Below are 144,179 nucleotides of genomic sequence, written 5' to 3' on the forward strand. Positions count from 1 at the left end.
AAAGCCTCTTAAACACCACTGTCACTTGCCAGGGTGGGCACGGTGGCGCAGCGGCAGAGTTGCTGCCTTACAGCGCTTGCAGCGCCAGAGACTGGGGCTTGTTCTAGACTACGGGTGCTGTCTGCACAGAGTTTGTACGTTCTCCCCTTAACCGCATGGGTTTTCTCCGAGATCTTTGATTTCCTCCCACACTGCAAAGACATGCAGGTATGAAGGTTAATTGGCTTGGTGTATATGTAAATTGTCCCTAGTGTGTGTAGGACAATGTTAATGTGCGGGGATCGCTGGTCGGTGCGGAATCGGTGGGCCAAAGGGCCAGTTTCCGCGCTGTATCTCTAAACTAAAAACTAAACATGCATTCCCCATCACCCCTGAGCTCGTTCTACGCACCCACCACCCTCTGAGGGGTAGCCTTATAATTGTGTATAAAATCATGAGGGGCTTGGAGAAATCCAGGGTAGGGGAGTCTAAAACTAGAGGGCATTGATTTAAGGTAGGATGGGGAAAGATTGAAAAGGTATCTGAGGGGTAGCATTTTTCACACTGGAGGTGGTGGGCACAAGGAACGAGCTGCCAGAGGAACTGGTAGATAGGTACTATTACACTTGGACAGGCACATGCATAGGAAGGTTTGGTGGGATATGGGCCAGGAGTGGACAAGTGGGATAAACTCAGTGAGGCAACCTGGGATGAGAGAGGCAGTAAATGGTGACCTTTCTTGCAATACACTCAGCCACTCACAACATGAACACAAAATAAAAGGTAGAATTACAAATCGATTGAGACTGGATGAATATGATCGATATCCTTCCACGATGCTCATAGGATTTTACGACAAGGCGGTGATATTATGACATGGTTACACAGACTGGAGAAACAAGGAACTGCACATGCTGATTTACTACTAAGGAAAGACGCAAAATGCTGGAGTAACTCAGTGTCAGGCGGCATCTCTGCAGAACAGGGACAGGTGATGTTTTAGGTCGGGATCCATCTTCACTCTGACGAAGAGTCTCGACCTGAAACATACATGTTCCCCAGGGATGCTGCTTAACCTGCTGAGTTACTCCAGCATTGTGTGTTTTTCCTTAGTTACTTTTAAATTCCAGACTTGAATTTATAGTTCTCATCCACTCCCTGCACACTAGGATACAATTTACAGAGAGTCAATTAACCGAGAATCCCGCACGTCTTTGGAATGTGGGACAAAACCGGAGAACCTGGAGAAAACCCACGTGGTCACAGATAGAATGTGCAAAAACACTACACGGGCAAGATGGGCAAGATAGAAACATGGAAAATAGGTCCCCTTATTCTTAAACTGTGACCCCTGGTTCTAGACTCCCCCAACATGGGAAACATTTTTCCTGCATCTAGCCTGTCCAATCCCTTAAGGATTTTATATGTTTCTGTGAGATCCCCTCTCATCCTTCTAAATTCCAGTGAATTCAAGCCCAGTTGACCCATTTTTTCATCATATGTCAGTCCCACCATCCCGGGAATTAACCTGGTGAACCTACGCTGCACGCCCTCAATAGCAATAATGTCCTTCCTCAAATTAGGAGACCAAAACCTCATACAATACTCTAGGTGTGGTCTCACCAGGGCCCTGTACAACTGCAGTAGGACCTCCTTGCTCCTAAACTCAAATCCTCTCGCAATGAAGGCCAACATGCCATTAGCTTTCTTCACTGCCTGCTGTACCTGCATGCTTACTTTCAGTGACTGATGTACAAGGACACCCAGGTCTCGTTGAACCTCCCTTTTTCCTAATCTGACACCATTCAGATAATAATCTGCTTTCCTGTTCGTACCATCAAAGTGGATAACCTCACATTTATCCACATTATGCTGCATCTGCCATGCATCTGCCCACTCACCCAACCTATCCAAGTCACATTGCAGCCTCATAGCATCCTCCTCGCAGCTCACACTGCCACCCAGCTTTGTGTCATCTGCAAAATTGGAGATGTTGCATTTAATTCCCTCGTCTAAATCGTTATATATTGTAAACAACAGGGGTCCCAGCATTGAGCCTTGCGGCACCCCAATAGTCACTGCCTACCATTTTGAAAAGGACCCGTTAATTCCTACTCGTTGCTTCCTGTCTGCCAATCAGTTATCTATCCGTGTCAATACCCTACCCCCAATACCATGTGCTCTAATTTTGCACATTAATCTCTTGTGCGGGACCTTGTAAAAGGGTTTTGAAAGTCCAGATGCACCACATCCACTGGCCCTTCCTTATCCATTCTACTTGTAACATCCTCAAAAATTTCCAGAAGATTAGTTAAGCATGATTTCTCCTTCATAAATACATGCTGACTTTGACCAATCCTGTCACTGCTTTCCAAATGCGCTGCTATTACATCTTTAATAATCAACTCAAACATCTTCCCCACTACCGATGTAAGGCTATGTAGTCTATAATTCCCCACTTTCCTTCTCCTTCCTTTCTTAAAAAGTAGCGTTACATTGGCTACCCTTACATTGGCTCCAACGCCCGAGGTCAGGATCGAACCTGGGTCTCTAGCGCTGTGAATTATCAGCAATACTCACTGTGCCACTGACAGACTGTTGCCAAAAAACAGCGTCAGATCAATGGTCCCTCCAAAGATATTAGTCCGGGAACTTAATAGCTCCCATTTGTTCAAGGTCTCAGCCATTTTGACGAAGGCAAGGATTTTAACGCAATCTCTGCATATACAGTGTAAACTAGCAAGGAGGTGGGAAAGGTAGAACCTGTCCTCATTTGGAGGTTTTTCCAAGTTTCTCCGGAGCCTCGGAGGTTTAGGAGCAACATGATAGAGGTTTATAAAATTATGTGAGACGTAGAAAGGGTAGACAGTCAGGACCTTTCCCCCCAGGGTGGACATGTCAAAGACTCGAGGGCATAGCTTTAAGGTGAGAGGGGAAGGGTTTCAAGGAGAAGTGTGGGGCAAGTTTTGTTTTACACATAGAGTGGTGAGTGCCTGGAACGTGCTGCCAGGAGCAGTGGTGGAGGCAGACACCACAATGATGTTAGTTGGGCAGGGAATGGAGGGGTATGGGTCAGATGGGATTAATCTAATTTGCCCTCTTGTTCAGCATGGACATTGTGGGCCGAAGGGCCAGTTCTCCAGCTGAACTCTTCTATGTTAACGCTCTGGAAAACAGAACACTTCTTGAAACATGAAACAAACTGGGGGTCTAGAGGAAGGAGCAGATTATTTCTAAGAGAAGGGATAAATGGACCGAAATTTGATTGAACGATGTATAAGCTGCTTACAGTTGTGATTAGTAAGAAAGCTGATAGCACATTAAACGTAAATAAATGGTGAAAGACTCCCATATAAAATGGTCCTAACCCACTTGCAGCTGCATTTCAACTAAGCTTTTTTTAAATATTCCAAGAGATTTATTATCCTGCTGGATCAAATTCCCACAGGAGTGGGTTAATTAAATGCGCAAGGCTGTACCTATTCCACAAGAAAAGAATAAAGAATCTAAAATTAAATTGCTTCATTAATATCTGTGGCACTAAGCTAGAGTGGAACACCGTGGGCACAGTGGGATGGATTCACTCTGACAGATGACACCATCCACTCTGACAGATGACACCATTCATTGCCACAGACGTTGGTGGAGGCCAAGTCAATAGATATTTTTAAGCACAGATTGACAGATTCTTGATTAGTAAGGGTATCAGGGGTTATGAGGAGCAGACAGGAGAATGGGGGTGAGAGGAAAAGATAGATCAGCCATGATTGAATGGCAGAGTAGACTTGATCGGCCGAATGGCCTAATTCTGCCCCTGTAACTCATGAACACCAATGACCTTCTTTAACTTCCAAGCAACCCTTTTAATGTCAAGAGCTTGCCTTTGATTCAGGCCATTCCAGCAATCTAGATCCCCCTTACTGCACCTCTAAGCCAGTTGTTCCTTTTCATGGGCACCAGGTTATAGGAAAGATGTTGTCAAGCTGGAAAGTGTAGACAAGATTTGCCAGGATATTGCCAAGACTCAAGGGCCCGAGCCACAGGGAGAGGTTGAGCAGACTGGGACTTTATTCCTTGGAGTGCAGGAGGATGAGGGGTGATCTTATAGAAGTGTGCAAAATCATGAGAGGACTAGATCAGGTAGAGGCACAAGAGTCTTTTGTCCAGAGTAGGGGAAATCGAGAACCGGAGGATATAGGTTTAAGGTAAGGGGCGAAAGAATTGATAGGAACCTGACGGGTATCTTTTTTTATACAAAGGGTGGTGGGTGCATGGAACGAGCTGCCAGAGTAGGTAGAAGAGGCAGGTCCTATTGCAATGTTTCAGAAATATTTAGACAGGTACAAGGATAGGATAGGTTTAGAGGGATATGGGCCAAGCGCAGGCAGGTGGGACTAGTGTAGATGGGGCATGTTGGTCGGCACGGGCAAGTTGGGCCCAAGAACCGATTTCCATGCTGTATGACTATGAAAAACAAACCGCTGGAGGAACTCAGCAGGTCAGGCAGCTTCTGTGGAGGGATAACCTTTCAGGTTGGGACCCTTCTTCAGAACGGGAACACCCACACGGTCACGGGGAGAACGCACAAAATCCTCAAGGTGAGGTCAGGATTGAATTGGGGACTTTGGTGCTGGAGGGCAGCCGCACTACCACTGTGCCATCGTGCCCCCCCCACCCCGGGTAACGTTTGCCAAACTCCCCTTAGCACCACTTATCCTCCCCCTACCCCACACCCCCATCCCGTTTCAGAAGCACAACCCCTGTAGAGGTTAATAAGACGGTGATGTGACACTCACCGTCACTCAATCTGACGCTCGTGCCCACCAGCTCTGACCCCGACGCTGTGTGGATCCCAGCGGCCAGCATTGAGGCGGGGTCCATACACAACGAGACACTGGGCATGGGGCAAACGGCGGCACCGGAGCCCGCTCACCGCAGGGTGAGGGGGCACATGACGTCTCCTCAGTGGGCACAGAGCAGAACCACGACGCGCCAGACCAGGCCAGGCCAGGCCAGGGACAGGGTGTAGGCACAGAAACCTCTGCTGCTCGAAGCAACCCGGAGACAAGAGCGGTCGACGGGATGCCTGGTGCTTTTAAGCCGGTGCGCTGGCAGTGTTGAACTTACAAAGGCAGGACCTACTTGAGCATATTAACTTGATGGAGGTGTACTCTCGGGCACAGTTCTTCCGGTAGTGACAACGCAGCCAGTTGAGAAGACAGAGACCATTGCCACACTGGAGTTCATCCTTCTTGCAGGGCAGTATGTTCTTGTCATCTGAGTGAAGCAGACAAGATGGACATCAGTTTCATAGCAAGGCTATAAGACCACAAGACACAGGAGTATGAACTGCTCATGGAGTCATACAGCGTGAAAACAGGCCCTTCAGCCCAACCTGCCCTCACAGACCAACATGTCCCATCTATACGAGTCCCGACTGCCTGCACTTGGCCTATCTATATCTCTCCGTCCTATCCTTTTACTTGTCCAAATGTTTCTCAAATGCTAGAACCTGCCACAACTACCTCCCCCCGCAATATGGAAGATAGACACAGAGTGCTAGAGTGACTCAGTGGGTCAAGCAGCATCTCTGGAGAAAAAGGACTAATGACGATTTGGGTCAGGATCCTTCTCTCCTGTCTACCTCCTCTGGCAGCTCATTCCATACACCCACCACCCTTTGTGTTAAAAAATTACCCCTCAGGCTCCTATTAAATCTTTCCCCCATCACCTTAAAATCAATGGTCAACATGAACTTGGTGGGCCGAAGGACCTGTTTGCACGTTGTGCCTCTAAAACTATACAAAGACTGGGCAATTATCATTTGCATGTGCTCATCAACACACACTAGACATAGACAGAGGTCAGATATACAGCAACTGAAAGAACGTCTGAAGAGTTGAGGCTTGGAATCCCAGCATTAATATCCGATCATGAACTGCGGTGCACTTTGTAGGTGTTTGGCATTTTCATTTGATATAATGGCTATTATGGCTTCAATAATGGATCCATTGATTCCTCTCGATTGCTGTGCTTTCTAACACGGGGAGCAGAGAGACTTGCACGCTTGTTAAAAGAAGCCTTGAAGTGGTAAATGCTCCAAGGTTACTGGAGGTGTATCATCGCTGGGCTGACTCCTTGTTTAAATACTGCCCGTCTCCACATTCTGATCCTACAGAGTTCCAATGTGTCACCATCCTTACTTGCATCCAGAGCAGACTAATTTCGGCAGGAGAGTGGAAAGGCAGGAAAGGGCAAGGTATCTAGGAGGAGACGAGTAGCTTTTACTCTGAGAGAATCAAGAGTCAGAGCAAGGACAAGACACATCAATGGGGCTTTCGGTGAAGCAGTCCATATCTCAAGTCTGAAGAAGCCTTAACATCCTACTGGAAAACACACCAGGAACATCCATGTAAATCTGATCTGCCCGTGATGAAGGAGTAATGACCAGACCCAGGAGAGCAGTGAGTCAAGAGGTTGCAGGTTGACCAGTTCCAATGTCAGAGGCAAGTGCACATAATCATGGTAGTAATGTGGTTTTGGACCAGGCCCATTGTGCAAACAAGTCCTGGGTAGTTCCTGTCAAATGCCCAATCTGATGCAAAAAGGAACTGCAGGTGCTTTAGTTTTAGGAAACAGGCCCTTCAGCCCACTGAGTCCGCACCAACCGCTAATCACCCTATTCACTAGTTCTATCCCATACACACTGGTGACAATTTACAGAAGCCAATTAACCTACACACCCCCACGTCTTTGGAGTGTGGGAGGAAACCGGAGCACCCGGAGAAAACCCACGCGGTCACAGGGAGAATGTACAAACTCCGTGCATTCAGCACCCGTAGTCAGGATCAAACCCGGATTTCGGTCGCTATATGGCAGCAACTGTGCCACTGTGCCGGTACAAACAAGACACAAAGTGCTGGAGTAAGGCACCGGGCAGAACGCATTTGGAGGATTGAGAGTAGTTTTGTGTCCCATATCGGACGAGGGATGTTCTGGTGTTGGAGAGACTCCAGAGGAGGTTTACAAGAATGATCCCGGGATCCTGGGTTAACATACGAGGAGTGTTTGAAGGCTTTGGCCCTGTACTTGCTGGGGTTTAGAAGCATCTCATACAGTCATAGAGTGATACAGTGTGGAAACAGGCTCCTCGGCCCAACTTGACAAAACCGGCCAAGAATGTCCCAGCTACACTAGTCCCACCTGCCTGCGCCTGGTCCATATTCCTCCAAACCTGTCCTATCCATGTACCTGTCCAACTGCTTCTTAAACGATGGGATAGTCCCAGCCTCAACTACCTCCTCTGGCAGCTTGTTCCATACACTCACCACCTTCTGGGTGAAAAAGTTAATCCTCGGATTCTAACTAAATCTTTTCCTCTTCACCTTGAACCTGTGTCCTCTGGTCCTCAATTCCCCTACTCTGGGCAAGCGACTGTGCATCTACCCGATTTATTCCTCTCATGATTTTGTACACTTTTGTATCTCATTGAAACTTACTGAATGGTGAAAGGCCTAGACAGAGTGGTTGTGGAGCGGATGTTTCCACATGGGGGAGAGTCTAGCCCCAGAGGGTACAGCCTCAGAATAAGGCCTTTAGATAGGACATGAGGAGGAATTTCTTTAGTCAGATGGTGGTGAATCTGTGGAATTCATTGCAGTTGGTAGTGAAGGCCAGGCCATCCGGCATTTTTAAAGCAGAGATTGACAGATTCTTGATTAGTAAGGGTGTCAAAGATTACAGGGAGAAGGCGGGAGAATGGGGTTGAGAAAGAAAGATAGATCAGCCATAATTGAATGGCAGAGTAAACTTGATGGGCTGAATGGCCTAATTCTGCTCCTATGACTTGTAAACATGAACTTATTGTGAACTTAGCTGGTTGTTGGGGGGGGGGGGGGGGGGGGGGGAGGAGGAAGTTAGATGAGAGGAGGGGCAAGACATAGCGTGGCAGCTAATAGGTTCATGTTATTGTGTATTCACTGCATAGTCTCACTATCTCAACTGTTCCTGGTGTAACTACTGTTGCAGTTGCCCAGTCACTGTGTTATTTCTTTCCAATTTCTTGCTCTTTTGAGCTTGTGTCAGATTGTGGCTCTCCACTATCTCAAACTAATGGTTGACATTATCTTTCGAGTTTTAAACCGTTTCTTCAACCTAGCTATCTGTGACCCACGGTGGACCCCCTCCCCCCCCTCCCCCCCCCCCCCTCCAACAATCAGTCCGAATGGTCCCGACTTAAAACATCACCTTTCGATGTTCTCCTGAGATGCTGCCTGACCAGCTAAGTTTACATTCTACAAGCTGAGTTAATGAGCTTGTAGAATGGTATGGAGTCTCTAACAAGAGGACATGGTTACAAAATGAGGGAGCGGCCATTTAAAACTAAGACGCTTGGATTTTCTTCTCACACGTTAACAAATCACTGGAATCCTCTACACCGGAGGGTTACGGAGGCTGTATGACTGGAGGTATTTAGAGTCGTGAGCCTTTGGCTCACCTTCTCCATGCTGTCCTTCAAACATGTTTATGTCGAAGATAGACAGGAGTGTTGGTGTAACTCAGCGGATCAGGGCAACATCTCTGGAGAACATAGATAGTTGATGTTTTGGGTCAGAACCTTTCTTTAGACACAAAACTGCACCTATTCCTTTTCTCCAGAGATGCTGCCTGACCCACTGAGTTACTCCAGCATTTTGTGTCTATCTTCTAACTTCAAATACTTGTTCGTATTAAAGCCATTTACCAACACTGAGTCTGTCATTACCTATGCCTTGACAAAGTCAAATTCTGGTTGAAAATATAGAGTAAAAGAATGCAGTAAACAGATTAAAGCTGGGATGAAAGGCACAAAGGGCTGGAGTAACTAGGCGGGTCAGGCAGCATCTAAGCTTCGTTTACCTGCATTTGGCCCATAACCTTTCCTGGCCATTAACCTGTCTCCCTGTTCAAATGTCATTTGAATGTTGTTATTGCACCTGCTTCAACCATCTCCTCTGGCAGCTCATATCTAAATGATGGATATTTAATATATCAATCTGTTTGAGGACACAAAGTGCTGGAATAACTCAGTGGGTCAGGCAGCATCCGTGGAGGGTAAATGGGGAGATGTCATTTCAGGTTGGAACATGCATCACTCCCATCCCAAACCCAGCAACAAGAGAAGGAGCTTGCTATTGTTCACTAGTTGGACTGGCGGTCCCCGTGGTCAGACGCCACCAGACCTGCGGACCACGGACTGTCGAAGGAAGCTGCGGCTGAACCTGGCCCTGCTCATCCCTGAAGACCTGAGGAGCCATCGGCGATGATGGACACGGGGCCACGTGGCAGAAGCTCAGAAGCTCTCTGAAGGCCGTGCGGGCATTTGCCAAACCTCGACAGACAGATGGCCACGGAGCCCGTCTGCAGTGGGTCCAAGGCCAAGGCTCATCTCCCGCTCAGCCCCGAATACCAAGAACTGGAAGGAGGCAAGAGTTGGTGACACTGGACAAAGAGCCGGTGGAAGAACCAGGGGGTCTAAACATTCCGCACTTTCAAGGTCGGCTGCGGGAGGCCACCCCACGAGGCACGAAGGCTGAGGGCCCGGAGAGGAGAGAAGGACGGCTCGCTGGCGATCTGAACGAGGGCACGGCTGCAATGGGCCTTTGTGACCAGCTGCAGCCTGGACTGTGTAGAATGGCACCAAAACCTGGCGCCTCGAGCATATGGATAGTGGGCTGTTTTCATGCATGGGGTACTTAATCCGGGGTTGTTTTTATATATAGTAATAATCTCACTGATCCATATGCAAAAAATGTATTTCACTGCACTTTTGGTACACCTGACAATAAAATAACCAAACGAGTTCATTCTAAGTGGATATATAAGCTTTGGGGTAGTTGTATTCTACATCTGGTACATTTGGTTCCTGAGATGTCATTCATTGTGGTAACAGGCCCTTCAGCCCAACTTGTCCACATGGACAAACATGCCTCATCTACACTAGTCCCACTTGCCTGCTTTTGGCCCAGATCCCTCTAAACTTGCCCTATCCATGTACTTGTCTAATTATTTCTTAAACATTGCGACAGTCCCTGCCTCAACTCCCTCCTCCAGCAGCTTGTTCCATGCACCCACCATCCTTTGCGTGAAAAAGGTTACCCCTCAGATTCCTCTGAAATCTTTCCCCCTTCACCATAAACCTAAGCCCTCTGGTATTCGATTCCCCCACTCTGGGCAAGAGACTCTGCCCGTCCACCCAATCTATTCCTCTCATGACGTTACACACCTCTCTAAGATCAAAAATAATTCTAACCAAACGTACAAACATACGGTCAATCTCACTCAGTGCAGGTGAATTTCTCTTCCCCGATAACAACAGTCACATCAGCGGAGTAACTCACAGAAATTGGAGTAATTGCCTCCGAGACCAGCACGAATGGAGCTCCCGAGAATGAGAGGAAGGCAAAAGAGACTGGCTAGAAAAAGAAGAAGAAACCACGAATCACAACTTGAGTAAAGAGTAACATCTCTTGCAGGAGCAAAATAGCTCAGATGCTGAAAGTCTCCACAAACAACAGCAAGAGCTGGAAACATGTACAGACAAGGAACTACAGATGCTGGTTGAAACACACAAGGACATAAAGTGATCGTATAACTCAGCAGGTCAGGCAGCAACCCTGCAGAACATGGAGAGGTGACATTTCGGGTCGAAGCCCTTCTTCTGAAACATCACCTCTCCATGTTTTCCAGAGACCCGCTGAGTTGCTCCAGCACTTTGTGTCCTTAAGAGCAGGAAATACTCAGCAGATCAGACAGCACATTGAGAGGGGCTGGGAAATTGTTTGATTTTTGAAAGTCATTTGGACAGATATGTGGATAGGAAGAATTTGGGGGAATATGGGCCAAATGCATGCAAATGGGACTAGTCCAGTATGCCAACTTGGTCAGCATGGAGTGGGTGGGCCGAAAGGCCTCTTTCTATGCTGTATAGCCTCATATACACTAGGCACACCTGCTCAAGTTTGGCCCACATCCGCCTAAATCTTCCCTATCCGTGTACCTGTCCAAATTTATTTTAAACGTTGTTATAGTACCTGCCTCAACTACCACCCCTGGCAGCTCGTTCCAGATGCCCACCATCTTGTGTCTCATGACTTGCAACTCTGGTTCCAGACCTCCCAGTTCAGGCCCAACCCGGATTACAGGTACCGGCAGTCAATCCATTGCTTCTCATAACTGTGGGCCAGAGTCTGTAGAAAGGTTCCGACCAAAAACGTCACTTATTCTTTGTCTCCAGAGATGCTGCCTGACCCGCTGAGTTACTCCAGCATTTTGTGTCTATCTTCAGGGCAAACCAGCAACTGCAGTTCTTTCCAACACATTTCCTTCAACTCTGCCAGAAACCACCACTTACCCACACATCAGGGGGGGGGGGGGGGTAATTTGTAGTGGTCAGTCTTTGGAATGTGGGAGTAAATTGGGCTATTCGGTGGAAACCCATGTGGTCACAGGGAAAAGGTCCAAACTCCACATAGACAGCACCAGAGGTCAGGATTGAACTTGGGTCTCTGGCGCTGTGAGGCAGAGGGTCGTTTTGGTTCCGAAACGTCACCCACCCATGTTCCCCCGAGATGCAGCCTGACCCGCTGAGTTACTCCAGCACCTTGTACCCTTTTGTGTAAGCCAGTATCTGCAGTTCCTTGTTTCTACCTTTCTCTCAAACCATGCCAGCTCTGAAACATCCTCAGAGGACAGAGGCCCTGTAAAAATAAACTACCTGTCCAGCTGGTGATAGGAAACAGTCTGATTAAACCCCTGAGATATCCTAATGCCTCATACTGTCTGACTTTACCTCTTACCCCCTGTGGACTTTTTTTTTTGGGGGGGGGGGGGGGGGGACTAATTGAAACCATTTTGAAAGACTTCATGGACTAACTTAGGCAACTTTGACCACATTTGTTTTATTTTTGAATTGATGTTTTAACTCAGATAGGGTTCAGCCTTCGTGCCAACCACCAATGCGGTCAAGTACACTCGGTATCTATCGCACATAGTTGGACTAGGTCGGGTTGAAATACTCCTTGTTTAAACCCCCCAAAAAGACGGCCTCGGTGATCGATGGAAACAGATCCTTGAAACTTCACCATGGAATGTAATCCAGCAGACAGTCTGAAGCCCTCTATTTCAAAAATAGGTTCAGCGAAGGGGATTTCAGTAGCCGATTAAAGGGCCATTTAATGCCATCAAACGCCACACAACCGGGACCCGACAGAAAGCAATCCGAATTTAACTTGATTTTACACCTCGAGAGAAAAAAAAAAAAAAATTAAGAAAGCGGGGATGATAAATGCAAACCTTTACACACACAGCAAATAAAAGATGTGATTTAAGTCATTAAAATCGCTGACTATTGGTGGTGTTTTGTTAAGAGATTGGAGGAGCAAGATAATAATATTACACTGGGAATCGATTCCTTGCTAAGGGCGGGGTGAAGTTTGCTGAAGGTGAATTTGAGGCTGAATAATGTGGCAAATGGGGAATATGTTTATGACCTTACCTGAGCATAGGTAAATAACGATAATCTCCATATGGTGGTTCTCAATCCATAAATCTGCACCAACCGAATAACTATTAAGATGAATGCCCCCTTCGTCTTGCCCCTCCCTGTCGGCGGGTGAATCCGAGCGGAGATCGAGGGAGTTGGGGGGTTTTAAACGTTAAAAGGGCCTTTTTATCCCTTCCATTCGCGGCTGGATGTGGTTACCATTTCCTTAAATCTCTCTTTCTCTCTCTCTCTCTCTCTCTCTCTCTCTGTGCTTCTCGCTGCCAAAATATTTCTCTGCTGCAATGGACGAGTAACCCGTTAGCTCCAGCGCTCTGGTCGTCCTATCTGCTCATCCCCTTTCTAATAAAATACGAGCACTGGATTACTTCCACGAGAGAGCGGCGCCGCTCTCCACAACTAGACGATGCATCTCAGCCGGCTTGGTGTATTGGGAGTGGGAGAGGGAGGGAGAGGGAGAGGGAGAGAGAGAGAGAGAGAGAGAGAGAGAGAGACCCCAGGCAAGATTGTGTGTGCAAACTGGTTTAAACATCTCCATGTGGTTTTGTTATCTTAGGTTTAGGTTTATTATTATTGGCACATGTGGGGCGCCACAGTGGCGCAGAGGTTGAGTTGCTGCCTTACAGCGCCAGGCAGAGACCCGGGTTCGATCCTGACTACTGATGCTATCTGTCTGGAGTTTGTACCTATTTCCTGTGACCGCCTGGGTTTTCACTGGGTGCTCCGGTTTCCCTCACACGTCTCCAAAGAATTATACATTGTCCCTAGTCTGTAGGATGGTGCTAGTGTATGGCAATCGCTGATGCTATCTGTCTGGAGTTTGTACCTATTTCCTGTGACCGCCTGGGTTTTCTCTGGGTGCTCCGGTTTCCCTCACACGTCTCCAAAGAATTATTATAAATTGTCCCTAGTCTGTAGGATGGTGCTAGTGCATGGCACATCGCTGGTCGGCGCAGACTAGGTGGGCCGAAGGGCCTGTTTCCGCTCTGTATCTCTCAACTAAACTAAACATGTACTGAGGAGGTACAGTGCTATATAAGCTATGTTTTGCATGCTCCAGATCAGTCCTGCCATCGGGAAGAAGGGCCTGAAAACTGCAACGTCCAGATTTAGGAACAGCTTTTTCCCTGCGACCATATTAAAGACCACAACCTCCAAATAGACTCTGAACTATATAAACTTGGGGACTTTATTTTTGACTTTGGCATGACTATTGTCTATTTGTTGAAGGCATTTATTCACAAAATGCCGGAGTAACTCAGCAGGTCAGGCAGCATCTCAGGAGAGAAGGAATGGGTGACGTTTCGGGTCCTGAAACGTCGCCCATTCCTTCTCTCCTGAGATGCTTCCTGACCTGCTGAGTTACTCCAGCATTTTGTGAATAAATACCTTCGATTTGTACCAGCATCTGCAGTTATTTTCTTACATTACATTGTCTATTTATTTGCCTCTCCCCCCCCCCCCCCCCCCCCCCATATCTGCTGGACTGTTTATGCTTGTTAATTATGGCCTTTGCAGAGTACTATGTTTCCATATTGGTTGTGCTGCTGCCAGTAAGAATTTCATTGTTCCGTTTCGGGACATATGACAACTCTCTTGACTCTTGACTGATGCTTGTGAAATGCCGAAGGGTGTTGACGCATTTGTACAGCTCAGTGAGTATGTGTAGAAGGAGACCCACCTGCCAGCTCGGGTGAAGGGAGATATTTGCCTTCCCCTGCGCGGTGGTCTCATCTGGCAACAGCCAGCAAAACACCAGGTCCCCCAAGACTCCGAGTGCCACGTCTAATTACAATGATGGTGAATGGGGAGGGTTACTCATGTCTGGTGAATAAATGCTCTAAACCAGTGCACAGACCCCAGACTCCTCACATCAACGGCAAACGAGTGAAGCTCCGCGAGATCCAACAGCGGGAAGGAAAGCCCAGGGCCCTTCGGCCCACCGAGTCCGTGCCGACCAGCGATTCCTACACACTAATACTATCCTACACACACTAGGGGACAATTTTATATTAAACCACGATAATCAACCTACAAACCTGCACGTCTTTGGAGTGTGGGACGAAAGCGAAGATCTCGGAGAAAACGTACAAACACCGTACCGACAGCACCCATAGTCAGGATTGAATCCTGGTCTCGGCACTGCAAGCGCTGTAAGGCAGCAACTCTACCACCAAGACTTGACCATGATGTTTCCTTCCGTGTAGATTTCCTGAAATACTGGTGCGGAAAAAAAAAAGCTTTTCTCATGGAGAGTGCACGGTTTCTTCTACCTAAGCATTATTCCCTTTATCCTGCATCTGTGCACCGTGAACAGCTTGATTGTAATCATATATAGTTTTTCTGCTGAGTGTGTAACATGTAACAGAAAAGCTTTTCACTGTACACGTGTCACTAAACTAAACTAAACTAAACTAATGCTTTCTCAAGAATCTAGCTGGTGGGTTAGCAGATTGCAACTCTATAAAACTTTGGTTGGGCCACATTTGGTGCAATGAATGGAAATGAGGAGGAACTTCTTTAACCAGAGGCTGGTGAATCTGTGGAATTCAGACAGTGGTGGAGGCCAAATCATTGGGTATTTGTAAAGCGGAGATTAATAGGTTTTTGATTTGTAAGGGTGTCAAATGTTATTGGGAAAAGGCAGGAGAATAGGGTTGAGAGAGAAAGATAGATCAGCCATGATCAAATGGTGGAGTTGATGGTGGTCTGAATGGCCCATTTCTGCTCCTATATCATATGGTCTTATTACATGCAGTGCAAGTCTCCCCACTACAGGATGGATGTGGAGTGTTTGGAGAAGGTGCAGAGGTGGTTCACCAGGATGCTGCCTGGATTTGAGGGTATTAGCGATAAGGAGTTTAGTTCGGGTCGGAACACCTCAGCAGTCCGAAGAAGAGTCTCAACCCGAAACGTCATCTGTTCCTTTTCTCCAGAGATGCTGCCGGACCTGCTGAGTTACTCCAGCATTTTGTGTCTATCTTTGGTGTAAACCAGCATCTGCAGTTCCTTCCTACACATTTTGACTGCAGTTCCTTGTTTCTCCATTCTCTGTTTTTACAGCATTTTCTGTTTCTAATTAACCTGTCTGCATTTGGAAGGATATAACACCCTAGTGAGTCTTTCCGTGAGCGTAACAAAGATGCCCTTGTACAACACTTGCCCTTCTGAGGTCATGAACATAGATATAAATAGAGGAAATCTCCACTGTTCTTTCTCCTAGTCCTGGCAGAGTCTGGTGCTGTATCTTTTGTTCCCTGCAACTGTGCTGCCAGCTAAAGATACAGCAAATGTCAAGCAGCTATTAATGCATTGTGAAAGTTCCCTGCGTTGGTCAAGGTATGAGTCACGACTGTCAATAGAACAGCACGGTTTTACCCTCAGTTACAATAACGAGCTTGCCAGCTGCTGTTTCAAAGTCCCAGGTCACTAATTCTGCTCCGACTAGTTGAGGTAAGTCTAGAGATGGAGAATGGAAACAGGCCCTATGGCCCACCGAGTCCACGCCGGCCACCGATCACACGTTCGCACTCGTTATCCCACTACAAGTTGTGGGCAATTTATAGAAGCCAATTAACCTACAAACCCGCATGTCTTTGTGATGTGGGAGGAAACCAGAGCACCCGGAGGAAATCCACATGGTCACAGGGAGAACAGGCAAACTCCACACAGAAGGGCAACCGAGAATCCCAATATATTGCAAAATAAAAACAAGGCCCAAAGTAACCTAGAGTAGTCCAGGCAGTTCATAGTTTTGTTGGAGTTCGTAGTTTTCCATGGCCATCTGATGGTTGTTGGTCGGAAGCTGATCCTGAAACTGGTCGTTACAGTTTTCAGACTCCTGTACGTTCTTCCTGATGGCAGGGAGTGAAAAAGGTTCATAAGTTCATGTCATAGGAGCGGAATTAGGCCATTTGGCCCATCAAGTCTACTCCGCCATCCAATCATGGCTGATCCATCTTTTCCTCTCAACCCCATTTTCCTGCCTTCACTCCACAACACTTGACACCCGTACCGATCATGAAACTTTTAATCTCCACTTTTAAAATATCCATTGACTTGGCCTCCACAGCCTTCTGTGGCAATGAATTCCACAGATTCACCATTCTCTGACGAAAGAAATTCCTCCTCATACCCCTTCTCTAGGTACATCCTTTTATTCTGAGCCTAGACTCTCCCACCAGACCTTTCGCTATTCGGCAAGTTTCAATGAGGTCCATCCCTCCCCCCCTCTCCCCCAAACTGGAGACGAGAGAAGGCCAGAACAAATCAGAGACGGCAACAGACGTATTCAGGAAGGGTGGAGTCCATCATGGCCTATTGTTGGCTGGGAAAATGTGCTAATGACAGGTATACAAAGATACAAACAATGGAACCGATAGGACAACTAGTGTGTGGGAGGAGGGGAAAGAGGGGGGTTGGGAAGGGAATGCAGAAAGGAGCAGGTGATGTTTTGGGTTAGACTCTCCCACTAGTGGAAACATCCTCTCCACATTCACTCTATCCAGGTCCAAGTACAGTCCCAGTGCTGCTAACCCAATCATATATGGAATCTAAGCCAATATATGTGCTGCTAACCCAATCATTCCTGGAATCATTCCTGGTGAATGAGAGTGTCACTCTCATGGACTCCAATGGAGACGAACATCATCCTTGGCATGTGCATCTCCCCTTTGCCACCAGTCATGTTGGAAGGATCGGACCGGAAACATTGCCTGTCCATTTCCTCCACAGATGCTGCCTGACCCACTCAGTTCCTCCAGCACTTTGTGTTTTGCTCAGGATTGCAGGATCTGCAGTCACTTGTGTTTTCCTCTCCATTGCATTCTGATGCCACCTATTGAGCCGGTTGCAGAATTACAGAACACTCCGGGAAACAGGACGATTTGTGGGGGACTGAATCAGAGGGAACATGGAACACAAACAGTACCGTACAAGAGTTGGTGTAGATGGACACAAAGTGCTGGAGTAACTCAGTAGGTCAGGCAGCATCTCTGGAGTAAAGAACCATCCCTCTCATCTCTATCTTTCAGTCTTTAGAAGAGTTCTGACCCAAAACATCACCTATTTCCTTCTTCATACCCTTCCCAACCCCCCCCCTTTCCCCTCCTCCCACACGCTAATGGTCCTACTGGTTCCACTGTTTGTGTCTTTGCATTCCTGTCAATACCACATTTCCCTGTAAGGCAGCAGTTCTAACGCTGTGCCCTGTGCCACCAATTCTTGTTCTTATGTTCCCAAGTTCCTAGAACAGTCTGCATTTAAGTTTAGTTGAATTAATTTTATTGACATTTACAAATTCTTACTGAAGATTACCAGCTAACAACAAAGAACATGTTAATAACAAATGAATACTACATCACAGATATACTGGTCAGAGCCTGAATGTGGCACATACAATATAAAATATGAACAGAGTTACTAAAAAAACACACTTTCTCCTTGAGAAGGCCCTGCTGTGCAATAGTTACTGACGGTGCCTCAGGAGTTACTGACGTTGATATTAAAAAACATAGTTTGCTTAAAAGAGGTTGGATGAGAATATTTCGTCTGCTCAGAGGCACCAAACCTTCACGATTTTTCTAACTCACTACATTAGACATTGAAAAACAAAACTTAAAAAAAGTTAAAATACATTGAAATAGAAAGGAATGATTACACCTGAGGATTTCCAAGTTTACAGAATAAAAGGAATGTGCAGTACACATGGTACGTTTAGTTTCCCTGCAGGAATGCCAATGGATTGAATTCCCAAAGATTGGTAATGGATCAGCAGTGAATGGACAGACAAGGATCCAAACCTCAGTGATGCCCATAATCACTTGATCTGACATAAATACAGGCCCACCACCGATATTCCGACACCCTTGGTTCCTGAGGCTTTCAAGATTATCCATTTTGCCGGTCCAACAGATGTCACGGCTTCCGAGAGGAGCCCAATGGTACCGGAAAGGTTGGCCTAGGCCGCCGAGGGGCCGAGATAACGGCCCGCAAAGTTGGCCTTGGAAATCGGCTATGGGAATGGATCTGTTGGCTCCGGACGGAGTTCAGAGCCCCGACCGCAGGGGGCAAATCCGACCTACCGAATGGAAGTCCAGCCGTGGAAGTCCCGGTGAGGTCGAGGTTGGCCACCACACCTGGCCTAGGTGCCACATTTTCGGGGCAACCTCCGGGGGTGGGGAAATTTAAATGCGCTCTCTTAATGTTTTCCTGATGAAAGGAGGTGCGGGATCGCCTGTTGCAGGAAAATCGTTGGTGGAGCTGTGCTGAAGTTTCCTATCATGTCATAAGGTCATAAGGAGTAGATTTAGGCCATTCGGCCCATTAAGTCTACTCCCCCATTCAATCATGGCTGATGTATCTCTCCCTCCTAACCCCATTCACCTGCCTTCTCCCCATAAACTCTGACACCCGTATTAATCAAGAAATGTCAGGTAATTTGACCGTACAATTTATTTGGAGTACAATCTGCAAGGATAAACATTCAGGAATCCCATCGAAAATACAAAGTGCTGGAGGTACTCAACGGGCCTGGCAGCATCTGTGGAAGGAAAGGACATGCAACGTTTTGGGACGTGAAACATCATCTGTCCATTTCCTCCACAGATGCTGCCTGACCCATTGAGTTCCTTCAGCACTTTGTGTTTTCCACAAGATTCCAGCATCTGCAGTTCCTTGGATTCCTTCCTGGGTTTGAATGGGTTCTGGTGTTAGGGACCAAAGCAAGGCATGGAGAGAGTTGAGATTTTAGAAAGGAGGAGAGTTTCTTTAGTCGGAGGTGGTGAATCTGTGGAATCTATTGTCGCAGACGACAGTTGAGGCCAAATCAATGGATATTCTTAAGGCAGAGATTGATAGAGTTTGATTAGTACGGGTGTCAGGGGTTGTGGCGAGAAGGCAGGAGAATAGGGCTGAGAGGGAAAGGTCGATCAGCCATGATTGAATGGCGGAGTAGACTTGATGGGCCGTGGCCTAATTCCGCTTCTAAAACTTATGAGATTGGTGATGAACTAACTGCATGCGATAACTGGATGGATAGATGGAGTGGCTATTCAACAATATACCTTCTGATGATCCAGTTAGTATCTCCACCACCAGAATGCTCCCCCCTCCCACATGCCTCCTCCACCTCAGTATGCCAAGCTCTCTCTGCAGGGGTCGGATCCGTAGAGTTCGGCCAACATGTGGAACCTGGGGCCCCAGTCATTCAGGAAGTCGTAATCCTGCTCGGAGTCGACGGAGGACACATCGAGGGAGCTAAGTGACTCGGCCACCGAGTCAGCGCCCTCGTAGCCGTAGACGTGGAGCGTGTCGTAGGGCAGCCCGTCCCTATCTCCGTCCGCCTCGTCCTTCTTCATCCTGACCACCGTTCCCATGTTGTCGTCGGGCTTCCGCACCTGGGCGTACACGGGCGGGCAGTCAGTCACCCTGAGCGGCCGTGCGCCCTTGGTCCGCAGGGAGTTCAACACGGTGATGTCAAAGCTGTTGGTGTCCATCTCTCCCCCTCCCTCCTCGTCGTACTGCACAAGCTGCTCCCGGATCTCGCCCGGCACCTTCACCAGGCCCCCAAACGAACTCTTCCGCTGCAGCTTCCAACGCACTATCAGCACCGCCAAGGCTGGCGCGGAGGGGAGAAAGAAAGGTCGTGAACATTGGGAGGGGCGGCCAAGACAGGCAAATGTACAACAACAACTTGTGTGACAAAAGTGCCCTTCAACCTTGTGCACAAAATGCTGGAACGTGGACAGGTGACGTTTCGGGTCGAGACCCTTCTTCAGGCTGATTGTGGTGAGGAAGTAGAGTGTGGGGGGGGGGGGGGGGGGAGAAAGCTGAAAGAGAGGTCAAAGCCTGGCAAGTGATAGGTGGACAAAGGCCAGTGATGAAAGGACAAAGAGCTGTGAGATAAGGATTGAGGATAGACACAAACTGCTGGAGGAACTCAGTGGGTCAGGCAACATCTGGAGAACAGGAATAGGTGACAATTCGGGTTGGGACCCTTCCTCAGAGTGATTGACCTGTGGGGGGGGGGGGGGGGGGAGAGTGGCACGGTGGTGGAGTTGCTGCCTTGCAGTGCCAGAGACCCGGTTCGATCCTGACTACAGGTGCTGCCTGTTCAGAGTGTGTACGTTCTCGTGTGGGTTTCCTGGTTTCCTCTCACTTTGCAAAGACACAAATGTGTAGGTTATTTGACTTCTGTAAAAATTGTAAATTGTCTCCAGTGTCGACAGAAAGCAAAGAGTGGGGATAAATGGGTCCCTTTCGGAATGGCAGGCAGTGACCAGTGGGGTACTGCAAGGTTCGGTGCTGGGACCCCAGCTATTTACGATATACATTAATGACTTAGATGAAGGGATTAAAAGTACCATTAGCAAATTTGCAGATGATACTAAGCTGGGGGGTAGTGTGAATTGTGAGGAAGATGCAATAAGGCTGCAGGGTGACTTGGACAGGTTGTGTGAGTGGGCGGATACATGGCAGATGCAGTTTAATGTAGATAAGTGCGAGGTTATTTACTTTGGAAGTAAGAATAGAAAGGCAGATTATTATCTGAATGGTGTCAAGTTAGGAAGAGGGGATGCTCAACGAGATCTGGGTGTCCTAGTGCATCAGTCACTGAAAGGAAGCATGCAGGTACAGCAGGCAATGGAATGTTGGCCTTCGTAACAAGAGGAGTTGAGTATAGGAGCAAAGAGGTCCTTCTACAGTTGTACCGGGCCCTGGTGAGACCGCACCTGGAGTACTGTGTGCAGTTTTGGTCTCCAAATTTGAGGAAGGATATTCTTGCTATTGAGGGCGTGCAGCGTAGGTTCACTAGGTTGGCGGGACTGTCGTATGTTGAAAGGCTGGAGCAATTAGGCTTGTATACACTGGAATTTAGAAGGATGAGGGGGGATCTTATTGAAACATATAAGATAATTAGGGGATTGGACACATTAGAGGCAGGAAACATGTTCCCAATGTTGGGGGAGTCCAGAACAAGGGGCCACAGTTTAAGAATAAGGGGTAGGCCATTTAGAACGGAGATGAGGAAGAACTTTTTCAGTCAGAGAGTGGTGAAGGTGTGGAATTCTCTGCCTCAGAAGGCAGTGGAGGCCAGTTCGTTGGATGCTTTCAAGAGAGAGCTGGATAGAGCTCTTAAGGATAGCGGAGTGAGGGGGTATGGGGAGAAGGCAGGAACGGGGTACTGATTGAGAGTGATCAGCCATGATCGCATTGAATGGTGGTGCTGGCTCGAAGGGCTGAATGGCCTACTCCTGCACCTATTGTCTATTGTCTATTGTGTGTAGGATAGTGCTAGTTTACGGTTTGAACATTGGTCGGCGTGGACTCCATGGGCTGAAGGGCCTGTTTCCTCGCTGTATCTCTAAAGCTGGAATAGAGGAGGGGCAGGACAAAGCCCTGATTCCAGACTTCTTGGTAATTGAAGGTGACAGTGCAGATTGTTGGTTGTGGGGAAGGCAGATGGAAGTTTTTGCAAAAGGAAAGGAACTTCTAATAAACTTTTACACAATTGTAAATTTTTTATAAATTTTAAATATTTTATAAATGTTGTATAAATAATGTTTATCTGTTCAGGTCTCAGCTGGAGCATGGCAACAAGGCTTGTGAAGTATTTGGAAAAGATCCAGAGAGTTGTATCAGGGTTGAAAGGTTTCAGTGAAGCGGAGAGGCTGGAGATGAGATTCATAAAGCAGTGAAGATTAAGGGGAGATTTAACACTGCGGATTGCTATTAACTGGGGGTCCATTGGAGAATACAGGTAAAAGTTGGTTAGAGTCAATAACATCAGGACAAGTTTAAACATAGTTTAGAGATACAGCGTGGAAACAGGCCCTTCGGCCCACCCAGTCCGCGCCGATCATCGATCCCCACGCATTAACACTATCCTACTCCCACTAGGGACAATTTTTACATTTACCAAGCCAATTAACCTACAAACCTGTACGTCTTTGGAGTGTGGGAGGAAAGCGAAGATCTCGGAGAAAACCCATGCAGGTCACGGGGAGAACGTACAAACTCCGTAAAGACAGCACCCGTGCTCAGGATCGAACCGGGTCTCCGGCGCTGCATTCGCTGTAAGGCAGCAACTCTACCGCTGCGCCACCGTGACGGTCCTTTCAAAAGAAATGTGCCAACTCTGCCAAGTCACCACTCGGACAAGGAGTTTCCAGTCAGTTCAGCCTAACTGTGCGTTTTAACCCCTCCATTCTGGTAAATGACTTTTGTGCTTACAATGCAGAAGGAGGCCATTCAGCCTATCAAGACCTCACCAACCCCCTCTCTCCTTATTTCCCTGTGGCTTTGCAACATTTTCTCTCTCTCATTAATTAGTTTATCCTTTACCTACACTAAGGGTTGATTTGTAGCGGTCAGATAATCCAGGGCCAGTTCCCACTTTGGGATGTGAGAGGAAACTGGAGCACCCCGAGGATGTCCACAGGAGAACGTATAAACTCCACATAGACAGTGGCTGAGGTGAGGATCGATCACCCGTTCACACTGGTTCTATGTTGTCCCACTTTCTCATCCACTCCCAACATACTAGGGGCAATTTACAGAGGGACAATTAACATACAAACCCGCAAGTCTTTAGAGTGTGGGAGGAAACCAGAGCACCTGGAGGAAACCCACAAGGTCACAGGGAGAACGTGCAAACTAAATGCAGACAGCACCCGTAGTCAGGATCGATCCTGGGTCTCTGGCGATGTGAGGCAGCAAATCTACCGCTGTGCCTCTGTGCCACGCTGAGAAGGGTCATGGGGAACATCCTTTACATTAGACTATAGAGATACAGTGTGGAAACAGGCCCTTCGGCCCAACGAGTTTGCGTCGACCGCCCCATACACTTGCACTATCCTACACACTGGGGACAATTTACAATTTTTTTTACCAAAGCCAATTAACCTGCAAAGCTGCAAGTCTTTGGGATGTGGGTAGAAACCGGAGCACGCAGAGAAAACCCATGCAGTCACAGGGAGAATGTACAAACTCTGTACAGACAGCACCCGTAGTCAGGATTGAACCCGGGTCTCTGATGCCACTATGCAGCCCAGAGAAGAGTCGTGGGGAACATCCAGGGATAGGCTTATGGGAAAGCTATACAAACACGTGGAGAGGGGCTGAAAACAGCATGTTTTGTTAACGGGATGAGACTCTTATTGGAAAACTCGTAACACAAGTGTTGTGAAGTGCTTTGGGATGTCCTGTGGGAAGAGGCACTCTAGAAATGAAGGCAATATCCGTAACCAGTGCATCACCATCCACAGATACACACACCAGCATAGAACATAGACCAGTATAGCACAGGGACAGGCCCTTCAGCCCACAATGATGCCAAGACCTTCTCTTATCTATGTGTATGAAGGAACCTTCCTCAGACTGAGAGTCTGGGTATTGTATATCTCTCGTTTTCCATTCCCCTGACTTTCAGTTTGAAGAAGGGTCTCGACCCGAAAACGTCACCTATTTCTTTTCTCCAGAGATGCTGCCTGGCCCGCAGAGTTGCTCCAGCATTTTGCGTCCATTTCTTATCTACCTGCACATGATCCATATCCCTCCATTCCCTCCATATCCATGTGCCTCGTATTGTGAGGTTGTGGATCATGCAGCAAGAAAACAGGGCCTTCAGCCCACCAAGTCCATGCTAACCATCAAGCACCCAGGTATGGGATGGAACAGCAGATGTTGGTTTAAATGGAAGATAGACATAAAATGTTGGAGTAACTCAACGGGACAGGCAGCAACTCTGGAGAGAAGGAATGGGTGACGTTTCGGGTCGAGACCTTCTTCAAGCACCCAGGTGAACTCTGACATGTGGCTGTGGCCAATTTTAGCAGAAGACGGGTAAGTCAAGGAAAGGTCACCACAAGAAGGAGTGGTTGGACAGACAAATTGTTTTCTCTAGGATGCCGGAAGTTGAGGGGAGATCTGATAAAAGTATGTAACATTATGAAAGGCATAGAGAGGTCTGAACATTTTTTCCCGGGAAGGAAAAATCAAATACTAGAAGGCGTAGCTTTAAAATGAGAGGCGAAAAATGTAAAGGACATGTGTGGGGCAAGATTTTTTTATACAGGCAGTGATGGGGGCATGGAAAGCACTGCCAGGGGTGGTGGTTGAGGCAGATACGATAGTGGCATTTAAGAGATTATTGAATAGGCACATGGAATTGCAGGGAATTAAGGGGTATGGGGTTTGTGCAGGGCGATGCAATATGAGAAGGTCCTGGCATCGTTTGACACAGGCATTGTGGGCCAAAGTGCTTCTTCTTGTCATAGAGACAGGGAATCATGCAGCATGGAAACAGGCCCTTCGGCCCAACTGAAGATGCCCCATCAATGCTACTCCCATCTGCCTGCGTTTGGCCCATATCACTCCAAACAACAGCCCTCTTGCACTCTACTGTTCTATTTTCTATGTTTATGGTCTATGTTCTTTGTTACAGTTTGCTTATGTTCTATGTTTATGTTTTATGTTCCTGTTCTATGTTCTATCTTCATGTTCTATGTTCTATGTTCAATATCCATGTTCTATATTCTATGTTCTCCGTTCCTGTTTTATGTTTATGTTTTATACTTATGTTCTACGTTCCTGTTCTATGTTCTATCTTCATGTTCTATGTTCTATGTTCAATATCCATGTTCTATATTCTATGTTCTACGTTCCTGTTCTATGTTTATGTTCTATGCTTATGTCCGCTTTCTATGTTCGCATTTTCTGTTTACGTTTATATTCTATGTTCTATATTCTATGTTCTGTTGATGCTCATGTTCTATGTCTACGTTCTATATTTATGTTCAATGTTTTATGTTCTATGTTTATGTTGCATGTCCAATGTTTGCGTTCGATGTTTATGTTCTACGTTTTTGTTGCATGTTCCATGTTTATGCTGCGTGTTCTACGTTCATGTAGCATGTTCACGTTCTATGTGGCACGTGCCATGTGAGACACATTGGGTGGGGTGTGAGCAGACTCACCGATGGTGGCGATGATGCAGAGGAAGATGATGAGCAGGATGGTGACCGTGACCCCGGAGCGGAGCGCGGCCAAGTGGCTGCAGTTGATGGGCTTCCTGTCCCGGCCGCAAGAGCACACGCTGATGTCCAGCGTGACGTTGCTGCTCCGGACTGGACGGCCGTTGTCCGCGATGGTGATCGACACCGAGAACTTCCTCACCTCCTTCTGGTTGAAGCCTGCCTGGTTCACGGTGATGTTGGCAGTGTGATCTGGGGAATGAGAGAAAGAGAGAGAGAGGGGGGGAGAGAGAGGGGGAGAGAGAGGGGGGGGGGGGGGAGAGAAGGGAGGGGCGGAAAGGAGAGAGGGGAGGGGAGAGGGGGAGGGGGATAGGGGGTTGATAGAGGGTGGGAGAGGGGAGAGGGGAGAGGGAGGGAGAGAAAGGGGGAGAGAGGGAAGGAAATCATTAGTGTAATAACAAGAAACTGCAGATGCTGGGTTTATACCAAAGTTAAAAAACGTCCCAATCTAAATTATATCCCATTATTTGACCTTTGCAACCAGGGTAATTTACTTACCACCATTGTTCTGCACAGAGAAGTTACTGGGCTTCAGTGGAATACTGAAGACGAATTTCACATCTGGTGTCATTTCATCCTTGTCGACAGCAGAGATCACTTGAATCACCTGAAAATCAAATTGCTTTGTTAAATCTAGTGAGGTGTAGCATGTTTTAATATAATAGCATAGCTGGAATCCGTGATGTGTTGTGTATTGTTACATTGAAATGACCAAGGAAGTTTGGCATATTTAGTTTAGTTTAGTTTAGACATACTGTGAGGAAACAGGCCCTTTGGCCCACTGTATCCATGCTGACCGGCTCGTGAGATAAGAACTGAGTCCGGGTCCATCCCCATTACACAAGCACAATCCTACACATTAGGGACAATTTACAATTTTTACCAAAGCCAATTACCTGACAAACCTGTATGCCTTTGGAGTGTGGGTGGAAGCCGGAGGACCCTAGGGAAAACCCACGCGGTCACAAGGAGAACGTACAAATTCAGTACAGACAGCACTCGTAGGCAGGATTGTATCTGGGTCTCTGGCGCTGTGAGGCAGCAACTCTACCACTGCGCCATCGTGCCATCTCCAACAATTCTCACCAATGTGTACAGATACACTATAGAGAGCATCCTGTCAGGATGCATCGTAAATTCTTAAAGTGCAGATGGAAAAAGTTCAAGGGCTGCAACAAGGTAGATTGGGAGATTGGGCCAACATTCTCTAGTTTATGAGAGTTTTGTTCAGTGTTCCGATAACAACGGGGAAGAAGCTGTTCATGAATTTGGTGGTACGTGCTTTCAAGCTTTTGTAGTCAGTGAATCAGGGATGGGGAAATATAAAGTGTAGAGGGAGGGGAGAGAGGGGGGAGAGAGGGGGGAGGAGATGGGGGGAGAGTGGGAGGAGAGAGAGGGAGAGAAGGGGAGGAGGGCGGAGAGGAGCAGAGGGAGGAAAGAGAGGGAGAAGAGAAGGGAGGAGAGAGAGAGGGAGGAGAGGAGGAGAAAGGTGGGGGAGATCAAGAGAAAGACATATGGAGGTGCAAGGAAGAGAGGGAGAGAGAGAGTGTGAGAGTGAGAGGGCACTGGCTGGTTGTTGATGCAGTGTTGCCCCACAGATATTGACCAACTCCACTTACCGTTCCAACTGGATCATCCTCACAGATGTGGGGCAAGTAGCTGTCAGCAAGTGTGGGAGCATTGTCGTTTTTATCCAGAACTTTTATTGCCACAGGTGCGTAGGACATGGAATCTGTAAAGCAAGCAACAGAATACCTGCTGAAACATCTGGAGACCTGGAATTAGAGCGGATGTCTCTGCTGGGCTCCCAGGGCTACAAACGACCAGGTTATAGATACCCTGTAGTTATGAGGGAACGGTTTGGAAACCGGCGTGTGGATGGGAATGGATTTGCAGGATGAAGCAAGGCTTTAGGCATCTTCTGCCAAGGAGAGAGGGAGGAGAGAGAGGGCAGAGAGAGGAAGAGGGGGACGACAGGGGAGGAGAGAGAGGGAGGAAAGAGAGGGAAGAGAGAGAGGGAGGCTGAGAGGAGACAGAGGAGAGAGGGCGGAGAGGGAGAGGAGAGAGAGGCAAGAGATAGGCAGAGAGGGAGGAGAGAGAGGGGAGGGGGAGGAGTGAGGGGGCGAGAGAGAGGGAGGAGAGAGAGAGGAAGCTCATTGAGCTGGTCCAGTCAGTAACATATGGCCGGGTTCTGAATCTGCCACTGAGCTGATTGTCCAGAGTCCTTAAGTGGAGACATGATTTCAAATCCCAGCACTGCCCCATGGGGAATTTGGCGGAACTAACTTCATTTGTCCTAACGGTCAAATCTTTGGATTCTCATGAAAAGGCATGGAGAAATGGTGTGAAAATGCATGAATGCTCAAGGTAGAGGATTCTAAAACTAGAGGGCACTGGCTTAAGGTGAGAGAGGAGAGATTGAAGAGGGACCTCAGGGGTTACTTTTTCATTCAGAGGGTAGTCTGTATCTGGAATGAACTGCCAGAGGAAACTATGGAAGTGGATACAGTTACAACTGTTAAAAGACATTTGGACAGATATACGGATAGGAAGGATTTAGGATATGAGCCAAATGCAGGCAAATGGGACTAATCCAGGATGCCCTCTTGGTTGGCAGGGACAAGGTGGGCCGAAGGGCCTGTTTCTGAGCACTATGACTTTAGCTCTCTAAAACCCGTCTGGTTCATGAATGTCTTCCAAGAACTTTCTTCAGAGATGGTGTCTGACCCCCTGAGTTACTCCAGCTTCGCGTGTCTATCTTCAATCTCACATCTGTTCTCAGGCTGATCTCGCTGAGATTCCAGACCTACAGAAGTGTGGATGACACTGAACTGGCCCAACTAGTCACCCAGCTGGGCTCAATGAGTTTGGCTACCTATGGATGGCCTGATGTTTTGTGAAGGTATGAATGGAAGTAGCCATTCTCACTCTGTAAATGGACTTTGAGAGGAACGCTATACAGTAGTCTCTGGTTGGTATGGATGTGTTGGAACGAAGAGCCTTAGAGATAAAATAATTAGCAAGTGGGAGAGAGTTAGCTTTAGCTTTAGAAATACCACGGGGAAACAGGCCTGTCGGCCCACCAAGTCCGTGCCGACCAGCGATCACCCTGTACACTAGCCCTATCCTACACACTGGGGACAATTTACAATTTCCAGAAGTAAATTTGCCTACAAACCTGTACATCTTTGGAGTGTGGGAGGAAACTGGAGCATCCGGGGGAAATCCATGCGGTTACAGGGAGAACGTACAATCTCCGTGCAGCCTGCACCCGCAGTCAGGATCGAACCCAGGTCTCTGGTGCCATGAGGCAGCAACTCTATCGCTGCGCCACTGTGCTGCCCATTAAAGCCTGGGATTGAATTGATGGATTTTGGGACTTATATTTTGAGCATTGATTGATTGATTGATTGATTGATTGATCGAATGATAATTTATTGTTACGTGTACTTGCTCCAGTGAGATTCTTTGTTTGCATACAGTACAAGTATGCACGAGTCGCCATGTAAAAGGCACTGCGAAGGTTACTAAAGTAACAGATCTCCAGGAGAGAGTTACAGGCTGAGCTGAGGTGCGGATTGCAACGGCCAGGAGAGGAGGTACCAGAAGCAGTGATGGGCCGATCAAGGCGAAGGGTGGACACTTACTGCTCTTGCCAACCTCACTGGCAGCCACGGTGATATTGTGCCAAGCCACTGCTTCTCGATCCAGTGGCTTTCTGGTGTAAATCATTCCATCCTCCCCGATTCTGAATAAGTCCATGCCATTCAGCAACGAATAGCTGGGAATAAACAACAGCTGTTAGAACCAGAACATAAAATACTCGATGAATAAATAATTTTTTGAGTATCCTAAAGTTTAAAGATACAAAAACTTGAAGATTCAGGAATAGGTTGACACAGTAAATGGCAGCACGGTGGTGCAGCGGTACAGTTGCTGCCTTCCAGCACCAGAGACCCGGGTTCGATCCTGACCTCGGATGCTGTCTGTGTGGAGTTTGTACATTCTCCCTGTTTTTTCTAGGTGCTCTGGTCCCCCACTCCAAAGATGTAGGGATTTGTAGGTTAATTGGCTTCTGTAAATTGTAAAATTGTTCTGAGTGTGTAGGATAGAACAAGTATACTGGTCAGCGTGGACTCAGTGGACTGAAATGCCTGTTTCCATGCTGTCTAAAAGTCTAAAAGGTCTTCCCCGCTGTTATCAGTCTACTGAATGGTCCTCCCATAGGCTAGACTAGAGTTCCAATCTTCCAAACGACCTCATAGTGGACCTTGCACTTTTTCTCTGCACTGTAACACTGCAACACTATATTCTGCTGTCTGGTATTTTTCTCTTTGCACTAGATTTAGATTTTTAGATTTAGATTTTTTTAGATTTAGATTTTTTTTAGATTTAAAGATACAGCGCAGAAACAGGCCCTTCGGCCCACCGGGTCCGCGCCGCCCAGCGATCCCCGCACACTAACACTATCCTACGCCCACTAGGGACAATTTTTTACATTTGCCAAGCCAATTAACCTACAAACCTGATCGTCTCTGGAGTGTGGGAGGAAACCGAAGATCTCGGAGAAAACCCACGCAGGTCACGGGGAGAACGTACAAACTCCATACAGACAGCACCTGTAGTCAGGATCGAATCTGAGTCTCCGGCGCTGCATTCGCTGTAAGGCAGCAACTCTACCGCTGCGCCACCGTCTTTTGTTGTATCTCAGTACACGTGACAATAATAACCCGATAGTAATATCAGAAAATGTTGCAACAACTCAGTGCGTTTGTGGAGAGACAGAGTCAACGTTCTGATCGATGACCTTTCTTCTGATGATACTTCCCTCCTGGTCTTCCCTCTCATTTCCCCTTTTGCTCTTGCACGTCTATGTGTACTTAAAATCTCAAACATCCTCCTGTATCGATAAAAAGTCATTGACCTGAAACATCAGATGGACACAAAGTGCTGGAGTAACTCAGTGGGTCAGACACCATCCCTGGAGAAAAGTAATAGTGCCGTCTCGGGTCGAGATCCTTCTTCAGACTGTCTGACCGTAAACATCACCCACCAAGTTCTCCAGGGATGCTGCCAGACCCGTTGAGTTATTCCAGCATTTTGTGTCTACCGTTGGTGCGCATACTTGGTGCATTACAACCAGAACTTCATTACAACCTGAAATGTGAATTTAGTGTGTGTGTGTGTCTCTCGCTCTCTACAGATGCTGCCTGTCCAACGTGCAAACTCTGTACAGACAGCGCTCGTAGTCGAGATTGAACCCGGGTCTCTGATGCCACTATGCAGCCCAGAGAAGGGTCGTGGGGAACATCCAGGGATGGGCTTAAGGGAAAACTATACAGACACATGAGAGGGGATAAAAACAGCATGTTTTGTTAACAGGATGAGACTCTTATTGGAAAACTCGTAACACAAGTGTTGTGAAGTGCTTTGGGATGTCCTGTGGGAATTCCCCAAAGGTTTGACTTAGGAGATTGTGGTGAAGCTAACTCTACCCAGTCCTGTCACACACTCTCAGCGCTGTTACAGGTGACAATGAAACACTATTGACTCTTCACGCCTGTTCCCTCTGAGACTTCCAGCACCTGCAGTGGAGTTTGCTTATCTCAGTGTGAACATGTGCAGGTCCCTTACATTGAAGCTCTTACCTGATGGTGAGTGGGAGGAAAGAGAGGAAGGAGAGAGGAGAGCGGGGATAGAGGAGGAGAAAAGGCGAGGAGAGGGAGAGGGGGATGAGAAGGGAGGAGAGGGGAGGTTGGGAAGAGAGAGGGGAGGAGAGGGTGAAGAGAGAGGGGGAGAGAGAGAAGGAGGTGAGAGGGGAGGAGAAAGGGGGAGGAGAGAGAGGAGAAAGGGGGAGGAGAGAGGAAGGAGAGAAGGGGGGAGAGAGAGGATGGAGAGGGGAGGAGAGAGGGGAGGAGGAGAGAGGGAGGAGAGAGGGGAGGAGGAGAGAGGGATAGAAGGGGAAACCAACAGGAAGACAAATGGAGGCGCAAGGAAGAGAGAGACGGGGAGAGTGAGAGGGAAAGGGCACTGGTTGGTTGTAGATCCAGTGTTGTCCCTTAGAAATGGACCAACTCCACCAACTCCACAAAATGGCGGCACTGCCCTAGCAGCTGCGGCTCACCTGCGGTCCATTTGTCTTTGTGTTTTTGTTGTTTTTTTTGTCTTAATTGTAGTTGTGATGTGGTGTTTTTGTGTTTGTGTACTATGTGTGTATGTGGGGGGGAGGGGGGGAACTGTAACATTGTAAATATGTGTCCCTTCCGAACGGAGACCCGACCTTTGTTTTCTGGGCCGTGTCTCCGTTCCTGCTGCGGCCTACCATCGGCCCAACTCCTGGAGCTGGCGGCCTCCAGGGCTCTGGTTCGCAGAGCCCGCGGATCGGACTTACCACCACTGGAGCCGGCCGTCTTCGGAGGCTGCGGGAGCGGCTGCGACTCGCCTTAGGCTCGGGCCGTGTGGATGCCGACATCGGGAGCTCCGGCAGCGGCAGCGTGTTCGCCCGCCCCGGGTCGCGGGACTTGGGTCGCGGACATTTCACCGTCCGGCGCGGCCTAAGATATGCCGCGGGATATTTCTCTGCTGGGCGGGGGCTTCAATGTCGGGAGCCACGACCGCCCCGACGTGCAGCAACAGTGGCAGCAGCGTGTTCGCCCGCCCCGGATCGGACTTATCATCGGCGGAGCCGGCCGTCTTCGGAGGCTGCGGGAGCGGCTGCGACGCGACGCGCCTTGGGCTTGGCCCGCTGTGGACCGTCCGGTGCGGCCTGCAACCACAACAACCTGACTGCGGGCGAGGACAGCGGGAGAAGGGAAAGACATTGTGGCCTTCCATCACAGTGAGGAGAGAGAGGACTGGAGGAGACTCACTGTGATGGATGTTTCTTTTTTTGTGTGTTTTTGGGGTTGGGTGGTTTGAGTGCCTGTTTGATGCTTTTATTGTTGTACTGTGTTTTTGGGGGTTTTTTGGGGTTGTGTAATTTGAATGCCTGTTTAGCGCTTTTATTGTTGGACTGTTTTTGGGGGTTTTGGGGTTGTGTGATTTGAATGCCTATTTAATGCTTTTATTGTTGGACTGTGTTTTTGGGGGTTTTTGGGGTTGGGTAATTTGGGTGCCTGTTTAGTGCTTTTATTGTTGGACTGTTTTTTTGGGGGTGTAATTTTGATGCTTATTTAATGCTTTTGTTGTTGGACTGTGGGTGATTGAATTAACATTTTGTTCAAGATGGCCGCGCCGTTGTGTTTGGCTGCCTGCCACTGTATGTTTCTTTTTTTTCCTAGTCAGATGTACAGCACTTTGGTCAACGTGGGTTGTTTTTAAATGTGCTATACAAATAAATTGACTTGACTTGACTTGAACTATGGACACAAAATGCTGGAGTAACTCAGCGGGACAGGCAGCATCTCTGGATAGAAGGAATGGGTGACGTTTCGGATCGAGACCCTTCTTCAGACTCGAAACGTCACCCATTCCTTCTATCCAGTGATGCTGCCTGTCCTGTTAAGTTACTCCAGCATTTTGTGTCTTTCTTCGTTGTATACCAGCATCTGCAGTTCCTTGCTAAACACCGCCACCTGGTGTTGCAGCCGGGGGATGATGCTCACAGATCAGTGCGGCCTCTGCAGTGGTTTACTGATTTCAATGTGAGCCTCTGCTGGTCCTTACCTGACGGGCTGCTTTGCGTGATCGGGGTCTGTTGCTGACACGCGGCCCACGGCCGTAACGTTGGGCTCGTTCTCGGCCACTCTGAGGATGTAGCGGGACCGGCTGAAGACAGGAGGTTCGTCGACGTCCAGCACGTCTATGAGCAGGGTGGTGCTGGTCTTGTACTGCTTGCCCCTCACCAGGGTGGGGTTCTCGGCCTCCACCCCCACGCGGTGCCTCAGCTTCGTCTCAAAGTCCAGCGGCTGTGGGGATGGAAGGCGGGAGGTGATCGGGGCAGTTTAACCAGGAGGTGAGATGTACCAGCAAACCTGCACGTATTTGCGATGTGGAAGGAAGCCGGAACACGGGGGCGTCACTGTGGCACAGTGGTAGAGCTGCTGCCACACAGCGGCAGAGGCCCGGGTTCCATCCTGACTATGGGTGCTGTTTGTACTGAGTTTGTATCTTCTCCCCGTGAACATGTGGGTTTTCTACGGGTGCTCCGGATTCCTCCCACACCCCAAAGACGTGTAGGTTTGTAGGTGAATCGGTAAAAATTGTTAATTGTCCCGAGTGTATAGTGTGTGCTAGAGTGTGGGGCTCGCTGGTCGGCACGGACTCAGTGGGCTGAAGGGCCTGTTTTCTTGCTGTATCTCTAAACTAAACTGAAGCTGGAGGAAACCCACGCGGTCACAATAAGAACTTGGTTGGAGAAGGAATTACCCCAAGGTTTGGCTTGGAAAGGTGGTGAAGCTCCCTCTACACTGTCCTGTCACACACTCAGTGCAGAGAAACCTCTGAGTCTCCCGTTGGAGGAGGGTGGTCAGGCGCTGGTCTACGTTCGTACTCAGGTGGCGGCTCTCCGTTTCAGGACCCTGCGATGGTTCATGTATTCCGAGTGCCCTCCTAGATGGCACGTGCTGGCGATGTACTTTTTCCGCCGGGGCGCTGCCTCCAGGAGGGCACACGGCTCCCGGTAGCGGGCATCAGTCAGCGCGCTAGGCGGGCGTTGCCTGGCCTTTACCGTGTTCTACTTAAAGCCAGGAATTTGGTTACCTTCAGCCAGGGCGCTACTCCTCAGGGGGAGGGGGGGTGCTGTGGCTGTGAGAGGGACTGGTCCTCACACTGTCACGGTGGGTAACGAGGAGATTCCGACTGAGCTTACCCCCCTCCCGTCGGAATTGCTCGTAGGACCCACGGCCCGGGTCCCTTCCCAAGAGCCGGCCCCACGCAACATGAGCCGCCTTTCCCAGATGCCTAGCGTGCCGATCCGTGACGCGGAGAGGCGCGTTTTGTACAGGCTGCTCCTGCACACTCTCCACCTCCTCACCCTCGTCTTCTGTCCGGACACGCCCTGGCGGTCCGTGTTACCACCTGACGGCGGGAGCGGTCCCCAGTGGAGGTCTCTCTATCAGGGAGTCCTCCCCCTTTACATCGGGGCCCTGGGGTGGAGAGTGCTGCACAGAGCTGTGGCGTGCAATAGATATTGAAGTCGGTTCACGGACTCACCCGCCACCTGTCACTTCCGTGGCGAGGAAGAGATCGTGTTCCATGTGTACTTGGAGTGTGAGAGGTTGCAGCCCCTGTTCGACTATCTGAAGGGGCTGCTCCTCAAGCTTTGGCTGCACTATAGCCCCACGCTCCTGATCTGTGGTCACCTGGTACAGAGGGGGAGGGTCGTGAGGGAGGAGGGGGGTCTTCCTGTCGGTGTGTTGCTGGGCCTGGCCAAGATGGGCATTCGTGGGTCCAGGCAGCGTCACACCAGAGTCGGCTGCCTGCCCCTCTTCCGGGCCTAAGTCGGTGCTCACGTGTCCCTGGAGAGGGAGCACGCGGTGTCCACGTGGACCCTGGAGCCCTTCCGTGAACGCTGGTCACCGCGGGGGGGTCGAGTGTATTATCGATATAGTTGGCCGATATTTTAATTTGATGACTTTTTGTTTTGTAAACTGCCAATATCGGCAGTTTTTGATCATGTTGGTTTTGAATAAAAGCGTTTCGTATCACAAAAAAATAATAAAATATAAAAATGGGCAGGTACGGGCTGGGTTAGACACAGAGTGACGTTCCCACAACACTGTCCCATCACACACTCCCATTACAGGGACAGGGAAGGTTGGATCAAATGAACGGCGGTTCACCTTTTTTAACGTTATCACCCCCTCCTGTGTGCGTGGGTCGGTGGTGATCTGGAAGATGTCGTCGGGACTGACTGTGTACATTATCCTGGCGTTCTCCCCTTCGTCCAAGTCCTCTGCTTTCACCCGGCCCAGTGCTGCTCCGATAGGGGTGGCCTCCGATGCAGAGTAATTGTACTGGCCTGCACACGGGACAACACTCACGTTAATCCGGCCTGGACCCTGCACCAACACGCACATCTACCTCAGCCCCGCATGTGCTTCGTGATGCTCAATCACTTATGGGACAGCAGGCACCTTGGATTCCCCATGTACGGTACTTCCACAACTACTCAGTGCCAGTCACGGTTAATCCATAGCAATGACGCCAAGCATTTATCACCAAACACTAAGGCATGGGAACATAATTGGGCCATTCGGCCCATCAAGTCTACTCCATCATTCAATCAAGGCTGATCTATCTATCAGTCTATCAAGCTGCAGTGAAAACCTTCCTTGTTGCTTACTATCCAGTCAATAGAAAGTCGAAACATGATTACAATTGAGCCATGCACAGTGTACAGATACAAGATAAAGGGAATAACGTTAAGTGCAAGTAAAAGTTTAGTAAAGTTTGACTAAAGATAGTCCGGGGGTCTCCAATGAGGTAGATGGTAGGTCAGGACTGCTCTGTAGTTGGTGAGCTTGATAACAGTAACTAGTCAGTGCCAGTGAGCTCTTAATCCACAGCATTGATGCCTGCATTTATCATGAAACCATCGAATCTGCTCCACCATTCAATCATGGTTGATCTATCTTTCCCTCTCAATCCCATTCTCCTGTCTTCTCCCCATAACTCCTGACACCCGTACCAATCAATAACCTGTCAATTCCCACTTTAAAAATAACCAATGATTTGGCCTCCTCCGCCGGCTGTGGCAATGAATTCCACAGATTCACCACCCTCTGGCCAAAAGAAATTCCTCTTCATCTCCATTCTAAAGGTAAGTCCTTTTATTCTGAGGCTGTGCCCTCTGGACCTAGACTCTCACAAGTGGAGATATCCTCCCCACATCCACTCCATCCAGGGCTTTCTTTATTCTGAATGGCCTAATTCTGCCCCGATGACATGAAATAGTCCTTACTGTGCCGGAAGAAGGGGGCATTGTCATTGATGTCGGTCAGAGAGATGTGTACGGTTGCTGAGGAGCTCATTCCTCCTTGTTCAAGCCCCATATCCTTGGCCTGCACTATCAGCTGATAGTCCTTCTTCCGTTCTCTGTCCAGGTTTGTGTCCTCTACATATATGGTTCCTAGGTGAGGAAAATAAGAGTGATTAACAGCATTCTTTTGCAAGGATTTTATTGTTCTATTGCCGGTACATATGAAGAATTGTACACTCTAGTTTAGTTTCGTTTAGTTCAGTTTACTGCCAAGTATACAGAGGAACAGTGACAATATGTTTTTTGTTGCATGCGATCCAGTCAACGAAAAGACAACACGTGATTACAATCGAGCTGTCCACAGATAAAGGGAATAACGTTAAGTGCAAGATAAAGTCCAGTAAAGATTGATTGAAGATTGAATGAGGTAGATGGGAGGTCAGGACCAGTTGTTGAGAGATTGGTTCTGTTGCTTGATGACAACTGGGAAGAAACTGTCCCTGAATCTGGAGGTGTGCGTTTTCACACTTCCTGTCTATGGGAAAGGGTGAGAAGAGGGAGTGACTGGGGTGTAACTGGTTCTCGATTATGCTGGTGGTCTTGCCAAGGCAGCATGAAATGTAAAATGGAGAAAATGAAAGAAATGAAAGTGATGGTCTGGGCCGCGTGCACAACCGTGCGCAATTTCTTGCCACCTCGGACGGAGCTGTTCCCCAACCATGCTGTGATGCGTCTCATAAAATGCTTGACTCTTTTGACTCTTTCTTAAAGATAGTGAAGAAGGTTTGAGAGTGAAAGTGGGAAGTAGAAATTTGGGGGTGAAATTGCCATTGGCCGCGTCGTTTAAAACACTGCCCCGCTGTCGGCACCGAATCAGACACCGGCATCAGTCGGCGCGCTAGGCGGGAGTTGCCTGGCCTTTACCGTGTTCTACTTAAAGCCAGGAATTTGGTCACCTTCAGCCAGGGCACTGCCCCTCAGGGGTAGGGGGGTGTTTTGGCTGCGAGAGGGACTGGTCCTTCATAAGCTGCTGATTAGTTTTGGAGACCACCGTCTACTTCTGAAAGATGGATTTTATTTACATCCTCTGAATCGCCGGTGTCGACGGACATGGGGCCGCGCGGGCGGTTGCAAAACCCCGTCGGGCTGCCGGCCGGGCCTAGAACAAAGAGGGACCTGGCGGAGGTGGGGGCAGCGAGAACTAAGCGGGACCATCGGAACTCCACTGAGCTTTGTAGCTTTGTCGGCACCAGAAATGTGGCCACTCGTGGCTTACTCTGTGTATTGTACGCAAAAACAAGGAATTTCACTGCATACAGTTGACGATAAATTTTCATTGCATGATTGGATCGTTGAATCATTGAGAGAGTTGCATTGGATCATGGCTGCTACTCACCAGACATTGAATCAATGTAAAAATTATCCTGCTTGCTCAGAATCTTGTACGTTACTTTTGCGTGATTGTTCACAGTTGGGTCATCTGGGTCATGAGCGCTGATTGTCAGGACAGATGTGCCTAGGGTGGGGGAAGAAAGCAAAGTCATGTGTCACATGAACTGAAACGTCCAATTTATGCTATCCTTCTCGTCCTGCATTGTACTCAAGGTAGAAATCTAGCAGCTAAGATGGCATGCCAACGCCTCTACTTTAGTTCAGTTTAGTTTAGAAATACAACGCGGAAACATGCCCTTCGGCTTACTGATTCTGTGCCAACCAGCGACCACCCCATACACTAAAACGATCACTCCCTACACTAGGGATAATTTATAATTTTTCCAAAGCCAGTTAACGTACAAACGTGTACGTCTTTGGAGTGTGGGAGGAAACTGCAGCACCTGGAGAAAACCCACGCGGTCCCAGGGAGTACACGCACGCCTTGCAGACAGCACCCATAGTCAAGATCGAACCCGGGTCGCTGGCACTGTAAGGCAGCAACTCTATCTCTGTGCCGCCCTGAGGAGACCGAGGAAATGTGGCATGCCTCCAAGAACTCTACACGTACACCACAGAAAACACGCTGTTGTCTTTCATCACAACTTTGTCCAAGACAGCAAGAAATTTGCAGAGTTGTGGATGTAGCCCAGTCTATCACACAGCCCAAACTCTCCATCATCGACTCCATCAACACTTCACGCTGCCTCAGGAAAGCAGCCAACATCACCAAAGACATGTCCCGCCCCGGTCATTCCTTCTTCTCTCTGCTTCCATCCAGCAGACGGTACAGAAGTTTGAAAGTGTGCACCGCCAGACTCAGGAACAGTCTCTTCCCCTCTGTTATCAGGCTTCTCAAAGGTCCTTCCATGAGCTCGGGTACTGTCTGATTCACCTCTACCCCATTGCGGACATTGGACCTTGTCTATGGAACTGATGTGCTACAATGCTGAGAACCATATTCTGCACTCTGTATCTTCCCTTTCACTCTATCTATTGCACTTAGGTTTGATTTGAATGTATTTGTGTGAGGCACATCTGATCTGTTTGGATAGCATATCAAACAAAGCTTTTCACTGTACCTCGGTACACGTGACAATAATAACCCTAGCCCTTCACCTATCTAAGGCTTTCTTATCCGTATCGATGAATGTTTTTGAGTCCTTACCTTTGCTGGACATCTCAGCAACAGTTCCATTGAATGGATCCTTGGTGAATATGGGTGCATTGTCATTGAGGTCCAGTATTTGAATGGTAAAGTTGGTGCTGGTGCCAATTTGCTTCAAAGTCTTCTTGTTCACCACACTCCCCTGTAATCTGTATTGATCCTTCTTCTCCCGATCCAACTTTCTGTAGACACCAATGTCGCCAGTCTCGGGGTTCACCTTGAAGATGGTTCCAACTCCCTCCCCTTGGATCTTATACTTGGTCAGCCCTTCCTTGTGCCAAACCGAATTGATCTGGAAAATAGAATTCATATACATTCAATCTTTGTCGCCTTCTGATTCACTGTGTACAGATATGTGCATTCATGAGGTCAGCTTTCAGTTTATTTTATTTTATTATTGTCACGTGTACTGACGTACAGTGAAAAGGGTTCTTGTTGCATGCCAACCAGTCACTGGAAAGACTGTACATGATAACAATCAAGCCATCCACAGTCTGAAGAAGGGTCTCGACCCGAAAAGTCACCCATTCCTTCTCTCCAGAGATGCTGCTTGACCCGCTGAGTTACTCCAGCATTTTATGAAGCCATCCACAGTGAACACATACAGGATAAAGGGAATAATATTTAGTGCAAGATAAATCCCAGTAAAGTCCCATTAAAGATAGTCCAAGGGTCCCCAATGAGGTAGATGGGAGGTTGGGACCGCTCTCTAGTTGGCGTGAGGACGGTTCAGTTGCCTGATTTCAGAGGATTATTGGGTACACAGACAAGGGCATTAGTAATCTCCGTATATTTTGTTTTCTGCATCGAGTTCCCCGCCTGAGGAATTGAAGTATTTCATGAACCGATCTTTCCTTCCATTTGTTGGATTTCATCTTTTTTGTATTTTACTTGGATATATTGGGTCTATCCTGGGTTCTCGAGGACGTGTCGGTATTTATTTAAGAGATGATCACCGATATTGGTATTGGTTTATTACTGTGACCGAGATACAGTGAAAAACTATGTTTGTGTGCTATCCACCCAAATCATACCATACATGAGGACTGCTTATACCCTGTTCATTCTCATTTCTCCCTTCTCACATCGGGCAGAAGATATAAAAGGTTGACAGAACATACTGTGGCGGTCCCTGGGTATCTGGCCACTCCTAGGGTCAGCCCCCTCGGCACTTGACGGACAGGCTTACGGGGTTAATACTCAGGCCGTTTGGGGGAGTGGTTCATCCCTATGGTGGACTTCGTTGTGAGTGGAGGCTCACAACCAAATAAAGAGCTTTCTAGACCTGCCTGGTGTCCAGCCATTTTCTGGCCTCAGCCAGGCCACCACATTGGTGACCCCGACGTTCATCACGCATTGTAATGAACCGCAACGATGCACAACCCCGGTCCTGCCGACCTCGATGCCGTCGCGCTGAAACTTCCGACCTTGTGGACCGAAGAGCCTGATATCTGGTTCCAGCAGGCAGAGGCACAGTTTGTGGTGCGGGGCGTGATGGAGGACGAGACCAAGTATTTCTACGTCGTCGACGCTCTGGACCAGACGCTGGGCGAGCGCGCTGACCAGCTTTGGATGGCCCGTCAGGAAGAGCTGGATGCGCTGGCTGTCTTTTCCGCGGCGCGGGAGGCGCACAGCAGGTCGGGGCCTCCGTCGACCACGTCTCAGGGCGACCTCCGCGGCGGAATCTGGCCGCCATCAGGCACCCCGGCGCAGGTACGTGTTCTCGCACGGCCCGCCGGAAGTTCCTTCAGACGCCAGCAGAGGTCGCTGGTGATCGGCCGGTGCCGGTTGCGCAGCCCCGCCCGCGAGGTCGCCCTCCGTCCATGTTACCCCCGCCATTGTCTGCTACGTCCCCTCCACCTGTCTGTCGGTCGCTAGTCCCTGCGCCGGGCGTGGTAAACACCCGGGCTGGTCACCTCGTGCGCCCTCCTGTCCGCTTTGTACCTCCGGTTCTTGGGGGGGTCCTGTGGCGGTCCCTGGGTATCAGGCCACTCCTAGGGTCACCCCCTCGGCACTTGATGGACAGGCTTACGGGGTTAATACTCAGGCCGTTTGGGGGAGTGGTTCATCCCTAAGGTGGACTTCGTTGTGAGTGGAGGCTCACAACCAAATAAAGAACTTTCTAAACCTGCCTGGCGTCCAGCCTTTTTCTACAATACCATCATATTCAGGAACAGCTTCCTCCCTGCTGTTATCAGACTACTGAAGGGACCTCTTGTGAGCTAAGGGTGTAGTACCGACCTCCCAGCCTACCTCATTGAGAACCTTGCACCATTTACTTTTATAAAGAGGAAACACAGTGGTCAAGTCAAGTCAAGTCAATTTTATTTGTATAGCACATTTAAAAACAACCCACGTTGACCAAAGTGCTGTACATTTGATTAGGTTCCAATAGAAAAAAAATGAAAACATACAGTAGCACGCAAACAGTTCACAGCGCCTCCTCAATGAGCCTCAAACGCTAGGGAGTAGAAATATGTTTTGAGCCTGGACTTAAAGGAGTCGATGGAGGGGGCAGTTCTGATGGGGAGAGGGATGCTGTTCCACAGTCTAGGAGCTGCAACCGCAAAAGCGCGGTCACCCCTGAGTTTAAGCCTAGACCGTGGGATAGTGAATAGCCCCAAGTCGGCCGATCTGAGGGACCTGGAGTTAGAGAGGGGGGTTAGAAGATTTTTGATGTGGGGGGGGGAGTGTCCATTTAGGGCTTTATACGTGAATAGGAGGTGCTTGAAGTTGATTCTGTACCGTACAGGGAGCCAGTGGAGAGAGGCCAGAATCGGGGTGATGTGGTCCCTTTTACGGGTACCCGTCAGTGGTGGTAGAGTTGCTGCCTCACAGCACCAGAGACCCAGGTTCGATCCTAATTATGGGTGTCGTCTGTATGGAGTTTGTACGTTCTCCCTTTTTCTCTGAGATCTTCGGTTTCCTCCCACACTCCAAAGACGTACAGGTTTGTAGGCTAATAGGCTTGGTATAAATGTAAATGTGCGGGGATCACTGGTTGGTGCGGACTCAGTGGGCCAAAGGCCTGTTTCCACGCTGTATCTCTAGTCTAAAGTCTAAGGTCTAACATATCTGCATTCTCTCTACAACTGTAACGGTTTGACACTATATTCCAAGTTAAACTAATCTCCTCTGCCTGTATGCGATCCATTTCCCTGCACATCCATGAGCTTATCTAACAGCCTCTGCAGTGCCACGATGGTACCTGTCTCCAGGTTGGATGGGGGAGTGGGGAGAGGGTGCCTCACCTTTCCGATTTGTCTGGGGTCTGAGTCGCCCTCCCAGCAGTGCAGTTGATTCCAGATCCAGTCCGACTGGAGTAGGCTGCTATTGCCTCCCATGGTGATGACCTGCTGAGACGCACAGACCACGGTGGTGCCCGCTGCCACCAGCAGCAGCAGTGAGAGCTTGGGCCCGGACATGGTCATCGTTGGGACCTGCAACACAACACAAGGCAGAGGTGACCACAAAGCCTCAGCTCACCCACAGTGTCATCGAGTCATGGAGCTGTACAGTAGGGAAACGGGCCCTTCAGTCCCTCTTAAATCTCACCTTAAGCCTGTGCCTTCTAGTTTTAGAATCCACTACCCTGGGAAAAAGTCCGTGAGTGTTCACTTTCTGACTTTATCACCTGTGCCCTCTAGTTTTAGAATCCTCTATCCTGAGAAAAAGACTGTAAGTGTTCATTTTAACACTTTATCCATGATTCCTGCCAACCAGGTTAGCATACTAGGCTAGTCCCATTCGCCTGCATTTGTCCATCTGAAATCTTCCTCTCCATATATCTGTCTAAATATCTTTTGAAAGCTGTAATTATATCCGTTTCTATGGCTTCCTCTGGCAGCTCGTTCCAGGTATGGACTACCCTCCGAGTCAAAAACGTTGCCCCCTGAGATACCTCTTAAAACTCTTCCCTCTCACTTTAAGCAGTCTTGGATGGAGCTATTTCAAACCATGATGCGATGCATCCCGATAACATGATTTAATAGGACGTCTTTAAGAGGGCCAGATATTTCGCTCAGAGGGTGGTGGGTATATAGAACCACCTGCCAGTGGAGGTAGTTGTGGAAGGGACAATAACAATATTTAAAGGATATTTGGATAGGTACATGGATAGGAAAGGTTCAGAGGGAAATTGAATAAATGCAGGCAAATGGGACTAGCGTAGATGGGGCGTCTTGGTCGGCATGGATGAGTTGGCCCAAAGGGCCTGTTTCTGTGCCATATGACTCTATAACTCACATTATTAAGGCAGAGGTTTCCTTGATTTTAAATAGACACATTTTACAGTAGTGTAGAACACAAAGTGCGAGAGAAACTCAAAGGGTTAAGCAACATTTATGGAGGACATGGGTTGGCGACATTTCTTCAATCTGACAAAGTGGTCTGAAGATCAGGGGTGGCACAGTGGCGCGGCGGTAGATTTGCTGTCTTACCGCACCAGAAACCGGGCTTTGATCCTGACTATGGGTGCTGAAGGTCCTTCTTCAGCATCACGGTTGATAAGGTCCAGGATACGTTCAGTACGTCTCCAACAACTCTCACCAACTTCTACAGAGGCGCCGGAGAAAGCATATTATCGAAATGCATCGCATCATGGTTTGAAACAGCTCCATCCAAGACTGCAAGAAATTGCAGGGAGTTGTGGATCCAGCCCAGACCATCACCTCCCTTCCATTGACTCCATTTGCACTTCACGCTTCCTTGGCAAGGCCACCAGCATAATCAAGGATCAGTCTCACCCTGGACACTCCCTCTTCTCCCCTCTCCCATTGAGCAAGAAGTACAGAAGTGTGAAAACACACACCTCCAGTTTCAGGGACAGTTTCTTCCCAGCTGTTATCAGGCAACTGAACCATCCTACCACAATTAGAGAGCAGCCCTGAGTTACCACCTACCTCACTGGAGACCATTGGAATCTTTGATCGAACTTTACTGGACTTTATCTTGCATTAGCATAATTCACGCTATTCCCTTCCTCCTGTATCTGTACACTGTCGATGGCTCAATTGTAATCATGTATAATCTTTCTGCTGACTGGATAGCACGCAACAAGAGCTTTTCACTGTAACTCGGTACATGTGACAATAAACTAAACTCAACTAAATATTGATTGTCAGGACAAGCTTGAGGGGCCAAATGGCCTCTTCCTGCTCCTGTTTCATGTCTTCTCATAAGCAGACAAACAAAGTATCGTGGAAACCGTCGGGAAAGAAGGAGAACTTCTTCAAAGTCTGAAGAACGGTCCCGACCCGAGACGTCACCTATCAATGTCCTCCAGAGATGCTGCCTGACCCGCTGAGTTATTCCAGCACAGAGTTCACAGATAAAGCATCAGCCCAGCCTCATTCTTTACAGAGTGTTGTCGGTGTGATTGCTCAGATAACTGAAGCTGAGTTCCTTTTCACAGGGCACAAGCCACAGCTTTGAGAGAGGGTCTCTTCAATGGATGAAGCTGAAACAATGCTGATTTTCTCTTGCGTTCGAGCTAACTTAGGTCTGCGTATAAACAAGATCCCAACCTTGCTTTAAATAAGCTCTGCTTGTTTAGCACACCCTTCCTGCCATTAAGCTGGGGAAATCTCTGTTGTGGAGATTGTCTGGTATTCTTCCCACTGGAATTGTTTGTGCATTGTGCAGACAGCCTGTTATTTTCCGCTGCGATATCGGTGTGGCCAGAGGGTTGCTTAGAGTGTTAACCTCAATGCCTGGTTGATAGAGGGGAGGCAGGTCCCAACTCCTACATGGGCGTACGTGAAGCAACAGCGTTGAATATTAAAGTCCGAGGTGGTCAAGAATGGGGATGAGAAGGAATTTCTTTAGTCAGAAAGTGGTGAATCTGTGGAATTCATTGCCATAGACGGCTGTGGAGGCCAAATCATTGGGTATTTTTGAAGTGGAGATTTGATAAGTTCCTGATTAGTAAGGGTGTCAAAGGATATGGGGAGAAGGCAGGAGAATCAGGTAGAGAGAGAAAAATAGATCAGTCATGATCAAATGGCGGAGCAGACTCAATGGGCCGAATGGCCTAATTTTCCTTTAGAGTAGTTTGAGTTTTAGTTTTAGAGATACAGTATGGAAACAGGCCCTTCGGCCCACTGAGTCCTCACCGACTAATGATCACTCACACACAAGTTCTAGTCAACACACGAGGGACAATTTACAGAGGCCATTTAACCTACAAATCTGTAAGTCTTTGAGGTTTGGGAGAAAACCGGAGCACCCGGAGAAAACTCACGGGGAGAAAGTGCAAACACCATAAAGGCAGCACCCGTGGTCAGGATCAAACCTGGATCTCTGGAGCTTAAGGCAGCAACTCTACCACTGCTCCTATGTCTTATGGGGTTACAGTCCACTATCTTTCTTAAAAGAAGCAGATTCAAGGAAAATTCAAGAATCAAGAATATTTAATTGTCATATGTACGGCAATGGAACAATGAAATTCTTACTTGTTATGTGTCCATTGATGCAATAACTCATAAATATATAATAATCAATAATAACAAATTAATAATCAGATATCTGTAATAGTGCAAAACTGATGTCCGTCGCGCAACCAAAGACATGGTCCATAGAAAATCATAATTGCTGAGGTAGAGGTTAGTGTTATTTAATTTGTTTTTTGTTTAACAAAGATACAGCATGGAAACAGGCCCTTCAGCCCATCAAGTCCATGCTGACCATCTATCACCTGTTCACACTACGTCTATGTTGTCCCACTTTCTCATCCACTCCCTACACACCAGGGGCAATTTACAGAGGCCAATTAATCTGCAAACCCACACGTCTTTGGGATGTGGGAGGAAACCGGAGCACCCGGAGAAAACTCACGCAGTCACAGGAAGTAAGTGCGAACTCCACACAGACAGCACCCGAGGTCAGGATCGAACCTAGGTCTCTGGCACCGCTGCGCCACCGTGCCACTCTATTCCAGTGCTCAAGGGTTCAATGGTTGCTGGGAAGATGCTAGACTTGAACCTGGTTGGTCAATTGAAAAACAAAGTCTGCAGATAATGGAAGTCTAAAATAAAAACAGAAAATACTGGAGATGTTCGGCACCTCAACTAACATCAGTGGAGAGAGAATTAGAGCAGCAGTGTTTTCGGTCAATCGGCTGGACTGTGTCTCCCTCTATGGATACTGCCTGATTAACTGTGTTAAAGAAAACTTTAACACGCACCACAAAGATTGGGTAAGGCAATCAAAATCAATTGGGTAAGCTCACCCCAGACACCCTTCTCAGATTGCTCGGACAACAGCTGTAAAGTAAGCACAAGATAGACACAAAAAGCTGGAGAAACTCAACAGGTCAGACAGCATCTCTGAAGAAAAAGGGATAGGTGAAGTAAGGACCTCTGATGGACAGAGAGCAACGAACACAGCTCAAGCCAACCTCAATGACAGCTAAGCAGATGTCCTGTTACCCTATCCACCTCATTTAACTTATGTTATTTTTGCGATTGCCATTTGTTCCTCCATCGCTGAGTGTCAGCAGTATTTTCCATTTCCGAATGGGAGCTAAGATAACTGACCCTTATCACTGTATCTAATAAGTTCCAGGAATCCCTCTGAACACGGGGCCAAGATCACAACATGTGGAGTCTTTGTCTTTATCTCGTAGCTAGCGGCCAGCACATAGACAAATCTCATCAGCCCATTGATAAGCTACTATTCTAATTTGGTAGAGCTTTGGAAGGCAGTAAATAAAGATTTTTAAAAGCAATATGAAAATAACCAATTTTGCCCAACGCTATTGAAAACTGAAAATCATCTGTGAACGGAATCATAAATAGAACTGAAAAGCACAAGACGCAGACCGACGCTCCTAATATGATCACAGCTGCTCTGCTCCCAGCCTCATCGTCTCCTCTCACCCACGTCCCAATAGCCATCAATTCCTTCATCTTTCTACAGATGCATCACAGCATGGTCTGGGAGCAGCTCCATCCGAGGCCGCAAGCAATGGGAGAGAATTGTGGTCGCAGTCCACACCATCACGCAAACCAACCTCCCTTCCATTGACTCCATCTACACTTCACGTTGCCTCGGCAAGGCCACCAGCATAATCAAGAACCAATCTCACCCTGGTCACTCCTCCCCTCTCCCAACAGGCAAGAGGTACAGAAGAGTGAGAATGCACACCTCCAGATTCAGGGACAGTTTCTTCCCAGCTGTTATCAGGCAACTGAAGCACCCTACAACTAGAAAGCAGTCCTGTGCTACTACCTAACTCATTGGAGACCCCCAGGCTATCTTTAATCGGACTTTACTGGACGTTTGTCTTGCACTAAATGTTATTTCCTTTATCATGTACCTGCACACTGTCAGCCGCTTGATTGTAATCATGTATTGTCTTTCCGCTGACTGGTTAGCACGCAAGAAAAGTTTTTCACTGTACCTTGGTACATGTGACAATAAACAATAAACAACATCAATAAACAACTCCTTAACTGCAGGAAGGATATGGATCATGTGCAAGCAGAGAGGATTAGTTTAACGGCATCATGTTCTGCACAAATAATGTGGGCCGAAGGGCCTCTTCCCGTGCTGTACTGTGCTGTTCTATGTTCTATGAGATAAGGAGAGGGGGAATGGGACTGATGACATTACTCTGCCGGAAGCCGGTCTGAACCTGATGGACCAAATGGCCTCCTTCTGTGTTGTAGTATACAATTAAATTAATGTCAACGGCTCAGGATTCAAAGTCATAAACTCAACCGTGGCAAAACGATGCAGTAATGGGAGTAGCGGAAACCAACAGGAGTCTACTCTGTGAAAGTCGCTTCAAGCAACATCAAGTATTCTTCTCCGCCCTCAGACCCATCAGTATTAGTCTCTATTGAAAGATCTCAATCGTCCGAAGAGATCAGGAGCAACATCCGTGAACGTGAGACCGTCCACACTAAATATAGGGAATTCCTAGTCATACAGTCATACAGCATGGAAACAGGCCCTTCAGCCCAACCTGCCCATGCCGACCAGCATGCCCCATCTACACTAGTCCCATCTGCCCATATCTAAACCTATCCTATTCATGTACCTGTCTATATGTTTCTTTAACGTTGTGACCGTGCCTACCTCCTCTGGCAGCACGTTCCATACACCCACCATCCTTTGTGCGAAAATAGTACCCCTCAGGTTCCTATGGAGTATTTGCCCACTCATCTTAAACCTCTGACCTCTGGTTCCCAATTCCCCTACTCTGGGCAGGAGACTATGTGTTTACTTGATCTATTCCTCGTCAGAAACGTTTCCAGGGAATGGTGAGATCGTAGAAGTGTCTCTGACCGAAAATAGAATAACAGAGTCATACAACGTGGAAATAGGCCCTTTGGCCCAACTGGTCCATGTCCATTGAAAAGCCTTTTGCTGCTTCCAAAACTAGATATTGACTGCACTGCTGCCTTTGTGCTGCTCCAAGGTCAGCCCAAGCTGTGGCATCCGCTCTTTCAGGGGAACCAGCGATCATTCCCAAGGGATGAGGCATTACTGCCCATAGAGTCATACAGCATGCAACCAGGCCCTTCGGCCCAACTTGCCCACACCGACCAATATGCCCCATCTACACTGGTCCCACCTGCCTGTGTTTGGCCCATATCCCTCCAACCTTATCCAATCCATGTACCTGTCTAAATGTTTCTTAAAAGTTGCGATAGTACCTACCTCAACTACCTCCTCCAGCAGCTTGTTCCATATACCCGCCACACTTTTACCTCAGGTTCCTATAAATCTTTCCCCGTGGCCCTGACTTTACATTAGTTCACACCCACCCACTGGAATATTTGCTGTTTTTGTTCTGATTGCCTTGATGGCAAAGAACAACTTTCACAATGTAATTCAGACAGGTCTGCCGAAAGCATTCAGCTCTTCAAGGTCGATTCACAAACTAATCCCAACAATACCAGGATGTTGCCAGGGCCTGAGAGCCTGAGCTATAGGAAGTGGTTGGGTAAGCTAGAATTTTATTCCTTGGAGTGCAGGAGGCTGAGGAGTGATCTTAAGTGTAAAATCATGTCAAAAAGAGTGGTGTGTAAAATCATGAGGGGTTATAGATAGGGTGGATGCACAGACTTCTACCCAGAGTAGTGGAATCAAGAACTGGGCCGGCAACAGATGACCTCAGGAAGGGAGGACTCCATAATGGCCCATTGTTGGCTGGGGAAAGATGAGCTAATGACGAGTAGGTCGACTAGGGTGGGAGAGGGGGTGGGGGAGGCGGGGAAGGGCGGGGGGGGGGGGGGGGGGGGGGGGGGGGGGGTGATGGGAGGAATGCAGGAGTTACTTGAAATGAGAGAAATCAACACTGGGTTATAAGGTGTCCAAATTTAATATTTGAGGGGCAAGATTTAATAAGAACCTGAGGGGCTACCTTTTCACTCAGAGGATGGTGGGTATACTGAAGGAACTGCCCGAGGAAGTAGTTGAAGCAGTTGCTATAAGAGCATTTAAAAGACACTTAGAGGGGTATGGTCCAAACATGAGCATACGGGACTAGCTTAGATGGGGCATCTTGGTCAGCATGGATGAGTTGGGTTGAAGGGACTGACTCCGTGCTTTATGACTATGACTCCGTGGCTCTAATCGGACTGTCCTACATAATGTTATTCATAGTCCAGGGAGGTGGTACGACTCTGAAGTGACAGGGTGTGGCGTCCTTTATTTCTCTTTGGGTTTTAATAGTTTGCCAAGAAGATGGTAATCTCAACATGGTCTCGGAATGAAAGGCTGGCTGGAAGTGGAGGCAGAGACCTTCCCTTCCCTTCCCTAGGGGAGCGTGGATATTTACGAATATTGATCCTATAGGAGCCAGCGCTGCCGTCGCAGCTGCGGCTTGCCTGCAGTCCGTCTGTCTTTTGTGTTTTTTGTTGTTTTTGTATGAATTGTAGTTTTAATATGGTGTAGTGTTTGTATGTTATGTTTGGGGGGTGGGAGGGAACGGGAACTGTAAAATTCTCTCTCCCGAACGGAGACGCGACCTATGTTTCTGTGTCGTGTCTCCGTTCCCGTTGCGTCCTACCACCACCGGCCATGCACCTGGGACCACCTGGGGCTCTGGTTCGCAGAGCCCGCGGCCCGGACTCACCACCTGCGGCGCTGGCTGCCTGCGGATGCTACGGGAGCGGCTGCGACTCGTCTCCGGAGGCTCCGGCGCGGGCCGCGTGGACGTCGGAAGCTCGCAGACCCCTGGATGGGGGCCGACATCGGGAGCTCCGGCAGCGGCAGAGGCAGCGTCTTCGCCCGCCCCGAATCGCGGGGCTTGGGTCAGCCCCCCGCGGACCTTTCACCGTCTGGCGCGGCCTGAAATAGGCCGTGGACCTTTCACCGCCCAGCTGGGGCTTCAATATCGGGAGCCCCGACCGCCCCGACGTGGCAACTCCAACAGCCTGACCGCGGGACAAGACGGCAGGGGAGAGAAAAAGACATTTTTGGCCTTCCATCACAGTGAGGAGGGACTGGAGGAGACTCACTGTGATGGATGTTTCTTTTTGTTTGGTGTTAGTTGTGATTGTATGTGTTATTGCATTTTTATTGATTAATCTTATTGGTCTTATTGTTTAACTGCGGGTAATGTTTCATTTCACTACACATTTATGTGTATGTGACAAATAAACGACTATTGACTATTGACATTGTCCAAGAGTCGGATTAATCGGCTTTAGGAATCAAAAGATACAGGGGTTTGGAGTCCAAAGATGTTGTAAAGATGTTGTAAAGCGAAGCTGTGTCAGTGAAGGGCCCACTTGTTTTGACATCGGGTCATACAGCCATTCTGCCCTCTATGTCCATGGCGAATCTCAAATATCCACCTAATCAATGGACCAATGGATCAATGGTGGTTTAATGGTGCTTTTATTGTCACATGTGCGAAGTGCTCACACAGTGAAATTCTTTTTCTTACAAACAGTCCAGTACAGTATTGCCCTACCACCAATCCCTGATCAATAAGTGTACAGAATAGTCTACTGTGCCCGCATGCAAGGGGCGCCATGTTTTGCCGCCATTTTCAAAGTCCACGCTCCAGTTCCTATGAGCGGTGCCTGTTCCAAGCAAGTCCCAGACTGTTGTGGGCCTCCTGCCATCTCCTTGCTTGGACACCATGCCTCTCTCCTCGCCCATCCACCTGGGGGCACCTCCTGCAGCCGACCACGAGGGCGCGATGGGCCAGACATTGGTTCCCTCTCCTCTCCTACCGGCCTCGCTCTTCGCCCGACACATCTGTCGTCGCTGGCTCCATCCTCCCGGTCTTCAGGGAACAAGCTTTTTAGGCACCAGTTTGGCAGCTTCCCCCTCCCAGGCTGGCAGTCTGCTGGGTCCAATGAGCGGTGGACCGGCTCGCAGGACCCCTCTGAAGCCACGATCCAGGGGTCTCGGGCTTGAGTGCGGCCACACAAGGCTCCGCCGCCTCTTGGGAGCCTTAAGCCATGTGTAGTAATTCCCTCTGTCTCTGGTACCACTGGGGAAACCAAACACTACATCGTCGTTGAGTCCACACACACAATCCTTCAAGCGTTACTCAAGGGTGGCACAATGACGCAGTGAATAGAACTGCCTCATCACAGAGCCAGAGACCCAGGTCTGATCCTGACCACGGGTGTTGCCCGTGTGGAGTTTGTACGTTCTCCCTGTGACCACATGGGTTTTCTCCGGGTGCTCCGGTTTCCTCCCACACTCCAAAGACGTACAGGTTTGCAGGTTAATTGCCTTCGATAAAAATTGTAATTTGTCCCAAGGATGTAGGATTGTGCTAGTGTATGGCGTGATCGCTGCTCGGCACAGACTTGGTGGGCCGAAGGGCCTGTTTCCGTGCTGGTCTTTAAAGTAAACTAAAGTAAACTTGCACTTAAATAGGATTGTGCTTATGTATAGTAATACTTTTACTGAACTGAATGCAAAAACTGCAACATCGGTATGGGGCAATAAAAAACCATTGAACCATTGAACTTCCAGCATTTGCTTTGACTACTTCTGGGTTTTCACAATTCCTGCTTCTGCTACTTTCACATTTTATTGTTGCCCCACCTACACTTCCTCCAGACTTGCTTTTAGTTATTCACTAGCTGTTCCACCAGTGACTGACCTTCCCTTGATCCTTCCCCTTCTCTCTTCCTTTCTCAATGTCATTTTAATTTGTTCACTTGGTTGTCACGGACAAGGTGGGCCACGGGGTCTGTTTCTGTGCTGTACAGCTCTGTGACTCTGCGAGGGTATAATATCGATACCCGACCAGAACATACATTCAACTGAAAAACGGCGTGCCAAAAGCATACTTGTGGATCCCTTTGATGGTGGGGAGGGCAGTAGTGATGGACCAGACAGTGTCTACCACTCTCTGTTGCTTACTTTGTTCCTGAGCTACAGAATGTAAAAGAAGGCCATGATGGAACCAATGAAAATGCTCCCTGCTCCCTCACTGTTCAAGAGAGTATCTGTTGACATAACGAAACTCCTCAATCATCAATTGAAGTACGATACAATATGATACGATAGAACTTATTCCAGGAGGGAAATAAATAACGCCTGGAGGAGGCATTGATGAGCTTTCTTTATGATTGCATCAATATGCTGGAGTCATGACAGGTCTTCAGAGATGTGCAAGAGTCAAGGGTGAAGGGAGTCAAGAGTCAAGAGAGTTTTTTTGTCATACGCAGCTACTCCCATGTCCCGTATTAGGCCCGGGGGCCGCTGTAGGCCCGGACACTGTAGGCCCGGACACTGTAGGCCCGGACGCTGTAGGCCCGGACACTGTAGGTCTGGACAGTGTAGGCTAACAGTGTTCGGGGAGCGGGGCTGAGTGTGTTCGCCTAACGGAGGTTGCATAGCAACCCGCCTCCTGGCCCGGGCGGCCTCCATTGGTGGAGCGGGAGCACATGGCCGCTGGCCGGGTGAGGTCACGTGGGGCGCGGGGCGGTGACGTCACCTTGTCCCGTATTTGGGAGTGAGATAGTTGGCACCCCTACCCGGGAACCAGCAAAACATCATGTCTGTATCCACATTGCCAATAAGCCACATACGAATTGTGCATGCTCTGTACCACTGAACCAACTTAATGATCAAAATGATGTTTACACAGTTCTATTTTCTCCCAGTAAACAAATGTACAAATAATGCCAGCAATGTTTCCAGCAGTGTTGATTCAGTGATGAATGCCTTGTTGGAAGTGTTTAGAACTTCCTTTGCCATTTCAACAAAGGTGTTTATCCATTTATTTTTGGACAGATTCGCTTTAGACCTTCGATTTTCAGAGATACAGCGCGGAAACAGGCCCTTGGGCCCACCGAGTCCATGCCAACCAGCGACAACCCTCTCCACCAGCACTGTCCTACACACTAGGGACAATTTATAATTTTTTACTGAAGCCAATTAACCTACAAACCGTTACGTCTTTGTAGCGTGGGAGGAAACCGAAACACCAGGAGCAAGCCCACTCGTTCACAGGAAGAATGTACAAACTCCGTACAGATAGCACCTGAAGTTAGGATTGATCATGGGGCCCTAGCACTGTAATGCAGCAACTCTACTGCTGCGCCACCATGCTGCCCTCTTCAAAATAATGTTGCCTGGGATTTCAGATAGGTTTGTCAGCATACTGTTAACTCATTTCACTCTGGGATATGTCAAATGTTTCATATTTTGAGGAATGGAGTAACATCCTTGAGGGGACCTTTGCCGTGAAATGATCCACAAACTTGAGACAACCAATAGATTGATTATGGAGACATCAGAAACTGAAGACCCTGGAATCTTGAGCAAAACACAAAATGGTGGAGGAACTTAGCAGATCGGCCAGCATCTGTGGAGGGAATGTAGTGACGATGCTTTGGGACTTTTCTGGGTTGCAGCGGTAGAGTTGCTGCCTTACAGCGCCAAAGACGGGGGTTCGATCCTGACTCTGGGATGTCTGTACGGAGTTTGTCTGTTCTCCCTGTGACCGCGTGGGTTTTCTCTGGGTGCTCCGGTTTCCTCCCAGGTTCCAAAGACGTGCGGATTTGTAGGTTAATTGGCTTCTGTAAATTGTCCCTTGTGTGCAAGATCGAGCTAGTGTACGGGTGATCGTGGTTGGTGTGGACGCAGTGGGCCGAAGGGGTGCGGGGAGAAGGAGGAATGACCAGGTTGGGATCATTCTTTCAATATGTTTGCTGCTTTTCAGGTCTGTGTGATGGACTGGGCTACATCTACAACATCCATTTCTTGTGTTCTTGGGCAGAGCCGTTCCCAAACCAAGCTGTGATGCATCCCGACAGTATGCATTCTACGCTACATCTGTAGAAATTTGTAAGAATCACTGGAGATAGCCAAATTTCCTCAGTCTCATTAGGAAGTAGAGGCATTGGTCATGGAGTCATACGGCATGGAAACAGGCCCATCAGCCCACCTTGCCCACACCGACCAACATTTCCCATCCACACTTGTCCCACCTACCTTAGTTTGGGCCATATCCCTCTAAACTCGTCCTACCCACGTACCTGTGCCAATGTTTCTTAGATGTTGTGAGAGTAACTGCCTCAATCACCTCCTCCAGCGCCAGCTTCACCCTGGCAAAAACCCTTCAATTTACACTTAGAATCATAGAAAATAGATGCAGGAGGAGGCCATTCAGCCATTTGAGCCAGCACCGCCATTCAGTGTGATCATGGCTGATCGTACACAATCAATAACCCGTGCCTGCCTTCTCCCCATATCCCTTGATTCCACTAGCCCCTAGAGCTCTATCTAACTCTCTCTTGAATCCATCCAGTGATTTGACCTCCACTTCCCTCTGTGGCAGAGAATTCCACAAATTCACAACTCTCTGGGTGAAAAAGTTCCTTCTCACCTCAGTTTTAAATGGCCTCCCGTTTATTCTAAGACAGTGGCCCCTGGTTCTGGACTTGCCCAACATTGGGATAATTTTTCCTGCATCTAGCTTGTCCAGTCCTTTTATAATTTTATATGTTTCTATAAAAGATCCCCCCTCATCCTTCTAAACTCCAGTAAATACAAGCCTAGTCTTTTCAATCTTTCCTCATATGACAGTCCTGCCATCCCAGGGATCCCAGGGCCCAAGGCTCCAAGGAGTTGCCTTGCAAACAGCGCTACAGGATCTTGTACTCAGGATGTGGCGAATGTCTCCAGCAATATGTGCTCCCTCAGAACAGAACTGGGAGCGTCAGATAAATGACGCACTCTTTGAAGTTGGACTTGAGCTGCCAGATGAAGATATGAGAGAGCGTCTCGCTGAGGCAGAACTGATAGCTGCGGCACCACCTTCACCATCTCTTTGTAGGAGTTTCCTGTTTAGAGTCAACAATCTATTCTTATTGCTCACTTCCTTTCAGTTTTGCTTCCCACACATTCGGCGAAATGAATGGGATTCCTGTTACATTGTGCCTGGAAGTCGGGGTGGCACCGAGGCAAAGATGCATAAGCACAATGGAGACCTGCACACACCCGTGGCTGAACGTTTGGGGTTAAACAATCATCTTTAGAAGCTGTAGAAACAAAGAATGGCAGATCCTCGTTTATACCAAAGATGGACACAACGTGCTGGGGTAACTCAGCGGTTCAGGCAGCATCTCTGGAGAAAAAGGAAGGTGACGATTCAAGTCTGAAGAAGGGTCCTGACCTTAAATGTCACCTGCCCTTTTTAAGCTTAGATTAGTTTAGTTTAGTTTGGTTCAGATATACAAAGTGGAAACAGGCACTTCGGTCCACTCTGACCAATGATCCCCGTTTACTAGCATTATTCCACACACTGGGGACAATTAACAATTTTTACCGAAGCCAATTGACCTACAACCCTGCACATCTTTGGAGTGTGGGAGGAAACTGGAGCACCCAGAGAAAACCCACGCGGTCACCGGGAGAGCATAGAAACTCTGTACAGACAGCACCCGTAGTCAGGATTGAACCCGGATCTCTGGCGCTGTGAGGCAGCAACTCTACTGCTGCGCCACTGTGTCACACCCTGTGACAAAAAAAAGTATTCAAATTTCTCCGGATATGCTGCCGGACCAGCTGTAACACCAGCCCTTTGTGTCTATCTTTAAAAGATGGTTGGACTGACATTTCATCTAATCTGCCTCTGTTGTGATTTAATACTGCAAATATATACTTTCTTTTAATAGGCTCTTTTTAATTCAATTCCCAATAAAACTCATCTCCAGATTTTGACCAGATATCTGCCCATTATAAGTCCTCACCTGTATCCACCTATCACTTCCCAGGCTTTCTCCCTCCACTCTCCTCTTTTCCATCTTTCTCCCCCTTATTCCATCAGTCTGAAGAAACCCTGTCTTGGGGGCCTGAGTTATAGGGAGAAATCAAATAGGCTGGGCCTTTTTTCTTGGGAGTGTAGGGTTCTGAGGGGTGACCTTACTGAGGTGTACAAGACCATGAGGGGCATGGATAAAATGACGCAGTCCTTATCCACAGGGTAGAGGGTTTTAAAACTAGAGGGCACAGGCTTAAAGAGAGAGGGGAGAGATTCAAAGTGCTGTTCCTCAGGGGCAACATTTTCACTCAGAAGGTAGTTGGTATCTGGAGTGAATTTCCCAGAGGAAGCGATGGAAGCTGATACAATTATGACTTTTAAACGATACATGGATAGGAAGGATTCAGAGTGGTATGGGCCAATTGCAGGAAAATGGAACTAGCCCAGTAAGCCAACTGAGACGGCATGGACAGGCTGGGCTGAAGGGCCTGTTTCTGTGCTGTGCAGTTCCCTGTGCACCTCCCTACCCATCATTGTGTGACAGGCACATTTACCAACTGCAGCCTTTCTCTATCAACTGTCAGGCTCTGCACAATACTAAATTACAATGCACAATATTATGGGCGACACAATGGTGTAAGGTACAGTGGCCGCCTCACAGCGCCAGAGACATGGATTCGATCCTGGCCATGGGTGCTGTCTGTGCGGAGTTTGCACGTTCTCATTGTGATGTGCGTGGGTTTCCTCCAGATGCTCCGGTTTCCTCCCACATTCCAAAGACATGCAGGTTTGTGGGATACTTTGCTTCTGTAAATTGTCCCTCGTGTGCAGGATAGAAATAATGTACGGGCATCGCTGGTTGATGCAGTCCCAATGGGCCGAAGGGCCTGTTTCCACTTTGTACTAAACTAAACTAAACCAACCACAACCCTAACTTAGTAACGATCTACTACAGATTTTGTTTAGGTTGTAGTTTTATACTTTGGTTTGAACTACGATGGCCTGGTTACCTAGAATAAATTATAATTGATCGTATTATTGATGAGTGTATATTTATTTGTTGTCTTGTTGCCTTAATCTGCCTGTAAATCTGCAACTGGTAAGAATGTCACTGTTCGGCTCCTGGTGCCTAGGACAATGAAACACTCTGGACACGCGCCTCATTAGAATCTTCACCCAAGGCGCTGACATAAATTGTAAGCAGTCGAGCCCAGTACAGATCCCTGTGGCAAAGCGCTCAGGGGAGGACTCATTAACCTCTCTCCTCAGTTCCCTGTGACCAGCCCCATTCTCTTTCACAGATTGCAGAAACAGATTTTGTGCTGGTGTCGAAAAAAATAATTCACTGATCCCAGCTTTTAAAAAGCAGCACGCTACAGATTATAATTAAATCACACAAGGAGAATTTGTAGGGCAGCACTGTGGTGCAGTTGGTAGAGCTGCCACCTCTCGGCACCAGAGACCCAGATTCGATCCTGACCTCGGGTGCTGTCTGTACGGAGTTTGTATGTTCTCCCTGTGACCGTGTGGGTTTCCACCGGCTGCTCTGGTCTCCTCCCACATTTCAAAGAGGTGCAGGGTTTACAGGTTAATTGTCCCTCTTTAAATTGCCCCTAGTGTGCAGGGAGCAGATGAGAAAGTGGGATAACGTAGAACTAGTGTGAACGGGTGATCGATGGTTGGCGTGGGACTCGGTGGGCTGAAGAGCCTGTTTCCGTGCTGTATCTCTAAAAAGTCAAACTGAAACTTTTCCGTGTGATAGTTTTGTGCTCAATCGGAGATGCGGGGGTGATTGGATTGGATTGGAGAAATCTACAAGATGGAGACTCAGGACAATGAGGACACTGTTCCATTGACCTTGTCTTTAGAACTTGCCTTCATATGTACTGGGAGGCTACCTGATCATAAAATCAATCGCACACACTCCCAGGCTAAGGACAGCATGGGTTAGACCCAGACAAAATATGCCTCCATATTGTCCCATTGAACATTCCCAGGGCAGAACAGGTGGTAGACATAGAGGAAAATGTCCCTCCATATTGTACCGTTGAGCATTCCCAAAACTGTATCATCACATACTCCTTGGGTGTGTTGGTTAGATACCAGTTAACATGGTGTAAAGGGCCCTCAGTACTGTTGTGTAAATACTCCCAGAGCATGGATGGAACAGGTTAGCTACAGTAAATTACCATCTTCATTGCTCTTTCAAAACCCCCCCGGGCAAAGCAACACAGATTAGACTCAGAATAATGCTCTTTCCATTTTATTTTATCACATACTCCCAGGGCAGGGACAGCATAGATTAGATACAGAGTAAAGCTCCCTCCACACTGTTCCAACACACATTCCCAGGGCAGGGACAGTGCGGGTCAGATACTGAGAGAAGCTCTCTCCACACTGTTCCAACACACACACACACACACACACACGTAGGACAGGGACAGTAGAGAGACAGAGAGTGAAGATCCCTCTGCATTGTCCTGACACACTCCAAGGGCAGGGAGAGATGGGTTAGACACAGAGTGCAGCTCCCTCCACACTGTGACCCACTCCCAGGGCAGGGACAGCACGGGTTAGACACTGATTGAAGCGCCCCCTACACTGTCCCGACACACCCCAAGGGCAGGGATAGCACGGGTTAGATACAGGGTGAAGCTCTCTCTGCTCTGTCCCATCACACACTCCCAGAACAAATACCCATTAAGTTAAGCATAGGATTCTTCTTTTCTCAATCTCCACCACACAGACTCCCCAGAATAGTTTTTTTTAGCACTACAGCCAAGTAGATCTTTGAATGAAATTTGCTCACCTCTCTTGAAATCACTGTTCGCTGTTTTGTTCAGTATTTGTAGTGTGGTTTACATCCAAAAATAAGGACCGATGGAGGAAAAGCTATCTGGCAGAGTTCAAGTAGCTGCACTCCGGGTAGACCTGTGTGGTCACCGCGTAAACTCCCAGTCTGCAGTGACTGCTGTGGGAGAGACACAGTCCCTATGCCTTACACTCATTTCCTGCCATTGTCCAACACATTTGTGATATCAGAGCGGAGGGGCTGAGAGTGTCGGAAACCAGATAAATTGAGCGCAATTATCCTAAAGTAGCCTCTTGACTTCCAGAAAAATAATTTAAATAGTACTGTTGAATGTAGCAAAACGGTTTGGGGAAGCGGTTTGTTATGGAGTTGCAGAGACATGGAGCTGTGCAGCATGAACCATGCCATAAGCCCACAAGACACAGGAGAATGAGGCCATTCAGCCCATCGAGTCTATTCTATCATTCAATCATGGTTGATCTATTTTTACCTTTTAGCCTTATTTTCTTGCTTTCTCCCCATAGTCTTTGATACCCTTCCTAATCACGAATCTATCAATCTCTTCCGTAAAAATATCCAATATCTTGGCCTCCACAGCCGTCTGCGGCAATGAGTTCCACAGATTTACCACCCTCTGGCAAAATTAATTTCTTCTCATTTCCAGTTTGAAGTTACGTCCTTTTATTCTGAGGCTTAGCACTCTGTTTCTGGACTTTCCCATTATTGGAAACATTCTTTCCACATCCACTCTATCTAGGCCTTTCATTATCTATTAAGTTCCAGTAAGAATCCCTCATTCTTCTAAACTCCAGCGAGTACAGGCCCAGAGCCTTCAAACGTTCCTCATACATTAACCCAATCATCCTTCGTCCCACCGTATCCATGCCGACCAAGTTGGCATACTAGGCTAGTCCCATTTGCCTGCATTTGATCCAAATGTAGTTTAAAAGTTGTAATTGTATCTGCTTTTATAGCTTCTTCTGGCAACCCATTTTATACACTATCAATAAGGTCACCCTTCAGCTTCCTATGCTACGAAGATGAAAGCTCCAGCCCATCCAACCTCTCTCTGTATTCAAGCCCGCAAGCCCAAGTAACATCCTGGCGTAACTCTTCTTCACCCTTTCCAACTTAATGACATCCTTCCTATAGCTGGGAGACCAGAACTGCACACAGCTCTCCGTATGGTCTCACCAGCAACTTGTACAATGGCATCATGAAAGGTAAAGAGAAGGGCAACACCTAATTTAGTTAAGAGGCAGTCATAGCTCCAGTGACCCGGCTGAGTTAATTCAGCGCTTTGTGTCTTTTTTTGTAAACCAGCACCTGCAGTTCCTTGTATCTACTACAGACCAATTCTTGCACCACCATGAACTTATTTCTTTCTAATTGTCTTTTGCCCTCATGTTTGTTTTTGCACGGTATTTTTTCTTTTCATTGACTTGTCCAATTTTATGGCTATTTTATGAGTAATTTATGTTTTCTGTGTTGTCTGTGTGCATGTGAAGCTGCTGCAAATAAGACTTTTATTGTGCCTGCACCTCACTGAACTTATGAATTGGACAATAAACTCGACTTAACGTGAACCCATTTCTTCAATGACCTTCCTGGTAACCGAGCCCTCAGTTTAACAACTCATTAACTTCCCCACAACACTTGACTATGATTCTCAGTTAACTTCCTCATTTCTGACACGTTTCGAGACCAGTTGCTCGGGTAGTTACTTGAGTAGAGAAAGAAGAAGGGTCTCGACCTGAAACGTCACCCATTCCTTCTCTCCAGCGATGCTGCCTGGCCCGCTGAGTTACTCCAGCTTTATGTGTCTAAGCAAGTATGAAGTTTAGTTTAGTTTAGTTTAGAGATACAGCACGGAATCAGACCCTTCAGTCCACCGAGTCCACACCGACTAGCGATCCCCGCACAGTAACACTGTCCTACACACACTAGGGACAATTTTTACATTTACAGTATAACAAGCCAATTAACCTACAGTCTGAAGAAGGGTCTCGACCCGAAACATCACCCATTCCTTCTCTCCCGAGATGCTGCCTGATCTGCTGAGTTACTCCAGCATTTTGTGAATAAATCGATTTGTACCAGCATCTGCAGTTATTTTCTTAACCTACATACCTGTACGTCCTTGGAGGTTGAAATGTCTTCTCACAGTGAATCCCTGGTATTCTCTGTCCCAAAGTTGTGGAGGATGAATCTTTTGAAGCATTTAAATGCTACATCTAACCATTAAACATTCTTGTGTTGATTTCTGACTTTTGAATGCACACACGGGATGAATTGTGGAAGTGGAGGATTTTATTGTTGCACTCTGGATTATGGGTCTGAAAGAGAAGGATTTGCAGGACTGTGTGAAGAGGGAGAATAGCTGGATGCTCTTGCTCAGAGTTAGTACAGATTCAATGGGATAAGTAGTCTCCTTCTGTACAGTCACCATGCAGATTCACGAAGTCATCGTCATAGAGTCATACAGCACGGAAACAGGCCCTTTAGCCTAACTTGACCATGCCAATTAAAATGCCCCAATGTCTTGATTCCCCTGCCCTAGGGCAAAGGATCTGTGCATTCACCTAATCTATTCCCCTCTTGATTTTATACATCTTTATAATATCACCCCTCAACTCCCCGCGCTCCAAGGAATAGCCTTGCTGCCCAATCTCTCCCTGTAACTCAGGGCCTTGAGTCCTGGCAACATTCTTGCAGATCTCTGCCGTCTTTCCAGCTAATGACACCGTGACTTGGCGACTGCAGACTGGGGTTTTACGCAACGGGCCATTGTGGAGGCAGCAATTTCTCTGCTTCGCTCCCCCGCTGCCGTTGGAGTTGTTGACTGAGATTTCTGAGCACATTTATTTGAACTTCCAGCCAAATGGAAGAAGTTTGGATCAACATCCTTTTCCTTCAGCTGGCGGTAGCAGGAACTGATCTTGCCCGAGGTGAATGCAAGCTCCTGATTGCGGACATGGACTTTTGTTAGTCTGTGTCGGCTGATTCTGACATGACCCCATTTCCTTCCCACTGAGTCAGTGTTGGCACCACATTGCCTTGTAGATACAAGCTAGCTCGTCCATCTAATCCGTTTCATGCCTTCAAATTGAGTTGTGCTGCATAGTTTTCACTGAATCGTGGATAGGATAGGTTTTACATGGATAGGATACATTTTACATGGATAGGATAGCTTTAGAGGTATATGGGCCAAACGCAGGTGGGACTGGTGTAGATGGGGCATGTTGGTTGGCGTGGGCAAGTTGGGTTGAATGGCCTGTTTCCACGATCTATGACTCAGTGACTCTCTGAATCATTAACCTAGAAATGGTGCACAAAATATTTACGAGGACATTGCCAAGACTTGAGGGCCTGAGCTACAGGGAGAGGTGGGCTGGCTAGGACTTTATTCCTTGGAGCACAGGCAGATGAGGGGTGATATTATAAAGGTGTACAAGACCATGAGAAGAATAGATCGAGTAAACCTACAGAGTCTCTTGGCCGGAGGAGGTGACTCGAGAACCAGAGGACATGGGTTTAAGGTGAGGGGGAAAGATTTAATAGGAACCTGAGGGGTAACTTTTTCACACAAAGGGTGGTTGGTATATGAATGAGCTGCTGGGGGAGGTAGTTGAGTCAGAAACTATTGTAATGTTTAAGAAGCATTTGGATAGACACATGATTAGGAAAGGTTTAGAGGGATATGGGCCAAATGCAGGCAGGTGGGACTAGTGTAGATGGGGCATGTTGATCGGTGTGGATAAATTGGGTCGAAGGGCCTATTTTCACGCTGCATGACTCTATGATTCTATGACTATGAATCATTAAACTAGAAAAGGTGCAGAGAAGATTTATGAGGACATTACCAGGACTTGAATGCCTGAGCTCCAGGTCTGGAGCTAGACTTCATTCCTCGGAGCACAGGAGGATGAGGGGTGATTTTAGAGAGGTGTATAAAATCATGAGGGGAATAGATAGAATGAATGTAGAGAGTCATTTATATAGACATGGGGAATCTCTCTCTCTCTCTCTCTCTCTTTCTCTCTCTCTTTCTCATTCTCTTTCTCTTTCTCTTTCTCTTTCTCATCTCTCTCTCTCTCTCTCTCTCTCTCTCTCTCTCTCTCTCTCTCTCTCTCTCTCTCTCTCTCTCTCTCTCTCTCTCTCTCTCTCTCTCTCTCTCTCGCTCTCTCTCTCTCTCTCTCTCTCTCTCGCTCTCTCTCTCTCTCTCTCTCGCGCTCTCTCTCTCTCTCGATTGGTGGAGTAGACTTGATGGGCAGAATGGCCTACTTCTGCTCCGATGTCTTAGAAACTTATGAACTTACAAATCTTTCCCCTCTCACCTTAAACCTATGTTCTCTGGTTTTTGATTCCCCTGTCCTTGGAAAAAAGACTGTGGATTGACCCTATTCCCCTCATGATTTTATACACCTAGATAAGATTACCCCTCATGCTCATGAGCTCCAACACATGCGACAGTAAAGCTCTCTCTCTCTCTCTCTCTCTCTCTCTCTCTCTCTCTCTCTCTCTCTCTCTCTCTCTCTCTCTCTCTCTCTCTCTCTCTCTCTCTCTCTCTCTCTCCCTCTCCCCCTCTCCCCCTCTCCCCCTCTCTCCCCCTCTCCCCCTCTCTCCCTCTCTCCCTCTCTCCCTCTCTCTCCCCCTCTCCCTCTCTCTCTCTCCCCCTTTTCTGTCTGTCTGTCTTTCTCATTCTCTCTCACCCTACCTCTCCCTTAAGCTCAAGCCCTCGAGTCCTGGCAACATTTAGTTTTATCACGTGGACGGAACAATGGTCAGAAACAGTGATGGTAACACTGACCCAGGGCTGACAGCTGTAGGCCCTGCCCTCTGACCATTGACCTCCAGCCAGGCCTGGCTTTGAACCGAGCCACGTCCCATTGTTCTCCCTTCCCTTTACTGCTCCTCGTCAGGATCCTGTTTGGTGGTTGCCGACGGTAACTGTGTCCCACAGCTGTTTCCTCCCACTGACGGGACACTCCACAACACAACCAGTTTCATTTACATAGTGCCTCAGACATAGTGAAATACCACAGCTTCTCACAAAAGAATCTGAGTAAAATCAGAGCAGACACATGTTCTCTCTGTAAGTTTAGTTTTGTTTACTTTTTTATCACGTGCACTGAGGTACAGTGAATAGCTTGTTGTTGCGTACGGGCGGCACGGTGGCGCAGCAGTAGAGTTGCTGCCTTACAGCGAATGCAGCGCTGGAGACTTAGGTTCGATCCTGACTACGGGCGCCGTCTGTACGGAGTTTGTACGTTCTCCCCGTGACCTGCGTGGGTTTTCTCCGAGATCTTCGGTTTCCTCCCACACTCCAAAGATGTACAGGTATGTAGGTTAATTGACTGGGTAAATGTTAAAAAAAAAAATTGGCCCTAGGGTGTGTAGGATAGTGTTAATGTGCGGGGATCGCTGGGCGGCGCGGACTCGGTGGGCCGAAGGGCCTGTTTCCGCGCTGTATCTCTAAATCTAAATCTAAAAAATCTACTATCCAATCAGTGGAAAGACTATACATGATTACAATCAAGCTGTCCACGGTGTACAGATGCAGGATGAAGGGAATCAGAATCAGATTCAGAATAACCTTTATTGTCATCCAAAAAAAACAAGTCTTTTGGACGAAATTCCATTACCCACAGTCCAACAATAAGAGCAATAAAAATAAGCAACAACACACACAATCACAAACCAACACAAAAAAAAAAAAAAGAAACATCCATCATAGTGAGTCTCCTCCAGTCACCTCCTCACTGTGATGGAAGGCCAGAATGTCTTTTCTCTTCCCCTGCCGTCTTCTCCCGCGGACAGGCTGTTGAAGTTGCCACGTCACGGCGGTCGGGGCTGCAGACATTGAAGCCCCCGCCGGGCGGAGAAAATCCCGCGGCTGGTTCCAGGTCGCGCCAGACGGTGAAAGGTCCACAGCGGGCCGACCCAAGCCCCACGACTCGGGGCGGGCGAAGATGCTGCCACTGCCGGTGCTCCCGGGTCTGCGAGCTTCCGATATTCACGCGGCCCACGGCCGAAGCCTCCAAAGGCGAGTCGCAGCTGCTCCCGCAGTGCCACCACAGCCTCCGAAGGAAGCGAGCTCCGCAGATGGTAAGTCTGGTCCGCGGGCTCTGCGAACCAGAGCCCCAGGTGCTCCCAGCTGGAGGCCGCCAGCGCCAGGTGTTTGGCCGATGGTAGGCCGCAGCGGGAACGGAGACACCACCCAGTAAAAAAGGTCGCGTCTCCGTTCCGAAGAGACAATTTTACAGACCCCCCCCCCCCCACACATAGTACACAACCAATAATGTTTAGTGCAAGATAAAGTCCAGTAAAGTCCATTTAAAGATTGTTTGAGGGTCTCCAATAAGGTAAATGGCAGGTCAGGACCACTCTCTAATTGTTGATGCTGGGTGAGCTCAGTGGGTCAGGCAGCATCTCTGGAGAACATGGTTTAGTTTAGTTTAATTTAGTTTAGTTTCGTTTATTATCACATGTACAAGAGGTGCAGTGAAAAGCTTTTTGTTGTGCGCTTTCCAGTTAGTGGAAAGACAATACATAGAAACATAGAAAATAGGTGCAGGAGTAGGCCATTCGGCCCTTCGAGCCTGCACCGCCATTCAATATGATCATGGCTGATCATCCGACTCAGTATCCCGTACCTGCCTTCTCTCCATACCCCCTGATCCCTTTAGCCACAAGGGCCACATCTAATTCCCACTTAAATATAGCCAATGAACTGGCCTCAACTACCTTCTGTGGCAGAGAATTCCACAGATTCACCACTCTCTGTGTGAAAAAAAACTTTCTCATCTCGGTCCTAAAAGACTTCCCCCTTATCCTTAAACTGAGAGCAATTAAGCCGTCCACAGATACAGGATAAAGGGAATAAAGTTTTGTGCAAGCTAAAGTCCAGTAAAGTCCATTTAAAGATACTCTGAGGGTCTCCAATGAGGTAGATGGTAGATCAGGACTGGTCAGTAGTGTGTGATAGAATGGTTCAGTTGCCTGATAACAGCTGGGACGAAACTGTCCCTCAATCTGGGATTGGTGACGTTTTGGGTCGAGCACCTTCTTCATTCTGAAGGGACGAAATGCCACCTGCCCCTGGTCTCCAGAGATGCTGCCTGACCCGCTGAGTTACTGCAGCATTTTGTGGCTTTCCAAGTTTGTCCAACCCCTCTGCTTATATCTAAAACTTTCTAATCCAGTTCTTACGGCAGTTCCTGTGACGTTAACTACAAGGAAAATTTCTAAGAGGCCAAACCGGTGACATAAGCCGCCAGGATTAAATTGCTGTCCTGTTTACAGGAAACCCGTGGGCGGTAAGGAAATGAGTGATGTGCACTTTGTTAATCAGACTCCACTCCGTCCCCACCCCCCTCCCCCTCCCTACCCTCACTTCTCACATACAAGAGGGAAGGAGAGTGAGTCGGTGAGCCACAACAGAGTAACACGTTCTTCTTAACACAGGAGGAAGCTATAAGACCATAAGATAGATACAAAGTGCTGGAGTAACTCAGCGGGTCAGGCAGGCAGGAGCAAGAGAATAGGTGACATTTCGGGTTGAGACTTCTTCAGATACAGGGGGAAAAAATGATACGGACACAATTATGACTTTTAAAGGACATTCGGATAGGAAGAGTTCAGAGGGGCCTGTTTCCATGCTGCCTCGTTAAAGTAAAGTGAAGTGAACTAAAGTAAAGGCAGTGAAGTGCTCGGAGATCCTGACTGGTTTAGGCTGCTGGGGATAATCAGGTGTGTGTCACAGAGGTGTTGGCAAGTCCTCAGATCCACGAGACCAGCTGCTCCCTCTGCTGTTGCCAACTCTCGCTGCCGCTGGGGATGTCAGTCGTCAGTTAAACACCAAGCGCTGGTAGTGCGGCACAATGGGGCAGCACAGTGGGGCAGCACAGTGGGGCAGCACAGTGGAGAGGGGGAGCACAGCCAGGCAGCACAGTGGGGCGGCACACTGGGGCAGCACAGTGGGGCAGCACAGTGGGGCAGCACAGTGGGGCGGCACACTGGGGCAGCACAGTGGGGCAGCACAGTGGAGAGGGGGAGCACAGCCAGGCAGCACAGCCAGGCAGCACAGTGGGGCAGCACAGTGGGGCGGCACACTGGGGCAGCACAGTGGGGCAGCACAGTGGGGCAGCACAGTGGGGCGGCACACTGGGGCAGCACAGTGGGGCAGCACAGTGGGGCGGCACACTGGGGCAGCACAGTGGGGCAGCACAGTGGGGCAGCACAGTGGGGCGGCACACTGGGGCAGCACAGTGGGGCAGCACAGTGGGGCAGCACAGTGGGGCAGCACAGTGGGGCGGCACACTGGGGCAGCACAGTGGGGCAGCACAGTGGGGCGGCACAGTGGGGCGGCACAGTGGGGCGGCACAGTGGAGAGGGGGAGCACAGCCAGGCAGCACAGTGGGGCGGCACACTGGGGCAGCACAGTGGGGCAGCACAGTGGGGCAGCACAGTGGGGCGGCACAGTGGGGCAGCACAGTGGGGCAGCACAGTGGGGCAGCACACTGGGGCAGCACAGTGGGGCAGCACAGTGGGGCAGCACAGTGGGGCAGCACAGTGGGGCGGCACAGTGGGGCAGCACAGTGGGGCAGCACAGTGGGGCAGCACAGTGGGGCAGCACAGTGGGGCGGCACAGTGGAGGGGGGGGCACAGTGGGGCAGCACAGTGGGGCGGCACAGTGGAGGGGGGGCACAGTGGGGCAGCACAGTGGGGCGGCACAGTGGGGCAGCACAGTGGGGCAGCACAGTGGGGCAGCACAGTGGGGCAGCACAGTGGAGAGGGGCATAGTGGGGCAGCACAGTGGGGCAGCACAGTGGGGCGGCACAGTGGGGCAGCACAGTGGGGCGGCACAGTGGGGCAGCACAGTGGAGGGGGGCACAGTGGGGCAGCACAGTGGGGCAGCACAGTGGGGCGGCACAGTGGGGCAGCACAGTGGGGCAGCACAGTGGGGCGGCACAGTGGGGCAGCACAGTGGGGCAGCACAGTGGGGCAGCACAGTGGGGCAGCACAGTGGGGCAGCACAGTGGAGAGGGGCATAGTGGGGCAGCACAGTGGGGCAGCACAGTGGGGCGGCACAGTGGGGCAGCACAGTGGGGCGGCACAGTGGGGCAGCACAGTGGAGGGGGGCACAGTGGGGCAGCACAGTGGGGCAGCACAGTGGGGCGGCACAGTGGGGCAGCACAGTGGGGCAGCACAGTGGGGCGGCACAGTGGGGCAGCACAGTGGGGGGGGGCACAGTGGGACAGCACAGTGGGGCAGCACAGTGGGGCAGCACAGTGGGGCAGCACAGTGGGGCAGCACAGTGGGGCAGCACAGTGGGGGGGGCACAGTGGGGCAGCACAGTGGGGCAGCACAGTGGGGCAGCACAGTGGAGGGGGGGCACAGTGGGGCAGCACAGTGGGCAGCACAGTGGAGGGGGGGCACAGTGGGGCAGCACAGTGGGGCAGCACAGTGGGGGGGGCACAGTGGGGGGCACAGTGGGGGGCACAGTGGTGGGTGGGGGCACAGTGGTGGTGGGGGGCACAGTGGGGGGCACAGTGGGGGGCACAGTGGTGGGTGGGGGCACAGTGGTGGGGGGCACAGTGGTGGGTGGGGGCACAGTGGTGGGGGGCACAGTGGTGGGCACAGTGGGGGGGGGGCACAGTGGGGGGGGGCACAGTGGGGGGGGGCACAGTGGGGAGGGGCACAGTGGGGAGGGGCACAGTGGGGGGGCACAGTGGGGAGGGGCACAGTGGGGGGGGCACAGTGGGGGGGGCACAGTGGGGAGGGGCACAGTGGAGGGGGGCACACTGCAGCGGCACAGTGGTGGGGGCACTGTGGTGGGCAGCACAGTGGGGGACACAGTGGTGGGGGGGCACAGTGGGGGGGCACAGTGGGGGGGCACAGTGGGTGGGCACAGTGGGGGACACAGTGGGGGGCACAGTGTCGGGGCAGCAGAAGCTCCCAGACGGCCACACCTCGACAACAGGTCTTCCTCGCCCGCCGTGGAACCGGGAACCCGGCTGGAGTGGTCCAAAGCTCGTCTCCTAGAAACAGAAACATAGAAAATAGGTGCAGGAGTAGGCCATTCAGCCCTTCGAGCTAGCACCGCCATTCAATATGATCATGGCTGATCATCCAGAATCAGTGTCCCCGTTCCTGCTTTTTCCCCATATCCCTTGATTCCCTTAGCCCTAAGAACCATATCTAACTCTCTCCTGAAAACATCCAGTGAATTGGCCTCCACTGCCTTGTGTGGCAGAGAATTCCACAGATTCACAACTCTCTGGGCGAAAAAGATTTTCCTCATCTCCGTCCTAAATGGCCTACCCCTTATTCTTAAGCTGTGGCCCCCTCGTCTCCTGCTTGACCCGACGCTCAGGAACCGGGAGGAGGGTGGAGGGAGTCGGCGACAATGACGAACGCTGGTTAAAGGGCCATTAACCAGACGGCGGCTGATGGAGGGGAGGGTCAGTGCTGCCCGGCAACAAGCCTTTAAGGCTAGGATAAGGCTGCAGTCTCAAAGACTTTGATACGTTGTGGGTGCCAGAAACGTGGCAACTCTGTGTGTACTGTCTCAGTGAAGTTTACTATCACACTACAATCATTGTGCTTTGGTACTTATCTATAATTATGCTTATCTATGGTATGATTTCACTGGATTGGATACAAAACAAAGAATGTCATTGTGCCTAGGTACATAAGTGCATATGACAATAAAGTATCATCAATCAACCCAATTATACAATGTCTTGTGTTAGTAAATGGATGTGATTGGGATTCTGCTGGTTGGCACAGTGACACAGCGGTAGAGTTTCTGCCTCACAGCACCAGAGACCCAGGTTCGATCCTGACTACGCATGTTGTCTGTACAGAGTTTGCACATTCACCCTGTAACCGTGTGGGTTTTCTCCGGGTGTTCTGGTTTCCTCCCTCGCTCCAAAGACATGCGGGTTTGTAGGTTAATTGACTTCTGTAAATTGTAAATTGTCCCTAGTGTGTAGGATAGTGCTAGTGTACGGGGTGATCGCTGGTCGGCTCGATGGGCCTGTTTCTGCGCTGTATCTTTAAAAAACTCTTTTAAGACTTAAGATAGAGTCATACTGCATGGAAACAGGCCCTTTGATCTTACTTGTCTGTGCCAATCAAGTATCATATCATATCATATATATACAGCCGGAAACAGGCCTTTTTCGGCCCACCAAGTCCGTGCCGCCCAGTGATCCCCGTACATTAACACTATCCTACACCCACTAGGGACAATTTTTACATTTACCCAGCCAATTAACCTACATACCTGTACATCTTTGGAGTGTGGGAGGAAACCGAAGATCTCGGAGAAAACCCACGCAGGTCACGGGGAGAACGTACAAACTCCTTACAGTGCAGCACCCGTAGTCAGGATCGAACCTGAGTCTCTGGCGCTGCATTCGCTGTAAAGCAGCAACTCTACCGCTGCGCTACCGTGCCGCCCATCTAAGCTAGTCCCACCTGCCCACATTGGCTCAGATCCCTCCATATCTTTCCTATCCATGTACCTTTCCAAGTGTTTTTTCCACGTTGTATCTCTAAACTAAACTAAACTAAACTAAACTAAACATTGCTGTAAGAGTGTTTGAAGCAAGGGAAAATGGAGAGGTACTGGGAGAGATGTTCAGGGCTGTGGGGAGTAGCATGCGGTGGAGATCTTGTAAGGACCCTGGGCACAATGTTGTTGGCTGTAAGACTCAAAGGTTCAGCTTGTGTGGAAAGCGGGGAGGTGGAGAGAGAAGGTTTGGAGGATCAAGTACTTAATTCCTCACTCAGGTCTTGCCGGTAATCTGGCTCGCTTTGAGTTAAGACCTCTCCTCCACCGATTCGATATTCAAAGAAATCCTGACCATGAACGAAAGGAATACAAGGCAAGATCTGGCGGCTGTATGGATTCAATCAGAATTGCTGCAGGGAACATTTTTGAAGAATAAAAGGAGTAAATCAGACAGCTGCGATTGAGAGCGAGGGAGATCTACCTTGTGGGAGCTTCACCATGAAATATAAATCGTGCAGGTTTATCTGCTGCAACTGAATCTCGAGAAGATTTGACTCTGCAAAAGGTTCTTGCTTCAATGCATGTGGGAGTACAAGGATGAGGAATTCCTTGCTTTACTTCGTAATGCAATGAGCAAACACATCTCTGTCTCAGCAGGTGTGGAGTTGAAAGTCTCAGAGGTCAACATTGGGCTAATGGCACAGTGCGATGGTGAGGGAGTGCTGCCCTGCTGCCTTTGGGATGAGATCTTAGACCCAGTTCCTGTCCACCCACGGGGCTGGATGTTAAAGTCTCCATAATCACTACTTAGAGAACACAAAACGTCGACAGGGTGTCACGGCAGCACAGCGGTGAACTCGCTGCCTCACATCCTGACTATGGCGTGCTGTCTGTGCAGAGTTTGTACGTTCTCCCTGTGACCACGTGGGTTTTCCCTGGGTGCTCCAGTTTCCTTCCACATCCCAAAGACGTGCAGGTTTGCAGGTTAATTCTCCTCCGTAAATAGTCCCTAGAGTGTAGGATAGAACGAGTGACCGGGTGATTGCTGGTCAGTGCGGACTCAGTGGGCCGAAGGGCCTGTTTCAACGCTGTATCTCTAAACTAAACTCAATGCAGGACAGGCCCTTCGGCCCACAATATCTGTGCCGAACATGATGCCAAAATAAACTGCCCCCCCACTGCCTGCACCTGGTCCATATCCCTCCATTCTCTGCATGTCCATGTGCCGATTCATGTTCTCCAAAGTTGCTGCCTGGCCCGCTGAGTTACTGCAGCACTGTGGTCTTAATGCCCTTCACTGACTGGAAAGCACCACCAGAGGGCAGTGTCTGGCCATGTCTCCGTACATCTCCAGCCACGGTAAACAGCCTCCCAGAAAGATCTCCAAATACAACCACAGGAGTCCTGCCACTCTGTTGCTATTCATCGCTTAAAACGTTCGTTACCTTCCTGCCCTGACCGAAATCCAGCCCACTGTCTGATTAAAACAACTCATTCTGTCCCAGTTTATTAGCTATCAATCCGATGTGTCCACAGTGATTTATTCAGCGGTCTGACATGCTGTAGGAAGGAGGGAGGTTCAGAAACGATGCAAGCCGTCTGTGGGATTTAAATTAACGCCTTTTAATGTGAGGCGACCTGCTGAATTTAGATCTGGTTTCATGGCGGAGAAAGAAACCAAGCTGTTTTTTTCAGACACGCACTTTAATCGAAAAGGAAACGGAGACACAAGGATCTGCAGGAATCTAGAGCCAAACACAAAGTGCTGGAGGAACTCAGCTGGTCAGGTGGCATCGTTAGTTTAGTTTAGAGAGACAGTGTGGAAACAAGCCCTTTGGCCCACTGAGTCCGTGCCGACTAGCGATCACCCCTTATGCTAGTTCTATCCAACACACCAGGGACAATTTACAGGGGCCAATTAACTGACAAACCTGTTCGCCTTTGGGATGTGGGAGGAAACTGGAGCGCCCGGAGAAAACCCACGCGGTCACACGAAAAACGTACAGACTCCGTACAGACAGCACCCGTGGTCAGGATCGAACCCGGGTCTCTGGCGCTGTGAGGCAGCAATTCTACCGCTGTGCCACTGTGCCACTCCACTCTGTGATGGGAATGGACAGGCAACGATGCATCAGAACTGAATGTGTAGAGGGAAGATAGTCGTATAATAAGGTGAGAGGGAGAGAGTTGAGAGAAGAGGAGCATTGAATATAAGGGTCTGAAAATCATGTTACAGATTTATAAAAATTAATTGAGGCCATATTTGGAGTATTGTGTGTAGATCTGGTTGCACCATTACAGGAAGGGCATGGAACTTGAAGAGGGTGCAGAGAGGTTTATAGACAATAGACAATAGACAATAGGTGCAGGAGGAGGCCATTCGGCCCTTCGAGCCAGCACCGCCATTCACCGTGATCATGGCTGATCATCCACAATCAGTCCCTGCCTTCTCCCCATAACCCTTGTCTCCGCTATCTTTAAGAGCTCTATCTAACTCTCTCTTGAAAGCATCCAGAGAATCAGCCTCCACTGCCTTCTGAGGCAGAGAGTTCCACAGATTCACAACTCTCAGACCTCGACTTCGCTGATGACATCGTCCTGCTGTCAGACCAAATTGGGGAGGCTCAAGAGCTGCTCGGCACGGTCGAGACGGCGTGCGAGAAAGTGGGCCAACAACTCAATTTCGAGAGGACTGAGTACATGGCGTTCAATGGTGGTGACCAGGAGCCTCTTAAAACCAGTGGCGGTGCATCTCTCAAGAAAGTGGAGGACTTCAAGTACCTGGGAGCGAGATGCAGAGCTCGGAGAATGACATCTGGAAAGCGCTCGCATGGAAAGCCCTCAATAACATGGGGAAAATCTGGACGCCTAGCTATGAGAGGCTGGGCAAACCTGGGTTGTTTTCTCTAGAGCATCGGAGGCTGAGGGGAGACCCGATAGAAGTATATCAAATTATGAGAGGCATAGGTAGGGTAGTTAGTGAGAACCATTTTACCAAGGTGAAAATGTCAAGGACTAGAGGGCATAGATATAAGGTGAAAGGGGCAAAGCTTAAAGGAGATGTGTTGGGCAAATCTTTTTTTACACAGTGTAGTGGGGTCATGGAACATGCTGCCAGGGGTGGTGGTGGAGGCAGATACGATTGTAGCATTTAGGAGGCTATTAGATAAGCACATGAATACACAGTGAATGGATGGATATGGATCACATGCAGGCAGAGGAGATTAATATAAATTGATCATGTTCGGCATGGATATTGTGGACAGAAGGGTCTCTTCCTGTGCCGTGTTGGTCTACATTTTATGTTCTTTAAAAGCACTGCAGTTTTCAAGTGAATCCATCTGTCCGGAGTTCTTGTTAATGCAGAAAGGAGAGCACTTGGTAATTAGATAGAAATGTGGTTTCACAATCCGCGTCAGCTTATTCCCAGGCCTGGCAAACGGAAAATTATACACTCTGCCTGCAACACTATCCAGACATTAGCAGTGCTGGGGACAGTATTTCACAGTGAACTTGAGAAAGACAAGTGCGAAAGGGTTCTTAGCTGCTGGACGTTGCCATTTGTCTGTCTCTTTGACTGATCGATGCATTGGTGAATCTGTCTCTCGGGACAATTTACAGCGGCCGAGCACAAAACGCTCGACCTCTCCAAGCATGGGTAGCGTCCAGTTACACCCAGTGCAGGAGAGGTCCAACGCATTGGGCTCAGTCAGGGTAAGGCTAACACTGTAGAAACAAGGAACTGCTGCTATTATCGGGATGCATCACAGCTTGGTTTGGGAACAGCTCCATCTAAGAACCGCAAGAAACTGCAGTGAATTGTGGACGCAGCCCAGACCATCGCACAAACCAACCTCCTTTCCATTGACTCCATTTATACCTTACGCTGCCTCGGCAAGGCCAGCAGCATAATCCAGGATGAGTCGCACCCTGGCCACTCCCTCTTCTCCCCTCTCGCATCGGGCAAAAGGTATAGAAGTGTGAAAACACACACCTCCAGATTCGGGCACAGTTTCTTTGCAGCTGTTATCAGGCAATTGAACCATCCTATCGCAACTAGAGAGCAGTCTTGTACTATCTACCTCATTGGTGACCCTCGGACTATCTTTGATTGGACTTTACAACCTTTATCTTGCACGAAGCGTTATTCCTTGCCATGTATTGTTACACTGTGTATAGCTCAATTGTAATCAGGTATTGTCCATACGTTGACTGGATAGCAGGCAACAAAAGCTTTTCACCGTACCTTGGTACAAGTGACAATAAACTAAAACTGAAACCGAAACTGAAACTACTTTACAACAAAAAGACAGTAAGTACTGTCCACACTAAAACCTAGAAAACAGGTGACAATTGCAATATTGTACGTAATTTGGAGTATTGCGTGCAGTTCTGGTCACCACATTATGGGAAGGATGTGGAGGCTTTGGAAAGGGTGCAGAGGAGGTTTATCGGAATGATGCCTGGATTAGGGGTGTTAGCTACAGGGAGAGGTGGGACAGACTTGGCTTATTTTCTCTGGAACGTTGTAGGTTGAGGGAAGACGTTTGGAAGTGTATAAAACTATGAGAGGCATAGACAGGGTAGACAGTCAGAACTTTTTTCCCTCCAGGGTGGAAAAATCAAACGTCAGAGGCGTTAAGGATGGCTCAGTTGTTTCAATGTATGGTCTTTCCGCTGACTGGTTGGCACGCAACAAAAGCTTTTCAGTGTCCTTCAGCACACATGACACAAAATAAACGAAAAAACTAACGAAGGTGAGAGGGGCAAAGGCTAAAGGAGATGTGCGGGGCGACGTTTATTTTTGCACAGAGGGTGGTGGTGCCTGGAATGTGTTTGCGGGGGTGGTGGTGGAGGCAGATACGATTGTGGTGTTTTGGATAGGCACATGGATATGCAGCGGATGGAGGGATGTGGTTTGTGTGCAGGCAAATAAGTGATGATCTTGGTGGCATTTATTCACAAAATGCTGGAGTAACTCAACAGGTCAGGCAGCATCTCGGGAGAGAAGGAATGGGTGACGTTTCGGGTCGAGACCCTTCTTCAGACTGATGTCAGGAGGCGGGACAAAGGAAGGATATAGGTGGAGATAGGAAGATAGAGGGAAACCTGGGAAGGAGGAGGGGAAGAGAGGGACAGAAGAACTATCTAAAGTTGGAGAAGATCTTGGTGGCATGATCAGCACAGTCATTGTGGGTCGAAGGGCCTGTTCTTGTGCTGTGTTGTGCTACGTTTAATGTCCCATGTCCCATTCCAGTGCTATTAATTGCATTACAAAACCAGTAAGAATCTGATCATTTGCAGGGCTGTGCTAAACGGGCTTTCAATGTCAACTTCTATCATTGCAAATGATATCCTTTGGAATATTAATCCCGTTAAAGAAATTGCGGGGTCGCACTTTGCAACTCAAAAAACAATTGCAATTAGAGAATTACAACAAGGCCCTTCCAAACCGTAAGGGGAGAAAGATCATTTGTAGTGGCTGATGAATAGGGCACAAAAAGAGTTAATAATTGGAAGGATTAAAGGGAGAAGAAAGCTTTCATACAGAGGCTTATTGGAACAGAATGCTTCACTGCCGGGGGTTATTGAGGGGAATTCAGAGGTAATTGAATGAGTAAAGCCATTTAAGGTGAGGGGTGAAAGATTTAACAGGAACGTGGAGCGTAACTTTTCCACACAAAGAGTGGTGGGTGTATGAAACGAGCTGCTGGAGGAGGTGGATGAGGTAGATACTATCGCCACGTTTAAGAAACATTTGGACAGGTACTTGGAGAGGACAGGTTTAGAGGGATATGGGCCAAACGCAGGCAGGTGGGACTAGTGTAGATGGGTCATGTTGTCCGGGGTGGGTAAGTTGGGCCGAAGGGCCTGTTTCCACACAGTATGACTACCTCTATGACTCATCTCAGCCTGGCCTGTGGGATTCTCTTGATAGGTGAGTGGGTTGGATGGACTGGGTTAACTCCACTGATCACACAGTGTCTGCGATGATTTATTCATAGTTTTGATGCGTTATTTCGTTAAAAAGCTCACCAAAAAAACTAGAAATAAGAAATAGAACATAGAACAGTACAACACAGGAACTGGCCCTTCGACCCACCAAGCCCATGCTGACTGACGACAATTTGAACTGCCTTTTTGTGGTCTGTATCCCACCATTCCCTGCCTGTTCATGTGTTGGTCTAAATGAATCTTAAACCAGAATATGAGCCCATCCAACAAACTGACGTGTTATAGAGAGCCTGAGTCCAGAACAGAAACAGGCCCTTCAGCCCATCACATCCTTGCCGACCAGGTTGTCCATCTGCACCAAATCCGTACCTGCCTCCACCTCTACCAGCCTGGCAGCTACCACACTCAGTGTAAAACACCTGTCCCGCACATCTTTAAACTTTGCCCTCTCAACTTAAAGTTTAGTTTAGTCTATTGTACACTCTCCAGCATTTGACATTGCCGCTATGGGAAAAAGATTCTGACTGTCTACCCTATCTAGGCCTCTCATAATTTTCTGTCAGATCTCCCCATGGCCACCGACGTTCCAGAGAAAACAATCCAAGTTTGTCCAACCACTCCTTGTAGCTAATACTCTCCAGTCTAAGAAAATCCAGATGAAACCACCTCAGCACCCTCTCCAAAGCCTCCACATCTTTCCTGTCTCCAATACTCCAAATGCTGTCCATCCAAGGTTTTGTACAGCTGCATCGTGACTTCCTGACTCTTATACTCAGCACACCGACTGACGAAGGCAGGAAAGTCATCTCCATTCTTTACCACCCAATCCAGATGTCGCACCACTGATAGAAGTGCGGATTTGTACGATATATGTATTTAATAACATGCATTTAATTGCTTGCATCCCTATCTCCTCTTTTCAATTTTCTCTCCCCTGGCTCAATCAGTCTGAAGAAGGGTTCCGACCAAAACATTGTCTGTTCATTCCCTCCACAGATGCTGCCTGACCCGCTGAGTTCCTCAAGCATTGTATGTATTGCTCTTGATTCCACCATCTGCAGTTCCTTGTACCTTCCTTGAATATTCCCAATTTCAAACACAAAACATTTCCCTTTTATTAAAAAAAAGAAGAGCAAAACCACAAATTGCTGGAGGAACTCAGCAGGTCAGGCAGCATCTGTGGAGGAAATGGACAGACGACCTTTTGGGTCCGGACCCTTCTTCAAACTGATGGAGTAAGGGTGTGAAAGTTGGAAAAGAGAGGTGGGGGCAGGACAAAGCCTGGCAAGTGATAGGTGGATACAGGTGAGGGTGATTGGCAGATGGGTGGAGTAAGTGACAGAGGCTGGAGGTGAAAGTGAGACAAAAGGATGTCAGATACGGAGAGGAGGAGGAGGGAGGGATGTGGATGGGAGGAGACAGGGGGGAGGGGAAAGAGGGGGGATTAAAAGGGAGATGGGGAACTCGGGGATGAGCGATGAGTGTACAGAGGAGGGGAAAGGAGCAGGGTGAGTGGGGTTGTGGTAAATGGTGGGAGAAATGTGAGCATGTTGGCATGGGGGGAAGAGCACAGGAAAAAGAAAGAGGGGGGAGGGAGGAAATTGGAGACTTCAATATTTTGCAACCCAAAACAAGGCTTCTCTTGTTGAGAATTCCAATGTTCTCGCTGCATTGGGGAATTATTTTTCCTAACCCATCCTTCATTTCCCCAGTAACTCTCCCAGATTTTTAATGCCTTTCTTCTGGTTTCCTTCACAAGGCAGTGATTGTGTAACAGAGCAACATGGAACACACGCACACACACACACACAGCGCTAGCTGGTGATGTCTCTAATCCATCAACTATTGAGTTATTCCACACACCAATCAATCTCCCTTTACAGGATAATCACTGATCTAAATCACATTGGCGTGAGATAACATATGTATGAAGGCCCTGAATTGACTTTTATTTTATTTGTACGACTGAGTGTTTTATGCACTGTGATGAATTACACACCACAACAAGCTCTGTGTCACAGTTAACTCTGTGAAGTGAGGTTTACCCTCCCAGAGAGGCGAAATTCTCTCCAACCACAGGCTTCATTGTACTGTTGAGTTTAGCTTATTATTCAGAGACACAGTGCAAATCTTGTTCTGCGTGCTATCCAGTCAAATAATACCATCCATGAGTTTAGAGTTCTGTGTTTAGTTTGTTGTCATGTGCACCAAGGTACAGTGAAAAGCTTTTGATGTATGCCATCCAGTCAGCGGAAAGACTATATATGATTACAATCGAGCCGACCACAGTGTACAGATACAGGATGAACGGAATAGCGTGAATGATGTTAGTGTCAGGTAAAGTCCAGTAAAGTCCAATCAAATTGTCCATTGTCAGAGTGAGGCCCAGCGCAAATTGGAGGAACAGCACCTCATATTTCGCTTGGGCACTTTACACCACAGCAGTATGAACATTGACTTCTCCCGCTTCAGGTAGTCCCTGCTTCCCCCCTCTATCCCCTCCTCCTTCCCAGTTCTCCCACCATTCTTCCTGACTCCGACTACATCCTATCTTTCTCCCGCCCCCTCCCCTGACATCAGTCTGAAGAAGGGTCTCGACCCGAAAAGTCACCCATTCCTTCTCTCCCGAGATGCTGCCTGACCCACTGAGTTACTCCAGCGTTTTATGTCTACCTTCGATTTAAACCAGCATCTGCAGTTTTTTTCCTACACAAAGTCCGATCAAAGGTTGTTCGAGGGTCTCCAATGAGGTAGATTGTAGCTCAGGGCTGCTCTCTAGTTGTGGTAGGATGGTTCAGTTGCCTGAAAACAGCTGGGAAGAAACTGTCCCTGAATCGGGAAGTGTGCGTTTTCACACTTCTGTACCTCTTGCCTGAAGGGAGAGGGGGGAAGAGGGAGTGAGACATGCAGACAATAGATCATCTTGCAGAACAGCAGACAGACAGGGAGTCGTCATGGTCTGGTGCCATCTTGCAACATCCAAATCGCTGAACAGCCAGACCTTAGCCTGAGGAGATGTGCGCTTTCTTGTCTTTCAGAGGGAGGGATATAGGTGGAATAGTGGGAAGAATGGGTGCACAATGGAGGGGTGGGGGGGAACAGGACATGGGGGGTTGGTGATCAGGAAAGGGGTGGTTGATACTTAAAATCGGAGAATTCAATGTTCATACCATTGGGTTTTAAGCTCACCAAGCAGAATATGGGGTGCTGTTCCTAAGATAGACACAAAAAGCTGGAGTAACTCAGTGGGACAGGCACCATCTCTGGAGAGAAGGAATGGGTGACTGATGCTGCCTGTCCCGCTGAGTTACTCCGGGTTTTTGTGTCTACCTTTGGTTGACACCAGCATTTGCCGCTATTTCCTACACATGAGGTGCTGTTCCTCCAGTTTGCACGTGGCCTCACTCTGGCAATGGAGGAGGCCCAGGACAGAAAGTTCAGTGTGGGAATGGGAGGGGGAGTTGAAACCGAGAGATCCTGCAGGCCATTGCGGACCGAGCGCAAGTGTTCAGCGAAACGTTGCTATGCTTGGTCTCACCGATGTAGAGGAGGCCACATTGGGAACACCGGATACCTGTTGCAGCTTTACAGGTTACACAACAGCAATAACGTCTGTGCTCCCTTGTTGAAATGCAATTTATTGCAGTTTCCCTGCAGTTTTTTCTCTATTTATATTTATTTTAGTTCATCTTCCAATGACACAGAACTGTCCTGTTCCTGTAATGGCAGCCTTCTCCCACAGTGTGGTGCTGCGGAGCACAATGTCACCATCAGGCAAAACACTGGTGGGGAAAAACAGTTGGTTCACCCCTTCACCTCAGCACAGCAGAGGGGTTATTTTCATTTTTTGCTATAAAATGACCACAGAGTTGTACAGCGATCAGAGCCACTGCCTCAGATCTCCAGCAGCCCAGGTTCGATCCTGACCTAGGGTGCTGTCTGTGTGGAGTTTGCACGTTCTCCCTATAACCATGTGAGGTTTCTTTTTGGTTTTGTCCCACATTACAAAGACCTGTGGGTTTTTAGGTTAAACGTGTGGGTTTTCGGCCCTCTGTAAATTGCCCCTGGTGTGTAGGGGGTGGTGGATTCTGTGGTGTGTGTGTGTGTGTGTGTGTGTGTGTGTGTGTGTGTGTGTGTGTGTTTGTGTGTGTGTGTGTGTGTAGAAAATTCCGGAGACTTTCATCTGCCATCTTTGACACCATTTACTAATCAAGAACCAGACTTGAGTCTGAGAAGGGTCTCAACCCAAAATGTCTGGATATGCCGCTAGACCCGCTGAGCACAATGTGCTGGAGTAACGCAGTCAGTCAGGCAGCATCTCTGGAGAACATTGATAGGTGATGCTTCAGATTGGGACCCTTCTTCAGACTCTTACCTATCGATATTCTCTAAAGATGCTGACTGGCCGGCTGAGTTACTCCAGCACTTTGTGACCTTTTGTGTAATCCAGAACCTGCAGTTCCTTGCTTCTAGAGTGACTGGAATGGCGGGAGGTGGTGGGAGAAACGTGTGTGCACTGGGGTGGGTGGGGAAGGGCATGAGTAGGGGCATTCCACAGAGACAGGGTGGAGGGGGGGGGTGGATAGAGAGAGGGAGGAGGGGGGCTATTACACAGAGAGCTCCTGCCTCTGCTTTCCCAGTCAGTATCTCCAGATGGACAATGCAAGTCAGCCGCATCAGAAACACTCACATCCCACAAATCAAAGGAAATAAAATCTGCTGCTTCCTCTCACCTCCCACGGACGTTCTGGCGAAGCCAGGGCTTTCTCGAGGCGTGCTGCTCCTTGCACCACCTCACCAACCCTCCCGCCCTCCGCTCAGTTCTCCCAACTGCATCCCTCACGGACGCCAAGCGAAACCACAGACATTCGGGGAAAGTGAAAACATGTATGTGTTCATAAGTTATAGTCGCAGAATTAGGCCGTCGGGAGCGAGGGGGGACTTGCGCTGCCGAGAGTGAGGGGGACCGGCACTGCCGAGAGTGAAGGGGACATTCACTGCCGAGAGTGAAGGGGACATTCACTGCCGAGAGTGAGGAGAGACATTCACTGCCGAGAGTGAGGAGGGACATTCACTGCCGAGAGTGAGGAGGGACATTCACTGCCGAGAGTGAGGAGGGACATTCACTGCCGAGAGTGAGGAGGGACATTCACTGCCGAGAGTGAGGGGGACCGGCACTGCCGAGAGTGAGGAGGGACATTCACTGCCGAGAGTGAAGGGGACATTCACTGCCGAGAGTGAGGGGGACATTCACTGCCGAGAGTGAGGAGGGACCTGCGCTGCTGAGAGTGAGGGGGACATTCACTGCCGAGAGTGAGGAGGGACATTCACTGCCGAGAGTGAGGAGGACATTCACTGCCGAGAGTGAGGGGGACATTCACTGCCGAGAGTGAGGAGGGACATTCACTGCCGAGAGTGAGGAGGGACATTCACTGCCGAGAGTGAAGGGGACATTCACTGCCGAGAGTGAGGAGAGACATTCACTGCCGAGAGTGAGGAGGGACATTCACTGCCGAGAGTGAAGGGGACATTTACTGCCGAGAGTGAGGAGGGACCTGCGCTGCTGAGAGTGAGGGGGACATTCACTGCCGAGAGTGAGGGGGACATTCACTGCCGAGAGTGAGGGGGACATTCACTGCCGAGAGTGAGGGGGACCGGCACTGCCGAGAGTGAGGAGGGACCTGCGCTGCTGAGAGTGAGGGGGACCGGTACTGCCGAGAGTATGGGGGACCCGCACTGCCGAGAGTGAGGAGGGACATTCACTGCCGAGAGTGAGGGGGACCGGCACTGCTGAGAGTGAGGGGGACATTCACTGTCGAGAGTATGGGGGACCCGCACTGTCGAGAGTGAGGGGGACCGGCACTGCCGAGAGTGAGGGGGACATTCACTGCCGAGAGTGAGGGGGACCGGCACTGCCGAGAGTATGGGGGACATTCACTGTCGAGAGTGAGGAGGGACATTCACTGCCGAGAGTGAGGGGGCCGCCAAGAGCAACCAGGGGGGGGGGGGGGGCTGCGAAGATCAAAGCGGGGGCTGCCGAGAATGAAGGGGAGAAATATAAGACCACAGCCTTTGATTAGTACGGGAGTCAGGGGTTATGGGGAGAAGGCAGGAGAATGAGATTGAGAGGGAAAGATAAATCATGATTGAATGGCGGAATGGACTGGATGGGCCGAATGGCCTACTTCTGTTCCGATGACTTATTCGTTAAGTAACTTATGCATGCTGTGCTGAAATGGCAGTTGCCATCTGCCCATCAAAAATCCATCCTCACATCTCAAGCTATTACCTGCCAGGCTTTGTCCTGCCCCTCCTCGCTTCCAGCTTTCTCCACCCCCCCTCCCCCTCTCCCCCTCCACACCCCCCCCCTCCACGCCCCCCCTTCACCTCCCCCCTTTACTTCCCCCCTCCATCTCTCCCCCTCCACCTCCCCCCCTTCGCCTCCCCCCTCCACCTCTCCCCCTCCATGCGCCCCCCTCCAACTCCCCCCCTCCACCTCCCCCCTTTCACCTCTCTCCCTCCACCTCCCCCCCTCCCTACAATCAGTCTGAAGAAAAGTCCAGACCCGAAACGTCACCTATCCATGTTCTCCAGAGATGATTTTGTGTCTTTCCCCAGAGATGCTGCCTGACCCGATGAGTTACTCCGGCACTTTGCATCTTCTTGTGTTGAGATGACAAATTAACATCCCTAGAGGGCAGTAGTGAGCCAAAAGACATTTTAAAGCCCGATGTAAATCTCTGTCACCAGCTTTTTAATTCGAGGTTTATTTAGATTGGCCGATGTATGGCACGGACATTGTGGGCCGAAGGGCCTGTTACTGTGCTGTAGGTTCTTTGTTCTATGATCATGAAGCCTCATTTACACAATTCCTGTTTTATTTGGGGCCTAGGGCCTGTTTACTTGCTGTACAACATGACTCAAAATTCTTCCTGCAAATGTCTCATTCACAAGCGGAAAACACTTTGCAAAACTTGCAATTTCCTGCATTTAACGATCACCTTTTCGCGAGCTTCCCGAGGTGCCATGGCCGTGGTGCCCGCACGGAGGTCCCGGAGGCTCGGCGGTTAGTGGCACCAGGAGGGAGATGCTGGAGACGTCTGGCGCGAGGAGCAAGGGCTGCTGGGAGGGTGAACTGGGGTATTGCCTCCAGCGCTGTCAAGGTCGGCTGGAGGAGGCGCCCCCTGGACACACAGGTGGCCGGGCAAGGAGAGGGATGTCGGTTCGTGGGCCGATCCGGTCGAAGGTGACGGAGAAAGGCCCTGTAGGAGCCTGGGGCTTGCCTGGATTGGGAACCGCTTCAGTAGGCCAAGCTCGCGGGTGGTCCGGACCTTGGAAATGGCGCCAAAACATGGAGGTGCCAGCATGTGTAACATATGTAAAAATAATTTCACTGTGCAGTTGCACATGACAAATAAAACACCATTGAACCATTGAACCACCTGCTCTCTCGCTTTGGAGCGTGGGAGGAAACCGAAGATCTCGGAAAAAACCCACATGGATAGTCAGAGTCTGAAGAAGGGTCCTGATCGGAAACATTACCTATCATTGTTCTCCAGTGATGCTGCCTGACTCGCTGAGTTACTCCAGTGCTTTGTGTCCATTTTCTACTCCAACACTTTGTGTTCTACATAAGATTCCAGCATCTGCAGTTCCTTCTGTCTCCCTGCAGCTCTTTATATCCCAGTCAGTCAAAAACATTATCCACGTCCTCTTTAAATAATTCCCAATGATCCAGCCTTCACAATGATCTCGATGACAGAATTCCAGAGATTCACCACCCGTTTTGGTTATGGATATTTTTAAGGTGGAGATTGACAGATTCTTGATTAGTGAGGTCAAAAGGTCATAAAGTGACAGTAGAATTAGCCCATTCGGCCCATCAAGTCTACTCAGCATTCCCCTGCCTTCTCCCCATAACCTCTGACATCTGTACTAATCAAGAATTTATCTATCTCTGCCTTAAGAATATCTACTGACTTGGCCTCCTCAGCCTTCTGTGGCAATGAATACCACAGATAACACCACCCTCTGACTGAAGAAATGTCTCCTCATCTCCTTTCTAAGGGAACGTCCTTTAAATTCCTTATGCATATTCACACATGCAGGCACCACCATGTTTTGGTGCCATTTCGTAAGGGTATCATGGGTTATGGTGAGGAGGCAGGAGAATGGTGTTGAGAGGGGAAGATAGATCAGCCACCATTGAATGGCGGCGTAGCCTCGATGGCACAAATTCTGCTAATTCTGCTCCAATGACTTATGAACTTATGACCCATTTAACAGCATTGCGGGTGGGTCTGCCTGGGTCTAGACCCTGCTGTTCATGTCCTTTTGCCATCTTGCTGTGCATGTTGTGCCTGGCAGCAAACATTTGCCACTTTTTTACTTCTCACAATGGCTCACCTGCAGATTTCAAAGGGACACGTTCTGAAAATTGTTCTTGCAAATGAGATTCTCTTTTGGGGTGTGAAAGTTCCAAGAATAAATACCTGGAGCCGAACACAACTCACCTGATTGGGGGGGAAGAGGGGGGGAGGGGAGTGGGCGGATATTTCAAGCACGTCACAATTTCAATCTGTCCCGACAGTGTCACTGTTGGCATTACTGAACGCAAGCATGATTAACTCGGATATATCGCAAATGGTACAGCTGGGGTCAACAAGGAGTTGCAGATGCTGACTTACGAGAAAAAGGAGGCAAAGCGCTGGAGTAACTCAGCGGGTCAGGTAGCATCTCCAGGTGACGTTTCAGGTCAGGACCCTTCTTCAGACTTACAAAAAAAAGATACAAAGTGCTGGAGTAAATCAGCGGAGAAGGCAGCATCTCTGGAGAACTGTCTGAAGAAGGGTCCCAATCTGAAACATCACCTATCCATGCTCTCCAAAGATGCTGCCTGACATACTGAGTTTGCAGGCAACTAACACGGTGTAGCACAGTGGCGCAGCGGTAGAGTTGCTACTTCACAGCACCTGAGACCCGGGTTCGCTCCTGATTACAGGTGCTGTCTGTATGGTGCTTGTACCTTCTCCCTGCAACTTTGTGTGTTTCCCACGGATGCTCTGTTACCTCCCACATCCCAAAAACATGCGAGTTTGTAGGTTAATTGGCCTCTGTCAATTGCTCCTAATGTGTAGGATGCGAAACTGGGATAACATAGAATTGATGTACATTTGATCGATGGTCAGCGTGGACTCGGTGGGCCGAAGGGCCTCTTTGCACACCCTATCTCTAAACTGAACTAAACTAAACTAAAGTAAAATTAAATAGTGGGTCAGGTAGCGTCTATGTTGATCTTGGATAGATGGCGTTTTGGCTCGGGACCCTTGTTCAGACTGATTGTGCTGGGAAGGGGGGGGGGGAGCAAGCTGGAAGAGAGGAGGGGCAAAGGACGAAGCCTGGCGAATGATAGGTGGATACAGGGGAGAAGAGTTTTTTGATAGGCGGATGGCTCGACAAAGGCCAGATATGAAAAGACAATAGGTGTGAGATTGAGGACTGAGGAATTGTGAAGCCAGAGGAAAGAATGTGAGTGGAGGGGGAGGGGGAGAGGGAAGGGAGAAATAGGTGCGAGTCTAGGTGGGGCACATGGGAGAGGGTTGGAGGGGGGGGGGGGGAAGAAAGTATTGGTTAGGAGTTATAGTTAGCTGTACAATCAGATATAAACCTCAGCAAACATCCTGAGAGACTGCAATGTAGAAAGGAACTGCAGATGCAGGTGCAGATTGGCCAGTTCGATACTGGAGCTAAAATGGTTTTATTGCAAAGTGTGGACTAGGCTCTCTGGCAAGTAAGATCTCGTTGAGACACCACCCTGGTCACGCTCTCATTTTGCTATTCCTTCAGGAAGAAGATACAGGAGCCTGCAAATCATGATCTCCAGGTTCAAGAACAGCTTATTCCCAACAACCATCAGGCTCTTGAACCAATCTGCACATCCATCACAACTCTATCTTAGCATCGATCTATTTTCAGTAGCACAACATACTTGTATGCACTATTATGATCGGGTTATGCTGCCTGACCTGTTGAGTTACTCCAGCACTTTGTGTTCTATGCAACTTTCCAGTATTTGCAGTTCCTTCTGTCTCCATATTACTGATGTTATTGTATAATTGATCATTGTATATGTTGTGTTGTTGCGTTTATGTGCTTGTAGAGCTGCTGCATGTAAGGGTTTCATTGTCCTGTTCCCAATGCACATGACAATTAAACACTCTTGCCACTCTTGACTGCAAGAGACTGCTCTCTAGTCTGCACATCAGTGCAGCGCCAGAGACCCAGGTTCACCTTCAGTGCTGTCTGTATGGAGTTTGTACATTCTCCCTGTGACCACATGGTTTTTCTCTGGGTGCTCTAGTTTCCTCCCACACTCCAAAGATGTACAGGTTTGTAGGTTAATTGGCTTGTATATATTGTAAATTGTCCCTAGTGTGTAGGATAGTGCTGGTGCACAGGGTGATCGCTGGTTTGGCGCGGACATGGTGGACTGTCGGGCCTGTTTCTGCGCTGTATCTCTAAAAGACTCTTAAGGCATTTATGATAGTCTTACTGCACGGAAACAGACCCTTTGGTTCTACTTTGTCCATGCCAATCAAGATACCCCATCTACGCTAGTCCCACCTGCCTGCATTTCGCTAATATCCCTCCAAACCTTTCCAATCCATATACCTTAATAGTACCTGCCTCAACTATTTCCTCGAGCAGCCAGTTCCATATACCCACCGCGTTGCCACTCAAGTTCCTATTAAATCCTTACCTTCTCACCTTACATTTATGTCCTCTGGTTTTCCATTCCATCAGCCTGGGCGAAAGACTGGGCATTCACCCCATCTGTTTCCCTCATGATTCTCTACACCTCTGTAAGATCACCACTCATCTTCCTGCGTTCCAAGGAATAAAGTCCTAGCCTTTATAATTAAAGGATTTGATACAAGAACATTAAAACAAGAACACAACAATAAATATATAGTAATCAATAAAACAATAAATTAGGAGTAATACTGGATCACCAGGCCGTAATAGTGCAGACAGAAGTCTGTAGTGTAATCACAACACAGTCGTGCATCGCCTCTCTTCTCTTAGAGTCATAGAGCCATACAGTCTGGAAATAGGCCCTTCCACCCAACCTGCCCACACCGATCAACTTGCTCCATCTACACTAGTCCCAACGGCCCATATCCCTGAAAACCTGTCCTATCCATGTACCTATCTAAATGTTTCTTAAACATTGCAATAGTCCCTGCCTCAACTACCTCCTCTGGCAACTCGTTCCATACACCCACCACCCTTTGGGTGGAAAAGTTACACCTCAGATTCATTTTCAATCTTCCCCCCTTCACCTTAAACCTATGTTCTCTGGTTCTCGATTCCCCTACTCTTGGCAAGAGTCTCTGTGTGTCTCTTCGATCTATTCCTCTCATTATTTTATGCACCTCTATAAGATCAGGCTTCTGTTTGGCGTTTCTCTGCAGCAAGAAATCTGCGGTTCATGGTGTTACCTGAACAGCTTCTCTTTTTCGAAAGCCCTCCATTCAATCTCACCTTAACCTGCTGGGCTTCAAGGAGTTCACCTCCACTCTCACCGGTGGCCATTCCTCCAAGGTGGCATCAAGGCCAGGCGACTCTTTGCGTGCTGGTCCCAGGAAGTGGATCTGCAGTCACGCATTGCAATTGCTCCACTCTTTTAAACAGCATTGGCTACTCTAACTATGCTGTACACTATCACTATCCTACACACTAGGGACAATTTTACAATTTTACTGCAGCCAATTGATTTCCAAACCTGGACATCTTTGGATGGGGAAGGAGACCGGAGCACCTGGAGAAAACCCACACGGTCACAGGGAGAATAATGTACAAACTCCGTACGGACAGCTCCAGAGGTCAGGATCGAATCTGGGTCTCTGGTGCTGTAAGGCAGCGACTCTAACGCTGCGCCACTTTAAGGGTCCTGTCTATTTAGGCAGAGGCAAATTCCACGCAGATGTTAAACACTCTGCCTCCAGCCTGATGAAACCTGACGTGGAATCTGCTCGGGGTATGAAATGGAAAGTGTTTATCGAGCACTGAACCTTACAATGGGCGGCTGTTCTACTGAAGCACAGTGTCTAATTGAGCAGATGGTCGGCGAGAGTTGCTGCAATGGAGACAAGATGATTTCAAAGTTGCTGCACCTGGCTGGGGTCCCGGAGGGAAAGGTGTTGCAAGTTACTGCCAGCAATTTAGTTCAACTTGAAAATAAAGTGCGGGGTATTATGCAAAGCATCAGTGTTTATCTGACACCCTGCTGTCTTCAGACGCACCTTAGACCCACCTGCTCTTGTACAGTAACCCTTCGGGAGCTGATAACATCTCGTCCCTCACTCTGGAACCGTTGAACATGGCCTGAGCCCAATGCGACTTGACGCAACAAATTTCTTTTTTCAGATTGATCCCTGGGATGGCGGGACTTTCATATGAGGAAAGACTAGATAGACTGGGCTTGTACTCGCTGGAATTTAGAAGACTGAGGGGGATCTTATAGAAACATATAAAATTCTTATGGGGTTGGAGAGGCTAGATGCGGGAAGATTGTTCCCGATGTTGGGGGAGTCCAGAACCAGGGGTCACAGCTTAAGGATAAGGGGGAAGTCTTTTAGGACCGAGATGAGAAAACATTTCTTCACACAGAGAGTGGTGAGTCTGTGGAATTCTCTGCCACAGAAGGTAGTTGAGGCCAGTTCATTGGCTATATTTAAGAGGGAGTTAGATGTGGCCCTTTTTGCTAAAGGGATCAGGGGGTATGGAGAGAAGGTAGGTACAGGCTACTGAGCTGAATGAACAGCCATGATCATATTGAATGGCGGTGCAGGCTCGAAGGGCCGAATGGCCTACTCCTGCACCAATTTTCTATGTTTCTATGTTGTCATTGTAAATCACAGTGCAGCACAGTGGCACGGTGGTAGAGCTGCTGCCTCACAGCATCAGAGACCCGGGTTGGATCCTGAATTGGATTATCTCCTAAAACTCTAACAACTTCTACAGGTACACTACAGAAAGCATCTTCTCTGATGCAGGCAAATGAGACTAGCCAGAATGCCACCTTGGTTTGGCATGTGCAAGTTCATAAGTTATAGGAGAAGAATTAGGCCATACAACCGATCACGGCTACTCCACCATTCAATCATTGCTGATCTATCTTTCCCTCTCAACCCCATCCTCCTGCCTTCTTCCCATACCCGATGACACCCATACTAATCAAGAATCTATCAATCTCCGTCTTAAAAATATCCATTGACGGCTTCCACAGCTGTCTGTGGCATTGAATTCCACAAATTCACCACCCTCTGAGTGATTCCTCCTCATCTCCTTTCTAAAGCTACATCCTTTTATTCTAAGGCTGTGCCCTCTGGTCTTACACTATTCCACTTATAGACCCATCCTCTCCACATCCACTCTATCCAGGCCTTTCACTATTCGGTAAGTTTCAATGATGTCCCCTTCATCCCTCTAAACCCCAGCGACTACAGGCCTAGAGCCGTCAAACGCTCATCGTATGTTATAGACAATAGACAATAGGTGCAGGAGTAGGCCATTCAGCCCTTCGAGCCAGCACCGCCATTCAATGCGATCATGGCTGATCACTCTCAATCAGTACCCCGTTCCTGCCTTCTCCCCATACCCCCTCACTCCGCTATCCTTAAGAGCTCTATCCAGCTCTCTCTTGAAAGCATCCAACGAACTGGCCTCCACTGCCTTCTGAGACAGAGAATTCCACACCTTCACCACTCTCTGACTGAAAAAGTTCTTCCTCATCTCCATTCTAAATGGCCTACCCCTTATTCTTAAACTGTGGCCCCTTTTATTCCTGGGATTTAACCCAATTATTCCTGGGATCATTCTCGAAAACCTACTCTGGTGGGCCGAAGGGCCTGTTTCCGTGCTGTATGACTCTATGATTCTAAATATTAATTCTCAACATTCTGATACCAAGGACGTACTGTAAATTAAGGTCAAATCAAAACTTGGCTCTTCCTATTTAGCTAATGATGGAGAAATGTTTACACGCGTTCTTTGCAGAGTGTCTAATTGCGTCCTCTTTCTCCACTGGGGATTTTCTTTTCAGCCTGCACACTTACCGGGCATTGAACCTTGAAGCAGGCCACATCGGATCGAGCAGACGGTTTGAGATGAACAACAGGATCGTACACCCAGACTACAATGAGCAACACTGGGAAGACTACAGGAGACCTTGAGCGCAAAAACAAAACACAGCGCTCAATCGATGGAAACGGATGAGATCGAGATCTCTAGGAAATTCCAAAGCATTTTATAATGAACGAGACACCATCAGACATTGGAATGGCATAGTGAGTCGTGAAAGTCTCACCTCAGTGACTGGCGTCTCTCATTCCGAAGACTGGCTTCAAGTCCAATTCTCAGCTTGTTTCCCAACAATCATCCGGCTCTTGAACAATGCACAACACTAACCTCAGCAACGATGATCTTCTGTGGACTGCGACTTTGGTTTCTCCATGGACTTTGTTTTTGTACTATTATGGTTACCTCATTATTAATTTTTCGTATTATTAGTTTAGTTTAGTTTTGTTTAGAGATACAGTGTGGAAACAGGCCCTTTGGTCTATCGAGTCCGTGCCGACCAACAATCACCACACACTGGTTCTATCCGACACACGAGGGACAATTTGCAGAAGCCAATTAACCTCCAGTAATCTTTATTTTAGACTTTAGAGATACAACGTGGAAATAGGTCCTTCGAACTACCGAGTCCACGCTGACCAGCAATCACCCGTAACACTAGTTCTATCGACACACTGAGAACAATTTACAGCAGCCAATTAACCTACAAATCTACACGTCTTTGGAGTGTGGGAGGAAACCGGAGCAACTGGAGAAAATCCACTTGGTACAGGGAGAATGCACAAACTCCACAGAGACAGTATCCGAGGTCAGGATCGAATCCGGGCCTCTGGTGCCGTAAGGCAGCAACTCTACCGCTGTGCCACTGTACTGCCCTAATCACGTATAGTCTTTCCTTTGACAGGGATTTCACTGTACCTCGGTACACGTGGCAAAAATAATCTAAACTATCCTGATGTGGATGTATTTGGAGGTTATCTCACTGTATTAATTGTAGTTGTGATGTGGTGTTTTTGTGTTTGTGTACTATGTGTGTATGTGGGGGGGAGGGGGGGAACTGTAAAATTGTAATACGTGTCCCTTCCGAACGGAGACCCGACCTTTGTGTTCTGGGCTGTGTCTCCGTTCCTGTTGCGGCCTACCATCGGCCCAACTCCTGGAGCTGGCGGCCTCCAGGGCTCTGGTTCGCAGAGCCCGCGGACCAGACTCACCATCAGCGGAGCCGGCCGTTCTCGGAGGCTGCGGGAGCGGCTGCGACTCGCCTTAGGCTCGGGCCACGTGGATGCCGACATCGGGAGCTCCGGCAGCGGCAGCGGATCGCGGGGCTTGGGTCGGCCCACCGCGGACATTTCACCGTCCGGCGCGGCCTGAAATAGGCCACGGAATTTTCTCTGCTCGGCGGGGGCTTCAATGTCGGGAGCCCCGACCGCCCCGACTTACAGCGGGGCTTGGGTCGGCCCGTTGCGGACATTTCACCGTCCGGCGCAGCCTGGAACATGGCAACGACAACAGCCTGACCGCAGGAGAAGACGGCAGGGGAAGAGAAAAAAGACATTCTGGCCTTCTATCACAGTGAGGAGGGGACTGGAGGAGACTCACTGTGATGGATGTTTCTTTTTGGGGGGTTTTGTGTTGGTTGGGGTTGTGTAATTTGCTTATTTTATTGCTCTTATTGTTGGACTGTGGGTGACGAAATTTCGTCCAAAAAACTTGTTTTTTGGATGACAAATAAAGATATCTTGAATCTTGAATCTTGAATCTTGAATCATCAGGTGAGATTTTAATAACTTTCCATTCATCATAGTAATTACAGGCCAACAAAAATCTTTAAATTATCAATCTGGCTTAGAAATATTATTACAAATGATTAAGTTCGTGACAAAAAATAGTTTTCCAATAGCATGTGGACAAATTAATTTATGATTTGGACTAATCTACTTATGTGTTACACTAATACTTAAAAGCTTTAAGAATGTAAGAGAAAAAATTGAAATATTGGTTTAAATGCAACATTGGTGGAAGGTAAGGATTAAATGATTGATTCCCCCTTGAAGGAAAGAGTTGGTAGGATCCTGAGGGGCGACTTTTTCACCCAGCGAGTGGTGGGTATATGGAACAAGCTGCCAAAAGAGTTAGTTGAGGCAAGTACAATAGCAATATTTAAAAGATATTTAGACTGTTACATGGATAGGAAAGGTGTAGGGAGATGTGGGCAAAGCACAGGCAAATGGGACTAGCATAGGTGGGGCATATTGGTCGGCATAGGCGAGTAATCATCTGAAAGTTCAGTCCACTGAACCGACCTCTCACCAAGAGCGGTCCTGACCTCCCATCTACCTCATTGGAGACCTTTGAACTATCTTTAATTGGAATTTGCAGGACTTTACCTTGCACTAAACCTTATTCCCTTTATCCTACATCTGTACACTGTGGATGGCTTGATTCGTTTAGTTTAGAGGTACAGTGAAGGAACAGGCCATTCGGCCCATCAAGTCCATGCCGACCAGCGATCACCCGCAAACGAGTTCTATCCTGCACACTGGCGATAATTTACAGAAGCCAATTAACCCACAAACCTGCACATCTTTGGAATGTGGGAGGAACCCGGAGCACCTGGAGAAAACCCACGCGCTCACAAGAAGAATGTGCTAACTCCATACAGACAACACCCATAGACAGGATCGAACCCGGGTCTCTGGCACTGTGAGGCAGCAGTTCTACCGCTGCACCACCCCTATTGATTGCTGTGTACAATACGTAATATGTTTGATAAAAACCTTTCAGTTCAGGCTTTGAATATCAGACCAAATGATATTTAGAAATCAGCACTTGGTAACTAAATGTACACAGAGCAAGACTTCCAGTCTCTGAGGCTTCATAACATGTGAAAAGGGGTCATGCAGATGGAGTTAGGTTACACCAGATGGTTGGGGGAACTATAGTGTATAGTTTCCAATTCATTTGTTCCTATTCCATGTTTCTCAAAATCAATTATTTTTCTACTTAGTGGCAGGTTATGAGGGGAAGAAATATATTTCACATCTCTCGATGTAAATGTGTCCCATTACGCAGTGGTCCATTTTGATTTGAATATCATATTTCACTCGTGTAATCCATCTATTGCTGACGCCAGGAGACAGCAGAGTGAAAAAGTGAATCAAAAATCTTTTATTTCCTGGGAGTTATCCAGATGAAATTCTTGTGGTAACGACATTGAGTCTACAAACATTCAATATCATTGTGAGATCATATCAAGTCAACAAGACCGATAGAGGCATTGAGCCATTCAGTAAATAAATCAGCCCTTCGGCCCAACTCACCTATGCTGACCATTTTGTGTCCATGTACACTAACCTCATTCAGAGTAATACAGCGCAGAAACAGGCCCTTCAGGCCAACTCATCCATGCTGACCAAGATGTTCCATCTAAGCTACTCCCATTATTCTGCATTTGTCCTATGTCCTTCTAAAACTTTTCTATCCATGTATCTCACCAAATGTTGTAGTTTTACAGTATTATTTACTGTATATGTCTTACCACCATTTGAATTCCAAAAAGCAGAGTGTCATAGAGACATACAGCGTGGAATGTTTCCTTAACAGGGTGACCAAAACTGAACACAATCCTCTAAATTTGCCCTCACCAATGTCTTATACATTTGTATCCTTCAGTAGCATGTCACAACCTTCCTTACAGCATTGTTATTTGCGAGGTTACAAATCATACCTCCTACCTTTACTGAGTTACTGAGGTAGTTGAGGCAGGTACTATCACCACGTTTAAGAAACCTTTGGACAGGTACATGGATAGGAAAGGTTTAGAGTGACATGGGCCAAATGCAAGCAGGTGGGACTCGTGTGGTGGGACATGTTGGTCAGCATGGGCAAGTTGGGACGTAGGGCTTGTTTAGACGCTATATGACTCTATGAATTAAAAAATGGGATTAAAATGGGATCATTATAAATGGTTTTCCATTGGCATAGACTGGATGGACAAAGTCCATATCTCCATTATGCTGTATCTGTCTATGACTCAAACTGCGATCAATTCTTCGCCAGAGACTTGGCTGCCGCAGGTACAAAGTACGGTGTGGAAAGTCACTTTGCAATGCAAGATACAAACTCCTTCTGTGCTGCTCTGGTGCCCACATCCTCTCAATCTTGACATTTAATTTATGAATATAAATCACTTTGGAGGCTGGATAAATCCACTCATTTAGACTGAATCATGAGCTTGTTACATCCTTAAATGAACAAATAGACCCGGGCACAATTTGGAAAGAGTAAATACATTTTTATGATAAAGAGATCTTGGCACTCGTTCAACAGGTTTCAGCTCCAGGTGATGTTTAAGGAGAAAAAGATACAAAGCGCTGCAGTGACTCAGCCGAGCCAGATCATGGATAGGTGATGTTTTGGGTCAGGACACTTCATCAGATCTTTCTTCAGAGAGTAGTTGGTATATGTTCAAACTACCTGAGCAAGTAGCTGAACTGTTACAATAACAACATTTAAAAGATACATGGATAGATACAGGGATGGGAAAGATTTTGGGGGATATAGGCCAAACATGGACTAAGGGGGCACAAGGAACTGCAGATGCTGGTTTACAAAAAAAAGTCACAAAGTGCTGGAGTAACTCAGCAGGTCAGGCAGCATCTCTGGAGAACATGGATAGGTGATGGTTTGGGTCAGAATCCTCCTTCGGACTGGCAAACAGGACCAGCTTAGATGATGCAGCTCGCTTGGCTTGGACAGGTTGGGTCAGGCGTCTATAGACTATAACTATAACTCACATCCCTGTAGTTACTCCAGCATTTTGTGTCTATCCCTTGAGTCCCTGTTGATCTCCAACTTGAAGACACTCAGTAACGTTTAAGAAACATTCAGACAGATAAATGGATAGGACAGGCTTAGAGGGATGTGGGCCAAACACAGGCAGGTGGGATTAGTGTAGATGGGACATGTTGGTCGGTGTGGGCCAGTTGGGCTGAAGGGCCTGTTTCCATGCTGTATGACTCTACGACCAGCAAGTGAGCAACCAGTGAAAATGCCACCTCTAACAACTCTGAGCCAAGAAGCATCCCGATGGAAACAGCACTACTTGTCCCGAGACCCCATCATCCTGCAATGACAGAGCTGTGATCTGAACACATTCTGTTCACGAGAGTTCTGTATTTGCATCATTACTGCCCTCCCTGACTTACCTCAGTAACTGTGAACCTTCCTTGAGGCACACGAAGAAATTAAAGTTATATTTCAGGGGGCATAAATCAATTGGCTTCACCATGGCCGGGAGCCAAATATAGAATTTCATTTCTCTCATTCCGAAGTTGCCTATTGTTCAGCATAGTTTTGTTTTGTCTCATTATTTGGACAGCTTCATTTGTGGGGGAAAAATAAAGCAGAAAGAAATACAAAGAGAAGCAAGTGAATTATACCTTTTATGTTCAATTTTTAGATTCAAGCCCTGAAATTGGCTCCATTACTCCCAATTTTTCAACCACACTCACTCCAGGACGGATTACACAACAGTTCCCTTTGGGTGAAATAGAGGGCATCCATAAATTGGATGCTATGGAGCCGTAGAGAGATACAACACAGAAACAGGCCCTTCAGCCCACTGAGTCTGTGCCGACCATCGACCACCCATTTATACCAACCCTACATGGAGCACATTTTTATGGTCACAATATTATCATCAACAATGGGGCAGCACAGTGACGCAGCGGTAGAGTTGCTGCCTTACAGCGTCAGAGACCCGGGTTTGATCCTGACTATGGGTTTCAAAGGTTCAAAGATCTTTTATTGTCACATGTACCTATTAAGGTACACATGATATTCATATTACCATACAGCCATACCAAAAAAACAACAAGACACACAACTACATAAAAGTTAACATAAACATCCACCACAGATTCCACATTCCTCACTGTGATGGAAGGCAATAAAGTCTAATCTTCCCTCATTTTTCTCCCGTGCCGTCCTTATGGCTTCCTCCAGCAGCTCGCTCCAAATGTGGACGACTCTCTGTTGAGTGACATGTTGGGTCGACAATGGTGGGAGACCAGGAGAAAGGGGGGAGTGCACCAGTAAGTCATGTGATTATACCTCCAGGAAGTATCCCACCTGTTAGGAGGGAGAGATAGATCACCCATGATTGAATGGCGGAGTAGACTTGATGGGCCGAATGGCCTAGTTCTACTCCTATTCCTTATGACCTTGTGACCTGAACTGTAGGTGTGTTGGTGCCGTGTACAGTCTCCACTCTACACCTCCACTCTGGTTCTTGGTCTTCGGAGGTGAGCAGAGGCCGGGCTCGGCGGCTTTCCTCTCCCAGTTCGGCGGTGGCGTGCCAGGCCTGCTGCTGCTTGCCGGCACCTATGGAGTGTAGCAAATACATTGTTTTTGCTGCAAAGTACTCACAAAGCAAGATATTGTTGCCTGGAATTGACATGAAATAACCAAATCTAGCGCATTTAGGCTGCGGGTGAAATCTCTGAACAACTGCACTGTCGCATTCAAAACCCATTGCCAGCATTGTGAAAAACTCATTTCATTCCTTTTCTTTATGCCGTGAATTTACCTCCCTGATAAATCGTGTTCTTATCAAGGCTCCAGGCAGGGACACAAGCCTGTTCAGTCCATTCCTACAGATCTCAGGTAGTCTGAGTCAAGACATTATAGGCTCCACCCTTCGTGAGGTCATCCGTTGCTGGCCTTGATTTGCTCTGGCCTTTTCTCACCTCCAGTTTCTTTCTCCTCCCCCCCCCCCCCCCACCGAACCCCCCCACTACTTTCAGTTTGAAGAAGGGTTGTGACCCAAAACGTTACCTATTCTTTTTCTCCAGAGATGCTGCCTGACCCGCTGTGTTACTCCAGCACTTTGTGTGTATCTTGTATGGGGACTTGAGCTGTGATGCCTGTGGACTGTGAAGTGCTCCTGTGGGAACTGCGCAGCTCTTAGTTGAATTTACTTCTCATTTTGATTCCAGCATGTTTATTTACTGAAGACCGACCCATTACACTGTCCCAAGGAACTTGCCGGATGCCTTGATGAATATATCTCTTTGCGTTCTGTCCCGACAATATCAATGATTCAATGACTCAGTGACACTTTATTGCCACGTGTTCCTCTGCACAGTGAAACTTTGTTTTTGCATACAATCCGGTAAAATCATCCAGCACCCCTCACCTGGGCAGTACGTAAGAGTTCCCACGTTACAGGCGCCGGCAAAGTTACAAAACTTCTTTGAATGGTTTCCATCTTCTCGCAGTGGTGAAGCAGACGCATCGCTGCAGACCCCCCCCCGCTGTGTTCCCGCAATCGTTCTCTGCGGCCCCTCTGCCGGGTGACCCTATGTCCTTGGTGGCCCCCTCCCCCGCAGGGTCCCTCCGCGCTCTCAGCAGCTCGCCCATTGGGTCGATCGGCCGCGCGGCCCATCTCGGGAGCCTTCTGCTGCTGTATCACACTCAGCTCAGCGTGAATATCCGCCACAATCGTAGCCCCTTCGAAGGTGGCTGCCAAGATCAGAGCGTACATTGAGGGAAGTTACATGGCTCCTTGGCTTGTACCATACAATACAATACAATATATCTTTATTGTCATTGTACCATGGGGTACAACGAGATTGGGAATGCGCCTCCCATACGATGCAATAATTTAAGTAATTAACAGCAACCCAACGAAACGAAACAATTGTAACAGTTTTTAGACAGGGTAAAGTGCAAGTTGATCTATGCGTTGTGGCCATCCGGCTCAGCAGGACCGGTTCATAGCAGCTATGGCCCTGGGGATGAAGCTGTTCCTGAGTCTGGAGGTGCGGGCGTAGAAGGCCTTGTATCGTCTGCCCGATGGAAGGAGTTCGAACAGACTGTTGCAGGGGTGTGAAGTCTTTGTGGATGCTGGTGGCTTTTCTGAGGCATCGTGTGTTGTAGATGCCCTCCAAGTCTGGTAGCTGTGTTCCGATGGCCCTCTGAGCTCTATGGACTACCCGCTGTAGAGCTTTCCTTTCTGCCTCCGTGCAGCTGAGGTACCACACAGGGATGCCATGCGTTAGGATGCTCTCTATGGGTTAGAAAGATGAGAGGAGATCTTATCGAAACGTATAAGATTATTAAGGGGTTGGACACGTTAGAGGCAGGAAACATGTTCCCAATGTTGGGGGAGTCCAGAACAAGGGGCCACAGTTTAAGAATAAGGGGTAGGCCATTTAGAACTGAGATGAGGAAAAACTTTTTCAGTCAGAGAGTTGTGAATCTGTGGAATTCTCTGCCTCAGAAGGCAGTGGAGGCCAATTCTTTGAATGCATTCAAAAGAGAGCTAGATAGAGCTCTTAAGGATAGCGGAGTCAGGGGGTATGGGGAGAAGGCAGGAACGGGGTACTGATTGAGAATGATCAGCCATGATCACATTGAATGGCGGTGTTGGCTCGAAGGGCCGAATGACCTCCTCCTGCACCTATTGTCTATTGTCTATTGCCCTTGCTGGTGAAGCCTTCCCAAATCCTGCTCGTTCTCATAAGAGCAGAGGCAACCGTCTTCCCCAATCAATATTTAGTTTATTGTCACGTGTACCAAGGTCCAGTGAAAAGTTTATGTTGCGTGCTAACCAGTCGGCGGAAAGACTGTACCTGATTACAATCGAGCCGTCCCGTGGTACAGATACAGGCTAAAGGGAATAATGTTTAGTGCAAGATAAAGTCCAGTAAAGTCCGATTAAAGATCGTCCGAGGGTTTCCAATGAGGTAGATAGTTGCTCAGGACCGCTCTCTAGTTGTTGATAAGATGGTTCAGTTGCCTGATAACAGTTGGGAAGAAACTGTCCCTGAATCTGGAGGTGTGCGTTTTCAAACTTCTGTACCTCTTGCCTGATGGGAGAGGGGAGAAGAGGGAGTGACCGGAGTGAGACTCGTCCTTGAACATGCTGGTTGGTGGCTTTGCTGAGACAGCATGAAGTGTAGATGGAGTCAATAGAAGGGAGGTTGGCTTAATCTGCAATGAATCTGCAAAATGCATGGAATCTGCTAAGCAACTAATTAGCACATATTGAATGATTAAATGGTTCGATATAGATTTTTCCTCATCTTACAGTGTTTTCATTGATTGTAAATCCAGTTTATTCACAGTTGATGGACCGAACACATTAAAAATGCTCACATTTGCTGATATTCCCATATTCCACTGCATTAATAAAATGAACCAGGTTACCTCTAAGTGAACACTCCAATGGAAAGAAAAAGAGTTCCATGCAATTAAGCTTTCATTATTTTGATTCCGCAAACTATTTTAAACTGGAGCCGGAAGCTCACACTGAGACAGGTATATGGGCGGGGGGGAAAGAGATTAGGGTGGCACAGTGGTGCAGCTGGTATAGCCACTGCCTCACGGCGCCAGACTTACCTCACACTCGGCTCGGTCCATGGATAGGAATAGTTCAGAGGGATATGGGCTAAACACAAGCAGGTGGAACTAGCTTACATCGGGCATTTTGGTGGGAGTGGACAAATTTGGGCCGAGGAGGCCTGCTTTCACGCTGTCTGACTCTGACTGGGGGGGAGGGTGGGTGGGGGGGGGGGCTCTGTGGCGCAGCGGTCGAGTTGCTGCCTTTTACAGCGCCAGAGACCCGAGTTCAAACCTGACTATAGATGCTCTCCGTACGTTCTCCCCGTAGCCTGCATACATTTTCTCTGGGTGCTCCGGTTTCCTCTCACACTTCAAAGACATACAGGTTTGTAGTTAATTGACTTCGGTATAATTGCAAATTGTCCCTAGTGTGTGTAGGATAGTGTTCACGTGCAGGGATCGCTGGTCAGTGCGGACTCGGAGGACCAGTTTCTGCGCTGTATCTCTAAACTAAACTAAACTAAGCTGAGACTCTAACACACGTCAGGGTCACAAGAATGTCCAATGACAGGAATCACTCAAGCAATCTTGCCAAGGGACGCGAAGGGATCTGGAAACAGTTAATTTTATTATTTCAGAGAGAAAAAAAATCAATACTCTCTTGTTGTGTAATGAAATTAAAATTTAAAGCTGCAATATCCTCATTGAAATATGAGGTTCCCTTCTGTGATCCTGTTTTGAGCTTCATTGGAAGAAAATAAAAGGCTATTACTGGAAGTAATATATCTGAAAGTGTTAAATGGAGCAGAGAGGAAAGGGGCTTGGAGTAAGGGCTTTAAATCCTGCTGCTTCACACGTGATAATGATAGACACTGAATCAGATCAAGCAAAGTGTAGCCAGTACATTATGGATGGTAGCAAAACATAGAACAGTTCAGCACAGGAACAGGCCCTTCAGCCCCCAATGTCCTTGCTTGACATGGTTAAACTAATCTCCTCTGCTCTGTGGCCATGCAAAAGCCTCTTAAACGCCAATATTGTATCTGCCTCCACCACCAACCCCGGCAACCCATTCCAGGCACCTATCACCCTCTGTGTAATAAAAACGTCCCCTTTAGATTTTGTCCCTCATACCTTATAGCTATGCCCTCTCATCTATGGCAGTTCCATCCTGAGTTGTAATGCTGAGGCTTTATAAGGCACTGGTCAGACTGCATTTGTAGCGTTGTTCACATTTGAGCCCTGTATTTGATGAGGGATGTGCTGGCATTGGAGAGGGTCCAGAGGTTTACTAGAATGATCTTGGGGATGATTGGGTTAACATATGATGAGCGTTTAACGGCACTGGGCCTGTACTCGTTGGAGTTTAGAAGGATGAGGAGGAATCTCATTGAATTTACCAAATAGTGAAAGGTCTGGATAGAGTGGAAGTGGAGAGGATGTTTCCACCAGTGGGAGAGTTTAGGACCAGAGGGCACAGCCTTAGACTGAAAGGACGTACCTTTATAAAAGTGATGAAGTGAAATTTCTTTAACCACAGATGGTGATGAAGGCCAAAGTCACTGGGTATTTTAAAAGTGGAGATTGACAGGTGCTTGATTAAGAAGGGCGTCAAAGGTTACGGGGAGAAGGCAGGAGAATGGGGTTGAGAGGGAAAGATAGATCAGCCGCGATTGAATGGCAGAGTAGGTTTGATGGGCTGAGTGGCCTAAATCTGCTGCAATGACTTATGAACTTATAAACTTTGGACGTTGTAAAGAATGCAATCTGCTTATCTTTCAGCCCCAGGAGTTCAAACCCCTGGCTTTGTGTTGCACTCCCTGGACAGTTCCCATGAATGGAAATGTCAAGTGATGAAGAATTTTCAAAGCATTCCTATTTCGATTGCAGTTCATAACATATTGGAAGAGAACACATTGACATTGTGGTGTGAACAGATGTAATACCACAGCAAATTCTAAAGCGATGATATCTCCATCGGCATCACAAATCCGGCCATTATGATGTGCGCCTCTCCGGAGAACCAGCTGCTAGGCAACCATTCATCCCTCCTTGTTTGGATGTTGGACAAGTTGTTCTTTTAAAAGCCCTAATGCTGACGAGCAAAGAATAAAAATGGGCTTGGAAATGGCCGCATGGAGAGCAGGGGACAGCGAGACAAATGGGAAATTAGATGCATGTGGAAGCCTTGCAGCAGTGTTAGACTTTAGACTTTACAGCTAATGCGTGGAAACAGGCCCTTCGGCCCACGGAGTCCGTGCCGACCAGCGATCACCCTGTACACTCGCGCTATCCTACACACTAAGGACAATGATTGCATGGGGGGAGGGCGATGAAAGCTGGAAGAGAGGAGGGGCAGGACAAAGTGTCCCAACCTGAAATGTCATTTACTCATATTCTTGTCACACGTACCAAGATACAGTAAAGAACATTGTTTTCCAGGCATTTATTCACAAAATGCTGGAGTAACTCAGCAGGTCAGGCAGCATCTCAGGAGAGAAGGAATGGGTGACGTTTCGGGTCGAGATCCTTCTTCAGACTGATGTCAGGGGGGCGGGACAAAGGAAAGATAAATGTTTTCCAGGCAAATCACACCATACATGAGTACATCAAGAAACTAAATAATAGTGTGGTTATAAGTCTGAAATAGGGTCCCAACCTGAAATGTCACCTATCCATGTACACCAGAGAACATGCTGCCTGACTCGCTGCGTTACTCCAACACTTTGTGTCCTTTTGTGTAAACCAGCGTCTGCAGTTCCTTGTTCCTATAGACCATTCCGCTGAGTTTCCAGCTGGCACGGACATGATGGGCTGAATGGTCCTTGTCTGCACTGTAAATGTCTTTGAGCAACGAGGGTTCCCCTCAACAGGGTTGCTTGTGAATGCCTCAGACCCTTCATTTCCCTTTCGTCTCGTCTCCTGGGCAAGCCAACATCCCTTATATCTCTGCCCATGGATCCCTGCCAGTGCAGCACCGCATCCCTCAGACCTGTCACACCAGACCCTGCCCCATCCATTATCTCCCGAATTTACAACTCTAAATCTCAGTCATAATGTAATGGAATATGTTTTACAAAATGTTGACAGTATTATGAAGCTAATGTTTTCCCAAGAGTTATGGGGTTGTTGGATTATTTAAGAAGATGTTTGTTAATTTTGTCTTGCTTTCCCTGGCTAGGAACCAGAGAAGCTGTAAGTTTTTTTGTGCTGGAGAAACACAGCAGGTCAGGCAGCATCTTTTAGTTTAGTTTAGTTCAGAGATACAGCAGAGAAACAGGCCCTTCGACCCACCGGGTCTGCGCCGACCAGCGATCCCCGCACATTAACACCATCCTACACACACTCGGGACAATTTTTACATTTACCAAGCCAATTGACCTACAAACCTGTACGTCTTTGGAGTATGGAAGGAAGCCGAAGATCTCGGAGAAAACCCACGCAGGTCACTGGGAGAACGTACAAACTCCGTACAGACAGCACCCCCGTAGTCGGGATTGAACCTGGGTCTCCGGCACTGCATTTCGATGTAAGGCAGCAACTCCACCGCGCTGTGGAGAGAATGGATAGACAACGTTTTGGGTTGTTGTCCATTTCCCTCCACAGATGCTGCCTGGCCCTCCAACAGTTTGTGTTTTGTTCACCATATAAAGAGTTGTTTTCTTGTTATTACAGAATAAATAATCATGCGTTTTTCTTGCATTAATGTGTGATTGTTTCAGTGCCTGTTTACACTGTTCTCTTCCTTTAGAATTATGGAGAACGTAGAACAATACCACACAGGAACAGGCCCTGTGGCATGGATAAACTGGCATGGATAGAGTCAAGGGATAAGAGTCAAGAATGGTTAATTATCATATATATTGAAAACAGAATAATGAGATTCTTACTTGCAGCAATATATAGGCACAAAGTGCTGGAGTAACTCAGCGGGTCAGGCAGCATCTCATGGAGAAAAAGCGTGCGTGCAACATATAGGCACTTGGATATGCAGGGAATGGAGGGATATGGATCATGTACAGGCAGGTAGGTGTTGGTCTTGGTATCATGTTTGGCACATATTTTGTAGATTGAAGGGCCTGTTCTTGTGCTGTACTTTTCTTTGTTCCATTCTGACATAGGCAATCTGGTCAGGTAACCAGAAGGATAAAACCCCTCACTGTCCTGCAGCAGCTCAGAGAGGTCTTCAGTTATTTATCCGACATGGTTTCAGAGATGAGAGGCTTGTGGAAGAATTTGTGGAAGAAAGGGCAGCGCAGTGGCACAGCGGGAGAGTTGCTGCCTTCCAGCGCCAGAGACCTGGGTTCGATCCTGACTACGGGTGCTGTCTGTGCGGAGTTTGTACATTCTCCCTGTGACCGTGTGGGTTTTCTCCCACACTCCAAAGACATGCAGGTTTGTAGGTTAATTGGTTTCGGCAAAATTGTACATTGTCCCTAGTGAGGAGGATAGTGTCAGGGTACAGGGTGATCTCTGGTCGGCGTGATTTGGTGAGCCGAAGGGCCTGTTTCCACGGTGTATCTCTAAAGTCTAGTCTATTACATGATCATAGATTTTGCAGCCTAGGTTGCTCTGCCCATTGAATCTATGTTGATTCCTTAGAATCAAAGAGTAATACAGCATGGAAACCGGCCCTACAGTCCAACTTATCCTTGCTGACCAAGATGTCCTTCTAAGGTAGTACCATTTGCCCGCATTAGGACCAGATCCCTCGAGACATTTTCTTACCATTCACCTGCCCAACTGTCTTTTATATTGTAGTGTCCTGGTGTAATACCGATCCATGCTGACCAAGGTGCCCCATCTATGCTAGGCCCATTTGCCCGCATTTGGTCCATATCCCTCTAAACCTTTCCTCTCCATGTTCAGGTGTCCTGGATGTAAATCTCTTAAGTACTATCCATTTCCCCAGTGTCCCATCAGTGTCTCCAGTGGCAGGGACAGCACAGTGTAGACACAGAGTAAAGCTCCTTCTACAACGTCCCATTTCTGCCTGCTTTATGCTTCTTTGTTGTTCTAACTGTAGACAATGCTCTGGTGCCTCAGTGAAGAGAGCAGATCTGAAGTTCAATGACACAGTAACACAAAACTTTAAAGATCAGATAAAACTGATAAAATATAAATTCCATTTCAGCTCCACTCTCACCCTTTCCTGATATCGTGCCATCCCTTCCAGAATTATATCTAATTGGCATTTAAAATGTCCAATGATGTTCCTCAGTGACCTTTGCTTATATTCTACATGAGAGATGCAAGATTGATCCAATGGTATCACAGCTTCTTCATTATCTCCGTGACCTCTGAACCACCCACCCAAGGGGCCAATTTGACTGTACAGATTCTCAAGATTCCCTTTATAAATGTGAATGTTAGCAAATAGCTCCTCTAAATTGAAATCAAAGACAGCCTCAAAACTCCCGGACTTTTATGGGCTCATATATCTGTCTGTTTTTCAGGGCCTCTCATATTGAGAAGAAAATAATAAAACTATTCAAAAATAAAACAAGCACACATAGACTTGGGAGGAATCAAAAGTAACAGCAATACAAGATTAGTTTCTAATTTCTTCTTCCCCCAATGCTGTGTGCTGTTCCATCCTTCTGAACCTTGGCCGTGCCTGGATAAAGATGGCACACTATTCAACATTAAAAAGTTGTGCGGGCTTGTAGGTTGGACTCTGTAAATTGCCCCTGTGTAGGGAGTGGATGAGAAAGTTGGATAAGATGGAACTGGTGTGAACGGATTGTCGGCATGTGCTCGGTGGGCAAAATGTTCTATCTTTCAACCAACCAACCAACCAACCAATCAATCAATGAATCAACCAATCAACCAATTAATCAAATCTTATGGAAGGAAATTATAGATGACGTGGTGGGGTTGGGATGAACTTGGAGGCATTTTCTTGCTGTCTGTACTGTTCATAAGCCCATCGAGTCTTCTTCTCCATTCAATCATGGTTGATCTACCTTTCCCTCTAAACCCCATTCTCCTTCCTTCGCCCTGCAACCTTTGACACCCTTACTAATCAAGAACCTGTCAATCTCCGCTTTAAAAATACCCAATGACTTGGATTCCACAGCCGTCTGTGGCAATGAATTCCACATATTCACCACCCTCTGGCTAAATAAATTCCTCCTCATCTCCTTGCCAAAGGCAAGACCTTTTATTCTGAGTTATTCCGTGTTATAAGTTCTAGTCTACATCACTCCTCCCGCTCCACCCCTTCCTTCTCCACCCACTGGCCTGCACTTGCTGATTGCTCTCAAGTTTCCCACATCAGTCCTGTTTCTAATCAAACTGCAGGGCGGCACGGTGGCATAGCGGTAGAGCTGCTGCCCTACAGTGCCAGTAACCTGGGGTTCAATCCTGACTACGTGTGCTGTCTGTACGGAGTTTGTCCGTTCTCCCATGACCTGCGTCTCTGGGTGCTCCGGTTCCCTCTCACACTCCAAAGACGTACAGGTTTGTAGGTTAATTGGCTTCTGTAAAATTGTAAATTGTCCCTAGTGCTGTAGCATATTGTTAGAGTGCGGGGATCGCTGATTGGCGTGGACTCGGTGGGCCGAAAGGCCTGTTTCCGTGCTGTATCTCTAAACTAAAACCTTGCACACCCCACAGAGGGTTTATTCGAGCTGTCAAGACCCAAAGGCTGAATTATTGAAGGGAGGGGAATATAATCCTTATTGTAACATTCCTGGTTTTATGGAAAGCATTAGGTTCAAGAGCACATGGCTGGTGTTCTCTCCCTGTTGACCTCTGCCCTTTGACCCTGACCATTAGTTTTATGGCTATTAGGTACCTGGGGCAGAGGGCAGAGGTCAATGCACAAATAACAATTTCTAATGGGACAGACATCTGCACACCAGATGTGCCGTGGGGTTGACTGGTCTGGAAGATGTCAAAGTGGTTCCAATAAGCCTGGATTCTTTGTCAAGGATCAAAGGTTGTTTAAGTTTAAACCAGGCACAGTGCATGAGGAAACCCAGAGTGATGGAGACCAGCCTGAGGTAGCAGTAACCGAAATAAATAACGCACCGTTGCTGCCGATAAACACACAATTTCTGTGCTCTGTCCAATATCCACATATTCATGCACATCGCAATGGGCTTTACATTTTTCCTAGCCAATGTTTAGTTTAGAGATACAGCATGGAAACAGGCCATTCAGCCCACCGTGTTCACGCCATGCACCGATCACCCGTTCACACTAGTTCTATCCCACACACCAGGGACAATTAACCTACAAATTGTAATCTTTACTTTAGACTTTAGCGATACAACATGGAAACAGGTCTTTCGGCCCACCAAGGCCACATCAACCAGCAATCCCCCATACACTGGTTCAATCCTACGTACTAGGGCCAATTAATGTACAAACCTGCACATCTTTAGAATGCGGGAGGAAACCAGAGCACCCGGAGGAACGCGGTCACAGTGAAAACGTGCAAACTCCACACAGACAGCACCCATAGTCAGGATCGAAACTGGGTCTCTGGCGCGGTGAGGCAACAACTCTACCGCTGCACCACTGTGCCGCTAAAATTATCCCAGTCCCAATCACAGCTTGCCTTCAGCAACAATCTACCCATCAAAGAGCAGTGGTTAAATAAGGGGCCCATCCGTCAATAGCATTACTACTATTGTATATCCTTACTATATTTAAAACAACATTTAAAAGACATTTGGACAGTTACATGGATAGGGCGGCACAGTGTCGCAGCGGTAGAGTTGCTTCGGTAAAATTGTAATTTGTTCTTAGTGTGCAGGGTAGTGTTGGTGCATAGCGTGATCGCAGGTCGGCACGGACACGATGGGCCGAAGGGCCTGTTTCTGTGCTCTATCGCTAAAGTCTAAAGTAAATTGTAAGTGCCATTCTTGAGCACATTCCCCCCCATAGGGTAGCAGTACTGGGCTCATGTTGAGTCCCAAGGCTTGTTAGTTCTCTGCCTGAGAAACAGGTTCCCTGAAGAGCGTAATCCTCCTGGATTTCCTTTAACCAAGCATTCCATTTGCTGAGAATCCCTTCTGAGAGTAGCTGCCCTACTTTCCCAGTGTGCATTTTCTACTTCTGCTCTCCCCTGATGCTAACAGCGATCACAGGATGTTGCGTGGGAGCAGTTGGTGACCTTGAGGTGTTAACCAACCTCTTTAAGGGTGTTAAAGTGAGCACAAACGTTCTCTCTTAATTGGAGCTGGCACTCAGAGTGTGTGGGAAGAGAGCACCCACTCCAAGGCAGACAGTCCTGGGATTGGTGGAGGCACAATGAACTGCAGATGCTGCAATCTTGAGCTAAAGAGACAGCTGGAGGAACTCAAAGACAGGCACAAAGTGATGTTTTGGCTCGGGATCTTTCTTCGGTCTGAAGAAGGGTCCTAATCTGTAACGTCACCTATCCATGTTCTCTAGAGATGCTGCCTGACCTTTGTCCTTTTGTGTATTAACCAGCATCTGCAGTTCTCTGTTTCTTGATTTTACTCTTGTATGGTATGATTTATCTGGATAGCATACCGAGATTTTCACTGTATCTCAGTACATGTAGGCTCCGCACCTGTTTCCACCTACCACTCGCCAGGCTTTGTCCCGTCCCCGGTTCTTTTCCAACTTTCTCTCCCCTCACCACACCCCACCCCCACGACAGACAGTCTGAAGAAGGGTCCTGCCTTAAAAGGTTGTCTTTTCATTTCCTCCACAGATGCTGCCTGACCCGCTGAGTTCGTCCAGCACTTGGCGTTTTGCCCAAGATTCCAGCATCTGCTGTTAAAACTGACAGGACTCGTGTGAGTTTCAGCATCTTCAGTTCCTTGTGATTCCAGGCCAGGTCATGTTCTCTGGTGACTTTGTGCCATGTGACTGCGGAAGCCTGGGGAGAAGACAGTGTTTGGTTCAAGAGTGACTTTACCCCCCCTCCCCCCCCCCCCCCCCCCAACACAACAAGACAATCCAATAACGTGACTAAGACAGAACTGGCAGGTAAAGGTGTCTTTGTAGTGCAGAATGTACCATGTGGTCTGATCAGAAGACAGGAGGAACTGCAGATGCTAGTTTACAAAAAAAACACAAAGTGTTGGAGTAACTTAGCGGGTCAGGCGACATTTCTGGAGAAAGTGGATAGGTGATGTTTTGAGTTGGGACTGTATGACAAATACTTTTTCAGCCTGAAGAAGGGACTCGACCTGGGACGTTGCATATCCTTGTCCTCCAGAGATGCTGCCTGACCCGTCGTTACTCCAGCACTGCGTCTTTTTATGTGGTCTGATTAGATTCTGTACTACTTTAACCCAACTTCTTTGGTTTTCAATTTTATTTCCAGAGAAATAAATCCCAGTGCTTTGCAGCCTGTTTAATCTATGTCATTACTTTTAATGATTTATGTGGCTGTAACTATGTAATGATTTATGTACCCCTGTGGATATCAAACAATGACAGGACAGAGTGCAGGAAGGAGAAAGAGAGCTTAGTAACATGGCGTCAAGACAACAACCTCTTCCTCAATGCCAGCAAGATGAAGGGGCTCGTCATTGACGACAGGTAGTGGGGAGGAGTACACGGCCGGCATGTGACAGAGGCGCTGAGGTGGATGTGATTGGGAACTTCAAGTTTCCGGATGTAAATATCACCAGCAATCTGTCCTGGTCCAAACACGTTGATGCTAAGGTCAAGAAAACACAACAACACTTCTACCGCAGAAGGCAGCAGCATTGTGGCGCAGTGGTAGAGGTGCTGCCTTCCAACGGCAGCGATCCGGGTTCGATCCTGACTATGGGTGCTTGCCGTCTGTAAGGAATTTGTACGTTCTCACCCTGACTGGGCGGGTTTCCTCTGAGTGCGCTGGTTTCCTCACGTCCCGAAGACGTACAGGTTTGTGGGTTAACTTGGCTTTGATTAAAAATTGTAAATTGTCCCTAGTGTACAGGCTAGTGCGAGTGTACGGGGCTTGCTGGTCGGCGTGGGCTCGGTGGGCCGAAAGGCCTGTTTCCAAGCTGTATCTCTAAACTAAGCTGAGGCAAAGAATTTCAGCATGTCTCCAATAGCTTTCACCAATTTGTGCAGATACACCTTAGAAAGTATCCTATTGGGATGCATCATATATATACAGCCGGAAACAGGCCTTTTCGGCCCACCAAGTCCGTGCCGCCCAGCGATCCCCGTAACATTAACACTATCCTACACCCACTAGGGACAATTTTTACATTTACCCAGCCAATTAACCTACATACCTGTACGTCTTTGGAGTGTGGGAGGAAACCGAATATCTCGGAGATAACCCACGCAGGTCACGGGGAGAACGTACAAACTCCTTACAGTGCAGCACCCGTAGTCAGGATCGAACCTGAGTCTCCGGCGCTGCATTCGCTGTAAAGCAGCAACTCTACCGCTGCGCTACCGTGCCGCCCATGTTAGGCTGAATGTCTGATTATCCAACCTACCCTGCTGTGGCTGTGGCTGTGGCACATTTTTAATCTGTCTTTTTGAACCTGTTTTCCTCAATGGTAGAGGGAGGCAACAACTTAAAATGTTTGTGTGGGCATCGCTGCAGATCTGCCCCGGATCCAGAACATTGATGCACTTATAAAGATAGCCCATCAATACCGCTATTTTGTTAGAAGATTGAGGATATTTTACATGTCGACAAATACTCTCTTGAACCTCTACAGGTGTATGTATGGTGGAGAGCATATTGACTGGTTGCATCACGCCTAGTTTGGCAACTCAAATGCCCAGGATTGAAGGAGATTGCACAAAGTGGTGAATACTACCCAGTCCATCACGGGTACTGACATAGGTAGGCACAAAATGCTGGAGTAACTCAGCGGGACAGGCAGCATCTCTGGAGAGAAGGAATGGGTGACGTTTCGGGTCAAGACCCTTCTTCAGACCTTATTAATTTAATTTTGATGTTCATTATATGTTGTCCATGTGCACTGTGCCTTCAGGGCTGTTATGCTGTTGCAAGTAAGAATTTCATTGTTTCCCTTTTTTTGGTACACAAAACAATTAAACACTCTTAACTCATTAAGCAGGAAAGGGTTCGAAAAAGATTTACGAGGATGTTACCTTGCATTACGGACGTCAGTTTTGCACTGTTATGTATTAGTGACTATTAATTTATTGCATTATTGATTATTATATATTTATCTGTGCGTTATTGCGGCTTGCAAAGTTACAGCAAGTAGGAATTTCATTGTTCCATTGTTTGTTTCCACGCTGTAACTCTAAATTAAGCTGAGTCGGGCTTTTTTGCACTAGTATGAGGGTTATTAATTTAGTCTACGGGTTGATCGATGGCGGCACGGTAGCACAGCGGTAGAGTTGCTGCTTTACAGCGAATGCAGCGCCGGAGACTCAGGTTCGATCCTGACTACGGGTGCTGTACTGTAAGGAGTTTGTACGTTCTCCCCGTGACCTGTGTGGGTTTTCTCCGAGATCTTCGGTTTCCTCCCACACTCCAAAGACGTGCAGGTATGTAGGTTAATTGACTGGGTAAATGTAAAAATTGTCCCTAGTGTGTGTAGGATAGTGTTAGTGTGCGGGGATCACTGGGCGGTGCGGACTTGGTGGGCCGAAAAGGCCTGTTTCCGCGCTGTATCTGAAATATGAAAAATATGAAAAAAAAATGAAATGGTCGGCGGGGGCTCGGTGGGCCGAAGTGCCTGTTTCCACGCTGTATCTTTAAAGTCTAAAGTAAATGTAGTTAGGATGGGGGAAAGGGTAAATACGGTTGAATGTTTAATGCCGGGGGGGTGGGGGGGGGGGGGGGGGGGCTAAAGCCAGTTTTTTTTTTCTACGAACAGTGTTGATGAGGAGTTAAGTCATTTTCACACGATCTTGATATTGTCTAACAGAGGATATATGTCTTGGGCCTTGACAAAGCCAAATTGGAAAAGGTTTCAAACTCCCAGCACTGAAATGTTAATGAGTACAAAATTGGCTCTGGTGTGAAAAAATAATTCCTGCTCTATAAATAATGCTGGCGTAACAGGTTATATGGTTCCAAGAACACAAGGAGAACGAGTATTTGAAGTCCAAGTAAAACTAATGACACCCTTGTTAGATTATATCATCACTGCTTTGACTTCTGCAGAGCTGTAATTTGCAATGTAGTAGACAGTCCCATTGCAGGTTATAATTTAAATGTCAATTGAAATGTGCAGTAATACCTCTCATTATAGCTAGTTACACTGCCAAAATAATCAGTGTGTTGTCCAATAAGACAACTGACAAGAGGATCTTGGGCTTCCGAAAGCTGTGACTCAATAAATAATCTCAATGATTTGTGATCCTTCATTTAATAGGAGCACATTAAGAGTATCTATCAATTAGTTTGCAGGCAACAGAATGTATATGTTGTAGTCATACAGCATGGAAACAGACGCTTCGGCCTAACTTGCCCACGCTGACCAACATGCCCTGCTTACACTTGTCCCACCTCCTGCGCTTGGCCCATAACCCCCTAAACCTATCCTTTCCATGTACGTCCAATGACTTTTAAACATTGTGATATTACCTGCCTCAACGACCTCCTCTGGCTGCTCTCCAGAATGCTGCCTGACCCGCTGAGTTACTCCAGTGTTTTAGGTTTATCATTGGAATACATGTTGGAGGAATTCAGTGAGTCAGGCAGCATTTTTTTTTAACCCATGCCACTCATGTGGCCCACTGGGGAGATATCCCATCTCTTGTTTGAGAGGTGTCCCCACCGGACTCTTCCCCTGAATGTCCAGCAGTGGAAGAAGCCTAGACTGTGGTCCTCCCCCGCACACTAGACAGTTAACTGCGAGCTGCAGTCAGAGTTGGCCATCAACTGATGATGCTTAAGCAAAGCCAGCTCAAGTCGAGTCACAAAGGGATGGACATTGCTGGGAATTCTCGCTCATCATGCGCTGTTTTGGATTCAACGCAGGGATCTGAAGATCGGTACAAATCTAATCCCTCTGAAAAACCCAATTAGCACTCGGCCTTTACCAGTAAACCATAAACCCATTCTGGCAAGATTTAAGTTATTCAAAATGCAGATGGGACCCAGTAATTCATGCCAAAAATTACAAGGGAAATCTTTATTCAATATGCAAATTTACCATTGCCGATGCAGATTCAATGGAGAGGAGCATGAAATGAAAAATCTTTTAATCGCAATTATCCACATAAGGGTTGGGGACGGTGCGTCGGTGAAGAGGGATACTTTGGGCCATTTAATATTTTTTGACACCTGTGACTCGAACATAAAATGTTATGGGATATTGACTCTACATATGAAAGACTTCGCCGAGCACTCTGTTTCTCATTAACACGAGGGATGGCATTCTCCAGAAATGCAACGTCAAGAGTGGCAAAGAGCGAGTCTGAAATAGTGCCTGATCCCTGGGACCTTGCAGTGAGAGCGAGAGAGAGAGTGTGAGAGAGAGTGAGAGGGAGAGAGAGGGAGACTCACACGTTTAATCACTCTTCTCCCAGGCCCCTTTGAAGCTGTGTTCAAGACAAAAATAAGGATGTGATTGATGCATTCCAGGCAAAGCTGGGCAGGCACACTGGGGAGAGAGGGAAATGCTAATGGATTGAGATGAAGGCCGACGTGGGGAGATACATGTGGAGTAGAAATGCTGGCATAACTATCTTTATCTCGGCTGTATACCATGTAATTCTTTATATTAGAGACATAGATAGATTCATAGTCATAAAGTCATACAATGTGGAAACAGGCCCTTCGGCCCAACTAACCCAGGCCATTCAACATGCCCCATCTGCACTAGTCCCACCTATTCACGTTTGGCCCATAACCTCTAAACCTATCCTATCCATGTGCCTGCCCAACTATCTGTTAAATAATATAACGGTAGCTGCCTCAAATACCTGCCCCGACAACTCATTCCATAAACCCACCAGCCTTTGTGTAAAAGAAAGTTACCCCTCATGTTCCCAATAAATCATTCCCCCCTTACCTTAAACCTATGTCCTCTGATTCTCGATTCCCCTACTCTGAGCAAAAGTGTGCATTTACCTGATCTATTCCTCTCATGATTGTGTATGAAATTAGACCCTTCATCCTCCTGCGCTCCAAGGAATAAAGTCCTACCCTGTCCAACCTCTCCCTACAGCTCAGGCCCTCAGGTCCTGGCAATGTCCTCGTAAATCTTCCTTGCACCCTTTCCTGCTTGACAACGTCTTAGAATCACACAGAATGGAAACAGGCCCTTTGGCCCAACTTGCCCACACCAACCTCATGATCAGTCTGAAGCAGGGACCCGATCTGAAATGCCACCTGTCCATATTATCTAGAGATGCTGCCTGACCTGATGAGTTACTCCAGCACATTATGTACTTTGTGTAAACCAGCATCTGCAGTTTCTTGTGCCTAAATGCCCCATCTACATTAGTCCCACCTGCCTGCATTTGGCCGATATCCCTCTAAACCTGTCCGATCCATGTACCTGTCCAAAGTGTGGAGCGGGGAGGAGTAAGAGTGTGGAGGTGGAAGAGAATTGTGCTTGTTATTGGAAGTAGGAAGTAGGGGACCATATTAATCTTGCTTCCTGTGGAGACATGCAGTACAAGAACAAGAAACTTTGGCCCTCTGAAAACATAAAGCACCCACTAACACCAATGTCACTTCATTGATTGAAAGATACAGCACACCAGTAGGCCCGGCTGGTGGCGTGTTTATTCTGTGGCTGGTTAATTTTTTCTTTGTACCAACCAACTCAGAGATAGTATTGCTATTAGTATTGGTTTATTATTGTCACATGTACCGAGATGTAATGAAGCTTTGCTTGGGTGCCATCTAGAATCATATTGTACATGGGTACAATCAAGGTACACAGGTATTGAGTTGAGTTGAGTTTATTGCCATGTACAGTGTTTACTCCGTGAACTCCTTGTGAACTAGGAATTCACTGCACCCAGTGTATATGACACTGTTTAGTCCTGTCTCTTCCTTTTCCCAGCTTTCTTCCCCCTCTCCCCACAATCAGTCTGAAGAAGTCTCAACCCGAAACATCACCTAGCCATGTTCTCCAAAGATGCCGCCTGACCTGCTGAGTTACTCCAACAATTTGTGTCCTTTTGTGTAAACCAGCATCTGCAATTCTTTGTTTCTTCAATCTAAACTTATCTGTAAAGCAGGCAAATAGAATTAGTATAAATGGGCAAATGGGTTAGCAAAAGGGTTAGTATGGATGCATTGGGCCGAAGGGCCTACTCAATGACCTCCCAGTAGGTACAGCCGTCATGAAGGTATCATGTTGTCTTAATCCACACCATAATCAAATACGAGTCTCATCTCTGTCACGCCATTTTCTCTCCTCTCCCATCAGGCAAGAGGTACAGAAGTGTAAAAGTGCATATCTCTAGAGTGTTATCATGCAACTGAACTATCCAATTACCAACTAGAGAGCAGTCCTGACCTACCATCTACCTCTTTGGAGACCTTTGGACTATCTTTAATTCGACTTTAGCTTGCACTAAACATTATACCTTTTTATCATGTATCTGTACACTGTGGACGGCTCAATTGTAATCACGTATAGTCTTTCCTCTGCCTGGTTAGCACGCAACCTGAGCTTTTCACTGTACCGCGGTGCACGTGACAGTAAGCTAAACTAAGCTGGTTCTTCACCTTCAGATTTAGAACAGGGAATTACCTGGAGAATCTTCAAGAGCAGTGCACTATGTGCTCTACACATAACCTTCCAACATTTCTCTGTAACACTGCGTGGAAATGTGATTACCCTGGACTGATGTGTGTGATTATCACGGACTTTTATCGCCCTCAGCTCAATTCAAATAGAAGCTTCGTTGGGAACCCATCTTCATGCCTGATTGCTTCATGAGAGCTCGACGATAATCCCTTGAATGATGGACAGGATGCTTGATCTATCAGAAGCCATCTCAGACCTGCTTAATTGAAGTCTCCGAGAGGGGAAGGATAAAGAGGGAGCTCAGAGGAATGCAAATAAACATCTGAGCATCTTTCTGCCAACATATCACTTTGGCTCCTGCTACTGTTGACACATTGTCTCACAGATAAATGGAATCAAAAGATTCTCTGGCCCAAAGACAGAAATTCTGAGACTGGGTGCCTTTTATCCAGGGTAGGGGAATCACGAAGCTGAGAGCATTGGTTTAAGGTGAGAAGGGAATGATTTAATAGTAAACTGAGGGGCAGATTTTCCACACAGAGGGTGGTGGTTATAGGGTGAGGGTGGGGGGGGGGGGGGGGAAGGGGGGGAATCAATGGCTTGGGGGGGCGGTGTGATTTTAAATGACCTAAACTTGGAGAATTCAATCTTCATACCATTAGGCTGTAAGCTGCCCATGCGGAATATGAGGTGCTGTTCCTCTTAGTTTGCATGTGGCCTCACTTTGGCACTTAGAGGAGGCCCAGGACAGCAAGGTCAGTGTGGGAATGGGAGGGGGAGTTGAAATGGTTCGCAACCGAGCGATCCAGCAGGCCTTGGTGGACCATGGGCAAGTGAGAGGGGAGAGAACTAAGGTAAGAGGGGAAAGATTTAATAGGAACCTGAGGGGCAACCTTTTCACCTCGAGGGTGATGGTTATATGGAATGAGTTGCCAAATTAGGTGGGACTAGTGTAGATGGAGCAACTTGGTCGGCATGGGCAAGTTGTGTCATAGGGCCTGTTATCATCCTGTTCGACTCTATGACTCAATGGCGGCACGGTGGCGCAGAGGCAGAGTTGCTGCCTTACAGCTCCAGAGACCCAGGTTCGATCCTGACCTCGGGTGCTGTCTGTACAGAGTATATACACCTGTATTCCCCCTGCGACCGCATGGGTTTTCTCCATGTGCTCCGGTTTCCTCCCACACTCCAAAGACGTGCAGGTTTGTAGGTTAATTGGCTTTGGTAGAAACTGTAAATGGTCCCTAGTATGCAGGTCAGTATTAATATATGGGATGATCACTGGCTGGCGCAGATTCGGTGGGCCGAAGGGCCTGTTTACGCGCTGAAGTTTACAGTCTGCAATTGCCGACACGATGCTTGATCTCATGGATGTGCATGCAGGAGGCCAAATTGGGAACACTGGCAGCAGTAGATGAGGTTAGAGGATGTGCATGTGTAGTCTGGGCAAACTTAAGGATAAAAGAGGAAGGAAATGGAACAGCGTAGTCTACAGACAGAGAAGTGCTCAGCTCAGCGGGAGATCTGTTCTGGCAATAGATATGAGGCAATGAGATTTCAAAAGCCATGAAATAAATTGGGAACCACCTACTGACTCTCTTGTAAAGGCCAGGAACCGGTAGGAATAAGAGATTATAGAAAGCCCCAAGCTATGTTTGCTCTACTCTATTGATGATTAGAACTATTACCGAAACAAGGGTTCTGGTAATTGAACAATCCCAGTGCAGCGCGGAGCAAGGGTGGAACCAGGTGGGAATCGCCGTGAAGGTGAAAGGTTTGCAGACTGTCTTGAATCAAACACAGGTCCACAGGTAGAGGAGTAAACACAATGTAGAACGTCAAACCCATCTGAGGAGTAGGAGGGGCGGTACTGAGGGAGGGACAGTACTGAGGGAGTACTGTACTGTGGGAGGGGCAGTACTGTAAGAGGGGCAGTACTGAGGGAGGGACAGTACTGAGGGAGTACTGCACTGTGGGAGGGGCAGTACTGAGGGAGGGGCAGTACTGAGGCAGTACTGCATTGTAGGAGGGGCAGTACTGAGGGAGGGACAGTACTGAGGGAGGGACAGTACTGAGGGAGTACTGCACTGTGGGAGGGGCAGTACTGTAGGAGGGGCAGTACTGAGGGAGTACTGCATTGTAGGAGGGGTAGTACTGAGGGAGGGGCAGTACTGAGGCAGTACTGCATTGTAGGAGGGGCAGTACTGAGGGAGGGACAGTACTGAGGGAGGGACAGTACTGAGGGAGTACTGCACTGTGGGAGGAGCAGTAGTGTGCGAGGGGCAGAACTGAGGGAGGGGCAGTAATGAGGGAGTGCTGCACTGTGGGAGGGGCAGTACTGAGGGACAGTACTGAGGGAGCGTCTCACTGTGGGAGGGGCAGTACTGAGGGAGTGCTGCACTGTGGGAGGGGCAGTGAGGGAGTGCCGCACTGTGGAGGGAGCAATACTGAGGGAGGGGCAGTACTGAGGGAGCGTCGCACTGTGGGAGGGGCAATACTGAGGGAGCGTCTCACTGTGGGAGGGGCAGTACTGAGGGAGCGTCTCACTGTGGGAGGGGCAGTACTGAGGGAGCGTCTCACTGTGGGAGGGGCAGTACTGAGGGAGCGTCTCACTGTGGGAGGGGCAGTGAGGGAGCATCGCACTGTGGGAGGGGCAGTACTGAGGGAGGGGCAGCACTGTGGGAGGGGCAGTGAGGGAGCGTCGTACTGTGGGAGGGGCAGTACTGAAGGAGCGTCTCACTGTGAGAGGGGCAGTACTGAGGGACAATTTACAGAGGGTCAATTAACCTACAAACCCGCACATCTTTGGAGTGTGGGAAGAAACCGGAGCACCCGGAGGAAAACTCACATGGTCACAGGGAGAACGTTCAAATTCTACACAGACAGCACCTGAGGTGAGGATCGAACCCAGGCCTCTGGTCCTATGAGGCAGGGGCTTTACGCGCTGCGCTACTGTGCTGGCCTTTAACAGGAGCTGAAGTGCTTACAAAACCCTGGCCCCTCTAACAGCGCAGGAGGTTGCAAAGCTCAGAGGTGACAGTGAGGTGCAGTGGGCCTAGACTGGGCTGGCTGTTGTGCTGACAGATGTTGCATTGAGCTGCGAACCTCAGCCGTGGCTCTGGGCTGGTGTGCACACAGCTGGACGGGATGGGGGAGGGAGGGATTGGAGGACCACCCACATTCCTGCCCCAGGACTGATGACACTCGCACGTTCTCTCATTGCGTCCCTCGATGGCCGGGCCTCTCCCTCTCTCCCCAGAAAACAATCCCGACCTCTGTTCTTCCACACCTGGTTTCCATATGCTTGGAGCCGCACACAGAGTAGCCCGATCCACAGAAACCTTACGATAGGGTTGCATCACAGTTTGGTTTGGGAACAGCTCTGCCCAAGACCACAAGAAATTGTAGAGATTTCTAGATGTAGCCCAGTCCATCACACAGACCAGATCTCACCATTGACTCCCCATCTAAACTTCACACTACCTCGGGATCGCAGCCAACATAATCAAAGATCAATCCCACCCGTGTCATTCCTTCTTCTACCACATCCGTCAGGCAGAATGTATAAAAGCTAGAAAGCATGTGCACCAGATTCAGGAACAGCGTCTTCCCCACTGTTACCAGACTTCTACTGGTCCCCACATAAGCTGGGGTGTAGTCCTGATCTTCCAACCTACCTGATTGTGGACCTTGCACTTTTTCTCTGTAACTGTAACTCCACAACACTGTAACATTATAACCTGCACTCTGTATGTTCCTCTCTGGTCTATTTATTGTACTTGTGTCTTGATTGTACTCATGCGTAGCATGATATGGCTACATAGCACGTAATCAATTTTCTTTTCTGTATCTCGGTGCATGTGACAATAATAAACCAATACCTATAGCAACAGCAAAACCAATATCAACGCCAACACTAATACCAATATCAGTACCATTATCATGACCAATACCAATATCACCAGTCATACCAATACCAATACCAATAGCAATTTCCCCATTCTCCCCTTCTCAAGTTATGGGATGGAGGATGGGGATCAGAGGAAAAATAGACCAGCCATGATTGATTGGCGGAGTAGACACGATGGGCCGAATGGCCTAATTCTGCTCCGATGACTTATGAACATGAATCCTGGCAGGCTGCACTGCAGTTGCAGAATATGGTGGTTGGAGAGAAAGAGGCGTAAGCAAGTTTTTGCTCACCACCCCCCTGTGTCCACAGTCAGGCTTTGAGCTGCCTGGAATGTGCGCAATTAAAAATCAATTTGAAAACTGCATCTGTGCCGACGCCTGTTCTACGACTAATCTGAGACACCGACCCTACATTTCCATCTCCTATGCAGTGATGTGGGTAATTAAATTGAACACCTCGAATATTTGGGGAGCTGGGGATTTCACACTGTGTAATCACTTGGAGCGAGAGGATTAATAAATGGTTAGATTTGCCACCATATGCTGCAGCTGAGTTAGAAACATTTTTTACGATCTGCTCAACTGTCTATATATTTACTGGAAGCTGAATAGGATAAGGGATTTTTAATGATAATTATAAACCTATCCTTCTCTCTTCCACTTGCATTTCAATTGCAATTATTATACAAATCAAGAGAGACCTGGTACTTGCATTGAACATCAATGCCATAGACTAGTGCAGCACAGATGCAGGCCCTTCGGCCCACTGTGCCTATGCTGACCCATTTACCATCTACACTAATCCCATCTGCTAATGTTTGGTCCATATCTTTTTATGCTTTGCTTACTTGAGTGCCCGCCTAAATGTCTCTTAAACTTAGAGTCTTATTCCTCCACCTCCTAGGCGGGACAGTGGTGCAGCTGGTAGAGCCGCTGCCTCCCAGTGCCAGAGACCCTGGTTCAATCCTGACCTCTGGTGCTATCTGTGTGAAGCTTTCAGTTCCCTCTGTGACCACATGGGGCTTCCTCAGAGTGCTCTGTTTCCTCCCACGTCACAAAGGCATGCACGCTCCATGCATGCTTGTCGATTAATCGGCCCTCTGTAAATTTCCCCCTAGTGTGCAGGGAATGGATGAGAAAGTGGGATAACGTAGAACTAGTGTGAACGGGTGATCGATTATCGGCATGGACTTGGTGGGTCGAAGGGCCTGCAGCTATGCTGCATCTTTCAAACAAACAAATGGCCCCAGGCAGCGAGTTCTAGATTTCAACCACTATCTGTGTAAAGGAATATCCCCTTCGAACCCCTTTAAAATTCCTTCCTTTTATCTTAAACATATGCCTTCATGTTTTTGAAACCCCAACCATGGAAAAAAGAATCCGATTTTCTACTATATCTATACTTCTCACAATCTTATAGACTTCTATCAGGTACAGGAATCTGAAAACCATGAGCTCTAGGTGCAAGAATACTTCCCAACAACCAGCAGGGTCTTGATCACGACACAACACTAACCTCAGTAATTATGAACGTCTATGGAGTGTTTTTGTTGCACTGAAGATTTGGAGTTTTATTTTGCCCTAATATTGGGGTTATTAATTTCTGATTTTTTGTTTCTTATATGTTATCTATGTGAATTGTGTTTAGTCATATTCATACAGCACGGAAACAGTGCCTTCGGCCCCATTTGCCCATGCCACCCAAGATGCCCCATCTAAGCTAGTCCCATCTGCCCGTGTTTTGCCCATATCCCTCGAAACCTTAATCTAATAAAAATGAACGGCAGATGCTGGTTTAATACCCAAGATAGTCACAAAATGCTGGAATAACTAAGTGGGTCAGACGGCATCTCTAGCGAAAATGGATAGGCAACGTTTCGGGTTGGGTATGAGAAGGCTCATGACCTGTGACGTTACCTATTCATTTTCTCCAGAGATTCTCCTTGACCTGCTGAGTTACTCCAGCATTTGGTGTCTATCCCTCATAGAGTCATGAAGTTATACAGCAAGGAAACAGCCCTTCAGCCCCCTTGCCCATACTGACCAACGTGCCCCTCTACACTGCCTGCATTTGGCCCAGGTAGACACAAAATGCTGGAGTAACTCAGCGGGTCAAGCAGCATCTCGGGAGAGAAGGAATGGGTGATGTTTCGGGTCGAGACCCTTCTTCAGACTGATGTCAGGGGAGGGGGCGGGGCAAAGATAGAATGTAGTCGGAGACAGGAAGACAAGTAGGAGAACTGGGAAGGGGGCGGGGATAGAGAGGGAAAGCAGGAACTATCTGAAGTTAGAGAAGTCAATGTTCATACTGCTGGGGTGTAAACTACCCAAGCGAAATATGAGGTGTTGTTCCTCCAATTTGCGCTGGGCCTCACTCTGACAATGGAGGAGGCCCAGAACAGAAAGGTCAGATTGGGAATGGGAGGCGGAATTCAAGAACTGAGCCACTGGGAGATCAGGTAGGTTAAGACAGACTGAGCGGAGGTGTTCAGCGAAATGATCGCCGAGCCTGCGCTTGGTCTCGCCGATGTAGAGAAGTTGACACCTGGAACAGCGGATGCAGTAGATGAGGTTGGAGGACGTGCAGGTGAACCTCTGCCTCACCTGGAAAGACTGTTTGGGTCCTTAGATGGAGTTGAGGGGGGAGGTTAAGGCACAGGTGTTGCATCTCCTGCGGTTGCAGGGGAAAGTACCTGGGGAGGGGATGGTTTGGGTGGGAAGGGACGAGTGGACCAGGGAGTTTTGGAGGGAACGGTCTCTGCGGAAAGCAGAAAGGGCTGGAAATGGGAAGATGTGGCCAGTAGTGGGATCCCGTTGGAGGTGGCGAAAATTTTGGAGGATAATATGTTGTATGCGACAGCTGATGGGGTGGAAGGTGAGGAGAAGGGCAACTCTGTCCTTGTTATGAATGGCGAGGAGGGGGAGCAAGAGCGGAGCTGCAGGATAGTGAAGGAGACCCTAGTGAGAGCCTCATCTATAATGGAAGAGGGGAACCCCCGTTTCCTAAAGAATGAGGACATCTCCAATGCCCTAGTATGGAACACCTCATCCTGGGCGCAGATGCGGCGTAGACGGAGGAATTGGGAGTAGGGGATAGAGTCGTTACAGGAAACAGGGTGGGAAGAAGTGTAGTCAAAATAGCTATGGGAGTCAGTAGGTTTGTAGTAGATGTCAGTCACTAGTCTGTCTCCTGTGATGGTGAGATCCAGAAACGGTAGGGAGATGTCGGAGATGGTCCAAGTAGATTTGAGAGCAGGATGGAAATTAGTGGTGAAGTTGAAGAAGTCAGTGAGTTCTGCATGGGTACAAGGGGTAGCACTAATGTAGTCGTCAATATAGCGGAGGTAGAGTTCGGGGATAGGGCCAGTGTACGTCTGGAACAGGAATTGTTCGACGTACCCTACAAAGAGGCAGGCATAGCTCGGGCCCATGCGAGTGCCCATAGCTTCGCCTTGGATTTGCAGGAAGTGGGAGGAGCCGAAGGAGAAGTTGTTGAGGGTAAGGACCAGCTCTGCGAGGCGGAGGAGAGTATTGGTAGATGGAAATTGGCTGGTTCTGCGGTCGAGGAAGACACGGCTTTAAGACCCTCCTGGTGGGGTATGGAGGTGCAGAGTGACTGGACATCCATAGTAAAGATGACGAGGATGGGGGCCTGGAAAACGGAAGTTATTGAGGAGATGGAGAGCATGTGAGGTGTCTTGGACGTAGGTAGGGAGGGATTGGATCAGGGGGGGATAGGATGGAGCCGAGGTAGGTAGAAATTAATTTGTTGAAACATGAACAGGCAGAAACAATGGGTCTGCCAGGACAGTTCGGTTTGTGGATTTTGGGAAGAAGATAGAATCAGGCCGTGCGGGGCTGGGGAACAATAAGGCTGGAGGCTTTAGAGGGCAGAGAGCCAGAAGTGGTGAAATCAGTAATGGTGTTTGAGATTAAGGCCTGGTGCATTTGGCCCATATCCCTCTAAACCTATCCTATCCATGTACCTGTCTAAATGTTTCTTAAACATTGCGATAGTACCTGCTTCAGCAGTTTGTTCAATATACCCACAACTCTTTGCGTAAAAAAGTTACCCCTCGGGTTCCTATTAAATCTTTTCCGCTTCACCGTAAACCCAGGTCCTCTGGTTCTCTGTTTCAAATCTACACCCTCTAAACCTTTCCTGTTCACAGGCCTGTTATGCTGCTGTAAGTCAGAATTTCATTGTTCCGTTGTCCATACAAAAGACAATGAAACACTCTTGTCTCTCGTCTGCCAGGATACCCCCTCAGTCTCTTTCAGTCCAAGGAAAACAAGCCGAGCCTAACCAATCTCTCCCCATAACTAAACTCCTCCAATCCAGGTAACATCCTCATGAATCTCCTCCGCACTCTCTCCACTTATAGTACGGCGACCAGAACTGCCCACAATGCAGCCAGTGTGGTCGAACCACCGTTTTGTGAAGGGATTTACAATCTCCCTTTGCTTGCTTTTGCTGGGAAGCACAGAGCGCGTCATGCATCTGCTGTCTCCTTGTGTGCAAACACTTTTCGTCAAGGGTGCCTACTCTCCTGACAAAGCCTTTGGAATTTCAATCGAAAACGACATAGGGAAAGTCAGGCTGGTGATGAGAATGCATCGTTACACACGACCAAGTCTGACTGTCATGACAACGGTAATGAGGTAAAGATGAATAATAAGTAAACCTGTTCCTCGGTTGGAGCTGTGATTAAGCCCAACTCCACTGGTAAGTGACACAGATGCCACCACAGTCTTCCCGAAACTTGTTGGTCTTCCAGCAGAGCGAGACGCCCATCAGGGAATGTTGCCGACTGGCCCTCTCCGGACTGCTGGAGTACGTACTGAGGGGTGCACTGAAGCTCGGTGCAGCAACACCAAGGCTCTGTAGTGGGGACCTCCTGCTGCTGGACATTGAGTAGCAGAGTCTACCCCTCAAACAAGCGGGGGATATCACAAAGGGATTTGGAGAACTCAATGTTCACATGGAAGATAGAGTCAGGGGAAAGGGAAATGAGAGATATAGACGGTGATTTAGAGAAATATAGAACAGATGAATGAAAGATGTGCCAAAAAGTAATGATGATAAAAGAAACAGGCCATTGTTAGCTGTGGCCTAGGTGAGAACGAGTACAGACAGTGAGACTCAACAAGACGACTTTGAAGTTGGTACGACTTGGCTGGGGGAGGGATGGAGAGAGAGGAAATGCAAGGGTTACTTGAAGTTAGAGAAATCAATAGTCAACCCACTGGGTTGTGAGCTTCCCAAGCAAAATATGAGATGCTGTTTCCCCAATTTCATGTTCTCTCAATGTTCATACCATTGGGTTGTAAGCTACCCAAGCGGAATATGAGGTGCCTGGAGACCTCAATGTTCATACTGTTGGGTTGAAGGGATATCTCCATAGGGGGCCACGTGAGTGGCAAGGGTCTTTTGTGAAAAAACAAAAACTAAAACTACTATGACCCAAATTATAAGGAATGTATAGATGGGTATACAAGGAACTACAGATGCTGGATGGAATCTCGAATTAAACACACTGCTAGAAGAACTCAGTGGGTCAGGCAGCATCTAAGAAGGGAAATGCGTGGACATTGTTTTGAGTTGGGACCCTTCTTTATACTGATGGAGTAGGGAGGAGGACACAAATAGGCGATGCTTTGGGTCGGTCTGCAGAAGGGTCCCAATCCAAAATGTCACCTATCCATGTTCTTCAGAGATGCTGCAAGACCGGATGAGTTACTTCTGCACTTTCTGTTTTTAATGTATAGACGCTAAGAACACATTAAGAGATTTTGCATGGATTTTTGTTTTGTATATATTTTTTTATTATGAATAAAGTTTATGTTGTAAATTATAAAGATGCCATAGCAGAATGAAAAACAGGTGTAAAAGGGTGAAATTATAAGGCCAAGTTGCACAGATTCAGAGTATGTTCCCTGCAGTGTGAAAGATTACTGAATTATCTGAATGGAGTGTTGAAGATGATTAAAAGATTTGATAAAGTTGGTGGAGAGAATCCATTTTGCTTGGTATGGGGAATCTGAGACAAGGAGAAAGCTTTGCTGTTTGAGGTTGGGGGAGGGAGGCATCGCTGGGGGGGGGGGGAGGTAATTCTCTGAAAGAATGGGGAGTTATATGTTAGGACTGCGCGCAATGTAAGTCAGGTGACAGATTTAGGACTGTGTACAGTTCTAGACACCACATTGTAAGAGGTGGACCAATGGTACTTTATTGCCACGGCTACCTAAGTGCAATGAAATTCTTATTTTGCATACAGTTCAGTGACAATCCTACTATACATTAGACACAATCATACTAAGTATAAGAGTGTAAGACAGTAGACCACACTGAGTCTGTACACAAGATGGTTAGATCCCATGGGATCCAAGGAGAGATAGCTGAATAGATAGAAAATTAGCTTCATGGAAAGAAGCAGAGGGTGCTGGTGGAAGGTAGTATTTCGGACTGGAAGCCTGGGACTAGTGGAGTGCCTCACCACTAGTTCGGTGCTGGGCCCATTATTGTTTGTCATCTATAGCAATGATTTGGATGAGAATGAACATGGCCCGTAAAGGCCGGTTGTCCTGGCGACGGCACTGGGTTGAGGTTGCAGGGATGGGATAGGATGGGATCGGTCAGGCAATGCGTCGAGGTCCTCCACCGCTGCTCCGCCGCTCCCTGCTGCTGCAGGCCGCGTCCTATCTGCGCGCTCGGCTACTTGGGTCGGTGCCTGATCTAATCGAACTCCAGGCTGCTGCAGGGCCTCCAGCGGCCCACTCCACCGACGCGACACACTCCGACACCTCCTCGATATTGGCCTGTGGACAGGCCATCCTGGCTCGATTGTGATCATGTGTAGTCTTTCTGCTTTTCACTCTACCTTGGTACACGTGACAATAAACTAAACTACCACTAGGATCTTGCGCCGGGAAGGTGAAAGGTTTCTGTCTGAGCCGGACTGGAGATCATGTAGTCATGGAGCTCTGAAGTTGGCCGTTCGGCCCATCTGCTTAGTTATAGTTGTAGTTATAAATTTAGCTACAACAGGTACAGTGGAATTTTTTGTTGTTGTGTGCTCTCCAGTCAGTGGAAAGACTATACATGATTACAATCATGCCGTCCACTATGTACAGATACAGGATAAAGGGAATAACGATTAATGCAAGTCCAATAAAGACCAATTAAAGATAGCCTGAGGGTAGATGATAGGTCAGGACTGCTCTCTAGTTGGTGATAGGATGGTTCAGTTGCCTAATAACAGCTGAAAAGAAACTGTCCCTGAATCTGGAGGTGTGTGTTTTCACACTTCTGTACCCCTTGCCGATTGTAGAGGGGAGAAGAGTGTGTGACCGGGGTGAGACTGGACCTCGATTATGCTGGTGGCCTTGCTAAGGCAGCGTGAAGTGTAGATATAGTCAATGGAAGGGAGGCTGGTTTGCGTGATGGTCTGGGCAGCGTTCACAATTCTCTGCGATTTCTTGCGGTCTTGGATGGAGTGCTGTGAAGCATCTCGACAAAATGCTTTCTACGGCACATCTATAGAAGTTAGTGAGAGTTGTTGGGTACATGCCGAACTTACTGAGCCTTCTCAGGTGCTCAATTGCTCCCACCTACCCTATGTGTGGAACAATCTGAAAGTGGTACACGGTAGTGGGAAGAGCTTCCTTCTGCTTCTGTTTATAATGCCTTTGTAGTCATTCCCTCGACATGAAGACACTTTTGCAGGCATTTTCCGACGTATCTCTCTGGTAATTTGGCTCCAACCTCCCTCAAACCTCAGGAGACCCGTTAATCTTCCATTTAATTACAGCTTAAACACACTGGATGACAGCTGCTTTTGTGGGTCTCGGTAGAATTTGTTACTTGATTTCCCAGAAACCAAGTCAGTTTCCTAATGATAATTTTATCTTCACCTTGAGTGGGCGATTTGACTTTAGACTTTAGAGAAACAGGCCCTTCAGCATACCGAGTCCACGCCGACCATCAGTCACCACCATCTTACACACTAGGGACAATTTACAATTTTACCAAAGCTAATTAACCTACAAATCTGTACGTCTTTAGAGTTTGGGAGGAAACCGGAGCACCCGGAGAAAACCCCTCGCAGAGCAGAGGGAGAACGTACAAACTCCCTACAAACTCTTCCATTATAGATGAGGCTCTCACTAGGGCCTCCTCTTTATCCGCTCTTGCTCCCCCTCCCCCCATTCATAACAAGGATAGAGTCCCCCTTGTCCTCACCTTCCACCCCATCAGCGGGCGTATACAACATATTATCCTCCAACATTTCCGTCACCTCCAACGGGATATCACCACTGGCCACATCTTCCCATCTCCTCCACTTTCTGCTTTCCGCAGAGACCGTTCCCACCGTAACTCCCTGGTCCACTCGTCCCTTCTCACCCAAACCACCCCCTCCCCAGACACTTTCCTCTGCAACCACAGGAGATGCAACACCTGTCCCTTTACCTCACCCCTCGACTCCATCCTAGGACCCAAACAGTCTTTCCAGGTTCACCTGCACCTCCTCCAACCTCATCTATTGTATCCGCTGTTCCAGAAGTCAATTCCTCTACATTGCCGAGACCAAACGCAGGCTCGGTGATCGTTTCGCTCAACACCTTCGCTCAGTCCGCCTCACCAACCTGATCTCCCGGTGGCTCAGCACTTCAACTCCCCCTCCCACTCCCAGTCTGACCTTTCTGTCATGGGCCTCCTCCATTGTCATAGTGAGGCCCACCGCAAATTGGAATAACAGCACCTCATATTTTGCTTGGGCACCTTTCACCCCAGCTGTATGAACATTGACTTCTCTAACGTTAGATAGCTCCTCTGTCCCTCTCTTCCCCTCCCCCTTCCCAGTTCTCCCATTGCCTTCCTGTCACCAACTACATCCTTTCTTTGTCCCGTCCCCTTCACTGACATCAGTCTGAAGAAGGGTCTCGAACCGAAACGTCACCCATTCCTTCTCTCCTGAGATGCTGCCTGACCCGCTGAGTTACTCCAGCTCTTTGTGAAAACTTCGATTTGTACCAGCATCTGCAGTTATTTTCCTACACAACTCCCTACAGACAGCACCTGTAGTCAGGATCGAACTTCGGGTCTCTGGCACTATAAGGTGGCAACTCTACCACTGTACTACCATGCCACCCCCAATAGTTACGGGAAGCTTGCTATCCGCTCGTTGGGAATGCCGCTAGTGGGGAATTGAAGGCTGAACATTGCACAGAAACCACACATTTCAAAAGCCTCAGTAAATCACCAAGTTCTGGACAGTTTCCTCCCAGCTGTTATCAGGCAACTGAACCATCCTGAGACCAGTCCTGAATTACTATCTACCTCATTGGTGACCCTCGGACTATATTTGATCACACTTCATTGGCTTTATCTTGCACTGAACGTTATTCCCTTATCATGCATCTGTACACTGTGGATGGCTCGAATGTAATCCGCTGACTGGTTAGCACGCAATAAAAGCTTGTGATTGTACCTCGCTCGGTACATGTGACAATAAACTAAACTGAACTGAACTGGAGGAACCCAGTGGGTCAGGCAGCATGTGTGGAGGGAAATGGACAGATGACGTTTTGGGTCGGGACCCTTCTTCAGGCTGATGGAGTGGAGGGGAGAAAGCTTGAGAAGAGAGGTGGGCGTGGGACAGTCTCACACTCGCTCAGTAACTGTCTTTACTTTAGAGATACAGCATGGAATCAGGCCCTTTGGCCCACTGCATACGCACCGACCAGCGATCCCCCCCATACACTAGTTATATCCTACACACCAGGGGACAATTTACAGAAGCCAATTATCCTACAAATCTGCACGTCTGTGAAATGTGCGAGGACACGGGAGAAAACCCACGTGTCACAGGGAGGATGTACAACTTCTGTACAGAAAATACCCGCAGTCAGGATGGAACCCGGGTCTCTGGCACTGTAAGGCAGCAACACCTCTGCTGCGCCATTGCGCTGCCCAGTAGAGGCCTATCCTGGAGCCACAGACTTTATGTCCCTCCAGATGGACGTCCATGGGTGACATCTTCTCCTGTGGGAGACGGGTGCACAGACAGTCACCGCACAGTCCTTGACAGAGTCAGACCCGGGTCTGTGAGTCTCTCCCTCCTGCAGCTTCTTCCACCTTCTCAGCCGCTGTGCTCTCCCCCCGATGGCCAGGCACCATCCTCCGCCTGTTCCACCATCGAGGTTTTATTATTGGGCTATGCTTCGTCAGAAACCTCCCCCTCGACCTGCCCGCCATGGGTGACCCAGCCATGAGCACAGCTCCAGACACACATGCACACAGACACACACACGCACACACGCGCACGCACGCACGCACTCACACATACACACGCACTCACACACCTGCACACACGAACATGCACACACGCGTGCACGTACACACACATGCGCACACACACATGCACGCACACATGCACGCATGCACACACACACACATACACGTGCACACACACACATACAAACGCACGCACACACAAACATACACATCCGCACGCACACAGACTCACACACATACATGCACACACACACGTGCACGTACACACGCGCACACACACAGGCACACACACTCGCACATACACACACAAACTATACAGAAGGATCGGCCTGGGAACCAGAGTGGAGGACGGAGGGAGCCGACGGAGGTGGACGGGAGAATAAGGGCCGGTAAAGAGCGAACCCGGGTCTAATCCTTCCAGGCTCTCAAGATCAGCTATGAGATCTGCCCCTGGGGCACAAAGGCTGACAGTGGCCGGGTGAGGAGAGGGACGATGGTTCGCTGGACTACACGGACGGCTGTAGACCCTGCAGCAGCCTGGGGCTCGCCTGGATGGGCATCTCTGCAGGTGACCCAGCGCACGGACCGCACTGGACTTTGAAAATGGTGCCAAAACCTGGCTACTCTTGCATGGGGTCCCAATTGACTATTTTTGTGTGCTTTGTACTTCATGGGGGATTGTGTTTAGGTATTCAGCAATACTTTACTGAACTGTATACAAAAAAAAGAACTTCACTGTACGTCTGTACATGCGATATTAAAGAACCATTGAACTATTGAGGAATGAGTAATAAATAGCACAGCCCACAATCCTCCCTCTCGCCCTCCATGAGAAACTTCACAGAACATTTTTCCTCTCAGAAGGAATGCTCCCATTTATCGCCGCCCTCTCTACTGTTGCCAGGTCAGTTCCCAGTCTAGATGAACAATTTCTGAACCATCCGTGGAGACTTCAGCTTACTTGCTGATCTGATGGAGGAGGATTTGAAGAAATGTGAAGCAGGGCTCCAGCACGCAACCTCACTGACAGGATCCATCATCAATAACGGGGGGGGGATTCTATGCTGTAACACCACCTTCCTGCCTGATCCCCAGCTCCCATTAATCTATAGCAAGCCAAAAGCCTCGCATTCAAATGTACTTGGTCAGGACAAACAGCCTCACATGTTTTATTGTTTTATTCCTGCAAGGACTGTTCACTTGGTTATAGCTGGTGGTAACAACTGACTTTACCAACATTGTCCACATCCTATTGTGGATGGCGCAGCTGGTAGAACCACTGCCTCACAGTGCCAGAGGCCCTGGTTCGATGCTGATCTCAGGCGCTGTCTGTGGGTTTTCTCCGGGCGTTACGGTTTCTGCCCACATTTCAAAGATGTACAGGTTTGTAGGTTAATTGGTTTTGGTAAATTGTCCCTGACGTGTGGGATATAACCAGTGTACAGGGTGAACACTAGTCGGTGGGCCGAAGGGCCTGTTTCTGAGCTGTATCTCTAAACTAAACTAAACTGAACTAAACTCCAGCCCTCAAGTGCCACAGAAAGGACGCAGCGGGAAGACAATCTCACGCGACTTCGAGTGGTCATTGATGATCATTGGTGTGTGTATGTGCGTGTGTGTGTATATGTATGTTGGTGTGTACGTGGCATATTTGCCCATGCGTGCGTAAGCGTGCGTGTGTGTCTATGCGTGCAAGTAGTGTGTCCAATGGACTAATTTCGGAGGCGACCCCCACCAAGTCTGTGCAGAAGACAGATTTCACCAGATGGTGCTTAATGCAAGTAAATGTACCACGAGGACTAACACTGAACCTATATCCTATTTTCAGTTAGGTCAATGGGTTGTGGGATTGACCTAAAAATAAACAAGCTTCCAAAAAGGAGGAAATCTCTGGAGATACAGGCATGGGCAGACTCTCTCATACTGCTCTGCAAAACAAATCTACCATGAGAAAGTTTTCTTTAAAAGAATGGGGCACTCTGCCGTTCTCCGCCATTTGATCATGGCTGATCCATCTTTCCCACGCAACCCCATTCTCCTGGATTCTCCGTTGACACCCTTACTAATCAAGAACCTGTCAATCTACGTTTTATAAATACCCAATGAGGGCCTCCACAGCCGTCAGTGGCTGTGAATTCCACAGATTCACCAGCCGCTGACTAAAGAAATTCCTCCTCATCTCCTTTCTGAAGGTATGTCCTTTTATTCTTAGTCGTGGACAGCATGGACAAGATGGGTCGAATGGCACAGCACCAGAACTCGATATCAGTGTCGACCATGATGCCAATGCTACCTAATCCCATCTTCGATCCTCCAGATCGAAAATCAGTAGCTTCTAGAATCGTTAACTGGCTCATGGTCTTCTGTCCTTTAGAGTTTAGTCAGTCATGTCAGAAGGATCAAGATGGGTCCCAACCCAAAACGCCACCTATCTATGTGCTCCAGGGATGCTGCCTGACCTGCTGAGTTACTCCAGCAGTTTGTGTCCTTTTCTGGATTAACCAGCATCTGCAGTTCTTTGTTTCTACTTTGAGGATCAGGAGCGGTTGGGTCCATCGACACATCTATATTTCAACCAGGGAGTTACATCTTCGCAGCCTGCCTGTCCGTCAGGATCACTGTAACACTGCAGGATGGTTTAAACATTCTCCTCAGCTTGCCATTTCATGACTGTAGACTCATGATGCCTTTTGGAAAATGTTCTGTTGGAACTAAAGGACGTGCTTCATGGTTGAACGCACACACACATTGCAACCAAGTTGCTTTACATCACATTTTGCATTCAGTCAACATCACTCGCGTATAAAGTCAATCCCATGACCTGACCCTTGACCCATTTCTGTCTAAGTGCTGTTCCTGTTGTTTCTTTATTTTCAAATTCAATGCACACGACGTCTGGTGTTACAGAACGATCTCAAGACACTGAAGTTCTGATGCTACAAGCATCTTCAAAGATTTCTCTCGTGTTATCTCGCGTCCAAGCCTCTGAACAAGCAATGTTCAGTAATTCCTCTCTAACGTTACCTGCATTGCTTCCTCCACTGCATGTTCACCAGGTTCCACAGAGCACCCCAACAATTTGTTCCTGTTGAACATGAAACTGAACTACAGTTAAGTAAGTTAACTGGGCATAATCAGACTTTCTCCTTCCTATGAGATGAACCACTCCATTCAAATGAAAGGGTCTTCAGCCAGTCTTGGTATAGAATTACAATCCAACTCTTACATATAGTTGAGCCATGAATAATGAAAGGCCTGGAAAGAGTGTGTGTGGAGAGGATGTTTCCACTAGTGGCTATAGCCTCAGAATAAAAGGATGTACCTTTAGAATGGAGGTGAGGATGAATTTATTTAATCAGAGCGTGGTGAATCTGTGGAATTCATATTCACAGATGGCTGTGGAGGCCAAGTCAATGGATATTATTAAGATGGAGATTGAAAGATGCTTGATTTATACGGGTGTCAGGGGTTGTGGGGAGAAGGCAGGAGAATGGGGTTGAGAGGGAAAGATAGATTAGCCATGATTGAATGGCGGAGTAGACTTGATGGGTCAAATAGCCCAATTCTGCTCCTATAACTTATGAACATGAACATAAAACCGTTTTGAGCTGTTCTTTGCTTTCAGACCATCTTCCTTGCAAGGTCCAATTTGGATGTAAGGCCCAACTTGTACCTCCTGCACAGTGCGGATATCATTCAATGTGTTTTCAGTTGCTCAGAATCTTAGAGAGAGTCATACAGCCAACCTGTCCATGCCAACAAAGATGCCCCATCCAAGCTAGTCCCATTTGCCTATGTGCATTTAGCCCATATTCCTCAAAACCTTTCCTATCCAGGTACCTTTCCATAAGTGTTATTAAAGTTGTTATTGTACTAATTTCCCATCTCTGACTCCCCCATTTCCCTTTTACCCCCCTCTTTCCCCTCCCCCCTTCCACCCATTTCCCACCCCTGGCTTTACGATTCACTCCTTTCCTTATCTGACACACTTTTGTCTCCTTTTCACCTCCAGCTTTTGTCACTTATTCTACCCTTCTGCCAATCACCCCCCTCACCTGTATCCACCTATCACTTGCCAGGCTTTGTCCCAACCTACCACTTTTCCAGCTTTCTCTTCCTGACACTGTCAGTCTGAAGAATGGCCCCAACTAGAAACATTGTCTGTCCATCCCCCCACAGATTGTAATCATAATCATACTTTATTAGCCAAGTATGTTTTGCAACATACGAGGAATTTGACTCACTGTGATGGAAGGCGAAAAAAAAGTGCAATCTTCTTCCCTGCTTTGTCCTCCCGTGGTCGGGGCACTCGAACCTTCTGTTGACGGGACGATCTTGGCTCCCTAGTTGGCGGGTCAGCCCCTCCGCATCGGGGCGACCAAGCTCCCGCATAGGGGGGAACTCAGCTCCCTCCCGCCGGGCGATCAGACCCCGGGTCGGGGCTGGTCGAACCTTCTGTGACTTTGATGCTTCCCGACATTAGTCTCTACCTGATACTGGGAGCTCCTCGATCCGCAAATCTGCAGGCTGTGGTTGGAGTGTCAATCCCAGGCAAGGGTTCGCAGGCTCCAATGGCAAGTCCACGACCCCGCGGTGGGGCTCAAAGTCAGTCTCGAGCAAGGCCACCAGCTCCGTGATGTTAGGCCGCAGACCGACCGAAGATATGCGATTTGGAAAACAATCGCATCTCTGGCAAGGTAAGAGATTGAAAAAAAGTTTCCCCCAAACCCGCCCCTCCCACCCCTCACATAAAACAATCACGTACTTTTTCAAACACCAAAAATAACAAAAAAGACAAAAAGACAAACCGACCGTTGGCGAGGCTGCCATCGCTGACGGCGCCACCCGATGCTGCCTGAGTTCCTCCAGCACTTTGTGTTTTGCTCAAGATTCCAGCATCTGCAGTTCCTTGTGTCTCTATTTTACTGCTCGCCGTGGCTGTGGCTGCAAATTATTGTCACGTGCACTGAGGTACAGAGAGAAGCTTTGTTTTGCATGCTATCCACACAGATCTAATATACCATGCATAGATACAATCACGTCAAACTCAATAGATGGAGCAAAGGGCAAGATACTGAGTGCAGAATACAGTTCTCGGCATTGTCACGCATCAGTTCCACAGACAAAGTCTAAAGTCCACAATGGGGTAGAGGTGAATCAGACCGTACCCTAGCTTATGGAAGGAACGTTCAGAAGCCTGATAACTGAGCGGGTAGAAACTGTTCCTGAGTCTGGTGGTGCACGCTTTCAAGCTTCGGTACCTTCTAGCTTCTGTATTTACTGTCAGACGGGAGCAGGGAGAAGAAGGAATGACCGGGTTGGGACAAGTCTTTGATTATGTCGGCTGCTTGGTCATAAGGAAATGGAGTAGAATTCGGCCATTCAGCCCATCAGGTGTGAGGTGTAGATGGAGTTGCCCATTAACCCATGCAGTGCCAGACATAGAGCGACACTTGCGACTGTGATCTGGACCCTATTTGTCACCCTTTTTCAAATGTCCTGAAACCAGAACTTTTAAGGAAATAATTGTGCACTTCATGAATCATCGTACGAAGCTAGTGGGATTGACATGGGAGGGTTGGTGTGTGGAACAAAGCTCAAAAATAGATAAAACGTATAATTATTGAGGAGCGTGGGAGCTACTGTAACAGCTGTGAACAATGGTGCACCATATGGTCTGTCACAGAGCTTGTCGCTGGCAGGCGGAGGGAAAGTATCAACATTTTCTGCAAAAAATAGACTACCCAAGGTGTAGACTTCAATAGTTACTGCCCTGCACTCTTACCTTTTCTCCCCTCATTCCACAGTTTGTCTGGCTCTTCAGCTCCATGTTCTGAAAAGCTTCCGTGCGCCAATCCTTCCGTCTGAAAATGTGGCAGAGCCCTGCAGATACTTCAGCCCACCTTGTCCATGCCGACCACGTTGGTAAACTGGGCTCGTTTTTTATAGAGGCAGAATCGGTACCTGGGCCAGGCATCCAGGGATGGTGGTGGAGGCAGATACGACAATGATGTTTCAGAGGCCTGTAGATAAGCAAATAAGACACAGGAGTAGAATTAAGCCGTTCGGCCCATCGATTCAATTCCGCCATTCAATCATACCTGATCTATTTTTCTTGCTCAATCCCCTTCTTCTGCCTGTCCCTGAAACCATTAGAGGTTTATGGATTAGATGCACACGGATAAGTGTTGGTCTTGGCATCATGTTCGGTGCAGACATTGTGTGCAGAAGGGTCTGTTCTTGCTCTGTAGTGTTCCATGTTCTATGTTCCACTCGCTTAAACTCTTTACCTCAGTATACTGGACTGGTCACTTTTGCCTGCATTTGGCCCATATTCCTCTAAATCCTTCCTATCCATATATCCGTCCAAATGTCCTGTGTTGTTTAGTTTAATTCAGCTAAGTTTAGTTTAGTTTAGAAAAACTACGTGGATACAGGCCCTTCGGCCAACCGAGTCTGTGCCTAACAACGATCACCTATACACTAGTTCTGTCCTGCACACTAGGGAACAATTTACAGAAGCCAATTGACCTACAAACCTGCATGTCTTTGGAATGGGGAAGGAAACCCACGTGGTCACAGGGGGAATGTACAAATTCCTTGCAGACAGCATCAAATCTGGGTCTCTGGCGCTGTAAGGCAGCAACTCCACCTCTGCGCCACCATGCTGCCCACCATGAAAGTCGTAATTGTATCCTCTGGCAGCTTGTTCCAGATGCGCACTCTCTGAGTGAAAACGCTGCCCCTTAGGTCCCTCTCTAATCTCTCTTCTCTGGCCAAGCACCAACTCATGCGTTGACTTTCTTGCCGAACAGCAGAAGTCACAGAAAAATCTATTTGTAGGAATCTATTTCTGCTCCCAACTCTCTCAAATGATTAAATAAAAAGGTTCAATCAAAACTAAATAGTGGGCGTAAAAATTACTACTTGCATTTGAACATTGTTTGCCAGTCATTGATTTGTCCAAACAAGGTCTCATTTTTATTTCCCCAGGAACATGGATTGGAAAACAGAAAATAAATAGCAGGTTGTTGAGGGCAGTGACTGGGCTTGGAGTGTTTTGATAGACTCCACAGGGAACTTTACTAGTGAATAAAAAAATATTCTGCATGTCAAACCTCGTAGAAACTTCTCAAACCTTAAATTGCTTGTTGTGCAAAGGAAAGCATGCACACAAACCTTACAAAACGCTTTGGAAAGGTTTAGAGGGCTACGGGCCAAACATGCACAAATGGGATGAGCTTAGATGGGCATCTTGTTCGACATGGATATGTTGGGGGGAAGAGCCCTGTTTCCTTGCTGTAAGACTCCTTGACTTTAATGCCTCCCCATCCCCTAATATCGAAGCGATCTAAAGTAGGCACTACCTCAAAAAGACAGCCAGCATCAACAGACCCACACCACCCTGGCCACACTCTCATTTCACTCCTACCACCGGTAAGAAGGTACAGGAGCCTGAGAACTGTGACCTCCAGGTTCAAGAACAGCTTCTTCCCATCAACCATTAGGCTTTTGAACGCTAAGATCTTGTATGCACTGTCTTTGAACTATCATGATATTATAGTGCTGTTAATTTATAATTGTATTTAAGATTATTATATATTTATCCGTGTGCATTTATGGGCCTATTAAACTACAGCAAGTAAGACTTTCATTGTTCCATTGGCGAAACATGTGACAATTAAACACACTTGACTCTTTTGACTCCTTCTGCAAAGAAACCTTTCTTCCTAAAACAACAGTTCCACAGCTTCACAGCCACTTTTACTCAGACCTATGTTTTATCTCCAGATTTATTTATTTTAACTCAGTATAGATTTTCAGACAGCCCCTGGTGGGAACTGAACTCACAAACTCTGGACTGTTGCCACTACTTATTTTTGCAGTGCTCGGTTGAAGTCATGCAGAGAGAAAAGGAAAAGGTGAAGGGGGGGGGGGAGGGGGGGTAGAGTGCGTTGAATGCTTGAATGATGCTGAGAGGGGGGCAGGAAGCAGGGGAAGCAGGAGAAGGAAAGGGGTTGAGAGGTCGAGGCTCTGCTGGAGATCCCGTGTGACCCAGTGTAGATCACACTACAGCTCTTGATCTAATGCTGTTCAGGGTGGGTGAAGAGGTTTAGTTCAAAGATCAGAGATACGTCACAGGTCCTTTGGCCCACTGAGTCCACACTGACAATCGATCACCCGTTCACACTGGTTTTACATTATTCCGCTTTTGCATCCACTCCTGACACACTAGGGCCGATTCACAGACGGCCATTTAACCAACAAACCCATGTGAAGTTGTAACCTGCTGTCAGACCGGGTCTGCTGCTTCTTGTGTTTCTGTAATTGTCCGCTGCCGGCTTCTGAAATGTTCCCAATCCCCAGCCTTGTCTTTCAATTGAATGCTATCCATACCTTCTTTAACAAGCCACGATGGATCACTTTCCTCTGGAATCTTTCCTTGTGAAAAGTACATTCACTGAGGCTTATTCTAAGGTTTGGCAGACACAAGTTAATCTGTAAATTCCTCTGCTGGGTGAGAAAGGATCCCTGTTCTTCTCAAGATTCCTGAGCTCAGGCTGACTGGAAGTATTGGAGTTTCATGTTCAGTTTTGGTCACCCTGCATAGGAATGATGTTGTTCAACTGGAATGAGGGCAGAGAAGATTTACGAGGATGTAGCCTGGATTTGAGGGCCTGAGTTATAGGGAGAGATTGACTTTGTTCCTTGGAGCGCAGGAGGATGAGGGGTGATCTTCTAGATGTGTACAAGATCATGACGTGAATAGATAGGGTGGACACACAGTCTTTTACCCAGAGTGGGGAAATTAAGAACCGTAGGATATTGGGTTTAAGGTGAGAGAGGAAGGATTTAATGGGAAACTGTGGGGCAACGTCTCACATAGAGGCTGGTGGGTGTCTGAAATGAGCTGCCTGGGGAGGTAGTTGAGGCAGGTACTATCACCACATTTAAAAGATATTTTGGCAGGTAAAGGGAAAGGAAAGGTTTAGAGGCATATGGGTCAAGCAGGCAGGTGGGACTACTGCAGATGGGGCATCTTGGTCAGCATAGGCAAAATGGGCCAAAGGGCCTGTTTCCGTGCTGTATGATGCTATGACTAACTGGGAGGCCCAGCAGGCTGTGGTGGACTAAGGCTTTGTTGACAAAAACGGATCCTGGTGCCAACTGGGCTGAGGTCTAACTGGCTCTCTGATAGCAAGATTGTCCTGGTGCAACAATGTGCCACCTGTCTGGGACTTACCCATCAGTGAACTCACCTCCCACACCCTCGGAAAACGCCCGTGATGGGCTCGGGAAGTGGGACACGGTGACTTTGGCGCATGGAAGCGGAGGGCGGCCTCTGGAGGCGACGGACGTGCGTTTTGTGGTGGTCGTGGGCGGAGGCGCGGACGGGAGGTCCGACGGCAGCGGGGCGAGCGAGCGGATGGAGCGCAACCTCTGGCAGCTGCACGGAGCGGCGGTGGAAGGAGCTGACAGCATCGCACTGGGCCAGACTGACCCCCATTTCATCAATCCAGTGCCGCCGGTGCACCAGGCTTTAACGTGCGATTAACAGTGCAGGTTTCCTGGGGCAAAATCGGACTTTTGATAGACTTGGGAGTTGCACAGTGGCGCCGGAGAGCCGTGACTCTCCCTCTGCATTCTGTTCCTGAAGAGCACACAACTAAAAGCTGGGAAAGCAGGCAACTAAAACTTTTCACTGCACATCGGTACATGTGACAATAAACTAAGCTAAACTAAACATGGGGGTCTATTGTACTCATGTATGGTGTGATCTGTCTGGATAACTAGCAAAACAAGCTTTTAACTATCTCTCTGCATGTGACAATTAATACACTAAATAACTCACTTATCTCGCTGCTGATAGCAGTGAAAGTATTATCCCTAATGATTTATTTTGCTCTGAATGTCAAAGAAGGTGATATTTTGCCAGGAGAGAGAATGCAAACTGTTTCATTAAAACCCATTATGTCCTGATGTTTGTGTACACATTTTGCACGTAGATCTGTGTAATAAACTGTAGAAAGCTTTGATAGTTTATCCCCAATTGGGAGTTGGTTAAATATCAGTGATGTGATGTATATGTGCGGCAGAAGCCTTCTCTCCAACTCTTCAAGATGCCCTTTGGCTGAGCTTTGGATCATCTCTCTGAACATCCCCAGCATAGGTTAATTCAGGTTTATTATTGGAGTGGCACATTGGCACAGTTGATAGAACCGCTGCCTCACAGTGCCAGGGACCCGGGTTCGATCCTGACCTCAGGAGTTCTCTGTGTGGAGTTTGCACATTCTCCCTGTGACCACATGGGTTTCTCCAACTTTAGATAGTTCCTCTGTCCCTCTCTTCCCCTCCCCCTTCCCAGATCACTCTCTATCTTCCTGTCTCCACCTATATCCTTCCTTTGTCCCGCCCCCCTGACATCAGTCTGAAGAAGGGTCTCGACCCGAAACGTCACCCTGCTGAGTTACTCCAGCATGTTGTGAATAAATACCTCATATAAACATGATCGTCAAACTCAAGTACAATACATAGAGTGAAATGGAAGGTACAGAATATAGTTCTCAGCATTGTAGCACACCAGTTCCACAGATAAAGTCCAATGTCCGCTTTGGGGTCGAGGTGTATCGGACAGCGCCCTAGCTTATACAGAGGGGAAGGAGCTGTTCCAGAGTCTGGCAGTACGTACTTTCAAGCTTCTGTACCTTCTGCTGGGCAGGAGCAGGGAGAAGAAGGAATGACTGAGGTGGGACAAGGCTTTGATTATGTTGGCTGCCTTCCCGAGGCAGCGTGAAGTGTAGATGGAGTCAATGATGAGAAGTCTGGTCTGTGTGATGGACTGGGCTACATCTACAACTCTCTGCAATTTCTCGTGGTCTTGGGCAGAGCTGTTTGCAAACCAAGCTGTAATGCAACCTGAAGATAGTCACAAAAAGCTGCGGTAACTCAACGGGTCATGCAGCATCTCTGGAGAAAAGGAATTGATGACGTTTCAGGTTGAGACCCATCCTAAGACTGAGAGTCAAGGGAAATGAAAACAATCGATATAAATGGTACTTAGGACAAATGAATGGAACATACAATGACAATCAAGAAAATGTGGAGCCCACAATGATGATGGTGAAACTTTATTGTCACTTGTACCTAGCTGGGTTCAGTGCAATTCTTTGTTTTTGCTAAGTACACAAAAGAGTCACCACAAAGGCACAGACAAAGTTACAAAAAGTACTCATCCCTTCTTCGTTCCTCCCTTAGTTCTTGCCCCCCCCCCCCCCACGCTGGGACCGCCTTTGTTCTCAGTGATACGGCCCGTCCACCTCGGCCTGTCTTGACCCGGGGCTCTGTCCTCGGTTTAACTCCGTTTGTGGCTCTGACCCAACCTCGTCCTCAGCCCAACTTGTCCTCGGGGCTCTGACCCGACCACCTGGCTTCCACCACTCGCTCCGTACCAGCTTCTCCGCAGTAGGCCGAGTATTCCTCTGTCGTCAGACTGTGGCAGGCAAGTCGGACTTGCTCGCCAGGAATGTCCCATCCCGCTGCTCACCGGGAATGTCCCATCCCGCTGCTCACTGGGAATGTCCCATCCTGCTGCTCACCGGGAATGTCCCATCCTGCTGCTCACTGGGAATGTCCCATCCCGCTGCTCACCGGGAATGTCCCATCCCGCTGGTCGCCAGGAATGTCCCATCCCGCTGCTCACCGGGAATGTCCCATCCCGCTGCTCACCGGGAATGTCCCATCCCGTTGGTCGCCAGGAATGTCCCATCCCGCTGCTCACTGGGAATGTCCCATCCTGCTGCTCACCGGGAATGTCCCATCCTGCTGCTCACTGGGAATGTCCCATCCCGCTGCTCACCGGGAATGTCCCATCCCGCTGGTCTATTGCTGGTTGTGAGATGGCTCTACATCACCGCGCTGCCCTTATGCACCGCTGATGGTGAGTGGGACATGTACTCCACTGTGCCTCCTTGAAGTCAATGACCAGCTCCTTCGTCATGTGGAGGGTAATGGGGCATTACTGGATAATTCAATGATCATACTGTTGAGTTGTAAGCTACCCCAAGTGGAATATGAGATGCTGTTCCTCCAGTTTGCGTGTGGCCTCACCCTGGCAATGGAGTAATGCTGTTCTCCTGGCTGCTCTATTGCACCATCAGGTGGCTGGTCATAGAATAGCAGCAGGAGAGCCTCAGGCTCACTGTGTGATTACTTCTAATTCATGTTGCAGGAAACCAAGGTGAGAGGGACAAAGTTTAAATATGTGCGAAGCAAGTTTTTAACAAAGAGGTGGGTGCCTGGAACACGGTACCAGGTGTGGTGATGAAGGCAGATACAACAGTGGCTTGTAGGATGCTTTTGGATCGTTACATGGATATGCAGGGAATGGAGGGATATGGATCACATGCAGGCAGGTATGAGTTGGTCTTGACATCATGTTCAGCACAGACATTGTGGGCCAAAAAGCCTGTTTCTGGGCTGTACTATTCTATGTTTTATGTTCTATGTTCTAAATGCAGGCAAATGGGACTCGCTTAGATGGGGCGTCTTGGTCGGCATGGACTAGTTGGGCCGAATGGCCTGTTTATGTGCTGTATGACTCTATGACTTTACTTAACCTACAAAGTCACATGTCTTTGGGCTGTGGGAGGAAAGTGGGGCTCCTGGAGGAAACACATGCAGTTATAAAGTGAACTTGCAAACTCCACACACACAGTACATAGTTGAACACAAAGTGCTGGAGTAACCCTGTCTGGTGAAAAACTAAAACGGGGAAGGCAGCTCAACCGTGGCTAACAAGGGAAATTAGGGATATTATTAAGTCCAAGGAAGAGGCATATAAATTGGCCAGAGGAAGCAGCAAACTGGAGGACTGGGAGAAATTTAGAATTCAACAGAGGTGGACAAAGGGGTTAATTAACACGGGGAAAATAGCGCATGAAAGAAAGCTTGTGGGGAATATAAAAACTGACTGTAAAAGCTTCTTTAAATATGTGAAGAGGAAAAGATTAGTGAAGACGAATGTAGGTCCCTTACAGTCAGAAACAGGTGAATTTATAATGGGAAACAAGGAAATGGCAGACCAGTTAAATAAGTACTTTGGTTTTGTCTTCATTAAGGAAGACACAAACCATCTCCAAGAAATACTAGGGGACTTGCGGGAGGGAGGAACTGAAGGGAATCCACATCAGTCAGGAAAGGGTGTTAAATAAACTGTTGGGACTGAAGGCAGATAAATCCCCAGGGCCTGATGGTCTGCAGCCTCAAGGAGGTGGCCCTAGAAATCGTGGATGCATTGGTGATCATTTTCCAATGTTCTATAGACTCTGGATCAGTTCCTGTGGACTGGAGGGTAGCTAATGTAACCCCACCTTTTAAGAAAGGAGGGAGAGAGAAAACGGGGAATTATAGATCAGTTAACCTTACATCGGTAGTGGGGAAGACAGAAACATAGAAACATATCAAATCGGTGCAGGAGGAGGCCATTTGGCCCTTCGAGCCAGCACTGCCATTCATTGTGATCATAGCTGATCATCCACAATCAGTAACCCATGCCCGCAAGCCCCAAGAGCTCCATCTAACTCTTTTAAATTCATCCAGTGAATTGGCCTCTACTGCCTTCTGTGGCACAGAATTCCACAAATTCACAACTCTCTGGGTGAAAAAGTTTTTTTCTCATCTCAGTTTTAAATGTCCTCCCCTTTATTTTTAGACGGTGGCCCCCTGGTTCTGGACTCCCCCAACATTGGGAATATTTTTCCTACATCTAGCTTGTGCAGTCCTTTTATAATTTTATATGTTTCCATAAGATCCCCTCTCCTCCTTCTAAATTCCAGTGAATACAAGCACAGTCTTTCCAATCTTTCCTCATATGACAGTCCCGCCATCCTGGGGATTAACCTCGTGAACCTACGTTGCACTGCCTCAATAGCAAGGATGTCCTTCCTCAAATTAGGAGACCAAAACTGCACACAATACTCTAGATGTGGTCTCATCAGGGCCATGTACAACTGCAGAGGGACTGAATATTCAGTTCCCAGTCCCAATTCTCCTGCAGCCATGTCTCTGTAATCCCCACAATGTCATATTTACCAATCACTAAATGAGCCTCAAGCTCATCCACTTAACTTCTTATACTTTGCGCATTCATATATAATACTTTTAATTCATCACTCATCTCACCTTTCACGTCAATTCCTATTTCACTTGGCCATACTCTCCTATCCCTTCGTGAGCTTTCTGTCCCGTTAATTCTGGTGTCTTCCTTAACTTTTCCTGTACTCTCTTTCC

At 48.1% G+C, this 144,179-nt stretch overlaps 1 protein-coding gene across 2 annotated transcripts; it reads right to left on the reverse strand.

The window, feature by feature from the left end:
• Positions 1–17,796: 17,796 nt before the first annotated feature.
• LOC144594831 (cadherin-5-like) lies at positions 17,797–59,219 on the reverse strand. 2 transcript variants are annotated; one of them, XM_078401736.1, is made up of 12 exons: positions 59,078–59,219; positions 42,326–42,514; positions 39,075–39,366; positions 37,872–37,991; positions 36,458–36,625; positions 35,337–35,515; positions 33,220–33,461; positions 29,202–29,335; positions 27,174–27,286; positions 26,053–26,161; positions 25,498–25,746; positions 17,797–20,138 (listed from the first exon to the last, which is right to left on the reverse strand). In XM_078401736.1, exons 2-12 carry the CDS (start codon positions 42,503–42,505, stop codon positions 19,651–19,653), a joined length of 2,274 nt encoding a protein of 757 aa, XP_078257862.1. In that variant the 5' UTR covers positions 42,506–42,514; positions 59,078–59,219; the 3' UTR covers positions 17,797–19,650. The 2 variants fall into 2 exon arrangements, with proteins under 2 accessions (XP_078257862.1, XP_078257861.1); XM_078401735.1 differs by lacking the exon at positions 59,078–59,219 and adding an exon at positions 43,976–44,024.
• Between the last annotated feature and the right edge of the window lie 84,960 nt (positions 59,220–144,179).

This window comes from Rhinoraja longicauda, chromosome 6, assembly GCF_053455715.1.
Source record: "Rhinoraja longicauda isolate Sanriku21f chromosome 6, sRhiLon1.1, whole genome shotgun sequence".
NCBI lineage: Eukaryota > Metazoa > Chordata > Chondrichthyes > Rajiformes > Arhynchobatidae > Rhinoraja > Rhinoraja longicauda.

What these genes read in the sequence shown, in the direction of transcription:
- LOC144594831 (XM_078401735.1), bottom strand. An exon ending in ACCCCAGACAAATCGGAAAG is followed by an intron (nt 39,367 to 42,325) that starts GTGAGGCACCCT and finishes TCTATTTTCCAG; the next exon opens with ATCAATTCGGTTTGGCACAA. An exon ending in CACGCAAAGCAGCCCGTCAG is followed by an intron (nt 29,336 to 33,219) that starts GTAAGGACCAGC and finishes GTTTATTCCCAG; the next exon opens with CTATTCGTTGCTGAATGGCA.